Source organism: Dromiciops gliroides, chromosome 1 (genome assembly GCF_019393635.1).
Source record: "Dromiciops gliroides isolate mDroGli1 chromosome 1, mDroGli1.pri, whole genome shotgun sequence".
Lineage (NCBI taxonomy): Eukaryota > Metazoa > Chordata > Mammalia > Microbiotheria > Microbiotheriidae > Dromiciops > Dromiciops gliroides.
The window spans coordinates 136833783-136977961 of NC_057861.1; the positions used below are offsets into that span (position 1 = coordinate 136833783).

Here is a 144179-nt window from a genome sequence, read left to right on the forward strand (position 1 = left end):
ATAGAAGTAGCAGTTGACTAGAAATTTATGGATTTCTCTTTGCAGGTCCCCAAATAGTTTTTCCATTATTTTGGGGGGTTGTTTTTGTTTTCTTTTGAGATGTCCTATACCTTATTCTACCATAGCTCTTTGTATCTTATTTCAGGACAGTGCCACTTCTGTTCTTCCCCCAAAACCCCTAATCTCCCAGCTCTTCATTTATTCATTGACAACTTGGTCTTGTTTATTCACTTTGTTAGAAGCAGCTTAGATACCATGGGTTTTATATATTTGCATTGTGGTAAAAAGTTTTTTAACAGTTGGTTAGTGAATATGGAAAGACGCCAGTTTTTAAAGGATCACCCTTTCGGGGAGGAGACCGACGGCCATGCATGGGCTACGCATGTCAGCCTGGCTGTTAAGCACTCCACTTCCAGGGTGCGAGCTTAAAAGGCAAGGAGAGAACAAAAGTGGGATCTCTTGCCTGCTCTCCTGGTCTGATGACTGGCGCGACACACAGACAGACGCTGACTGGAGTTGGACGCGGCCCGGCTCGCGTTAGCAGCATGTGCTTGGCTCTCTCTCTCTCTCTCCCCAAAGGTGGCCTTGGGCTTTTGGTGAGTTTTATACGGAATATAGACTAAGCTTAGACTTAAGACTATTTGTTTTGTATTTCTACTTTCCTATCCCTCTAATCAACATCACCTGGTAACTACCACACAATAAAAGCTCTAACTATAGACCAGAGGTTTCTTCCATTTACTAGTCTGGGAGATAAATTAAGGAAAAGCTTAGGAAGGGTAGGTTAATGCTCAGTATCCAATTTTAAATCTCACAGCATACATATACAAATGTATATATCAATGTAAGGCTTTTCTGAAAAATTATGATTTGAGTTTTTTAGACATCTTTTGCTCAAGCAAACATCAAAGAACCTAATTCAAATCTTGGTCTGAACAGAGGTTCATATAACATGTGCTCCAGGAAACCATACTGCTCTCAAGTCAGGTCTGTTCATATAATCAATGTATCAACAAACATTTATATTAAATACCTATTATGTACCAGGCACTCTGCTAGACACTGGGGATATAAAAGAAAAAAAAAAAGGAAACAATCCCTATAACCACAGAATACTCTGGAAAAAACCAGCTTAAACAAACAATATTTTATTATGGAGATTATACAAATACTTGAAAAAGTATATAAACTTGTATATAGTTGAAAGTGTATATAAAGTTCACATTTATAAATGTAAAAACATTAATATTTACAACATTTTATGTAGTATATTAGATATTTTCTTTATACTTCAACTGGGTACTCAAAATAAAGAGGAAAAATAAAAAAAAATTAAGGAATCTTATTTAAGGCAATAAATTACTAAACATTTTATTTGGTGTGAAATAAAATTATATGAAGAAATATTTTTAAATTTCAAAGTATGCTGGAAAAAAATTTTGGTTTACCATAATTACATTTCTTATTCTAGTAACACTAATATTACTGATATATAATGCTAAATATTCAGCAAAATCCTAAGGCACCTGAGCAGATTCTATATTTGAAGAAGAATCATGTGGCACAGAGTATTTTGATTATTTTAAACAGACCATTTAAAATACACCTATTACTAATAAGAAGTATAATTTTAAAATTCTATGAAATTTTGAAACCTCTTTCTGTGTAGGCAGAAATTTTTGATTTGTATTACATGCTTTATTATCCATTTTTGGTAAAAATTATTAAACTTCCCCTTAGAGTGAAAAATAATATTTTCCTTTGGGGAGTTAAAATCAAGTTATCTGACAACTGTAAAAGAACTATTTATATTAGCTCAATTAAAGAGGGTAACATCATGAAATCCTTCAGAACATTATCTTAATGAGCTAAAAAATTAAAAGAATTGATCAGCAGAAATGTCATAAACAGCACAATACCGTATTAGTTATACTTGAAGAAAGCACCTTAAATTCAGCTGCATTAAAGATATCTTTAATTTCAAAAATCAGTAGAAAATATCAGTAATCAGTAGAAATTTCTAAAATTTTAGGCACACAAAATTATTTACAAGTTTTCAATTTTAAAGGCAGATGGCAAAAACACTTAAATTATCTTTTTAAGAACATTTAGATAGTGGATCACCATTTTGATAGGCTCATTGTTGTGGTTTGTCCTGTTCTCAAAGGTGATATCATGACTTGCAGTGAACTGGATTTAAGTGAGGGAGGGCTGTGCAAACTAACTCATCAGCCTCACTCTCTCTTCCAGAGCCATCTGGGTTCAGTGGCAAGATATACATCAGGATGACTGGAGATGGCTCCAAAGATTTTTGAGGCAATTGTGGTTAAGTGACTTGCCTAGGGTCACACAGTTAGTAAATGTCAAGTGTCTGAGGCCAGATTTGAATACAGGTCCTCCTGACTCCAGGACCAGTGCTCTTTTCACTGAACTACCTACCTGCCTCAACTCTGATAGCAGACTGTCACCGAAGACAGAAAGACAGATGTGGAGTTGGGAAGACCTGGATTCACATCTTGCTTTTGATAATAGTGGCAAAGGGGCAAGTCATTTAACTTCACAAGTGGCCCTGACAATTTTCTGAGACCAGAAGTTGAAGAGCAGGTACCCACATGAATTGGTAAAGGGGTTTCCTATACCTATGAAATCACAACTATGGTTTTAGTGGGTTGATTTTTTAATATTACCCTGATCAAATACATATTAATAATAATATTAATAGTAACTAACATTTATATAGTTCTATAAGGTTTGCAAAGTGCTTTACATGTATTACCTCATTTGACCCTCAAAACAATATTTTAAGATAGGTGCTATTATTATCTCCCTTCCACTCCCTATTTTCTCTTCAAAACCCAGTGTAAAAACTACCAATGATAATGAGATAATGGCACAACAATAAAGTACATAATTTAAATAGTTTTTGCAAATCTTTATATACTTACTTTTAAAATAAAGACAAGTAGAAAGAGTTAGATTAAAATTATTGAAGTAAAAGAAAATCTTGACAATCTCACAGAAATAAAATGGTCAGCCCACAATAAAATAAGTTTAGGAGACAATGTTCATCATCTTAAGAAAAGAATTCTTCTCTGCATCATCTCCATATTTGTCCTATTATTGTTAAGCCTGTGCAATTGAGTTCTGTGGGTCTCTTGCTATCATTATCCTCTTCATAAACTGACATAGTGTTCTTGAAATCCCTTTTCCCTCTGTTTTAACAGCAGGCAACGTAACTCTATGTGCAAAATGAGAGATGTATAAAAAAGTGTTTATAATGCTTAGTGCATTGTTTTTTCCAGTGTAAGATGAATCCCCTTTCTAGGTTAGCAGTTAAGTGAACTTGTATGGAGATTTCCCTTTTTCAAGTATCTGAATTATTTCCAGAACTCTGCTCTTTCCCAATGTCCAAAGCAGAATGGATGAGTAGTGATGTAGAGCCTTTAGGACTACCTGGTTGTGAAGTGCCAGGTATCTGTGAATTGCTACTTTGTAGTAGGTGAGTTTCAGTAAAATTGGTTTTTGGAGTTACCCTAAAAAAACAAACAAACCCATTAGCTTTCATTTAAAATTAAACACATTGAAAAATACATTTCCACAAAATTATCCCAGATTTGACCCTGTAGTAAGAATGGTAAACATTATCAATTAGTACAGTATAGACCTTCTCTATGACCTTTAGACTCTCCTGCTAGAAACACTTATTTCATTGCTGACTTGTAATAAATAAGTCTTTCCTCTCTACTAATGTGGTTTTTTGTTTTGTTTTGGTTTTTTTGCAGGGCAATGAGGGTTAAGTGATTTGCCCAGGGCCACACAGCTAGTGAGTGTTAAGTATCTGAGGCCGCATTTGAACTCAGATCCTCCTGAATCCAGGGCTGGTGCTCCTTCCACTGCACCACCTACCTGCCCCCTATTAATGTGTTTTTTAATGGAGAATAAAGGATGCCATCCTACCGAGCTGACTTAAAGAATAGGCAAAAGTCTGCCTTAATGTATCATCCAGACCTTACTAAAATATAAGTATAATGTTATAGAAAGTGAAAACTGTATTTAAAAAAGACAAAAGTTTTTTTGCATAAAAGAAATATTAGTTGTATACTGTATAAAAAACAACAAACGAGGTTGTTAGTGTGTACAAAAGGATGTGTTTTCCCAGTTCCTGGTGGGAACTGAGATAGTAAAATATTGCTGGACTTTCTACTGTAAATTTTCATTCAAAGCAAGATACTAATAAGAACTAACAGATTTTTCAAACAAATATGTTAGTGATGTTTTGGTTGTTCTGGTTGGTGGAGTTATGAGGTAAAAAAAAAGTCTACTAGAATTCTATTAGTGACTGAAGTGGATAGAAGGCTGGACTTTGAGTTGGGAAGATCAGAGTTCAAATCTATCCATATGCATTTATTTGCCTTGTGACCCTGGGCAAGTAAGTTATTCTGTCTGCTTCAGTTTCGTTATCTGAAAAATAGAGATAATAATAACATCTACTTCTCAGTGTTGTTGTGAGGATAAAATGAGAAAGTATTTGCAAAAAGCTTTGCAGACCTTAAAGTGCTATATAAATCCTCATTATTGGTGTGAGGATAGAAGCAAAATGTGAAATGAATGCAGTGTTTTGTAAATTATCACATCTAAACTTCAGGTGATGATTGCAAATTTCCACACAGAGCAAGCTACACACTTTACAATTTGTTTCCACCAAGAATTATATGGAATCCTATTGTTATTTCACTACAAACAGTTAAAAAATAAATCTCAAATTTTATGATTTGAAATTGTAAAATTATGGGCACCATGTACTCATGCTTTGCCAATAGAGTAGCATCTTTGTTAAAGATTGATTACTAAGTAGATAGGGATATAAATTCACATCATAAGCATTAGCATGAATCGTCAGTCTCTTTAGATAGATTTGAATGCCATTTTGAATGGCTAAATTGGCCAGGAAAAAGGTAATTTTAGCCACAGAAATTAGCCACTAGTCATAGGCATATGTAGCTAATTTTACTCAGATGTCAAAAAAGTTAATTCTAAAGAGAAACAGTATATTAGAATATTCTCCTGTTACTTGAAGGAATAGAGTGAAAGGAAAAATTATCATCCTATTTTGTTTCCTAAATTAGCACAAAACCCTACTGGATTTAGTGAGACATGTGAGACAAAAATGTGAGACAACATTTAGAATTATAAAAACTCTAAGTTACCTTATGTCATTATTTTTAGCATTTCATTGAACACCTACTGAGATAAACCCCATTCAAGTGATAAGTTATAGAAACTCCCTTCTCTAAAAAAAATGTCTACTCTAGCTCCACTAGCTTCTTCTTGCTCCACTACCTTCTGATTCTGTTGCAGTGTTTGCTGAGGCTCCACTTGCTTAAAAGCCCCTTCAAGGAAGATTTTGTAGAACAAGCTGTTTTCTGATAACATCGAGCCTACATTAACTCTCTTTAGGCCTGTCTGGCTGAAAAGAGTCTGGCTTTTCTTTCACATGGGGTAGGTCTCCTATCTGTCTTGAGTCAAAATCCTCAGTTTCCTTTGCTGCATCACTACCCACGTCCCCACTTTTATCTGTGGTTGTATCTTTAAGCTCCGTCCTTGGCCCCTTCCTTCTTTCTCCTACACTTTTCCTCACAGTGATTTCACCAGCTGTCAGGGTTTCAATGATCATTTCTATGCATATGACTCCCCCACCTACATACTCAGCCTTTGTCTTTCTCCTGCACTCTAGCCCCCTATATTGGACGTTTTTAACTAAACATTCTCAAGTCGTCTAAAATAAAGTCACTGGTTTTCCCCTCAGGTGTATTCCTCTGCCTAACTTTTCAAGGCACTTGTTTCTCTCAATGCATTACTATTCTTCTGGTCATCCAAGTCTCAAACTTAGAGGTCATCCATAACACCTCACTTTTCCTCAAACTCAATATCTCATCACCTGCCTAGTCTTAACAATTCTATTTCTCTAAAATCTCCCAAATATGGACCCTTCTTTAGACTCACACTGTCAGTACCCCACATCAGGCCTGTATCATCTCTCACCTTTACTATTGCAACAACCTTGTAATTGGTCTCCCTCTCTTCTCTAAACCATCACTCATAAAGCTGAAAAAGTGATATTCCTAAAGCACAAGCCTGACCATGTTATCTCCTCTCTCCCTGAAAAAGCTCCCTTAACTTCGTACTGACACGAGGGTAAAAATACAAAGTCCCATTGGCAATTAAAAATTGTCCCAATCTGGCTCAGGCCTACCTTTCTAGACTTATTACATATACATGAATTCTATGTTTTAGCCAAATTGTCCCACTTGCTTTTCCTCTCACATAACATTCCATCTTCTTTATAAGTCAATGAACAAATATTTATTAAGAATATAATTATTTTAGGGGCAGCTAGGTGGCGCAGTGGATAGAGCACTGGCTCTGGAGTCAGGAGTACCTGAGTTCAAATCCGGCCTCAGACACATAACACTTACTAGCTGTGTGACCCTGGGCAAGTCACTTGACCCCAATTGCCTCACTTAAAAAAATATATATAATTATTTTAAAAAGAATATAAATATATATGAAGTAGCACAGCCAGGTTGTCCCACTGCCCCCACACCTGGAATGCATTCATTCCCCAAATTTACCTCTTAAAATTCCTAGCTCCCTTCAAAGCCTGGTTCAAGTACCACCTCCAATATGTGGGTCTTTCTGATTTCCCCATCTGCTAGTATTCAACATTCATAATTACTTTATGTTTACTGAGGTGGCATGATAAATAGAAAGTTGGCCAAGAGCCAGAAAGATTAGAGATTGAGTTTTTCCCCTGACACACACTAGTTATAGGATTGGGCAAGTCACTGACCCTCTCAGGGCCCTAGACAGTCATCTAAAACTGTAATGTAACAGAGAGGGTGCCATCCTGTATTTGTAGGAATTTCACCTGGGAGTTTCCAATGCTAATAAAATAATATAGGCAATCCCTATCCCAACCCATTTAACCTGTATATTTTCTATATTTAATTATGTCTTTTCAATTATGTCTTGAGGACAGAATATTTCATTTTGTCTTTGCATTCCCACTGTGTATATTCCCATAGTGTCTGACACATAGTAGAAGTCTGAGGAATACTTTCTGTTTGATTGGTAATGTCCTTATTTTTTGCTCTGTGGAATTTAGAAGTGAAGTAGGATAATATAAACAACAAAACTAAAACCTGAAGCTCAATTGAACCTTCTGGTTCTAAGAAAAGTCTTTAATCTGGGCCAGGGCAAAAAGACTTATACATAGTCAGAGGACAATAGATTTAGAACTGGAAAAGACTTGGAGATCATTTAGTCCAATCCAGTGTAATTTAACCACAATTCTAGGCTTTAAAATGAGATTAATGTAACCATTATTCACTTCCCAATGTCCTGATGCTCCTCATTCTTTTTCCATTGTTATTTGTAGTACTTTTTAATCTTCTGTAATTTGTACCACACAGTCCCCAAATCCAGTATCCTTTTTATTAATAGTGGCACAATGTCTTATACTTTGGTAAGTGTCTTTTAGCTTTTGGTTAGAAGTGGTTTTTTAAAAGTTGATATCAATGGCCTAATTCTTTGTCATGAAATCCTCAGTTTATGCAAGTTACTTTATAAAATGTTCTGGAAACCAAGGATTTTATGGGAACCAACCTTTGCCACATCCTGGAAATGATAATTTTGGATCTTTTTTATAAAACATTATTTCATTTCTTGATCCAAAGAAACAGCAGAAATTTCTACTTTATAACATATCGAGATGGGGTTATATTCATTGTTGGCCTGTAGGATTAGACAGTCTTCATAGTTCAAATGTTATGTGACTAGCAAGAGTTCACAAAAGCACTAGAAGTATAAAGAAGCATTAATTTTAGGTTTTGAGGTAGAAGAGGCTTAAAGGATCATCAGGTCCACTCTCATTATTTTACAGATGAAGAAACTGCGGTCCAGAAGTTAAATGACTAGTACAAGATGTAAGTAGCAGAGCCAGGTTATGAACCTAGATTCACTGACTACTCTGACCATAGGGAACATTTATTGAAACTAAGTAACTAAGCCTCCCCTAATAGCTTCCCCCCACACACATGGGCCTGGCCAGATTATAATGGGGACAGTCCATGTGGGTGTGCTGAGCCAATTGGAGACTCAGCATGACTAAGAACCACCCCTTCCTGTGGGAGAGACAGTCAGAGGCAGTTAGAGGAAGAGGGAGAGGAGGAATTTTTCTGAGGAGAGTTTTCTGAGAGAAACGGGGAAGGAAGATAGACAGAGGAGCTGTCAGTGTTTGACCTTCGGACAAAAAACAGAAGAGACTGCAAGCTAATTTTCCTTAGAGCTAGAGATTTCGGGTGGTGGTGAGTTTATGTTTTTGAGGCAAAGCTAGCTCTTTGGAGCTGGCTGGGATGGAGGCAGGTTCGGGGTGCCTGGGGCCTTTTTACCCCAGAGATTTATACATTGTTCCTAGCTCTATTAACCTCACTTGTGTTTTAAATTTGTTCCCATTAATAAAACCTGTTTTGTGTTTTTGAAATAGGCTGTTAATTTCTTTTCTTTTTCTTTTTTTTTTTTAGTGAGGCAATTGGGGCTAAGTGACTTGCCCAAGGTCACACAGCTAGTAAATGTTAAGTCTGAGGCCAGATTTGAACTCAGGTACTCCTGACTCCAGGGCCAGTGCTCTATCCACTGCGCCACCTAGCTGGCCCGTTAATTTCTTTTCTTACCCCAATATTAAGGCAAGCCACTCAATTAACTCTTCCCATACTAAATTTGGCCCTTACAGTGGAGAGGCAGAAGTATGTATGTTTCATTATCTGTCCTCTGGGACCACCACTGGATTTTTCAAACACTCAGAGCATGACTTTTTAAAAAATGATTTTCTCATTTATGTTGTAGTCAATGTGCTTGGTTTTGGTTGTTTCACTCACATTTCATACATGTTTCCACACATTTCTCTAAATTCCTCATTTTCTTACTACACAGTATTCCAATAAACTTATATGCAATAGTTTTATCAGGCATATTTAAACTGATTTTTAAACATGCTGTTTCCAGTTACTTTGTGACATGCCACTATGAATATTTTGGTAACTCTTTCCCCATAGATCTATAACTTCCTTGGTTACTCAATCAAAGCAAATATACAAGTTTCTCTTTTTAAATTTTCTTTGCATAAGTCCAAACTGCTATCCCGAACAGCTGGATCATTTTACAGCTCCACCAATAGTGCACCTTCTTTCTCCAGCCCTTCCAACAAAGACCATTCCCATCTTCTACCACCTTTACCAATTTGCATGGTATTAAGTAAAGTCTCTGAGTTGTTTTAATTTGCATTTGTCTTACTACTTGATGTTTGGATCACACTTCAATGTGGTCATTTGTAGTTTGCATTTATATGAAAAGTTTGTTCACATTCGTTGATCTTTTGAAAAATGATTCTTGGTGTGGTATCAATTCTCTATTTTGGATGTCAGACTGATAAGTATTCGATGCAAATAATTTCCCTATATTTTCTGCATCTATTTACAAAATCACATTTTTTGCTCTTTGCTTATAAGCAATTATGCTAATTATTTTCCTAAAATTGAACCATTCTTACATACCTTGAAGGAATCTAACTGGGTCAAGTCAATAGACACTTATTAAGCAGTACTGCGTGTTAGTCACTGTGATAAGCACTGGGGAGACAAATAAAAAGAAAGATTCCCTGCCCTCAAGAAACTTATAGTCTAAATCTATCTACAAATACACAAAAGGTAGCTGAAAAGGGTGGTGGGGGGAAGAGTAGGAGGCACTTATCCATTTTTGTGGAATTGAAACCAAGAAAAGCAACTGATTTGAAGAGTTTACCTAGAAAGTTCTGAGCCCTCTAAAAGAAGGCTTTGGGAGGAAGGATTTTGATTGCCCTACCTTCCAGCCCTCCAATCAGAGGGTGCTAAGTTGTTGAGTATCCAAAGCTGAGTCAATCTGTATGATGATGACATTTCAGGTGATGAGTTCATCCTGGGGTAAGTATGTTTGTGGAGTTGAAATTAATCAGAACAGTTAATGGAAAATGAAGTTACTTGGAAAGGTTAATAGCTGGGTGATAACAAGTTATTTTCCACATGTATTGCTATAATCACCTTGCAGGGTTTTTTATTACAAGTTTTTGTATTGGGGGCAGCTCGGTGGTGCAGTGGATAGAGCACTGGCCCTGGATTCAGGAGGACCTGAGTTCAAATATGGCCTCAGACACTTGACACTTACTAGCTGTGTGACCCTGGACAAGTCACTTAACCCCTGTTGCTCCCCCCCCCAAGTTTTTGTATTAAAATTCACTAGTGAGATTAGTCTATAGTTCACTTTCTCTGCTTTCTTTCCCTAGTTTGGATATTAGGATCATGTTGTTGGTTGTCATTTCAATTGTGCCCAACTTTCTGCGACCTCATTTGGGATTCTCTTGGCAAAGATACTGGGATGGTTTGCCATTTCCTTCTCCAGCTCATTTTACCGATGAGAAAACTGAGGCAAACAAGGTTAAGTGATTTGCCCAGGGTCACACAGCTAGTAAGCATCTGATGTCAGATTTGAACTCAGGAAGAGGAGTCTTCCTGACTTCAGAGCAGGCACTCTATCCACTGTAGCCCCTAGCTGTCACATCTGTCAGGACCATATCTGTCTTAGAAGTTTTCTGCCTCTATTTTTTTTTTTTGTGGGGCAATGGGGGTTAAGTGACTTGTCCAGGGTCACACAGCTAGTAAGTGTCAAGTGTCTGAGGCTGGCTTTGAACTCAGGTCCTTCTGAATCCAGGACCAGTGCTTTATCCACTGCGCCACCTAGCTACCCCTAAACCACTTTTTTTTTTTTTTTTTTTTTTTTTTTTTTTTTTTTTTTTTTTGCGGGGCAATGGGGGTTAAGTAACTTGCCCAGGGTCACATAGCCAGTAAGTGTCAAGTGTCTGAGGCAGGATTTGAACTCAGGAACTCCTGAATCCAGGGCTGGCGCTTTATCCACTGCACCACCTAGCCGTCCTTCTGCCTCTATTTTTGATGATTTTTTGGTAGCATAGGTATTAATTGCTCTTTAAATATTTGATAGAAATAATTTTTTTTTAAGTGAGGCAATTGGGGTTAAGTGACTTGCCCAGGGTCACACAGCTAGTAAGTGTTACGTGTCTGAGGCTGGATTTGAACTCAGGTCCTCCTGAATCCAGGGCCGGTGCTCTATCCACTGCACCACCTAGCTGCCCTGATAGAAATAATTTTAAAATTTAGGTAGCCTGGGCTTTCATTTCTCCTTTAGCAGTTTATTCCCATAATTTATGATTTTGTTAAAATAGATTTATTTTTGTTAATGTAGCAATTTTATATTTTGAACTCATTAAATTCACTTGAATTCTCAGTTTTACTAGCATATATTTTTCTAATATTTTCTAATTATTTTTATTTCCTTACAGCAATAAAAAAGTGAATTTACCTTGTCTATTTAAAAAATGGTAACTTGATTTTTCTTTTTCTTGTTCAGGTGTCTTTGTTAGTCTTCAAAAAAAGACATCTTCATTTTGCTTAGCAATTCTATAGTCTTTTCTCTCAAAGCTTTTCTCTTTCTATTCTAATTTTCAATAACAATCTCTGTTTAAGTCTGTATCTTTTCCCTAAAATTTCCTTATTACCATTTTTATTGTATTATGGTCTATAAAGCATTCATTTATTACTTGCCTTTTTACATTTGTTTCAGTTTTTTAAGACATGGCATTCTTATAAAGCTACTATGAGTAATGTGTATTTTAATATAGTTTCATTCAGAAGTCTCCATATGTTGGTCAAGTCTATTGTTTCAACAATCTGTTCAGATCCATATTTTATAGCATATATTCTAAACCAGTAGTGTCTTTGGCAATACTCTGCTTGGAATGTAAGTCAAGAATTTACTCAGTTAGGCATTTTCTGGGCTCTTTCAGTTGTCTTGTTGTGACAATAGATTTATATCAGTTAAATATACTGTGTATAAAATCATCAAAATTTGTGCCATTATTTGTTTGCTTCTCCATTTGCATTGCTAATCACTTGTTTGTAGTTTAAATTTACTTCTTTCAATTGTATGCCATATGTTTTTCTCAATGTATTGTCTTGGAGGTTTTTTGTTGTTTTTGTTTTTACTAAAAATGATCTTTCACCTGAGGAGTGGGTGGTTTGACTCTACAGACAAGCTGATTCAAGAATAAATTCAGGGGGCAGCTAGATGGTGCAGTGGATAGAGCACCGGCCCTGGAGTCAGGAGTACCTGAGTTCAAATCTGGCCTCAGACACTTAACACTTAACTAGCTGTGTAACCCTGGGCAAGTCACTTAACCCCAATTGCCTCACTAAAAAAAAAAAAAAAAAAGAATAAACTCATACATGGATAAGCCCCTACATCAATATTGGGTCTTTTTCTTTATGTAAAAAATATATATATATATATATATATGCACAAATATTTTGTGTAATGAGTATTTTTATTTATAATTTTGGGTTCCAATTTTTATCCCCCTTTCCTTCCCTTCCCTCCCCCTCCCTGAGGGGCCAAACAATCAGATATGGGTTATATATATATGATTACATACATATTTTTTCATGACTTTTCTTTTTTTAAGGCAATGGGGGTTAAGTGACTTGCCCGCGGTCACACAGCTAGTAAGTGTCAAGTGTCTGAGGCCGGATTTGAACTCAGGTACTCCTGAATCCAGGGCCGGGTGCTTTAACCACTGTTTCATGACATTTTTTGATGCTATCATACCTACAAATTCTTATACCACTTATGCTGTAAAGGTGTTAGGCTTCTGTATATCTCTAAGTCTTTAACTTCTTTCATATTTTTTTCTGCAAACCATTCTTTTCCACATGTTAATCACAATCCTCATCTTTCCCCATTTTCACATTTAGTATCTGAGTATGCTGATTTAAATTTGAAATGTCTTATCAAGTTCCCTTATGGGAAGTCAATCTTTTAATCCTCAATAATGGATGGTGGTGTGGAAGCTACAATTGTTTCCACACTTTTGCAAATATCTTCTTTAGTAATGCAAATATGTTTGGGATTGTATTTTAACTTTATCAGATTCTGCTCCAAGTGTATTTAAAATGTGTTCATTATGTACAGCAAATTTGGAGGGTGGGGAGGTGAAATGTGGTTTTCTCCTCTATTCTGATACTTTTTCTTTTTATTGGGGATTTAAATCTATTCATAGTAAGTAAACTTAATGTGTTAAGTTCATGGGTTTTTTTCCCCCCCACCATTAATGTCATTTCATTTTCCCTTTGAACCTATTATGCCCTATTCAATTCCCTCTAAGTCATAACTTTCCAGTGGCACCAAATACATCCTTTGCCTAGTGGGAGTTAGTATCTAGTCACATAACCCCATCATGTAGAATCTGATCTTTAAGAGATCAACTCGCACAAAGAAAGTTCAATACAAGATCCTTATTTTCATTCCTTTCTGTCTCTGAGGGGTCATTTCATGAAATTCTCATATTATTTCATTTCTGCTGTCTGTACTCAACTCCCAAACTTCCCCCTCCGTGATCTGCCTCATAATTAATTAATTTCCTCTGCAGGAAATATATTAAGTGCTAACTGATCTCTTTTCAAAATATAATTTTTAAATTTTTCCTTTAATTTCTTATAACCACAGAATAATCCTGTGCTATTCTGACTCGTTCTTTTTGGACTTTAAAGGGTTGTTTTTTTTTCTTGCTGCCTGCAAAATTTGTTCTTTGAGAATACATTTCGAACTTTGATTATACTGTTTCATAATTAATTAAGCTTAATATTTCTTTCAGTTGTAGTTCTGTGGATTTCCTGAACCTGTAATTTGTTATTTGCCTTGGATATGTATGCTACTTAAATTTTCTTTTTAGAGTTGTGTTGACACATGTTGCTAAGTACTTTTCCTTTCATATTGTTCCTTTCTTTGAATATTTAATTTTTCATTCTTTTTTTGGACAGGGCAATGAGGGTTGAGGGACTTGCCCAGGGTCACACAGCTAATAAGTGTCAAGTGTCTGAGGCTGGATTTGAACTCAGGTCCTCCTGAATCCAGGGCCAGTGCTTTATCCACTGTGCCACCTAGCTGCCTCATTTTTCATTCTTAATTGGCTTTTTCCTGTACTAATCATTTTGATTTTCCTATATAACATCTTTGACATTAAAATTCTGTAGGCTGAACATTATTTCAGGGTTTAAGTAATAACTTAAGGGTTAGGACTGACAAAGCCTTTGCTGACTGTACTATCTTCTCTAGAGTTGCCAGGATTGGATGAAGTCTGTGTCCCTTAGAAAGTAAAGATGACCAGTTGAAATACTACTGCAGGGAGAATGCTGGTGGCCATTGTAGTTATGTTTGTTTTCCATCTTTAGCCATTCCATATTTGTGAGTTCAATCAACCCTTCTCTCTGCAAACTGACTTTCTTTAGTCTTCTGGCTAGCCCCTGGGTACTGGTTTAGGAGAGGTTTGCGGAGGGTCCCCCAGTATACAGCTAAAAGCCTTTGCTTTTCACTCTTTTATCTAACTCTTACTCCTTCTATGGACTACTTCTTCCGGTGTTATATTAAATCCCTGCAACCAACATCGTATTTATAGTTTCCTCTCTTTTTAAAAATCTTCTTTCTCAGGTTCTACACTTCTCCATAGTCTCATCCTTTTTAAAAATTTATTTTGTGAGTGTTGGGGCTGCTCTGATTCATGAATTTCAACCTTCCCTGGGAGCTGGGATTCAGGACCTAACACTGGAAGAGCTGTGAGGGACATCAGGCCAAGGTATAAATTATTATAAAGGGAGGAAAACTCAGGGGTGAGAGAAACTAGTGTGCCAGGACCTCCACCCACCTTGAGAATAGGGGCTTATCTCCCACTTTTCAGGAGTAACCTGAGGGATTAAGTTGATATCTAAAAATATGACAGCTATAAGGACAATAGGATCATCCAGGGTCTATGTGTAGGAGATGGAGGAATTCAGGAGACAGAAACACAATAAGAACACAAGGAATAACAGGCTGCTGAGGTGTTATTTAGTTATTTTTTAAATGAAAATTGTGAACACTTCTTTCACTTTTCCTCTTCCTGCTATTGCTAAGATGTCTTCATTTGGTGGGAGGGAGGTTCTTTATTTTTATTATTTGTTATCATGAAGGGAATGAAGTCCCTTGGATACCTCTTATCACTTCATCTTTCAAGGATTCCTGGAAATGGTTTTCCAATTACTCAGTTCAATCTCCTTTTGGTGATCCTATAATTTATACTATAGTTACAATAAATATACCACTTTTTTGGTTCTGTTTATTTCATTCCACATCAATTCATACCAATCTTCTCTTGTTTCTCTGAATTCCTAATTTCTTATACTGCATAACATTTTATTACATTCATATACCTAATTTTTCACCCATTTCCATTTCTTTGGGTGATCTCTCCTTTCTCTTTGTAAAGTATATGTTTATTAATGAAGCCTAAGATAATAACTTTTTTTGGTGACCACATCACACAATTCATGGCATAACAGCATTCTAGAGATAGATCATCTAATCTAATCTCATTTTTTAGATGAAGAAACTGAGGCCCAAATTCATACAGGTAATAAGGGATAGAGCCAGGATCTGAAACCACGTTTTTTGGCTTTGAATTCAGGGCTCAATTTACTGTTGGCATTTTTGAATCTGCAGTCCACTAAAACCTCTAGTTCTTTTTCATAAGAACTAGAGCCAAACTACACCCTTTGCAATCTGTATTTGTGTAGCTGAGCTGTTGTTGTTACTGTTGTCGTTGTTTCAAACCAAAATGAAGACCTAGACAATATCTCCAGCATATGTTAACTCTCTATGGTTAATCTATGGAAAAACAAGGATAAGAATGAAGTGCCTTAGAATAAGTGAAGAACTTTATTAACTTAAACCCTCATTAAATTTCTTTTTGTTATATTTGGCCGTTGTTCTAGCTTAGTTGGTTTTTTTCCTTGAAGCTTTACTCTGTCAACCAAAGTAGTAGCAATCTTTCCAAAAAAAAAAAAAAAGACAATCTTACCTTCCTTCACTACGCACACTTCCAGATATACTGTTCTTATCATTTGAATTTCCTGTCTTGCATCTTCTTTCTATCTGCTCCACAGATAGTTTAGAACAAGAATCTGCAGGTGATGCATGCTCTCCCACATTATTTTCTCTTGATTTCTGAATGGAGGATCCATCTGCTCCCATATCTCTTACAGATGTTTCTGGGGACGTTTTGATTTCTGTCAAAGTCTCTTGCCCTAAGTAATCATGGTTAGCAATTGCTACTGCAGATGTTCCATGATTTGCTGTAGCTCCTGTACTGGTTCCCATGGATTTGGAAATTACTTTCAGTTTGTGTGAACTTGGTTTGTAGTGTTTCTTTTTATGTTTAACTTTAGAATTGTGTTTTAAGAAAAATTCACAGGATTCTTGCAGCACTCTTCTACTCTCACTGATGGGACTGAAAGCAAACCCCAGTAAAAGTATTAATTTTGTTAATAAACATTAAATACTATTAAAAATGTCATAAAATACAACACTTTTAAAATTGGAAATGCTATGTGCTCAAGGTCAAAATACCTAAAATAGTCAGGCAATAGTACAGACAATCCATAAAATCCAAGATTACAAATATAGTTTGGTACCCTGTATTAGAAGTAATGCATTCTTGGGGCAGCTAGATGGCGCAGTGGATAAAGCACCGGCCCTGGAGTCAGGAGTACCTACCTGAGTTCAAATCCGACCTCAGACATTTGACACTTACTAGCTGTGTGACCCTGGGCAAGTCACTTAACCCCAACTGTCTCACCAAAAAAAAAAAAAAAAGTAATGTATTCTTAGTGAGTGCATTAAAGAAAATTAGCAAAGCAAAATCTTAATTGTGTATGAATTATTGCCTTTGTCTATATTTTGGAGGACTTAGGAAGTTAAGCTGGAGAAGGCAATAAGGAGATGAGATTGATAAATTGTAAATTTGTCGACCCCAATCCCCACCCCCCCATCTTTATTAAAAGCCAAATAAGTAAGCCAATAGCCATGAATCTTTATAATGGCATTTAGAAATGTCAAGAGGGGGCAGCTAGGTGGCGCAGTAGATAAGAGCACACTGGCCCTGGATTCAGGAGGACCTGAGTTCAAATCTGGCCTCAGACACTTAACACTACCTGTGTGACCCTAGGCAAGTCACTTAACCCCAATTGCCTCACAAAAAAAAAAAAAAAGATATTAGAAATGTCAAGAAAGATTATGGAGTGAAAGAACTATATTAGTGGTCTCTGTTTTCAAAGTTATGAAAAGAAATTAGAAAAAATATAAAAAATAAAAAACTCATTAATTTTGACTCCACTAAGTTGGAATTTCCCAGAATCACAGAATTGAAAAGGACAAAACTGAAAGGGGACCTCAGCATCATTTATCTAATACACCACTGAACAATATTCTCTTTTTTGGGGTTTGTTTTGTGTGTGTGTGGTTTTTTGTTTTTGTTTTTTTGTGGGGCAATGGGGGTTAACTGACTTGCCCAGGGTAACACAGCTAGTAAGTGTCAAGTGTCTTAGGCCGGATTTGAACTCAGGTCCTCCTGAATCCAGGGCCAGTGCTTTATGCACTGTGCCACCGAGCTGCCCCCTGAACAATATTCTCAACAAGAGGGCATCCAACCTTTGTTTAATACCTCTAGTTAGTTAAGGAGAACTCAGTTAACTCATTTTACTTTTAGACATTTAAAAATGTTGCAAAGTTTTCCCCTATGTTGAATTGAAACCTTTTACTCATTATACCTAATTTTACTCTTTGGAGCCAATAAGCATAAGTCTAATCTTTCTTTCACATGACAAACCCTCAAATACTTGAAATTAGCTATTATCTTTCCATCTCTTTGTCCCCAAGCTAAATTTTACTAGTTCCTTCAACTCATTTTCATATGGCATAGCTTCTGATATTCTCACAATCCTGGTAACCCTCCTTTGGGTACAATACTCCTTATTAATATACCTTTTAAAATATGACACCCAGAACTAAATAGCATAGTAAAGATTTATTCTAATCATATATACCAAAAGGTGACTGGCAAAATCCTCTTTTAGGAAAGTTTTAACAGTTTACTTACAATTCCAAGTAAGCTCCCTAGTTCAAGAAACTTCCCTATTTAGGATTCCTATAAATACTGGCCTATGTCTGATAAGACACAAAGGTAAAATTCCCATTTGAGAGCTATCCCCTTGCTTCTATGCTACAAAAGAAATAGTATCTGTAAAGCTCTTGCTTGCTTGACAATATTCATAACATTATCCTTGTGAGAAAATAATGGGTTTTGGGATGCCCAGAGGCCCCAACTCGAGAAGATAATATTAAGATTAACTGGATTGACTTTGCTGATTAACTCACTTAAAGTTAAAACCACACCTACCTGAAAGCCTGGCCCTCAGAGGGTGTGTTCTCTGAACTCTGACCTCAGCACATTATGCTCATGGACCACCCTCAAGTCCAGTTAACCAATAGTTTTGAATGATGCTAGCTTGAAGCAGTGTGAAGGGCCACCTCTCCTCTGGACCTGCAGGAGGCTTCCGCTCACACAGGCACAGAGACTTCCTCTTGACCTGAGACTCAGAGGAGATGGCCGGGCCTTGCTCTCTCTCACTCTTCTATCTTAGGTACGAAGGGTTTCTGAACTTTCTGAGCCACATGTTCCCTCTTTACTAATATTTGGTATGCTTTACTAAATGCTTAATGCCCAAAACTGGTGCTAAAGCTTCTAATTTATAAGTAACAAATATATTAGAAACCCAAGCTAATTTTCCCCAAACTTGGGACAGAAATAAGGTGACCACATATAATTTTAAATGCCACATCCTGAAATGCCTCATCCTATCTAAGATAAAAAGTTTTATCAAGGTCATACAGACTATTTGACAAGCAAGGCATTGACAAATCAAAGTCAAAATGCCCTCAAGAGAACATCCAGAAGTGGAAAATAAGCAATAGCATCCCATCTCTCCAATAATAAAAGCACTAGAAGGTCCAAAACAGAGACTGAGAAGTGAGGTCAAAGATAAGACAATATAAGTGAGTATAACATAACTAATGGACAATTGGAACTTGTCTTTGTTCGTGGATGAAGAGCCACGCACTATTGAGGAACCATACTGAGGGGCCAAAGGCAGCCGTGTATTACTCTGACTAGGACCAGACAGTCATGGTATCCTTGTGGTATGTGCATGGAGTTATCTCTGTGCTAAGGGGAATACAGTGTTTGTTACTGAGTAGATCTTGAAGATGCTTGAGATTAATAATCACATTTGCCTTGGAAAATCTTGATACTATAGCTGCTCATCATATAGGTGCTATGACCTAGCTCTTGCCACCTCCAAACCATGAGAGCAAAGTAAAGTGAAACAATCACTTGCCTCATTCTGAACACTTAACATTGCTTAAGAGCACATTTTCTTTTTTGACTACCCTATCACACCACTGACTTTTATTCAACTTGATGGTCACTAAAACCCTTAGTTCTTTTTTATGTGAACTGTTTTCTAGCCATAATTTCCCAGTGATTGTATAGTTGAATTTCTGCACCTAAGTCTGAAATGGAGATATATGTAAAGTCTAACACTTGGGTTCAGAGACCAACTTCATGTATGTATGACGGAGAGAAGGAATTGAGTAACAACAACAAAAAAACCTGGGGTTTTTATTGGATGGAATGTTTGATGTGCCAACAGTGTAATATAGCAGCTCCAAAAAATTAATATGATTCAGGGCTACATCAAGAAAACAGGAAATATAAACTTAATATAAGGTAAAATGCTTAGAATTAGAGTTAACAATTCTAAACAATTAGAAAATCTAAAAGAAGAAACATGCCACCCTTAGGTCAGTAGGACCTGGGTTCAAGTCCTGTTTCCAACAACTGTTGACTGTGTTCCCCTCATCAAATCAAAAATTTTCAGTATCCTATGTAACTTTCTAACATTATAATTTGCAGAACAGTTGCTGACCTATAGTGATAGAAAGGGTCTCATTGGGAGTTTCACAATGAAATCACAGATCAGAAATGTTCAATGATTGATTGGTTGATAGGATTAAAGATCTCAAGCTAGAAGGTTACCTATTCCAACCCCTTGACATTATACAGAGGAGGAAACTGAGGCTCAGAGAATTTAAGTGAATTGTCTATATTGAAACAAAATACAGCTCTCTAAAATTGGAATGGGCTGCTTTAGGAGGTAGTGGGGTTCCTCCCACTGGAAATCTATAAGCAAAGGATGGAAAGACCACAACTAGGAATACTGCAGTCAGTTTTAGGCATCACATTTTAGAAATGACACTGAATGATACTGACAAGCTAGACAGTATCCAAAGATGGGCAGCTGAGAAAGTACAGTTGGATATATGCACAGATAACATGGAAAAAAAGCTGGGCTAGAATTAAACAGGAAGAGCAGGATGGATGGCTTTTGGGATGATATGTAAGGCTTTTAATGTTCTCCATTCTCTGAAACAAAGATTCTCTTGGGAGTCAAACAGTATTTTTGTTTTCAGAGAATTAAATTTGTGCTTATAAAAAAGACAATGGAGACAAATATGGTGGGTGTGAATATGCTGTGATATATTATCAAAAATTAGCATAAAAGATATCAGAAAAATTTAGAAAAGGAGGCAGGGGTAGTAATATAATAAGAGAAAAGGACAACCAACTAATTGATGGCCCATGTTCTTCCCACTGATATACCCAAATATGATGAGTGGACCCTTCCCCCCCACAACTGATGGGAAAATATAAACAAGAGTAAGAGAACATGAGATGATGTGGAGAGTGTTGGACTTGCATATTTGAAAGGGGTAGCCACATTTATGAGATCATACTGCTATCAATGTATGACACTTAAGAAACTGTGGTGCCAAAGGAAATACAAAATAATAAGAATCTTTATCAACAGAGACCTTATTATGTAATAAAGGATAGGAAATATAAAAGTGGTACAAAGTTCTATGTAAGCAAAAAAAGGAGACATCACTTCAGGCTTAGAAGTTGGCTGCTGGACAAGGCTACATTAGAATAGATAGCATTTGGGCTAGGATCAAAGGATCTTGGTTAATTCTGGTCCTGATAATTATTATGTGTGTCCTTCAATAACCTCTGTGGGCCTTAGTTTCCTCATCTAAAAATTAGGTTTAGATTATATTTCCTTAACGTTGACCACAATGTCACTCCAGTACCTCAGCACCTGATTGAAAGGATGTGGAAATGTAACTCAAAAAGATTTAAATCTGGAAGAGTGGGTGGGCCTAACATGGAGAAGACATCTGTACTGGTGATGACAATTTAAAAGGTACTAAAGGACTGATTTTCAAGTTATCTCAAAGAGGGGAAGATTTCAAAAGAATGACAAAGAACACTGATAGAACTGACCCAAAAATGTGACAAGATCTCAACTACTGACCCATGAACTTAATAGTATAATATAGTATAACAGTATAGTATACATGTGTATGAAGGGTGTCTGATGAAAATGAGAAAGGAAAAGGCAGGCTTTCACAGACGTGTAACAATTGGAGTGACGCCTCCTGCTGGAGACTTACTGTAGGAAAGCTCCACCATGAGGAGAAGGCCTCTGAGAGCAAGGCCATGCGGCTTTTCCTTGGCGTCAGGAAGAGGGGGCGAGGCTGATGCTCTGTCTTTTTCGTGTGGACTCTGGCAGAGAGTGGAGCTAGAAATGTGCTCTCCCTTTGATAGATAGATGAATCTAGGCCTTTCTCTCTCTTTACCAAATTCTTATTCTCCTTAATAAATGCTTAAAAGTCTAACTCTTGCTAAAGCTTATAATTTACTGGCGACCACTCATTAGATATTTTAGACAGACTAGCTAGAATTTTAGCCCTTATAGATGGTTTTCTACAACAAACTACACCTTCACAGGCACACAAGGGAATGAGAAATATAGGCAACGCAGACTTCTGTGGTGTTTGTTAATTTAAAAAATAGGATTGGATTCAATGGAACAAAGTGTAGTCTTTAGTGCTATCTTCAAACAGGGTGTTTGCCATGAATACATTAAGATCATTCAAGATTTGATAATATAAACTATGGAGATAAATTCATAAAAATCCTGAATGTTAGTGAAGCATAGATTAGGGAGACATCTTACCAAAGGAATACACCAGTCTGATGAAGGATGTTCTTGGAAGAAGGATAGTGAGGTCCTCTAGCTGCTAATTCTATCAAGCCCCAGAATACTACAGGGCTTCCTCAATGAAAAGAGAGAGTCAAAATGTACATATTGGCCAGGTGATGACAGAGCCAAAGATTACAAATTTAAAATTGGTACTTAAAAAGACATAAGACCACAGATTTAGAATCGGAACTAATCCTATCTCCTATGAACCTACCCCTTTTTTATAGAGAGGTAACATGAGGTCCAAACCACTCTAGTATTTTTGCCAAGAAAACCCAAATGAAATCATGGAGACATGACTGAAATGACTGAACAACAAAAAAAGATTTGCCTTAAGTCACATGAGTAACCTAGGGGAAATCTAGATTTGAACCCAGGTTCTCTGACTCCTAATTTGGTACTTTTTCCATGTGCCATACTACAGATAGGGCCAGATCACATTTGGAATATCGTGTAGAGCTTTTTAAGAAGCCAAGTTATTCACTGTTGCACATACCCATCTTTTAAAAAGCAATATACAACTACTGGTGACACCATATGGCTGCAAAAAAATAAAAAGGAACACTACAGTCTTAGAAGAATCATAACTGTGGGTGATCCAAATGGCAATGGAAAGCACAATGTGTGTTGGCTTCAGCTATATTGCCAATAACCTTTATGGTAGAAGAGACTTAGAACTCATCATATAATACATGTATGACTAGAAAAGGAGAGGAAGTAGTCACGTAGAAGGATTAAGGGATGATAGTTGGGACAACCTGAATACTAGAATGGTACCCACAGTATGGTAAAAAAAATCAGAAGAACAATTCCAGTCAGCTGAGTAGCTTTTGTGGAGTATTTACAGGAAAAAAGCAGACAAGAATTGTGTGGGTGTGGAAAGGAGTATTCACAACAAAGAGATTGAAAAACAACTGAAGTAAAAGAAAGTTGTATTCTGAATTCAAACAATAAATATTTGAGAACTTATTATATAGAAGTTGTTGTGCTATTATAGTATTTTAGCTATATTAACATATTTTCATAACCTATTGACATACTCACAGTCTGACCATGAGAGTCACTTAATTGTGGTACCCTAGGCAACATCTCTTAAATTGCAGGTGAACTGTTGACCTGCATGGGTGGAAGGAATTTCCACACTGGGAGTCATACAGATAAAATCATAGGTCCAAATAATTTTTCCTAATCCAAAGTTTCATCGCAAAATCACCTACTCACCTTAATAGTGAATTGAACCATACAGGGATGGCAAACTGGTTATGTTTAACCCAGAAAACATGATTACCAAGCTCTAGTTTAGAATTTAGATATGTATGTTAGTCCCCAAACTACATTTTTCCTTTTAATGTCCCCCTCAGCAAAATGTTGATAGTATATGGTAACATTTCCACATTATAAATTATTCTGATAAAAGAAAACATGATTAACATATGTGAGACGGCTCACAAGAAATTCTACATGGCAAAAGTAAAAATTAAGAAATTATGGCTTATCCTATTATTATTTAGTACTTCCCCCTGAATATCAATGGCTTTCTGTACCTGTTTGATACTGTGAAAGATACTAAGTCCTGAAAACATAATTTTCATTAATTGGCCATTGTATAGATTAGAGGGGTCAAACTACTCTCTACTGCGGCAAGAAGGCAAAACTACTGAGTGCTTTTCTGAACCAGAATAAAATGTAATTTGGAAATTTTAAACAAAATAAAAATACAACACAGGTAATGTTAATTTGTTGTTATTTGAATCAATCAATATGCCATCTGCAATTCATTTCTATTTGAGTTTGACACCACTAACATAGATGGTTTCCTTTGCTTAAGTTTTTATCTACTCTTCAAATGGGCAAAAGAAATTTTAGATTCCTTACAATCTTTCAGCTTATTCATTCACCTGTAACAAAACCCCAGAGCATTCAATTAAGTCAAATTATTGCTTGAAAAAACAATAAATAAAATTTAATATACCAAACATGGTAGCTTTATGCTGAAACTAAATAAGTGTTCTTTTTAAGGGGTGGGAATGGGTATAGTCCTGTCATTTCATCAATGTGGACTACCAATGGCAACTCCTCTGTAACTTACTGTCTCAGCGGGCCACTGGGGGGGCAAAGGACTTGCCTAAGGTCACACATAAATCTGTCTTCCTGATTACAACACTGGTTCTTCTAGCCACTATGCTATTGTGGTAAAAATTATTGGAGTTTAGCTGAATTTGACCCTCACACTATGCTGTTACACTATTCTAAATTGTATAATTTGGAGATATTAAAAAGCACTGAACAAAAAAATGCACACATTTCTATTTTCTCCAAAATTTTTCTCTAAATTGGTAGAATTTTTTAAGCATGGCATTTTCTTTTTGAAAATTTTCTTCAGTGAAATTCTCTTTCGTCTCAAAAACCTAGGACTGGATTAATTTTTAAAAAGCATGTGGGGGGAAAAATCTAGTTCATATTTTCATATTACAGCAATAAGCAGGTTATTCCAATTAAACAATAAGTAGGTCGTATGAATGTGTTTTATAGAGAAACCATAAAAATAAGATAAACCAAAAGAAAAAGCGTGAAAATACACAAAGCAGTTATTTAAAAAGAGGGCTACATGATTTAGTGAGAAGCCTCAAAAAAGTATTAAGAAAGAACTTATTTAAGAGGAAATTTCATAGTTAATATGTTTTAAGGTTGGTTTTTTTTTTGGGGGGGGGGCAATGAGGGTTAAGTGACTTGCCCAGGGTCACACAGCTAGTGTCAAGTGTCTGAGGCTGGATTTGAACTCAGGTCCTCCAGAATCCAGGGCTGGTGCTTTATCCACTGCATTACCTACCTGCCCCAGTTAATATGTTTTGAAGGGCAGAGGGGCAAAAGACTCTGAGGGTGCCACTGATGCCCTAAGGAATATGGATACTTGGCAATACATATTTAACCAGAATTCTAATGGAAATAGTAAATCAGTAACATAAAGAAAATAAACACCTTATGAATCTTTTGAGGTATACATCTGTTACAAATGTTACAATAAACTCCAAATCAAAATTTCTCAGTGACATAGACTTCAAGTGCCCACTAATTTAAAACAATATTTGATATAGCATAACTTCAGAACAACAAAAACATCATTTTATGGTCCCTTAATGTTTGCTGTAATTCATTTCCCAGGCCTTCCTTGATACTCAGTTTAAATCCTAACTTCTTTTTTTTTTTTTTTTTTAGTGAGGCAATTGGGGTTAAGTGACTTGCCCAGGGTCACACAGCTAGTAAGTGTTAAGTGTCTGAGGCCAGATTTGAACTCAGGGACTTCTGACTCCAGGGCTGGTGATCTATCCACTGCGCCACCTAGCTGCCCCTAAATCCTAACTTCTGAAGGAGGTCTTTTTTGTTCTCACCAGCTGCCAGTGCCTTCTCCTCTTGAGATTAACTGCCATCTACGCTGTATATGTCCTTGTACTTATTTAGTTTGTTTTTTCATTTGTCTCCCCCATGAGAATGTGAGCTCCTTGAAGGCAGTGACTGCTTTTGCTTTTCTTGTATCCTTAATACTTTGCATAGTGTAGGGAACACAGTAAGTACTTAATAAATGCTTGTTGACGAGCTGCCAATCTGCACATTTCAAAATACACACATTTAACTATTTCACCAGCACATTACACAAACAAAAAGTAAGAATTACAGTTTTAAAATATCTCTTACTCTCTCTTGCGATTTCTGTTGAAGAAACTGGCCCATTCTGTGCAGGTCTTTTTGCTTCCCACCCAAAAGACTGCAGAGATTCCAACAATCAGTGTCATCAGATACTTTATCATAAACAGTGCCAATTCTGGACGTGCTAATGTTTTTGCCTAATGAAGAAAATAAATCAGAGCAATGGAATCAGTTTTACAGTACTAATTTTTAAAGAGTATAAAACCTTTCAATATAATCTAGCTATATAACTAAATCATCTATAACATGAGGATAATTATAGCACCTAGCTTCCAGGGTTGTTTTAAGGATAAAATAAGATAATATTTGTAAACAGTTTTGCAAATCTTAAAGGTCTAAGTGCTAGTTATTATTATATAAAATGAAATATTACATTAATTGTGAAAGAAAAACTATATAGGGGTAAACAGAATTTTAGGCATAATAAGATTCTTTACTGAATCTATAAACAGACTAACAGAAAATAGGTCTGTCAAATACGGTGCTTCAAGAAGAAAAGGTTGGAATCTATTTTTTAAAAAAGCTTTATAGTGTGGTCTGTTTTCCATTTCTACCCCCCCACCCCCCTAATTTCTGGAAGAGACATTTGAAGTAGCTAAAACATCTAACTCTTCAAATATTTGTTTAGTCAATTCCTATTTTTAGATTCACTTAATGCAAATGATAATCTAAATATTTAGAGGAGGAATGAGATTAAATAAGTGCCATTGTATTATGTGTGTAAAGGTTTCATTTTAAAACTGGAGACAAGAAATGGGCTAATCTTCTGTTATATTTTAATTCCAAGTTCACAGTTTTCATCATGACTTGTTTAAGTTTTAAGTCACTGAAAAACCAAGTAAGATCAGGAAGAAAACAGATTAAGTCATATTACAATATGCCTATTCTAGATTTTCTACCTCTAGTTTATTTCTATGCCTTAAGAGGTGTGATTGGCCAGATCAGTCTCTGTAGTATACCTTGTTTAACATCTATCATCTATCTAACACTGACACTCAGCAAGTGAGAATAAGTTGAAAAGAATCTAACAGAAACTGGAACCCTGAATCTTTGCTCCTAAGGTAGAGTTTAAGGTTTGTTTTTTAAGCAGAATGAGTATTTCCCTTCAGTTTAAATAAAAGACTGAAAAAATATATATAGCAAAACCCTACTTTAACATATCAGTTGGATTTGGTGGTACCAAGAGCTAAATCACAAACCCCAAAACACAGAGTAAAATAAAATCCAATCAGAATCTGGGTTGTCTATATGCAGGCGTCAATTATGTTTGCCAAAGCCAAATGGGTTCAAATGTGTTTATCCATTGACCAAATGATACACTGATTAGCAAATTATTTATTATACATTAATTCCTATTTAGGAAGGAAGAAACCAGAATATATTAAGCATCTACTTTGCATTAGGCACAGTTCTAAGTGCTTTACAAATACAATTTCATTGGATCTTCACAACAACCTGGGCAAGTAGGTGATATTATTATTCCAATTTTACATCTGAAGAAAGTGAGTCAGAGATCAAGTAACTTACCCAGGGTCATACAGATAATAAGTGTCTGAGGCTGAATTTGCACTTGGTTCTTCCTGATTTCAGGTCAAGTGCTTTATTTAATGTTGTCTCTGAGAAGTTATTTAGCATAGCTCACCTCACAAACTGATTTAAAAGACTATGTTTTTGCTTAATATTATTATTACTTTAATACTTCTAGAACCTAATTTTATTGGTAGGGGGATACCATTCACTGAGGCAGATTACAATCCCTCTTTACACCTAAGTAGGTGTACAGGTGCCAAGGCTAAAAGAGCTATCTTCTTATTGCTAACATACTGATAGGCCAACTCACAGAATGTTGCCAGGATAGTTCTCAGGTGACAAACATACAGTCTATCACAAAGCCCGTATACAATGCCACAACACCTAGCTTAGTAGGAACTGTTAAAACTTGTGTTCCGATAGTCTTCAAGAATTCAGGGCAACTTCTCATCACAATGAGGCATCAGAATAGGACTTTAATGGAAGACTAAGGTAGTAGAACACAATGTCTGGAAAGTCCTAACAAATTGGAAAGGCTTTGGCTACATGCTAAGTAAATGATGAATTTTGTGCCTATGATTTGGGGTCTAGCCAGCTGCATTGAGTGAGGTAGAAGCTTCACCAAATGGTAAAATATTTTTGTCCACAGAAACTTACATCTGGTGAGGTGGAGTGGGCTCATGGTCTACATCAATGGAAAGAGTACCTATGCCAGTGAAATCATGGATGTTTTGAAGTACTAGATATAATAATAAATAATTAATCCAGAAAGAGGATTATACATGGTGTCCCAAAAGTCTCATCCGTTTTAAACTTTAGGAGCACAAAGCTACACTGAGATTTTTGGAACGTTATATAAGAACTGCTGGTATATGAACTAAATTTCTATGAAAAAACATAATGAACAACTATGCTTATAGAACTGTATTATATTAAGAAGTTTAAAAAACCTTAAATCCTAAAAACATCAATATACAACTTTTATGAGCAAAGCTGACCAAAATCACAGTTTAAAAAAAAAAAAGATTGTAAGCTCTTTGAGGAAAGGAATTGTGTTTGGCTTAAGCTTTGTATTCTCCCAATCTCTAACACAGAACTTTACACAGTAAATGCTTAATCAATGTTTGTTGAATAAATGGAATTTTAAGAACACTAAAACCGTGTTTTATTTCAAACAGTATGTTTCCAGTTAGGAAAAAGTGGGCTGATTTAGTCATATTTCTGTTAAAATTATGGTGTCTGAAGAATATATTAAGAGAAACTACAAACTGATAAGTGAAATTCACTAAGACTACAACTTAAAGAGAAATATTTACTGAATAAAAATTAAAATTAACTCGGACCTCTCTGCAATTACTCTGTCTTCCCTTACCTATCACAGCCAACCACCAACTTTTCCCTGTTTTATAAGCAGGCATTCAGCTTGTGACTCTGTTCTTAATCAGAACAACTAGCTTAGCTTTGACACTCGACATAATTTTTTTAAGAAGAACTTCTCAGTGTGTCAATTTATATCTCCAATGGGTACAAAAAGAAGGGGAGATGAAAAATTATGTAACTGTGTCTTGAACTAATACAATTGAATTTCCTAATCTGAAATATAATGAAATATCCTCAACAAACAAAATTACTTTTCAGGGCACATAATCTTCTATGTTAGTACTGAATATTAAAATAATTCATATGGTTGTTTTTACCTGATGGGGGCATGGAATATGAAATCGATGACAATGGTCAGAGACCCAAGTTGTTTCCCAGGTAATTCTGTATATCTGCTCATAGACGTAACATCCAAGAAGTGTCACTAATGGAACAAGGTACAAACCGCTGAAGACTCCAATTCTAATCATAAATTTTTTGAGTTTTTCTTGATTTCTTCCATCATGCTGTATAACTTGCCGTACGTGATTTAAAGAAATAATCCCAGCTAAAAGAAGAGACAATCCAACAAACACACAAAGGCATAGAGGCAACAAAACAAAGTATCGAGAAGCATAAAGGTCATAAAGGCCAACAAAACAAACACCACTGATATTGTCCCCTTCAACTTTGTTCATAGCCAGAAGCATAACTGTCAAGAAACCAGGCATCCCCCAAGCAACTGCATGAAACCACACAGCCTTTTGTTCAATTGCCTCACAACTCCACTTTCTTCCTGCAGCCAAGAACCAAGTAATGGTAAGAATCACCCACCATACCGTGCCTGCCATTGTGAAAAAATACAAAAGCATAAAGAGAATAGTACAAGCCTTATTTTGGGAGCCCAAAACGACTGTTTCACCAAGCTCTAGTTTTTCATCTGCCTTATTACATGCTGTGCTATTACCTAGCAAAAACCCAATAAAGTACATTAATGATACAATGCTGTAACAGACAGAATAATATATGATTGGTCTTTCTGGGTACCTAAATCTTTTAACATCAATTAGAAAAGTCAGGAAGGTGAACAAAGTTGCACAAAGGCAAAATATTGAAACAATTCCAATGAAGCTTTTTGCAAATTCTAATTCATCATTTTTGAAATACATGTTGGGGCATGGAGGTGCACACTGATCAATTCCAAGAAATCTGTAGCCTTGTCCACCAGATGTCTTCAGATGCCTTGGACACCAAAATCCATAGTCTCTTTGAACCTGTTCTGGTGTTTTCGGTGGGTCGTGAAACTTGGTGGTAAGGTCAGAAACAACTGGAGCAGTCTCATCACAATATTGCAATCTGCACAGATTATATAACTTATTAAAATAAAGTTCCAACTATACTATAGACCATATCCTTCAATACAATACTTTTGAAACTTAAAACATAAGTTTGTCTGAATTATAATTTTGGGGAAGCATATGAGCTAAATAAAATCACAGGGAAAAAATTAGCATCAACTAAAAATTTTAACATAGCAAAGATGTTACTGCTAAAGAGCAAATATGTACTGGGAAAAATTGGTACATTTATGAATTATACTTTTTTTTTTAAAGCATTTAAAAATATGTCACCAGTCATCTTGACTTTAGTCTTGCCACTGGACTTCAATGACTCTGGAGGAGAAAGTGAGGTTGATGACTGCATAACTCTGCCTCACTTAAATTCAATTCACAAACAAGTCAAGACATCAATTACCCTTGTGTTATCATTGGTTCTCTTCACGACAAACCATGAACAACCACCATCACCACCACCACCTTTCTACTGACTTCCAGTCTCATATCTCCAAGTGCCTATCATATGTTCCATAGACACCTTAAACTCAGTATGCCCAAACTTAAACTTGTTACCATTTCTCTAAAAACTCTACCCTCTTACTAACATTCCTATTACCAGAAATGATACACACTACCATACTTCCAGTCACCCAAGTTTGCAACTTAGATGCTACCTGGACTTGCACATCTGACCATGTATTACACAGATGTATTACAGCCCCCTTTTACTTACCAGCTCCAGTTCTACCATCTAGCCCAAAACAAACCAAAAAAACCCAATCCCATATTCTGCCAACAAAACAACCAACCCCCACACCTGGAATTGAGATTGCATGAGAAAACATCTGACCTAAAACCTTGTTCAATATTATTTCTCTCAACATTTTAAATTTATAAGTCGCTATCACAGCTATCAAAAGAAAGTAAACTCTAGGGCTTATAAGGGCAAATATGCTCTTAAACTTATTACTACATTTTAGGAGAAGAATATTGCAGACATCAATTTACAGAATTTAATTACAATATATAATTTAATTATTTTTAGGCAAAACACCTATATATACCAAAATCAAACTATTCAGTATCAAAACTCCAAAAATGTATTAAGGTTATTACCTTTAAACTTATTATAAACTTAGTACCCACTGACCAAAAACGCAAACAAATGTAAAAATAAGGAGAATCCATAATGCTCTTTTACATATTGCATTGAACTATTGAACAAGGTAGAAAGAATCAAACGAATAATCAAAAAAATTGTATTTGCTCTTGTTCCCTTTTGAGTTTACTTTAGTTTTGACTATAATTGTTTCTGTTATCTTTTTTTCTATAACTTTATACATGTTCCACAACTTGCTATTTTACAATGGAGCAAGAAATTGCCTTAAGAATGAATATCCAATTAATTATCCAAATGGTCAAATGTAAACAAGGTGAAACAGTGGCCATCAGGTTTTGGACAAGAAAAAATAACAGATGCAATTTATCTTTCCTTCATTTATACAATAAACTAGTCATAAACCATCACTTCTATTAGGAATAAGGGAGTGGCATTAAAATACTTTACTTATCAGCTAAAAATAATACCATACCTGCTGCATTCAAGGTCCTCAGGCCATGTGATCCCAAAAGTGTCAATTAATTGTTTACAATCAGAGTATACTCTCTCGCAAAATTCTCGACAAGGAGGAACCACGTGAATTTGCTCGGTGCAGGCTGGCACAAAAGCATTGCAGAGGAAAGTGTCGACATCTAGTGAACAGTTCAGATTTGCTAGAGGGAGAAAAGGCTTTTAACAAAAATAAAAAGATCTGGTTAGAAATTCTTTTAAAGACACATAATACCAGTTTGAAGTAATCTTTAATCTTTCCTCTCTGTGTAACTATATTTTAAGGAGATGATACATTTATTTAACTCTGCTTTAATTCAATAATTATTTCTACAAATGGAACATTTTATTTTTGTTTTTCATTTGCTCTATCTTTGCTGAGAAAAAAAGAAAATAATTTCTTTTACTGAATTATTTATTTTGGAATGTATACAGAGGAGAATAATGGAGGACTGAAAATCATGTCATTGAACTAGCTGAAGAAACTAGGTGCATCCAGCCTGAAAATGACAAAATTTAGGGTGAATTAGATAGATATATTTCATTTACTCAAAGGGCTATCAAGCTGAAAGCAATGGGTCAAGTTACATTGGCCCCAGGTTTCAATTCAAAGAACATTCATTAAACAGGTATTGACAGACGATAGGTTTAAAAGACAAATAATGATAGCTCCCTTGGCCCTTAATAACCTGAAAGTTTACAATTTAGTTGGTTAAAAGCTTTCCCAATTAAGTTCAGTGAGGTAAAGCAAAGATTCTCTCATTCCCTGCTATAATTTATTCTAGAAATAGTAGGGTAGCAATAAAAACAAGAGAAAGAAATAAAAGGCATAAATATCAGTAAAGAGAGACAAACTTATGGCTATTTCTAGATGGCAGGATGGTTTACTCAAAAAAACTCCAGGAAATCAGAAAAGAAACAGATTAATAACATCAATAAATAGCTAGCTAGCATTTATACAGGACTTTTAAGTTGTACAAAGTGCTGTACATATCTCACTTGATCCTAACAACAATCCTAGAAAGGTGATGTTATTATCCCCATTTTTACCGATAAAGAAACTGAGAGCAACATTGATCAAATGACTGCCCAAGGATCACAAAACTAATAAGTGCCTCAGGAAGAATTTGCACTCGGGGCTTCCATTTTAAAGTCCAGTGCTAATGTAGTAACAAGAAACAAAATATACAGAATCATCATTTCTTTATAGCAAGAACAAAACTGAGGAGGGAATAACAATAATACTAATAATAGCTAGCATCTATCCAGTGCTTTGAGGTTTACAAAACATTTTACATAAAGGCAGGTGTCTCAGTGAATACATCACTGGCCCTACAGTCAGGAAGACCTGAGTTCAAATTTGGCCTCCAGACACTTATTAGCTGTGTATCCCTGGGCAAGTTGCTTAACATCTGTTTGCCTCTGTTTGCCTCCAACTGTAAAATGGGGGAAATAATTGCACCTACCTGCCAGGGCTATTATAAGGCTCAAATGAGATAATAATTGTAAAGTGTTTGGCACACAGTAAGCACCATCTAAACATTAGCTATTATTATTATCTTATCTAATTTGACCCTCATAACAACCATATGAGGTAGGAGCTATTACGATCTCATTTTTTACAGATAAGGAAACTGAGGCTGACATCACTTTGCCCAGGGTAATAGTGCTAGTAAGTATCTGAGGCAAAATTCAAACTCAGATGACTGCAGGAAAACAGAAATATAATACAGCAAAAAGAGAGACTTCTCTAAAAAATAGCCATGAAACATGATAGAGTAACGGGACAAGGATCAAAGGAAGGATAAACAAAATTATGGTGGGAACATACTGCAGATCACCTGGGCCAAAGGGATAAATTGATTAGTTCTGGAAGCATAGAGAACATCAAGCTAACACAGAAGTATAATCTAGTAGTAATAGAAGACTATAATTATTTTGGATAATCTGCTTGATATAGAGAAAAGCATAACATCTGATGAACTCGACTTGTCTTGAAAGAATTTCATTTCTTAAATCTAAATCAAGAGATATCAGGAATCAACTTATTCTGATCAATATTGAAGAATGGGTTGTTGAAGGAGGAATGATAGGAGGTATAGGGAGTAATCATTTCATCTTAGAGTTTTTGATAGATAAGGAGGAGGAAGCCAAGCACAGATTGATATATACCCTAGATTTTAGGAGAGTAGATTTCAAAAGAGTTCAGAGAAAGGACCAGTAGGATACATCTAATATGTTAAAAGGGGAAGTCAGATCAAGAGGGATGAGATGCTCTCAAGAGCTTTGTGACTGAACCAATCATCTCACCTATCTGTGAGATGGCAACTCTCCAAGTCAAGTCAGAGAACAAGCATTAGGGGTCTACTATGTGCCAGATACTGTGCAAAGCATTGGGCAAACAAAAACAAAAAACAACAGTCCCTGTTCTTAAGGAACTCAGTCTAATGAGGGAGACAATATGCAAACAACTATGTACAAATAATACATATTAGCTGGACCTGAAAGAAGCCAGGGAAACCAGGAGGTGGACATGAAGTAAGAGAAAACTGCAGGCTTGGGGAAACAGCCAGCGAAATTGCACAGGAGTCAGGATATGTGAGAAGAATAGCAAGGTCAATGTCACTGTGTAGAAGAGTATGTTGAGGATGTAAGAAGACTGGAAAGGTAGGACAGGATAAGGTTATTAAAAGCTTTAAAAACCAAACAGGATTTTATACCTGATCATGTTGGTAATAGGGAACCACTGGCATTTACTGAATAGATTAGTTTCAGTAAGATAAATTTGACAGCTGAGTAGAGGATGAACTAAGTGAGGAGAAATTTGAGACAGGGAGACTAATAGGAAAGTTACTGCAGCAATAGGGAGCGTGAGGAGATGACACCATCACCATGGTGGTGCTGGTATCAGGGTAGAGGAGGGAACATAATATAAGAGAGATGCTATGAAGGTAAATTTAGCAGGAATCGGCAACTGATCTAATACAGCAAGTATGACAGTGGGGAACTGAAGATGACACCAAGATTGCTAGCTTGGATGACTAAAAGGATAGTGGTATTATTGAGAGTAATAGAAAAAACTGTTACACTGTGGTCAAGACATATATATATATATATATATATATATATATATATATGCGCTTTTCAGAGGTGATTTTGTGTGTGTATATATATGCACACACACACACACACACACACAAAATCACCTCTGAAAAGCCTACATCCCATTACTGTGATATAGGAAAAGATTTAATATCTCCAAGTGCTGTTGTCACTTAAGTTCTTTTTTTATTCTATCCTACAATTCAACTGGATCTCCAGGGAGAGTTGACACATAGGTGAGTATCTTCAAAGAGACCTGCTAAATATGCTTTCACTATCTTCCTGGAAAGTTTCAATAGTAGCAATTGGGAAACTCAATATTGAACAACCTCTCACTAATCTCTGGAAAGGAAATTTCCTGATTAAAACTACTGATTTCTCATGGAAGGGGGAGAGGGACCCACATGTACAAAAATATTTATAGCTGCTCTTTACGTGGTAGCAAGGAATTGGAAGTTGAGGGGGTGCCCATCAATTGGGGAATGGCTGGACAAGTTGTGGTATATGAATACAATGGAATACTATTGTGCTGTAAGAAATGATGAGCAGGAGGAGTTCAGAGAAACCTGGAGGGTCTTACATGAGCTGATGATGAGTGAGATGAGCAGAACCAGAAGAACATTGTACACAGTATCATCAACATTGAGTGTTGACCTACTGTGATGGACTATATTCCTCTCACCAATGCAATGGTACAGAAGAGTTTCCAGGGAACTCATGATAGAAGAGGATCTCCAAATCCAAGGGAAAAAAAAAAAAAAGAACTGTGGAGTATAGATGCTGAATGAACCATACTATTTCTTTTGTTTTTGGTGCTGTTGGGTTTTTTTTTCTATTTTGAGGTTTTGCATCATTGCTCTGATTTTTTCTCTTATAACAGGACTAATGCAGAAATAGGATTAATGTTATTATGTGTATATATATATGTGTGTGTGTGTATATATATCTATATGTATATGTATAGAGATATATAGATATAACCTATATCAGATTACCTGCTGTCTAGGGGAGGGGGGAGGGAGGGAAGGGAGGGAGAAAAATCTGAAATTGTAAAGCTTGTATAAACAAAAGTTGAGAACTATCTTTACATGTAACGGAAATAATAAAATACCTTATATGTAAACAAACAAACAAACAAACAAAAACCTACTGATTTCTGGTAATGATGAATCTCACGAAGTGGCACAGTACCATGTTCTATCCCATAACTACAGATATACTTTAATGCTCTTGATAACCTCATCAGCTTAAATGTATGATCAATTATTATCTCTACACAAATAACATCTCCTTAGTATAGTATCTCTCAACTCCTGAATGGACTGCCAGCCTCGAACCTTCTCCTCAGTCTAAACCCATCCTCCACAAAACAATTAATATTCATATAGCAGAGGTCAAACAACTCCAATGGCTCCAGGTTACCTGTAGGGTCAAATATAAACTCCTCTCTTTGGCATTTAGAGTACCTCACAACCTGTTTTTTTTTTCATTCATTCATTCATTCATTCATTTTAGTTTTCAACATTTGTGTAGATAAGATTACCAATTTCAAATTTTTCTCCCTCCTTTCCCTCCCTGCCCCCTCCCCTAGACAGCAGGTAATCTGATATAGGTTATATATAGTAGTAGTAGTAGTAGTAAGCCTCCACCAGTTGCGGAGACCATGGATCAGCGCCTTGAAGAGCCACAGGCCACAGTGTGGCTGTGCAGTCCAATACAGGAGCCACAGCTCCTCAGTGACATAACTGGTAACTGCCGCATCCTGTGTTGTATCTACCCCATGAGGAGTAGCTGGGGTGTCCTCTCCAGGGCGCTGGCCTGGGCAGATCAATATAGAAAACAAGCTGTTGCCCATGCAGCAGATTTTCCCACTCTGCGACATTGGTGGATCCAAAGGAAAGGCAGAGCCAGTACAGTTTGGCACCAGTGCCGCTGCAGGAGTTGCCAGAGGGATGTGATGCCCAACATCCAACTGCCTAAGGGACTCTGACTCCTGATTTTTCCTCGGGGTTAACTCCCGAAGCCTTTCCCATATATGGGTATAGCCGCAAGGCAGCGGAGGTTTAAAATCAGGGTTTCCTTCCCCTAGGCAGGTTGCCTGCCAAGGCTAATGAGCCCCACCTGCCCAAAAGGGGTGTGTGTGTGTGTGTGTGTGTGTGTGTGTGTGTGTGTGTAAAATATATATAAATATAAATATATATAATAACATTAAACATATTTCAGTATTAGTCAGGTTATAAGAGAAGAATCAGAGCAAAAAGGAAAAACCTCAAAAAAGAAAAACAACAGCATCAAAAACAAAAGAAATAGTATGGTCCAATCAGCATCCATATTCCACAGTTCCTTATTTTTTTCCCCTGGATTTGGAGAGCCTTTTCCATCATGAGTCCTTTGGAACTTTCTTGTACCATTGGATTGGTGAGAAGAATCTTGTCTATCATACAACCTGGTTTTAATCTAATTTTCCAGGCCAGGAATTCCCCTTTACACTGTCCAAAGTCACACATGACATTCCATCTCCTTCCTTCTGTATGTCTACCTTGCCTGGAATGCATTCCTGTTCATCTACGCTTCTTTGATTCTCTTGTTTCCTTCAAAGGTCAACTCCAATATCAACTCCTACATGAGATAAGGTCTTTGTTGATTCCTTCAGCTACTAGTGTCCCTACCTCCATTACCTTGTATTTACTTTGTCTATACTTATATATGTACATATTGTTACCCTGGACAGACTGTAAGCTCCTTCAGGGCAGGGGCTTTCTCACTTTTGTATGCCTATCTCCAGTGCCCAGAAAATTGCCTGGAACATAGTAGGCACTTAATGAATGCTTTGTCCTAAAGTGTAAGAGTAACCATGTCACTTACCTACTCAATAAATTCCAGTGGCTCCCTATTCTATCTAGGGTTAAGCACAAAGAAGAGGCTTGATGCTTACTGACTGATTTAACTCTTATCTACTGGGAAATGGCATAAGTGTGGGTGTATATACATACATACATATATACATATATACATATACATATACATATATATACATATACATATATATATATATATATATATATATATACACACACACACACACAACATACATACATACATACACACACTGGCCCTGAAGTTGGGAGGATCTGAGTTCAAATTTCACCTCAGATACTCACTAGTGGTGTGATCCTGGGCAAGTCACTTAATCCCAATTGCCTTAAAAAACATCCAGGGCCAATTCCAGTCATCCTGATGTATATTTTGCCACTGGACCCAGATGGCTCTGGAGGAGAGAGTAAGATTGGTGACCTCCCTCACTTAAATCCAATTCACTGCAAGTTATGACATTTTCCTGATGTCATGGTCCTCTTCGAGAATGAAGGACAAACTACAACAAACACACATAAAACATCTACACGTATGTATATATTCCAATTCTCTATATGGTAAGTATTAGACTTACCAGCAATATTTGATTTTTAAAACTCCAGTTGGCAATTTCTCCTAGCTGCATTGATTTTGCTTCAAAATCTTTATATTTTATGTAACTAAAATTGTCCATTTTATCTTTTATGATCACTTCTATTCCTTGTTTCATTAAGAATACTCCCAACTAGCTACATGTAGTTATAAAAGGTACCTACTTCCATTCTCCTCAAATTTCTAAATGATAGGATCTTTCACATTTATTTTCCATCTTTAGAAACAATTATTTTTAACTTAAACCACCAAAAAAGAGCATCTCCACACACATCTGGACCTCAAAAGAGGATTCTTGGGGCAGCTAGGTGGCACAGTGGATAAAGCACTGGCCTTGGATTCAGGAGGACCTGAATTCAAATCCAGCCTCAGACACTTGACACTTACTAGCTGTGTGACCCTGGGCAAGTCACTTAACCCTCATTGCTCGGCAAAAGAAAAGAGAGAGAGAGAATTCTATATTAAACTATCACTGGTTTGGGGCTGCAAGGTGGCACAGTGGATAAAGCACCGGCCCTGGATTCAAGAGGAACTGAGTTCAAATCCAGCCTCAGACACTTGACAGTTACAAGCTGTGTGACCCTGGGCAAGTCACTTAACCCTCACTGCCCCCCACAAAAACCAAAAATTTAAAAATAAACTATCCCTGTTTTAAAACACTTGCTTTAAAAAAAAAAGTACACAGTAAATTTCTCATGCTTCTAATACTGTCCTGCTTGTCTGTGTTCCTTTTGAATTTTCTTTAATTTTCTTATGTGCATTTTTTTTTGATGAGGCAATTGGGGTTAAGTGACTTGCCCAGGGTCACACAGCTAGGAAGTATCAAGTGTCTGAGGCCAGATTTGAACTCAGGTCCTCCTGAATCCAGGGCCGGTGCTGTATCCATTGCGCCACCTAGATGCCTCCGCTTATGTGCATTTTTAAAAAAGTGTTATAATGGCCTTTTTTCTCCCTTCTTGGTCTCTAACTCTCCCTGGATCCTAAAACAAACTCCACACACCTCCCTCCATTAAAAGAGAAAGGAGAGCAGAGGGGATCTTGTAATAAATAAGCATAGTCAAGCAAAATTAATCCATAAAGTGGTCAGGTCCTAAAGTGTATGTGTCACTGTACTTTGTTTATATGAGAGAATAATATGATTCATCATAGGTCTCCTGGAGTCATGGTTGGCTACACTTTGAAAAGAATTCTTAATCTTTTCACAATTTTTTTATGCAAAATGTTGTTATCTGGTTCTGCTCACTTCAATACGCCTCAGTTCATGCTACCCAGGCTTTGAAATCACTCTTTTGTGTTTTCTTATGGCCCAATATTATTTCCTTACATTGATATATGAATTTGTCTAGCCATTCTACAACTAACGGGCAATCTAAAGTAATCCCTTAGATTCCAGTTATTTTATTTCTCCCCTTTTAATCATCTCTCTAGTATCAGAAGCTTGTTCCTCTTGTGAGTTTTCCCTCCCCAGTATTCTCTTCCCACAACCTCCCTACCACCACTATCTCATTTCCTTAAGTTCGATTTACTTCTACACAAAGCTCTGTGTTATGTTTTCAATCCTCCTTTGCCCATTTCACATAAGAATCAGGTTCATCCAATGCCCCTTCCCTTACCAATACCTCTTGCCAAATTTAAGAAATAGCAAGTTCTACTCCTTTCTTCTCTCTACACTGGAGTTTTACCTTGCCTTCTCTTTCTCATCTTCAAACCTTCAGAATAGTTTTACCTTGCCTTCTCTTTCTCATCTTCAAATTTTCAGAATAGAACCAATCCATTTCTAGAACCACTGATTTTCTTATTTAGCTCTCTCAATAATCTTTGAAGACATTAAGGTTTCTGAAGGGACACTTCCTTCTCCTCATATTAGAATGTTATCACTATATCATATAATTCCTTCTAAATGCTCAAATAAATATACCTTTCTAGGTTTCCTTGGACCCTTGTGTTTGTATTTCAAAGTTCCTACTCCTTCTTCTTCTTCTTCTTTTTTTTTTTTTTGGCAGAGCAATGAGGGTTAAGTGACTTGCCCAAGGTCACACAGCTAGTAAGTGTCAAGTGTCTGAGGCCAGATTTGAGCTCAGGTCCTCCTGAATCCAGGGCTGGTGCTTTATCTACTAAGTCACCTAGCTGCCCCCAAAGTTCCTACTCCTTTCATCAAAAATACTTGCAAGTTCTGAATAAGATTAATGATAATTTTTCCCCCTGTAGGATTATATTCAGCTCGCAGATCAAGTTATTCTGGATTATAAAATTACATCTTTGGTCTTTTTATATATTTTATTCTAAGCTCTCTTCTGTTTTGTTTTTTTGTAAATACTGATAGGTCTCATGTGATCCTGACTATAGTTCCTTGGTACTCAAATGTCTTCTTTCTCTATGTTTGTAGTATTTTTCTTTGCCATGGCAGCTCTAGAGATTGGCTGTGATATTTCTGGAACTTTTTGTTTTGGGGTTCCTTTCTGGGAGTGATCAGGGGATTTTTTCTGTCTTTATTTTGTCCTTTAGTTCTATAATAGATCTGGGTAGTTTTCATTGACAATTTCTTGAAACAGTACATTCAAGGTTTTTTTAAGTCATGATTTTCAGGAAGTCAAATTATTCTTAAATTATCTCTACTTCAGTTTTCTAGGTTATTTTTTGATATCAGATCTTGAAATTTCTTTTTTCTTCTTCTTTTTTGATTTTGTTCTAATATTTCTTGTTTTCTGGAGCCAATGATTTCTGACTGATAAGGTGGGAAGAGGAGCAAGACATTCTTCTGACCACAACTGTGACCTCAAGCCTTGCTTTCCATCTCCTGCTACTCATATTCTCCAAGGGAAAGTGAAGAACCAGGCAGACTTCTTTCTTCACTATCGCAAGGCAAATTCCATTCCCTGATGCACCCACCAGCCTGATCTCCTGGCTTCTGTGATATGGCGAGCTTCTGTTTGGGGAGTGACCTTCCTTCTGATCTCAAGCCTTTCATCTCCTGCTAAGCTTGTCCCCTTAAGGAAGAGGAAGAGGAAAAATGGTAGGTAGTGGGATGTAAAGGTTTCTAGCTGTAGAGGTTTGACTTCCATCTCCACCTTCACTGTATCCTGCTTAATCTACAGCCTTCAGAAGAGGGAAGATGAGAAATTAAACAGGATGACCACGTGCCTTCTGTCCCTCTCCTGCTGTGCTTGTCTCCTGCCTAATCTCCAGCCTCCTTTGGAAAGAAAAGTGGTGCCTTCCACTCAATGATGGATGTATACTCTACACATCCCAGTAATTCTGATCATCCAAACCCTCTTTCCCACTGTTCAATTCCTTATTCCCATCACCGTCAAACTTCCCACCCCAGATTCCCAATCAAATGCTATCTACCCCTTCCTGTGCCCTCTGGAATGTCTATTCCATAAGCAACTAACTTTTTTTCATCTGAGAACTTTTACTCTTTTGCTCCTTCTATCAAGGTCCATCAAGACATGGTTTCTCCTAATGAAATGGCCTCCCTGGTCACCTTTTCTAGTACTGGCTGAACTTTACTCATTCCTCTTGTCTCAGAGGTTGAGGTGGAAGTTTTGGAATGTTCCTTCCTCCCCAATACCATCTCCCTACCTCTACCACTCCTCCTTTAAAGTTCACACCATTCATAGCTGCCTTCCGATCAAAATTCTGGTAGTTGTCATCTACGAATCTCCAGGTCACTTCCCTTCTTTCCTCATAGAATTCAGTACCTGACTCACAATTTTTTTTTTCTCCTCCCCAACTCCTGCCTTTATAGTAGGGGACTTCAACACAATACATGACTCTCCTCCAAATGCCCTAAATCATTCAGTCACTCTACCTACTTACTTCCTATGGCCTACTGTTCAATCCCCACACAAAGATATTCATACCCATGATCTTGTAATCACCCTCACATGCATCCCCTCCTTGTTCAGGAATTCTGAAATCCCCTTATCTGACCAAAATGTATTGACTTTCTACTTTTCCCCTCTGTCTTCCCTTACTAAGCCCTATTCTTTGTTTACATCACCACCTTCAATCTCTTGACTCCTTAGTTCATTCCCATGCCATTACCACTGTACTAGCTACTCTCTCCTCTCCCCCATCTTGACCCCTTGGTGAACCAATTCAACCCTACAAACTCTCTTGAGTCCCTGGACCTTTATCATATCAACAATTGTGTTCTGCCAAGACTCAGGTTTGAATCACTTCCACCATCCATTACTTTCATTCCTACACATATGCCGCTAAACAAAAGTGGAGAGAATCATGTAACCATTCTGACTGGGTTCACTAGAAATTTATGCTACATAACCTCACTGCTTTTAGGCAACCCTTTTACACTTTTCTTATCAGTTCCTATTTATTTTCCAGAATGGCTTTTCCAATCTTTTCATTCCTCCTCAAACCCCCATGGTTTCCCCTCCTCTCAGCCGAGAACCTTCCCTCATATTTTATACAACAAATTGAGTACATTTGCCATGAGTACCTTCTTCCTTCTTCTTCATGTCATATCATTCAAGTAGCTTGCCTTCTATCACTCTTTCCCCTTTCAACTCTATTTCCCACAAAGATGTCACCCTACTCCTTACCAAGGCAAACCTCTCTACTTGCACAAGCAACTTCATTCCATCCTGTGTCCTCCAAAAGACTGCTTCCTCTATCATCCTGATTCTTTCACTTACCTTTAACCTTTCCCTGTCTACTATCTCCTTTCCCACTGTGTAAAAACATGCTCATGTCTTCCTATTTCAAAAAACTCTCACTGGATCCTTCAAATCCCATTAACTATAATTCTGTATCCTTTTTCAACCAGTCAAAAAACATTTATTAAACACCTACTGTGTGCCACTATGCTAAGCACAGAGAATACAAAAAGAAACAAAAGATAGTCCCTGCTTTCAAGAAGCTCACAATCTAATGAGGGAGAAAATATATACAAAAAAGCTATATATAGGATAAAAGGGAAATAATTAAGAGCAATGACACTATAATTAGTAAAGGTTGGGAAAGGCTTACTACTAGAAGGTAAGATTTTAGTTGGGATTTGGAGGAATCCAGGGAAGTCAGCAGGCAGAAATAAGATGGGAGGTGGCATGATCATTCTTTAGGTAAGTCACCACGGGGGCTGGAGGATGGAATGGAGTGGGGAGAGACTTGAAGCAGGCAGACCAATCAGCAGGCTATTACAATTATCCAGGTGATGAAGTAAAGAGGGCCTGTATCTGTGTTAGAGGAGTGAGTGCATTTGAGAGACACTGCAAAAGTGTATTAACAAAGCTTGGCAAAAGACTGGCTATAGGGAGCGAGACAGAGTGAGGAGTCAAGGATGATTTCTAGGGTGCAAGTCTGAGAGACAAAGATGCCAAAGATACTCTCTACAGTAATAAGGAAGGTAAGAGAGGGGGAGGGTTTGGAGTAAAGATAATGAATTCTCTTTCAGACATGTTAAGTTTAAGATATCTACAGGGCGTTCAGTTTGAGATTTGTGAAAGACAATTGGAGATACAAGATTGGAAGTCAGTAGAGGTGAAGTATTTGAATATAATTGCATTTGATTGTTGTTGTTCACATGTTTCAGTCACATCCAACTCTTTGTGACCCCATTTGGGGTTTTCTTAATAAAGGTAGCTGAGTAGTTTGCTATCCCCTTCTCCAACTCATTTTACAGATGAGGAAACTGATGCAAACAGGGTTAAGTGACTTGCCTAGGGTCACACAGCTAGTAAAGGTCTGAGGCCAGATTTCTACTCTGCAAGATGAGTCTTCCTGACTCTAGGCCAAGCACTCTATCCACTGTGCCACCTAGTTGCCCATAATAGCATTTTTCAGTCGTGCCTGACTCTTCATGACTCATAATAGCAAAGAGATGACAATTAAACAGATGAGAGCTGATAAGGTTAAGTGAAATTGTATAGAGGAAGAGGAGAAAAGCCCCAGGATAGAGCTCTGTGGGATACCTGCAATTAAAGGACATAATCTAGATGAGGATCCAGCAAAGAAGACTGAGAAGAAGTGTTCGAACAAGTAGGAAAACCAGGTGCCCTTTGTATCTAAACTCCTTGGGAGGTTATACACAAAAACTGTCTCTACTTTCTAATCTTTTCATTCTCTTCTTAACCCTTTACAATCTGGCTTCCAACCTCATCTTCCACCCAAACTGTTCTCTCCAAAGTTACCAATGAACTCCCAAATACCAAATGGCATTTTCTCTTTGTTCATTTTTCTTGACCTCTCTGCATTCTTTGACAATGTTAATTACCCTCTTCTCCTTGATGTTCTCTTCTAATTTTGGCGGGGAGAATAGCATTATCCTACTTATTTCTTGAACATGACTCCTCTCCTCTGATACTACCACTATCCTCTGATACTACCACCATCCCCATGTAGGCCCTCATCACCTCAAGCTTGGACTAAAGTAATAGCCTGTTTCTGGGTCAAGTCTTCTCTGCCTCAAGTCTCTCACCACTCCAAACCAACCTCCATATAGCTGTCAAAGAGATTTTCTTAAAGTGCTTCCCTCTCAGAAACTATTCTACTTAGTTACATGTCAAAAAACCCTCAGAAAATTAAATGAAATGAAAGAATATTTACAAAAATACTAAATATGTGTATATGCATAAAAAACTAGAGGATTTAAACAATTTAATCCCTTCACTGAACAAACTGTAAACGAATAGAAAATGGGGGGGATACCTAGTCCAAATGAATTTTCAGGTGAATTGTATCAAATTTTTAAAAAATAATAACTCACTTAAAAACTGTTTGCAAAAATAGAGAGCACCTTAATATTTTGTGAGACAAATACAATCCCTACACAGAAACTAGAGGCAAAAGAGGAAGAAGAGTATGCCCCAATATCACTAATGAATATGGATGCAAAAATATTTTTAAAGTTATTTAGGATACCATGACAATATGTTCAAAAAGAATTCACAATAATAAATATAAAAATGATATCAACAGGTACAGAAAAAGCCAGAGACGCGATCTTGTGCTAATTTACATTAAAAGCATTTAAAAAATAAAAGGATCTTCCTCGATTATGATTAAAATAATCTATTTAAAACCAAGTTATAATTCATTACAGAAAAACACAAGAAGCTTTCTCAATAAGATCCAAGTAAAGCAAGGGTGCCTGCTGTCTCTACTTTTGCTCGACAATGTAAAATAAATGCTAGCTATAGCAATCAGAGAAGTTAAAAAAAGAGAGACAATAAACATAAGCAAAAAGAATGATCTGAAAATGACCTCTGATTGAAAATAACCTAAGAACTAGAAACAAAGAATTATAGAATTTCAAAACTGGACCAAAGCGGTCATTTGGTCTAACATGTACAGGTTTTATTTGAAGACCTGAGTTCAAGTCCGACTTGACATTTACTAGCTGTGTGTGACCCTGGGCAAGTCACTTAATCCTAATTGGCCTGAAAAAAAAATCTCGTTCATTAAAATGTGGCACCAGACTTGAACACCAAACTGTAAATGTGGTTGAATCAGGTCAGAGGACAATTAAACTACTAGCTTTCTTGGCTGCCGTATATCACACTGTTGACTTCTGTTAGGTTTACAACCCACCAAAATACCCAATCTTTTTCACATAAACTGCTGAGTCTCTCCTAACATACTTGTAGATTTTCTGAATCCAAGAATATGACTACATTTTATCATATTAAATTTCATCTTAACTGATTTGGTCCAATGTCCCAGACTTAGTCAAGGACCTTTTGTAATTCTAACTCTATCTTTCAGTACCTTAGCAATCCCTCCCAGCTCTGTATTATCTGAAAATTTAAAATCATGCTGTCTATTCCTTTACCCAAGTCATTGATACAAAGGTTAAACAGCACAGGTCCATATCCAATTCTAGACACTCCACCAGAGAAATGATGAAAAAATAAAATTAATAACAAGAAAAGTGACAGGATACAAAAAAAATCTACAAACCCACCAACTTTTTTCCTATATATTGCAAAAAACCCCCCAAAAAACCCAAAAACCCTTTCAGAAAAAGATTAGAAAATAAGTTCACTTTAAGATAACAATAAGGGGGCAGCTAGGTGGCACAGTGGATAAAGCATGGACCTTGGATTCAAGGAGTACCTGAGTTCAAATCCGACCTCAGACACTTGACACTTACTAGCTGTGTGACTCCAGGCAAGTCACTTAACCCTCATTGCTCCGCAAAAAAAAAAAAAAAAAAAGATAACAATAAGATGTATAATACTAAGAGATGTGACCTACCAAGGTATACACAGGACTTACATAAATTCAACTACAAAGCAATTTATATAAATAAAGTTCTAAACAGAGAGATACTAGATGCTTATTGGTTGGGTCAGAATATTGCTATAACACCCAAACTGCTCTGTAGACTTAGTGATATCTCAATAAAATGATCAAAGAAATTTTTTTATAAAAAGAGATAAAATACTAACTAAATACATTTCAAGGAACAAAAACTCAAAAATTTCAAGGGACATTAATGAAAAATGTTAAGAAGGAAGAAAGCTTGGGGCTTGTAGAAAATCAATCAATGGAATAGAACAAACAATACCTAGAAATTAGTGCATAAGGTCTATTGTTCAACAAGTTCAAGACCACGAATTACCAAGGAGGGGAGGCCTTACTCAACAAACCTCTCGGGAATACTGAAAGACTATCTGGTTAAAAAAAGAAATTTGTTATTATAATAATGTATATACCACAATTCAAAATGGACAGAGTAGAATCAAAAGCTGTATCTTTCAAAATTATGAAGGTAGAAATGTGTAATAAAAGAACAGAAATAGTCAAAAAAGACAAAATAGACAAGTTTGATAATAAAAATTGTAAAGTTTTTGTGGAAACAAAACTAATGTATTTAGAATAAAAAATAAAGATACACATTAGGTAAAATGTTTTGACATTGTCTCTAATAAGAGTATGATGCCCAAATAGAGGATTGACACAGATTTATAAAATTAAAATCATTTCCCAAAAGACAAATAATCAAAAGGACATAACGACTTTTCAAAAAAATAATTACAAACTATCAATCATCTAAAAATTTTTTTCACAATTACTATTAAGGGAAATTCAAATTAAGAGGACCATGGGAAAACGATGGCATGTTAAGACTGAGAGAAGCCAAGATTCCTTCACAGACACACTATTAAAGGTCTAAAAACCAATCAAAAGGAAGAATTAATATTTTTTTCTTAGAGAATCATCTATAAATTACTCTTTCCTATCCAGGACTACACACAAAGACTACCAAAATCCTTTGGAGGCCCTCAGGAAAGACCCCCAGCTAGGATAGGTAGAAGGCACAGTTTTTATCCTTCACTATCTCTCAAAGCCTGTTCAAGTTCATGTTTGTTGATTCTTATGAAACTATTCATTTCATCCTCTCTTGCCCTCTTCTCCTTTTGCCTTCAATCTTTCCTAACATCAGGGTGTTTTCCAATGAGTCCTGTCTTTTCATTACATGGCCAAAGTATTTTGGCTTCCATATTTCACCTTTCAATGAACAGTCTCAAATAATTTCTTTAAATATTGACTGATCTTATCTCCTTGTTGTCCAAAGTATTCTAAAAAGTCTTCTCCAGTGCCACAATTGGAAAGTGTCAATCTGTGGTGCTCAGCTTCCTTATAGTACTAATTTCACAACCATACATTACTACTGGAAAAACCATAGCTTTGACTATAGGGACCCTTTGCCAGCTAGTTGTTGTTGTTTTTAATCATGCCTATTTTTGCATGAAACATTCCCATGATATCTCTAATTTTCTTAATGAGATCTCTCACCTTTCCCATTCTATTTTTTCCGTTACTTTTTCATATTGCTCATTTAAGAAAGCCTTCTGGGGGCAGCTAGGTGGCTCAGTGGATAAAGCACCAGACCTGGATTCAGAAGGACTTGAATTCAAATCTGGTCTCAGACATTTGACACTTACTAGCTGTGTGACCCTGGGCAAGTCACTTAACCCCCCATTGCCCCGAAAAGAAAAAATAAGCCTTCCTATCTCTCCTTGCTATTCTCTGGAATTCTACATTCAGTTGGGTATATCATCCCTTTCTCCTTTCCTTTTTTCCTCAGCAATTTGTAAAGTCTCATCAGACAGCCATTTTCCTTTCTTACTCTTCTTTTTGTTTGGAATGTTTTTTGTTACTGCTTCCTGCATGATATTAAGAAATTCTGTCCATAGTTCTTCAGGCACACTATCTAACATATTTAATCCCTTAAATGTATTTATCATTTCTACTTCATATTTATTAGGTGTGTTATTTTGGTCATACCTATATAGAGTGATGTTTTTCCCTACTTCAATTTAAACCTTAATCTTTCAGTAAGAAGCTCATGATCTGAGCCACAGTCAGCTCCAGGTCTTGTTTTAACTGACTACATAGAGCTTCTCCATCTTTGGCTGCAAAGTAACCATCTAATTTTGATATTGAACATCTGGTGATGTCCATGTGTACAGTTGCATTTTGGGTTGTTGAAAAAGAGTGTTTTCTATAACCAGCAAGTTATCTTGACAAAACTCTATTAGTGAGGGGAAGCTAGGTGGTACAGTGGATAAAACACTGGCCCTGGACTGAGAAGGACCTAAATTCAAATCTGGCCACAGACACTTGACACTAGCTGTATGACCCTGGACAAGTCACTTAAACCCTCATTGCCCTGCAAAAAACAAACAAACAAACAAACAAAAACAAAAACAACCCAACAAAAACAACAACAAAAAAACTCTAATAATGGTTTTTGCTTTGCTTCATCTTGTACTCCAGGGCCAAATGCCTATTATTCCTTTTTTAAAAATTTCCTATGTTAACATCGCAATCCCCTATAATTAACGTAACACATTTTCTTTGTGTCATTTCTATAAGGTGTTGTAAGCTGTCATAGAACTGATCAATTTTGGCCTCTTTGTCATCAGTGGTTGGAGGATATACTTGTATTACTGTGATGTTGAACAGTTTGTCTTGCATTTTTAAGAGCCATTCCCTATACTACCAACAAAACCTAGCAGGAGGAGATAGAAAGAGGCAAGGCAGGAAGGAGGGAGAGAATCTGAAATGCAATTTTTAAAAAAGGATTGTTGGTGGAGCCAAGATGGTGGAGAGAAGCTAGGAACTTTCCTGAGCTTTCCCATATTTCCCTCAAAAACAACATTAAATCAAGCCTCTAAACAGATTCTAGAACTACAGAACCTACAAAAAGAGAGATAAAATCCTGCTACGTGAGATAATTTAGAAGACTTCAGAAAAGGTCTGTATCACCTGGGTAAAAGGGGAGGGCGGCTCAGCACTACTCGTCCCAGCTGGTAGCTCACCTCAGCAAAACTCGGCTCAGTGGGCAGCTCAACACTGTTGCAACTCGACACAGCTGAGAGCAGTAAGAAGCTTGCAACCGTGAGCCCTATGTCCCAGGAGCAGACTTCAACTTGATAAGTTTAAAAATAGCCTACGACATAAGCAAGAAACAAAAAAGGACCCTTACCATTGACAACTTCTATGGTGGAAAGGAAGACCAAAACCCAAATACAGATGAGTTGGTCCAAACACCCACAAGTGAAGACTCAAGAGGGAAGATGATCTTGTCTCAAGACCAAAAAGCCTTCTTTGAAGAGCTCAAAAAGGCTTTTAAAAACCAAATAAGAGAGGTAGAAGAAAAAATGGAAAAAGAAATTAGAAACGAGTTAAACTGCAAAAAGAAGCACAAAAAATGACTGAGGAAAACAATTCCTTAAAAAAATGAGAGAAAAAATTAGCCAAACAGAAAAAGAAGTACAAAAGCTTACTGTGGAAAATAAGGCCTTAAAAATTAAAATGGAGCAGATGGAAGTGGATAACTCCATGAGACAACAAGAATCTGACGAGCTGAATCAAAAGACTGAAAAAAATAGAAGAAAATGTGAAATACCTCATTGGAAAAACAAATGACCTGGAAAATAGGTCCAGGAGAGATAATCTGAGAATTATTGGACTACCTGAAAGCCATGATCAAGAAAAGAGTCTAGACATCATCCATCTTCCAGGAAATTATTAAGAACTGCCCTGAAATTGTAGAATCAGAGGATAAAATCATCATTGAAAGAACCCACCAAACACCTCCTGAAAGAGACCCCAAAAGGAACACTTCAAGGAATCTTGTAGCCAAACTCCAGAATTATCAGGTGAAGGAGAAAATACTCCAAGCAGCCAGAAAGAAACCATTTAAATACCATGGAGCCACAGTCAGGATTGTACAGGACCTGACAGCTTCAACATTAAAGGATCACAGGGCTTAGAATATGATATACAGGAAGGCAAAGGAGCTTGGATTACAACCCAGGATCAACTACCCAGCAAAACTTTTCATTCTCTTTCAGAGGAAAAGATGGACATTCAACGAACTAGGAGATTTCCAAGGCTTCCTGAGAAAAAGACCAGAAATGAACATAAAATTTGATCTCCAAATACAAGACTCTAGAGAAATATAAAGAGGTAAACAAGGGGGAGAAAAGGATTGTTCAATGATGTTAAACTGCTTGAGTCCATATGAGGGAGGATAATACTTTTAATTCTTGAGATCTATAGGTCTGTAAAGGTATTGTTATTAAATCAACTTTGACGTGATAATATAAAGAAACTTAAGGGGCAGAATAAAAGAAGACTAGGGGGAAGAGAGGAAGGGAAAGGTGGAATGGGGTTAATTATATCATAGGAAGAGGCACAAAAATAACCCATTACATCAGAGGGAAAGAAGGGAGGGGTGGGCATTGTTGCAACCTTATTCTCATCAGACTTGGTTCAGGGAAGGAATAAAATACACTCCCATTTGTATAAAGAAACTTAGCTTACTCTGTAAGGAAACAAAAGGGGAAGGGGGAAAAGGGTGGTATTGACAGAAGGGAGGGCACAAGTGGGGGCGGAAAGGGGCAAGAAAAAGAAGGGCAGCTGATAAAAAGAAGGGCAGCTGATAAAAGGGAGGGCAGATTGAGGGAGGCAGTGGTCAGAAGCAAAACACTGGTCAAGTGGAATAGGGGGAAAGAAGAGGAAAAAAGAGTACAAAGGGGAAAAGAAGACAGAGGAAAATAAACAGTTAATAAACTGTGAGTGTGAATGGGATGAACTCTGCTATAAAACAGAAGCGAATTGCAGAGTGGATTAAAAACCAGAATCCTACAATATGCTGTTTACAAGAAACACATTTGAAGCAGAGAGATACACATAGAGTAAAAGTCAAAGGCTGGAGCAGAATATATTATGCTTCAGCTAAAGTAAAAAAAGCAGGGGTAGCAATCCTTATCTCAGACAAAGCAAATGCAAAAATAGATCTAATTAAAAGAGATAAGGAAGGAAACTACATCTTGCTAAAAGGTACTATATATAATGAAGTAATATCAATATTAAACATGTATGCACCAAGTGGTATAGCATCCAAATTCTTAGAGGAGAAGTTAAATGAGTTACAAGAGGAAATAGACAGTAATACTATACTAGTGAGGGATCTGAATCTTCCCCTCTGAGAATTAGATAAATCTAGCCACAAAATAAATAAAGAAGTGAAAGAGGTGAATAGAATACTAGAAAAGTTAGACATGATAGATGTCTGGGGATAGAAAGGAATATACCTTTTTCTCAGCAAGACATGGCACATTTTCAAAAACTGATCATGTATTAGGGCACAAAAACATCAGTCAAATGTAGAAAGGCAGAAATAGTAAATGCATCCTTTTCAGATCATGATGCAATAAAAATTACATGTAATAAAGAGCCATGGAAAGGTAGACTGAAAATCAATTGGAAACTAAATAATTTCATTCTAAAAAATGAGTGGGTCAGACAACAAATCATGGAAACAATCAATAATTTTATCCAAGAGAATGACAATAATGAGACAACATACCAAAACCTATGGGATACAGCCAAAGCAGTGCTTAGGGGAAAAGTTATAGCTCTAACTGCTTACGTGAATAAAAAAGAGAAGGAGGCGATCAATGAATTGGGCATGCAACTTAAAAAGCTAGAAAAAGAACAAGTTAGAAATCCCCAATTAAATATTAAATTAGAAATCCTGAAAATTAAAGGAGAAATTAATAAAACTGAAAGCAAGAAAACTATAGAATTAATCAATAAAACTAAGAGCTGGTTTTATGAAAAAACTAATAAAATAGATAAACCACTGGTTAATTTAATTTTATTTAAAAAAAAGAAAGAAGAAAACCAAATTACCAGTATCAAAAATGAAAAGGGTGATCTTACCACCAATGAAGTAGAAATTAAAGCAATAATTAGGGATTATTTTGCCCAACTATATGCCAATAAATTAAACAATCTAAATGAAATGGATAAATATTTACAAAAATACAAACTGCCCAAGTTAACTGAAGAGGAAACAAGATCCTTAAAGAAGCCCATATTAGAAAAAGAAATTAAATAAGCCATTAATGAACTCCCTAAGAAAAAATCCCCAGGGCCAGATGGGTTTACAGGTGGATTCTACCAAACATTTAAAGAACAATTAATTCCAATATTATACAAATTATTTGGAAAAATAGGTAAAGGAGTTCTACCAAATTCGTTTCATGACACAAATATGGTGGTGATACCAAAACCAGGCAGAGCAAAAACAGAAAAAGAAAATTATAGACCAATCTCTCTAATGAATATTGATGCTAAAATCTTAAATAAGATATTAGCAAGGAGATCACAGTAAGTGATCACCAGGATAATACACTATGACCAGGTGGGATTTATACCAGGAATGCAGGGCTGGTTCAACATTAGAAAAACTATTAACATAATCAACCACATCAATAAGAAATTTAACCAAAATCACATGATTATCTCAATAGATGCAGAGAAAGCTTTTGACAAAATATAGCACCCATTCCTAATAAAAACACTAGAGAGCTTAGGAATAGGTGGAGCTTTCCTCAAAATAATAAGCAGTATCTACCTTAAACCATCCGCAAGCATTATATGTAAGGGAGATAAGTTAGAGGCCTTCCCAATAAGAGCAGGGGCAAAACAAGGATGTCCATTATCACCTCTATTATTTAATATTGTACTAGAAATGTTAGCTTTAGCAATCAGAGAAGAAAAAGGAATTAAAGGAATTAGAATAGGCAAGAAAGAAACAAAACTATCACTCTTTGCAGATGATATGATGGTATACTTAGAAAATCCTAGAGAATTAACTCAAAAATTACTCAAAACAATTAACAACTTTAGCAAAGTAGCAGGATATAAAATAAATCTACACAAATCATCAGCATTTCTATACATGACCAACAAAGTCCAGCAGCAAGAGATAGAAAGAGAAATTCCATTTAAAGTAACAGTAGATAATATAAAATACTTGGGAGTCTACTTGCCAAGACAAGCCCAGGAACTCTATGAACACAATTACCAAACACTTTTCACACAAATCAAATCAGATCTAAAAAACTGGAAAGATATCAATTGCTCATGGATAGGCCGAGCTAATATAATAAAAATGACAATTCTACCTAAATTAATGTACTTATTCAGTGCCATACCAATCAGACTACCTAAAAATTATTTTATAGAGCTAGAAAAATAATAACAAAATTCATCTGGGAAAACAAAAAGTTAAGAATATCAAGGGAAATAATGAAAAAAAATGCACAGGAAGGTGGGTTAGCTGTACCAAATCTGAAGCTCTACTATAAAGCAGCAGTCATCAAAACTATCTGGTACTAGCTAAGAAATAGAGTGGAGAACCAATGGAACAGGCTAGGCACAGGAGACACAGTAGTAAATGACATTAGTAATGTACTGTTTGACAAACCCAAAGACCCCAGCTTCTGGGATAGGAATTCAGTATTTGACAAAAAGTGCTGGGAAAACTGGAAGATAATATGGCAGAAATTAGGCATAGACCAACATGTGATACCTTATACTAAAATAAGGTCAAAATGGGTACATTATTTAAACATAAGAGGTGATACCATAGGTTAAATCAGGAGAAAAAGGAATAGTCTACCTTTCAGATCTTTGGAAAGGAGAGCAGTTTATGACCAAACAAGAGATAGAAAATATTATGAAAAGCAAAATGGATGATTTTGATTACATTAAATTAAAAAGGTTTTGTACAAACAGAAGCAATGTATCCAAAATTAGAAGGGAGGCAGAAATCTGGAAAACAATTTTTATGGCCAGTACTTCTAATAAAGGCCTCATTTCTAAAATATATAGGGAACTAAATCAAATTTATATGAATCCAAGTCATTCCCCAATTGAGAAATGGTCAAAGGATACGAACTGGCAGTTTTCTGATGAAGAAATCAAAGCTATCTATCTATTGCCATATGAAAAAATGCTCTAAATCACTATTGATTAGAGAGATGCAAATTAAAACAACTCTGAGGTGCCACCTGACACCTATCAGATTGGCTAATATGACAAAAAAGGAAAATAATAAATGTTGGAGAAGCTGTGGAAAAATCAGAACACTAATGCATTGTTGGTGGAGCTGTGAACTGATCCAACCATTCCGGAGAGCAATTTGGAATTATGCCCAAAGGGCGATAAAGCTGTGCATACCCTTTGACCCAGCAATACCACTTTTGGGTCTTTTCCCCAAAGAGATCATAAAAAAGGGAAAATGACCCACATGTACAAAAGTATTTATAGCTGCTCTTTTTGTGGTGGCAAGGAATTGGAAATTGAGGGGATGTCCATCAATTGGGGAATGGCTGAACAAGTTGTGGTAAATGAATGTAATGGAATTCTATTGTGCTGTAAGAAACAATGAACAGGTGGAGTTCAGAGAAACCTGGAAGGACCTGCATGAACTGATGATGAGTGAGATGAGCAGAACCAGAAGAACATTATACATAGTATTGTGAGATTTAAAATTGGATATTAGATCATAAATCTCCCCTACTTAACTTTTCCCTAATTTATCTCCCAGACTAGTAAATGGAAGAAGCTTCTGGTTTTCTAGATAAAGCCTTTATTGTATGGTAGTCACAAGGTGATGTTGATTAGAAGGATAGGAAAATAGAAATACAATACAAATCGTCTTAAGTCTAGGCTTAGTCTATATTCCTTATAAAAACTCACCAAACCGAAAAGGCCACCTTTGGAGAGAGGGAGACCGTCTGTGCCGCGCCGTCAGGAGTCCCGCCAAGCAGGCAAAAAAGGCCTACTCCCGTTCTCTCCACCCCGGAAGTCAAAAACCCGGCAGGCAGTCTGACATGCGCAGCAGGCGGACTGTTCATCTCCTCCCCAAAAGGGTGGTCCTTGAAAAACTGGCGTCTTTCAGTTACCCTAACCGACTGTTAAAAACTTTCATATTTTACCACAGTATCATCAACATTACGTGTTGATCAACTATGATAAACTAGATTCTTCTCACCAATCCAATGGAACGAGAAAGTTCCAAAGGAGTCATGATGGAAAAGGCTCTCCAACCCCCCCCCAAAATAAAACAAAACCAAAAAAACCAAAAAACTGTGGAATATGTATGCTGATTGAACCATACTATTTCTTTTGTTTTTGGTGCCGTTGGTTTTCTGATTTGAGGTTTTTCCTTTGTCTCTGATTCTTCTCGTATAACATGACTAATGCAGAAATATGTTTAATGTTATTATGTATATATAACCTATATCAGATTGCTTGCTGTCTATGGGAGGTGGGAAGGGAGGGAGAAAAATTTGAAACTGGAAATCTTATATAAACAAATGATGAAAACTATTTCTACATGTAACTGGAAAATAATAAAATACTTTTATTTAAAAAAATAAAAATTATTGTTAAACACTTTTTTACATATTACTGAGAAATATTTAGCAAAGTAGATAATTTTGTTTGTTTGTTTGTTTTGAAGGGCAATTCGGGTTAAGTGACTTGCCCAGGGTCACACAGCTAGTGTCAAGTGTCTGAGGCCAGATTTGAACTCCAGTCCTCCTGAATCCAGGGTCGGTGCTCTATCCACTGTGCCACATAGCTGCCCCGATAATTTTTTTTTAATTAGAGTCATTCCCCAACTGATAAAAGGCCAAAGGATATACACAGGCAATTTTCAAAGGAACATGTGTAAGCCAACAACAATATAAAAAAAAATGTTTCATATCACTAAAAATTCAAGGAATACAAACTAAAGCTACTCTGGGGTTTCAACTCACATCCATCTGATTGTTGAAGATCTTAAAAAGAAAAATTACAATTGTTGGAGGAACTGCAGGAAAACAAGCACAATGATATAGTACTAGAGGAGCTATGATTTTGGAGTACCGAGTCTTGAAAGTAATTTTGAAATACATCTATATTGTCATATTCTTTGGCACAGCAATATCACTACTAGTCATATATCCCAAAGAGTCAAAGAAAGAGCAAAAGGGTGCATATGTAATACAAAAATATTTCTAGGAGACTTTTGTACTAGCAAAGAATTGGAAACTGAGTGTCATCAGTTGGAAAAAAGATAAACAAATTATGTTCTATGAATGCAGTGGACTATTATTGCACTATGAAAAATTACCAAAAGAACAATTTCAGAGAAACGTAGGAAAACTTGTATGAACTAAAGCAAAGAAAAGTGAGCAGAACCAGGAAAACATTGTAAAGAAAAGCAAGTTTCAAAGACTTGAGAACTCTGATCATCTATAATCCAGGCAAGTTATGAAATATGCTTCCCACTTTTTGACAGGGGTGACAGAACTCAAGAAATAGAATAGGACATCTATTTTTCAGATACAGTAAATGTGGAAATCTTTGCTTGACTATGCATATTTGTTACTTGAGCTTTGGGATTTGTTTTCTTCTTTTCTTTTAAATGGTAGGACCAGTAGGAGGGTAAGGGTCAACAGAGATAAAGTAGCTAACAAGAAAAGTAAAAGGTTCATTTGGAAACCTTTTTTTAAAAATCTAAAGATAAGAACAGAAGGAAGCCCAGAAAGATACATAGACAATGTCACAACCAGAGTGGCAAAGATAACAGAAAAAGGGAAAGGAATTTTAGAAAGATGTCAACAAAAGTGCCATGGAATGGCTGGATTACAATCCATATCATTATAAGAAGTACCTACATTGAGATGCCTTACATTGGAGTATTTATTTATTTATAATGTTGCTTTTATTTACATTGTTCATATATAGTATATGAGTGAAATTACATTACTGCACCACAAGGAATGTGAAATAGGAAGAATTCAAAGAAATACTGGGAGACATATGTGAAATTATACACAGCAAGGAATGCAGAGCCAAAAGAACATACAAATGGCTGAAACAATCAGTCTATATTCTTTTTCAACACTAAGTCACTCAATACTAATAGGCAACAAAATTGTATTAAAATACAAAGACAATGTTAGTACTATACTCCAAATTAAAGGACACACCCCTTTTATTAATAATAAATACTTGGAGACAGCTAGGTGGCGCGGTGGGAAAAGCACTGGCCCTGGATTCAAGAGGACCTGAGTTCAAATCCAGCCTCAGACACTTACACTTACTAGCTGTGTGACCCTGAGCAAGTCACTTAACCCTCACTGCTCTGAAATCCCCCCCCAAAATAATAAATATTTAAAATTTTTTTCTCTGGGTATTTAATTTATAAAAATTATTTGTTCTTATGTATGATGGGAAATCTGTTGTATCAAAATGTGTTAATATATTTTTTTAATTGTAAAGAATCTGGAAATATATGCTTATATATGTATCTATTGACAAGAAGATGTAATATTGAGCAACAATGCTTCATAAAAGAGAAAAAAAAAAAGAAAAAGCACATAAAAACGAGTCTTCTAAAAACTCAGTGAGACCTAAGCCAAAACATCCTAAAAGCTTTTACAAATTAAAGTAGGAAGACAACAAAAAGATGTCAAAAAACCCTGCCACAGGGCAGCTAGATGGCGCAGTGGTAAAGCACCGGCCCTGGATTCAGGAGTACCTGAGTTCAAATCTGGCCTCAGACACTTGACACTTACTAGCTGTGTGACCCTGGGCAAGTCACTTAACCCTCACTGCCCTGCAAAAAAACCCAAACAAACAAACAAACTCTGCCAGTGTGTCAAAACAAGTTAATCTCATGTTCATGGTATGTGGAATCACATCTGCCCTCTAACACATCTCAGTCCCTGATAAGTATGTAATAAGGAAATGGCACTCAAGAAAGTGAAGCTGGAAAGAATAGCTGAACCCAACCAAATAAACATAGAGAAATCTACACAAGGCACAACAGAGGTCTTCAAATGAAAGCTAGATGGCTATGTGTTGAAGATGTGTTGAAGCATATTCTTGGTCAGATAAGAGTTGAACTAGATACTCCTAACTGAGATTTTGTGCCAATTTTAAAGATACTTAAGAACCCATTTTTGAGATTTCTCAAAGAGAAGGGATATTAAAGAATATAAAAGATCAAGGATAGTATTGCCAAAAACAGGCAACAAAGAAGTTAACATAATTGACCTTTATGCCAATAGTTTTATCTTCATAAAATCCTTGAGAATAACCTGTACTGATAAAATTTTTGAGAAGGGAATGGACAAGCTTTCAGATTATTCTCTATAGCAAATTATATGTTCAGTCATATAATTAACAAATTTATGAAATCCATATCAAGTTCTGTCTCAACAAATTTGATGCAACATTTATTAAACACTATATGCTAGGCATTATGGGAGGCACTGGGGACACAAGAGCAAAAAAACCACTAAATAACCCCAAATAGTTTTGGCCCTCAAGGAACTTACATTCTACTAGAATAAAATATGTACACAAGTAAGAGTAGCACAAGGAAAATTGAGGAAGGAGAGTGCATTAACAATTGGAGAAATGAGGGAAGACTTTACAAAGAAGTAACATCTAAACTAAACTTAGAAGAGTTCTCAAAACAGATAAGGAGTACATTTCAGGAAGAGGGATGGCTTATGAAGATGCACAAAGGTAGGAGACAGTATCAAGTTTAGTAATAGATAATTCTTTTAGTACTCCAGTATTTAGTTCATCTAGGCCTAGTGACTTCAAATGGTCTCTTACCAATTCTCTACTTACCTTGAGAATCAATTTCTTATTAATCATTTTTGTTCTTTTTTTGGTATTGTTCAGATCTTTCCTCTTTGACAGAAAAAATGAGTAAATTAAGAAATGAGTAGCTTCACCTTCTCTGTCAATTATTATTCACCTATTTATCTCCAGCTTTGGTTTTATCAAGATTTAGGAATACTCATGTAATAAGTGGAATGTTTTCATGAAAAACTGGCACATGGAATTATAAGTAATGACAAAGATCATTCCAAAGCCTAGTTCAGGTGTTTTCTCCTCCATGGAGCCTGATTCAACACAGTTGAAAGTATCTTGGGAACAGCTGGGTGGCGCAGTGGATAAAGCACCAGCCCTGGATTCAGGAAGACCTGAGTTCAAATCCATCCTCGAGACACTTGACACTTACTAGTTGTGTGACCCTGGGCAAGTCACTTAACCCTCATTGCCCCGCCAAAAAATAAAACAAAACAAAAAACCCAACAACAACAGAAAGGATCTTTCTGTCCTATTTTTCCTACGGCACTTGTCTTCTCACCGTCTGTCCTTCATATAGTCACCTAGTAGTATCCCATTTGTTTGTGTGCATATTAGATTACAAATTCCTTAATATTAGGGAATGTGCTATTTTCATCTCTGTATGCCCAGCAGCCAGAATAGTACCTTGCATACAGAAGAGGGAGAGATTCCACATTTTGTTCCTAGGTATGAAAGCTTTGGGGGAAGATTAGGAGAGATGGCAGCAGGAGTAAAATCCGTTAGATTTCATAATAAAATAACTTACAAATATTTAAGAACATTTGGCCAATAGAAACAGAACTTTTTTGTCTGATTATCCCTTCTTCCTCTACCCCTTAATAAAAATGGAATTGGATATGGAAACAAGACATTGTTTCTGTATTACATATTAACAGGTGGAAAGGAAAAGGAAGGTTTTTTTCCTCATTTCCCCCTAGAATTCAACAAAAGTAGAGTCACCACATGCTGTTCCAAACACAATACATAGCTCTGCTTTTACCCAGGTTCATATGAAAGCAATTCAGCAAGAAAAAAAAAATGTTCCTGTTTCCATTTTTCCTATGCCAGTTTCAGCCTTCTCCGGAAGAGATCATAATTTCCCTTGGGAGGCTAGCCTCAGAATTTGAGAAACAATGCTCTAGAGACAAGCAAAAATGGACACAATGGAAAACCGACAGCCATTTGTTTTTCACTGAGGTAATTAGTCTGTACAAAACAGCCTTTAAAAGCCAAACTGTACATCAGAAACAAGCATTAGTTCTTTGCAATACAAAGTTGGAAGACTTCTAATATCAAGATGGAAGATGGAATACTTGTTTCCCACTGAATTCTTAGAAGGAATGGACCTAAGTGATACTCTACCTTTTTGACCTAATGTTTTAATGAACTTTAGTGGCTACAGTGATGACTTGGAGTCAGGAAGACCTGTCAAATCCTGCCCTAGGCAAATCTTCTCACATCTGTTTCCTCATCTGTAGAACTGAAAGTCTATGATCCTATGATCCTCATTTATCTGTCAGAAATTCAGCAGTGACTAGGTATCAAAATTGTCTGTTTAAAAAATATATATATATATATATAAACTACATTTTCATTGAAATAACACTTCTAGGGGCATCTAGGTGGCTTAGTGGATAAAGCACCACCCTGGAATCAGGAGGACCTGAGTTCTAAACCAGCCTCAGACACTTGACAATTGCTAGCTGTGTGACCTTGGGCAAGTCATTAATCCCCATTGCCCCCCCCCCCAAACCAACCACAAATAACACTTCTAAAGAGGATATGGCAATAAAGGTTAGTAACTCAACATTACTGAGCCATACATCCTGTTTGAGCTGAAAGAGAAGTGCTAGTCTTTGAACAAAGAAGTATTTGATGAGCCTAAACCAGCCAAATCCCACAAGACCAAGTCAAAGGACAAATGTCCTCTCATCATCCCAAATAATTAAAAGCCAGTCTAGAAGGTCTCTGAATATAGTCTGGCAACCATGTTTGAGGTTGGAATGGGAGTGAAGAGGAAGAACATAACACTCCATTGCACAGTTCATTAGAACTAAGGCTGGGAGATGTCTACAATATCCTAGATATCAATCATTGATTTGGAGAATAAGGGTATGTATGGGCAAGAATGATTAGGAAGAATTTCTCAATTGAAATGTTGAAATAGTAGTACCTTTTTCTTGATAATACTGAAATTCTATTTAGATATGGACTCTAGAAAAAAAGAGAAAATTAAGAAAAGGGAACAGACAAGAATCATACAAATAAACTGACTTTCTGATCCAAGGTTATATCTAGAAGATTTTACAGTTGGCAAAGACTTGAATCAACACATCTCAATTTGAATCTGTAATAATACTCCCTGCTCATCTGATATGGTCAGGAAAGATAAAATGAAACAGGCACCATATAATAAGGTCTGGGAATGCTGGGTGATGGAAAGTTTTCCCATAAAAGATTTTTAATGCTTAGACAATGTTGAAGGGCTCTTCCTACTCTAAAGGTCAGTTCATTCTAAATAGCCTTCTAACACTTCAAAAAGCTATGATTTCACACCAATGAGTAGCCCTTCCACCAGTGCAGGTTGAAATCCCCATTGTAGTCAAATTCTATCCCCTTGAAGCTGACCTGGTGACAGTCTCACCACACCCAAGGCTCGTTTCGTCCTTCAAACAACACATACTCTGTCACTCACATATTTGAAATTTTTCTAGTATAGGTGGAACCTAATAAAGTTTGGATTCTGCTGGAAAAAAAACTTAAAAAAAAAAAAACAACCAAACCCAGGGTGGTCACCTCCATACCACATTGCAGCATGAAAGTCTGAGTTAGTGGATGAGGGCTAAACATTCATTTAAAAAAATTAAAAGGACTAAGGCAGAACAGGAAGGAACAAGAAGTTACAAAGTGCAATGGGAAAAAATGTAAACATCATTGTATTGTATTAATATTTATAACTTACTTGAAAAAAGAATGTCTGCATTTCAAATTAGGAGATGAAACAAAGTTTGGATATATAGCTAATACAGTAAATGACAGAATCAATATTTTAAAAAATCAATAGGTGAGAATACACTAAATCTAAAAGATAAAATGCAATATGGAGATATGCAATGACCTACACTTAAGTATTTAAAAATTAACTATGTAAATACAGAATGGGGTAGACATGGCTAGACAACATGTGTTAAAAAAAAAAAGCTAAATGTTTTAGTAAAAACTAAATCTATCCCCCAAAAATGCAATAGATTGCATCATGAGGTAATAAGTTCCCCATCACTTAACTGTGTTTAAACAGTGGTTTGAGGATGGTTTGTTGGAAATTTTGTATACAAGTACAGGATTAGACAAGATAACCTCTAATAGGCCTTTCACCTTTAAAAGTCTATTATTCTAAATATTTCCTGCTTTGGCTCTAGGTAGTCATGCCCAAACTTGCCTCATGCAGTTCCATATAAAACTTTTCTGGGAACAAAATATCTAATGGAAATTGGTTTAAAAAAAAAACAAAAGTTCTTTTCACCTTCTCCCCCCTCCCCCACCTCTATATGGCTAGGAAAGGAGTAGGTAGCCCATTTGCTTTTTCCTTTTGTCCCTTTAAACACAGAAAAGTATAAACTGAAGCAATAAAACTTAAATAGTAAGGGCAGTCAATATGTTTAACATACAAGGTAAGTGACACTACTGGACAGGAAAGGAAAAAAGTGCCCGTTCTACAGCCCCCCCCCAATTTGATAAGAACAAAATGACTGGTGCTATTTTTTTAAGGAGCAAATGATTCAATAGCATTTTACAAAGAAACTATATATATATGTATGTATGTGTATATGTATATGTGTCTGTATATAGATAGATATAGATATATAGATGTAGATATAGTAAATGGTAAAAGGGTATGAAAAAAAGACTAGTTCCTATTATCCTTCTATTTATTGAAGTTATTTAGTAGCAAGGATATATCTCTTACATATCTTTTAAATTATCTTTGAGGGGAGGGAAGAGAAGTGTGTAAATAGCTGAATGTGACATAGTCAACGTGAGTATTCAAATTTACTTTAAGAAAGGATGAATTATTTGCATAGTGCCAACAGATCAAACAGGTTAGGTTAATATACAAGAGATTCTTAAGAATTGTGATGGCAAAAATGCCTAAAGATATTCTGAAAGTTTGGTTTTCAAACAAAGTCATTATACATGATGCAATATAAAGATCACAGATCTAAGAATGTAATGAATATTATTAAAGGCACCCTATTACTTTTTTAAAGAAATTGAAATCTTCCAAGTTGTAATGCATTAGTTAAAAACACACACTAAGGAGTTACAGGTATGTAATCTGCAGTACACTTCTAAAAATACTTTTAACAGCTCTTCTACACAATGAAGTAGCCTGAGAACTATTCTTCACACAAATGAAGTTCAATATGGTATTTCAACTCTTGGTCATTTTCCCTTTCTTAGATTATATTGCTTTCTTGATAAAAGTGACAAAAAATAGTGCTGTTTTCCAACATAGATCAACTTTCTAGATCTGTATAGTAGGGCAAGAACCTGAAGCTACAGGTATCTCTTTATTCCTTCAACCTACCTATATTTGCATATCTCTAAATAAGAGGTAAGTAATGAGTGGCACCTGAGGCAATAGTTGTTAGTGCAAATCCCATAAATAAGGTGTCTTCCCCTACTTCCCCCAACTTAGAGGTAGACTTGTTTTCTCTTTCTCTCTACATGAAGCTCCTTCTTTCCTTCTTCTTCCTCTTGGTCCATGGTAACTATATTAGCAACATTTATGCACAATGTTTAACCTAGAGTAAAAGCAGAATTCCTAGATAATCCAACACCATGAACTATTTTTCTCTTTTCTTTCAGTTCTACCAGTCATTCATTCCCATTTTTCCAACATTACATAAAGAATAGGGAATAGCTGGCTAGGGATAGATTACATATATATTATAAAAATATGTATTATATATTTATATCTATTTTCTCAATCAGGAAAGGTTTCATGTAGAAGACTGTACTTGAATCAAGTCTTGGAGGAAATATATATTTGAGTTATAGACTCACCTAAACTCATTATCTCGTAACTTAATATTAAATTTAGATTGAACTATTCTTTATATTGTTCAGATCACCATTCAAATAAACGGAGAACAGACATCTGAGTCAGGATTAGGTTCAAGTTCCACCTTTGACTGCATATTTGCTGCGTGACATATTTGTGCTGTCCAAGTCACTTAAGCTCTTGTGCTGGAGGCAGATCTTTTAGACTAAAAATTGCAAAGAAGGGGTTGACTAGCACTGGTAGAAAAAATCTTTACGAGGACTGTCCTACACTAAAGAAATCAAAGGTCCAGTTAAAAAATAAGAAAAATGTATATACATACGTATATATTAATAAGCATTTATTAAATGCCTGCTTTGTGTTAGGGACTAAACTAAGTCTGGGGATACAAAGACAAAAGTGAATCTGTCCCTCCCCTCAAGGAGCTTACATTCTATTGGAAAAGACAACATGGAGAAATATAAGTATATGATATAAACAAAAGGAGTTAGGTGGCACAATGGATGGAGAATGCTCGGTCAGAAGCACGAGTTCAAATTCAACTTCAGACAATGACTATTTGTATGACTCCAGGTAAGCTACCTGTTCACCTCAGTCTCTCAAATTTAAAGTGGGGATAATAGTAGCACCTACTTTGCACGATAAAATGAGAGACAATTTTGTAAAAAAAAGTGTGCCTAGCACATAAAAAGGCACTATTTAAATTCGTATTTCATTTTCCATCCCTCCCCCTTCCCTATAAGGTAGTTTGTGAAGGGAGTGGACAAGCAGGTAGGGAGATCAGGAGAGGCTTCATGTAGAAGATGGTAATTGAGCCAAGTCTTGAAAAAGACACACATTTGTCTAGAGACAGAATTAAATGCTGTATCTCAAGATTTACCATGAGAACTTAGGTTGAACTACTTGTTTATATTGTTTAAATTATTATTCAAACAAGTATGGAATCTTGTTTGACAGGTATATAGTACTGAGTTTTCATAGTGGTTAAATATGAAATGACTTTTTATTGAGGTTAAGAAAAAATCTGGTTTAAAATTTAAGGACAATTATATTCCATTCAGAGTCAGATACTAATTGCTAAGTACATGACATTTCAAAATTGTTCATTGAAATAATTCTGTACAAGTACGCTCCCATTTTAAGCAAATCCTGTATTTGATGATTAAAAGTTTTTTTTAAAGATAAATTAGGAAAGAATTCCTAATTTCATAAAAGACTTCCCCATAGGATTCATTTAAATGTGAACTTCCCATGTGTAAGTTAGATCATTTGACGTATACAACTTGAGAAGTACATCTATCTACTGAGTAAAGAAAGTTATACCTGTAGTTTTACTGTTAGAATGCTCTACAAAACTTCAAAGTTAAAGGAAGAGCAACTCACCTTCATTTCCACAGAAGCCACATTCTGATCATAATGTCCCATTAAATTAGGGAAAAATGTCATATTGTAGGTCATTTTCACACATCTGGGAACAATAACTGGTTCACAGGTAAAGAAACTGTGCCCTCTTATGAGGGGCAACATTATACACATCATAAAAAATTGGAATGCTTCCATTTTCTTCAAATTCCTGATTTCACCACATGGTCTGGAATGCAGTTATTTCGACCCTCTTAGGCAACATCACCAAAAGGTTGCTCAAATTGTTCTTTTCATTATTTTACCATCCTCTAGGAGGTTGTTTTTACTGAAATTTACTTCTTTATTGTTAACTGTAAAACCAAACAAGGACACATCATCAACTTTAGTCTCAATTTAAAATTCTGACACAAATGTCAATATGAACCAAGTTTAAAATGTCTAAGTAATAACTTTCATTTACATTTCCATGCCTTTTAAGAATAAAGGCACATTTCTATTATTTTTAAGGGACAGTCATAAAATCCTTGTATTATGTTGCACATTATATACACAGAAACATTAAGCATGCAAGTACAGAGTATTAAGGCAGATAAGTAGAGAAGGGGAAAAGAATACTGGTAAAAATGAATTACAAAGGAATTAGAGAATCATAGTAACTTATAGACCACAGAGGTTATGTAGTGCAAAGCTTCTTAAACTGTGGGATCGAGTAACCAAATGTGGGGGGTTGTGAAAAATTTGGCCATAGCAAAAGATTATATATGTGTGTGTATATATATTTTATATACCTATATACCCGGGGTCGTGTAAAAGTTTCTCTGGCGAAAAGGGGTCTCGAGTGGAAAAAGTGTAACTGTAGCCCAGGAAATAAAGTTACTAAATTAAGTTGCTAAGTAAGGGGGCCTGGAATAAAATCCTGTAAACTGCCTCTCCAGCCTCTATTTCAACATTCTGGAGGTAGAGTTTTTCTCTTGTTGAACAACTAACTAGATATGAACTTTCTCAGGTTCCTTTATAGAAGGCACTGTTGCACGCATGGTACAGGAAATACACTGCATGTGGCGTCCGGGGATGTAGGTTAAAATCCCAGCTCTGCCACCTATCTGTGTAGACCCCCGGGCAAGGAACGTCTCACAGTTTTAGTTTCATTTGTAAAACGAAAGAATTAGACTAGATAACCTTTAGGATCCTTTCCAGGTCTGAAAAGATGACCCTACGAAGCTACATCTAGTTGTTAAGGAGTATAATCATCACTCCCGGCGCACCGCCGCTCCCCTCCTCTCCAAATAGGCAGGAATGAGGGATTACCCATTTGATCGAGGGTGGGGTGCGCAAAAAGCAAAGTAAGCCCTTCCCACCTCACCCACCCCAAACCACCTTCAAATAAAGCCCCTTCACGAGTTTACGAGCCAACCTGAGCCCAGGGCGAGTTGCCCTCCTGGACGAAGCAGGAGTCGTCTGCCCCTGCTCCCGAGCTGGGCATCTGTCCCTGCCCTGGCCGGCAGTCTACTCCCACGCTCCGGTGGGGGATTTCCGCGAGTTAACTCGGAAAATGGTTATGAGGATTCGGCTCCCGACGTAGGGAGAAACTTTCAGCGGGTGCGCGCAAGGGACCACGGGCGCCTCCTGCGAGCACCTGTAGCCGCGGTTTGTGCAGGGGGCCCTCCTTGGCATCAGACCAGGACGAGGCTACTCCTGGAGCGAAGGAGCACCACCCCCGCCCCCTTCCAGCTCGCGCAGCCCCTCTGCAGCCGCTCCCCGTTACCTGGACAACCGCCCCTCCCCCACCCCTCCATTCAGCCCACACCCCGTAGGGACTTGCTCTGCCAAGGAACCCCAGGTTCGTGGCCTATGGGATGGCCCGGGCCGCGACATCCGCCTCTTTACCTGTGAGGAACTTCTCAGCGGCCCTAGCGCCAGCGCCAGCGCCGCTATCGCCGCCTCCGTCGTCGCCAATGCCGCCTCCCTCCCCTCGGGTCCCCGCGGCGGGCGCAAATGGCCCTGGCTAGGTGCCGGGATCCGGGAGCCGCACGGGGCGCGAGAGCTAGGGAATCCCGCGAGACTGAGCTGGGGCAGGTCGAGCCGGGACAGGTCCAGGCTCGCGACTCCGCGGCTCCGAGGCTGAAGGGGAAGCGCTCCCCCGCCCCCGCACTAGTCCTGGGGCCCGGCCCTTGCAAGATTCCAGGGGAATGCTCGGGGCTGGGGCGCGCGGCAGAGGCCACCTCTGCCAGAGCCTTCCAAGCGCCTGTGCCCCAGGTGAAGTGTACGGGGCGGCTGAGGGGTGGTAGCAGCACTGCAGAGTGGGTATCCTGATTGCATCTGGCTGTGAGGTTTGGGCACCTGCTTTTGTAGAGTCCTAGAAAGAGTGAAACGGCTCCAAGTCGTGGTTTATCCACTGGGAAATGTCAGAGGACTGGACTGTGCTGTGTCTTGTTCCCCAGGGTCTGCTGAGGCTCAATGTAATTAGTATCTGTGAAGCACTCTGAACCTCAAAATGAAGCGTCCTTTGAAGAAGAAACAGCACAGCTTTTCATCTCTTGTTTTCAGTAGCTGAGTGCTCAGTGAGGAGTGTTTTCCCAGGGTAGGTTTGCTCTGCAAAACCTGTGGTTCCAAAGAAATTTGAGCAAGTGATTAGGTGGAACAACTCCTCATTTGGATATAGCTACTCCCTGTTCATGAATGTCCAGAAAATGAACAGGGTCACAGAATCTGGAGGTCGGAAAGGAACTCCAAATATGACTTCCTTTGCACAAGGAATGCACTTTGTCAAGTTCTAGCAGTCAAAAATCTAAAATAGGAGAGCAACCTTGTTTTAAATCCAGAATTCCATATGAATACTTTTATGAAATGTAGAATCATACCCCAACTTTAATCTTCCTATACAGGATTTGCTTAAAATGAGGGTTCACCTGTACAGAAGTATACCAGTAATTAAAGAACTTGGTTTCTCTCAATTGCTTCCCAAGTCTATCTGGAAATATATACAAGGATTTCCCACACACACACACTTATCATTAATCTCACTCATCATCTGGTATAAGATATATGGATATAGATACAGATAGGTGTGTAATACACATTAATCTATACACACATTTATTTATACATAAACATGTATATTGTATGTGCACCCACATATACATATATGTATATGTGTGTATATATACACGTTTAAGATTTTACACCACTGGAAGCTTTTAGGACAATAGTTGGAATCTGACAAAAGAAGTGATTTCATGTCTAACCCCGGCACTGTGAGAATTTATTACAATATCCATGTCAAACAAGTTTCAAACTTATTTGAATAATGATTTAGACAATATAAAGAAATAGTTCAACCTTAGTTTAATATTAAATTATAATGCAGTGGATAGAACACTGGTCCTGGAGTCAAGAGGATCTAAGTTCAAATCTCACCTCAGATACTCACTAGCTGTGTGATCCTGGGCAACTTACTTAACCCCAATTGCCTTAAAAAACATCAGGGGCCAGCTCCAGTCATCCTGATACATATCTTGCCACAGGAGCCAGCTGGCTCTGGAGGAGAGAGTGAAGGTGGTGACTTTACACAGCCCTCCCTCACTTAAATCCAGTTCACTGCAAGTCATGACATCACCCCAATGTCATGGTCCTCTTTGAGAACTAAGAACAAACAACAACATTAAATTACAAGATACTGAGTTTAGGTATTTTTCTGTTCCAGAATAGGGTATTATTTATATTCTTATTCTGCTTCATCCTACTTCTGTGAACTGAGACAACTTCTCTGGATACTATTTACCTCATGCTAAAGGAGGAGATTGAACTAAGTCATCTCTAATGTTGCTTCCAGCTCTAAATCTTTTTAAACTTTCTGATGTCTTAAATGTTTTCTAGTCCAACCCATACCTGAAAAAGAATTCTCTTTAAAACATCCAACACAGGGGCAGCTTGGTGGCGCAGTGGATAGAGCACCAGCCCTGGAGTCAGGAGTACCTGAGTTCAAATCCAGCCTCAGACACTTAACACTAGCTGTGTGACCCTGGGCAAGTCACTTAACCCCAACTGCCTCACTAAAAAAAAAAAAACAAAAACCATCCAACACAAGTAGTCATAAGTCTTTCCCAGGAAGACCTATAATGAGGGGAGAATCCTCTGTATCTCAAGGAAGCCACTTTCACATGCCTGTAATTATGAGAATGTTTATTTTTATATCAAGCCAAAATTTGACTCATTGCAACTTTACACTTGGTCTAGGATATCTGAATACCTCTCTATGTTTGTGGTGAGGAATATCAATGAAGAGGCATCACTATTTCACTTAAACACTGCTGAAAAGTCCCAGGCTGACCCGGCAAAAAAGCACTAGCCTTCAGAAGGGCAGCTACAGTAAATTTCAAAAGATCTTAAAATTTGGAAACCATGAGATGGGTGCAAAATATTAGAAAATCATAAAACTGAGTTGTATGGGCCACTTAAGCTATCTAGCTTTAAGCTATCCAACTACAGAAATCCAGAATTTTTTAGTGTCCAGATTACTTTATGGAACAAAAGTAGTTTAGCAAATTAATAATAATAAGTATAATTTATATGGTACTTTGGGGTTTGTAAGCACTTTACAAATATTATCTCATTTTAACTTCATAATTCAAGACTTCCAACCTCATCATTCAACTGAAATTGCTCTCTCCAAAGTTACCAATGATCTTTTAACTGCTAAATTCAATGAACTTTTCTTAGTACTCAGTTTCCTTTGCTGGCTCTCACTGCAAGACCTCCAGTCTCGCTTCTCCATCTACCTATTAGACACTCAAACTGGATGTCTTATAGACATCTTAAACTCAACATGTCCAAAACAGAACTCATCTTTATTTCTTAAATCCTCTGCAATTCAAGTGGCATTTTTGACGACTCACTCTCTCTTGCCCTCTTTCCCCATATCCAATCTGTTCCCAAGGCCTGTTGTTTTTACCTTTTTAACATCTCTCTGCTATGCCCCCTTTTCTCTTCTGATAATACCACCATTCTAGTGCAGGTCCTCATCACCTCATGCCTAGATTCTTGCAATAGCCTGCTGGTTGGTCTGCCTGCCAGCAGTCTCTCCCCACTCCAGTCCATCCTTCACTCAGCTGCTAAAATGATTTTCCTAATGCACAGATCTGACCATGTCACTCCCCTACTTAACAAACTCCAGTGGCTCCCTGTCACCTCCACAATCAAATATAGAATCCTGTTTGGCATTCAAAACCCTTCATAATCTGCCCCTTCCCCACCTTTCCAGTCTTCTTACACCTTATATCCCCTTCACACTTCCACCCCGTGACTCTGGTCTCCTAGCTCTTCTTTGAATAAGACGCTCCATCTCCCGACTCCTAGCATTTTCATTTGGCTGTCCCTCATGAATGGAATGCTTTTCCTCATCTTAGTGTCCTGGCTTTCTTCAAATTCCAGCCCCAAACCCAACTCCTACAGGAAGCCTTTTCCATTCTCTCTTGGTTCTGGTACCTCCCCTTGATTGATTATTCCCTATTCTGTATTTTGTGTCTTTGTCCATAGTAGTTTGCATGTTGTCTCCCCATTACACTGTGAGCTGCTCAAGGACAGGGACTGCCTTTTGCTTTTCCTTGTATCCCTAGAGCTTATTACAGGGTCTTGCACATAGTAGGCACTTAATAAATATTTGTTGACTGACAGCAATCCTAGGAGGTAGGTGCTATCATTATCCACATTTTATGGATGAAGAAACTGAGGCAGACAGAGGTTTGTAACTTGCTCAGAGTCATACATATATTAAGTGTCTAAGGCAGGATTTGAATTCAGGTTTTTCTGACTCCAAGTCCAGCATTGTATCCACTGTACCAACTAGTTGCCTACAATAATTGGGGGGGGCGGGGCAATAGGGATTAAGTGACTTGCCCAGGGTCACACAGCTAGTAAGTGTCAAGTGTCTGAGGCTGGATTTGAACTCAGGTACTCCTGAATCCAGGGCCAGTGCTTTGTCCACTGTGGCACCTAGCCGCCCCCAATAAATATTTTTTAAAGAAAGTGTTAAACTCTTTTTGTACAACGTTTTTGGCATGTTGTCTTCTCCCTTAGAATGTGAGCTCCTTGAGCTGAGGGACTATGTTTGCCTTCGTTTGTATCCCCAGTCCTTAGCACAGTGCCTGGAACATAATGAGTATGTAATAAATGCTTATCAATTGATTGATTGACTGAACTGTCACAGGGAAATAGGTGGTGGGGGTCTTTAGGTATTCCTATTTAAAGATTTACACCCTCTCTCACACAATCCAATTAGAATATCTTAGCCTTTTATTTGGGTGCTTAGAGAAAGTGATCAAGAAGGAAGTCAAAGACTTCCCTGGAAGGGAGGAAATATCTTAAAGACATCTTGTTCCTCCAAAAGAAGAATGACCAAAGCCTTCATAAAGAATGTATGGTGGAGGGGGATAAATGGGGTGACCACCTGACTGTGGTTTTTTGTTTGTTTGTTTTGTCTTTTTTTGTTTGTTTTGTTCAGGGCAATGAGGGTTAAGTGACTTGCCCAGGGTCACACAGCTGGTTAAGTGACTTGCCCAGGGTCACACAGCTAGTTAAGTGTCAAGTGTCTGAGGCTGGATTTTTTTTTCTTTTCTTTTCTTTTCTTTTTTTTTTTTTTTAGTGAGGCAATTGGGGTTAAGTGACTTGCCCAAGGTCACACAGCTAGTAAGTGTTAAGTGTCTGAGGCTGGATTTGAACTCAGGTCCTCCTGAATCCAGGGCCGGTGCTCTATCCACTGAGCCACCTAGCTGCCCCCTGAGGCTGGATTTTAACTCAGGTCCTCCTGAATCCAAGGCCAGTGCTTTATCCACTGTGACACCTGCCAGTCCCGAAATCACCTGACTATGGAAAGTTACCTTTGGAGGTGGGGAAAACTTGAATAAGAGGTGGTGGTCCTGACTTCTGGAGTTATCTCTGTCCCTTGGTGCTGACCAGGCAGCAGCCAAGCCTAATAGGTTTATCTCCCTTTCTTCTTAGAGGTGTCCATCCTGATAATAGTCCCAACCCCCTTGTCAAAACTTTCAAGGAAATATTGAAACTCACTGTTTTTCCACAGTGACACTTTGTTAGATCAATAAGCATTCCTTCAGTGTACATACTGGAGCCCATCCACATCTTAGCGAGCTTAATTCTTTCCCATGTCTATCCATATTTTCTGTATATTTGGGAGCCTTTCCACTAGTTACTTTTAATATTTTATAGGTACTATTGCAGCACGTGAGCTATCCATCTGTTGTCCTTTTTTCTTGATACATAATCAGCCTACATCCTTTTCTATTCAAACGTGGCCGTGATGATGCCTTGTATGCCACTTCTCACAAGTCATCATTAGTAATAGGCTGCAGCCTACTCACATCCCCTCTGCAGCTTTCAATTGTTCTTTGAAGGTCAACTACAATTTTGATTCTTCCATGATTCACAGCCATGTAGTTTTATCAGGAGAGTATTGGTGTTTTAAAAAAATATGCTTTTACAATAGCAAGCCATCTGAAATCATTAAAAGGTCTGTGTAATTTCCCATATGTGATCCAGGCAGATTTCTTCATTCTATTCAATTCTGAACCCAGCTCCTTATCATTTTAGAGGGCCTATCTTAGATACTGGAACCAATAGACTTAATCACTGGACTGCCCATCCTTTCTTGCTGAAACTGAGGTCCTGAATACTTTCTGTGAAATTTCAGAAATCATGTTATTAAATTTTAAATGTACAGATATTTTAAAATATTGGAAGAAAGTTGATTTATATTTAAATCTATATATTTTATACTTGAATATTCCAAGTTAATTTATACTTAAATATATAAATTCATGTATACTTAAATGTTTTAAATGAGTAGATGTCATAAATGAATGGATAAATGCCAAAATTAGCCAAATTAGCCTGATTGCTAGCTCTTCCCCATAAGCTTTATATCTCTTGTCATCTGCCTTTATATAAGTAATTCGCCAAGTCCAGAACATACTTCCTCCTCATTTTTAATGCATAGATTCACTAGCTAACTTCAAAGAATAGCCCAAGTGTCATGTGCTTTTCCTAATCCTCCTGTTTGTTAGGGCTTTATTCTCCTTGAAATCACATTATATTTCTTTTTATCTTTGTTCATTTATGTTATCATCATGGTACAGTACGTGGATTACAGGTTGGCATTCAAATCCCAACTCTGACACTGTCTTGGTGACATTGGGCAAATTACTTAATCTCCTTGGCTTCAATTTCCTCATCCTTAAAATAAGGGTGTTGGACTAAATGTCATCTCAGGTGCCTCCCAGGTCTAGAGCTATTATTCCCTGATCTATGCATAGCTTGTTTCTCCCAAGTCAAATGCAAATTCCTTGAGTTTTAGAACTCTTTTCTTGAATCCACAGGGCTTGGCATATAGTAGTAGTAGTAGTCCTCCACCAGTTGAGGACGACCATGGATCAGCGCCTTGAAGAGCCACAGGCCACAGTGTGGCTGTGCAGTCCGATACGGGAGCCGCAGCTCCTGAGTAACTTATAACCGGTAACTGCCGAATTCCGTGTTCTATCTACCCCATGAGGAGTAGCTGGAGTGTCCTCTCCAGGGCGCTGGCCTGGGCGGACCAATATGGAAAACAAGCTGTTGCCCATGCAGCAGGTTTTCCCTCTCCGCGACATTGGTGGATCCAAAGGAGAGGCAGAGCCAATACAGTTTGGCACCAGTGCCACCTCAGGAGTTGCCAGAGGGATGTGATGTCCAACATCCAACTGCCTAAGGGACTCCGATTCCTGATTTTTCCTAGGGGTTAACTCTGAAAGCCTTTCCCATATATGGGTATAGCCACAAGGCCTCGGAGGTGTAAAATCAGGGTTCCTTTCCCCTATGCGGGTTGCCTGCCAAGGCTAAGAGCCCCACCTGCCCAGGAGTTAATAAATGTTTGTGGAATTGAATTGAATTGAATTGAATGCTAATGAATTTAGCACCTTGAGGGCAAAGTCTTTTTTCCTGAATTCAGCAGAGCCAATAGAGGAATCATTATAGCTCCCATTATTCTGCCTTAGATCTATGCTGCATCCAACAGGTTGCTAAAGACTTCAGTCCTCACCATCCTGCCTGGCTGCAGAAACTGGCATGGATCATATCTCCCTCCCCTAGACTCTGGTGGCTCATTTTTCTCACTCCTCCCCCATCCCCACCACCACATTAGAAGTGGAAAAGTTCTCACTTTTGGAGCTTACAAGGTTGTAGGCATTTCTAATACTCCATGTATAGGTAAGAAAGAGAAACAGAAACAACAGTAGGGCCATCATTCATGAGCTACATGGTGATGGCCTTAGTGAGGAAATAAAAGACCTAAGGCTTCCTCCTACCAAAGGTTTATATCAGTTTTTAAAAATTATTTATTCATTTTAATTTTTCTCAGTTACACGTAAAGATATTTTTAGTTCCAAATTTTTCTCCCACTCTCCCTTCCCTCTCCACTCCTGAAGCCAGTAAGCAATTTGATATAGGTTATATATTACAATCATGTTAAACATATTTCCACATTAATCAGAACAAAAGGGAAAAGTGCAAGAAAAAACAAGAACAATAACAAAAAAAGCAACAACAAAAGTGAAAATAGTATGTTTTGGTCTGCATTCAGATTCCATAGTTCTTTTTCTGAATGTGGAAATCATTTTTCACCATAAGTCTTTTGGCATTGTCTTGGATCATAGCATTGCTGAGAAGAGCCAAGTCCATCACAATTGATCATCACAAAATGTTAATACTATGTACAATGTTCTCTCAGCATCAATTCATAAGTCTTTCCAGGTTCTTCTGAAATCCATCTTGTGAGAATATGCTCTGGACTCCTCTCAAAAAAGTAAGAGGTTTAAGTTTAGAGATTCAAGCTTGGGTAAAGTATAATTTCCCTAAGATAATGTCAGGGCATGGTGACATGAGACAATCTGAGTGGAGGACTTGGATGGAAGGAGGATATGCAAAACCAATGGGTTGAGAAATACTCTAAATTGATTGGATATTAAGACATTGAATAATTATACAAACAGGTTTTCTAAATGCCCTCTTTGATTAGCTAGATTTCAGGATCGGATTGTAATTCTGTAGTAACTGGCCAATGGTGAACAAGGGAGGGACTTAACATGCTTCAGGGGAATAGGATAAAAGTAACCTGAGTGCTCCTACTCTGCACTTGTTACAACAATGAATCACTGCTGGCAGTGCCCTTTCTTGTGAGAAATAAAAGAGCCTTTGACACTTCAGTGCTGAGTTCTGGAAAATTATTAAGTAGGGGTCGTTTTCCTCTCACATCGGCTTATCACTTCTTACATTGCAATAGTGTTTCATTACATTCATATATTACAACTTGTTCAGCCATTCCCTAATTGACGGGCATCCTCTCCATCTCCAATTCTTTGCTACCACAAAAAGAATGCATCCTCTTCTTCACCATGTAACAGGCTACATGATCAGAACTAGTTACAGGATATCTATGTATACTCCAAACTGGGGAGTGGGGCCCTTCCAATACATGTCACTTTGCCTTTCCAGAAACAAGCTTCTTTATTCTCTCCTATATGGATTGCCAGCAAATGAAACACACTGCAACACTCTACGAATGGAGCTCCTGTTGGTCAAGTCTCCTTTACATAAGTTTTCTTTTGACTTGCATTTTATGATGTAATGGGCTGGGTATTCCTGGTTAGTATGCACTGGGGAACTGTAGAGATGCCATGAAAGCTACAATATTTAACCTATCTATGCTCTTGTGGGTTCCCTCTTCAATAGTAAAGATCAAAACCCTTGTGTTCTTATTGTGTGTGATTCTTTCCATGTCCTGACTTAGATCCTACACAGAAGGTCTATGTAATACCCTCTAGGGTGAGCTTTTCAGGTAATAGCGTTAACACTTGGGCCATCCATTTCTTGTCTCTTACCCTCATGAATGATTGGGATGTGTCCTTTTCCAATCATTTTCTGGGTTATAGTTTTTATCCTACTTTTTGTATGTCTTTATTCACTATGTACTTACAATCAACTTCCACCACCACCCCATATAATTCTCCATTAGCCCTTGGGTCCCTCACAATTTTGAGTCTTCACTGCTTATGACTTTTTTGAATCACAGCAATATAGCAGCACTAGAAAAATACTGATGCTAAAAGGTGAATTTTTGTTTCAGGAAAAAGTTGGTCAGTATAGAATGCATGATTTCCCAAATGGAAGCCATTTCAACATGAGAAGCATTTATTATATTCCTTCTGTGTATAAGGCACTGAAGATATATAGAAAAAGAAAAGAAGTGCTGTTCTAGTTTTCTTCTTTAATTTTGGGCCCAACTTATTGTGCATCTTTAGCACCTACCCCAAATACATGTACTCATAGACTAACTCAATGGGCTGCCCATCCAACCATGGTATTATACACACACCATATATAATATATTGTATTAATTAATATATTAATATAGAATGTATTGACACAATATATTGATAAATATATTTAACATGATTACATTATATTGATTAATGTACAATATATTAATAAATATTTTATGTAGAGAGAACAGCACCTTTTCCTCTTTTTTTAAAATTTCAAGTTAATAAGCATTTATTGAGCACTTACAATATGTCAGGTACTGTGATGAACTCTGGGGAAAGGCAAAAGCCAGTCTCTGCTCTCAAGGAACTCAGTCTAATGAGGAGGGGGCGGGGGGCAGGGGGTAGATGTGTGTACGGGGACATAACTATGTAAAAGCTTATTATTTTAAAAATAATTTTCAAAAAACAAACAAGCCCAGATCATTTGGAAATGGACGTAAGATACAATGGTTTGGATGCAAACTATCTTATAAGCTGACATTTAGTCTTTTGGATATTGAGTCACAGAGATTTGCTATAGGAACAAAGGTGGTATTTCCATTTTGAAAAGATTGAAAATAATGCTTTCAATACCAGTGCATTTGTCAGCTCTTGGCACATTTCCAAGCACACAGTAGGCAATTCATGAATGCTCCTTGACTTAACTTCACTAAATGCTTAAATTTCCCAAGGACTCCTTTCTTCCTTTCTCCTTCCTGTCATTTGGATAAATTAGTTGGGTAGAACCCTTGTCTCAGTATTCCAGGGGTAGCAATAGATCACAGAATGTTTTATTGAGGGGTATTTAAACTGGCTATGTGATGCTGCGGAAGTCACTTAACTTCTTTAGTGCCTTAGAAAACACTTAAGAGTTTAAGTTTAATCTTCTGGGAGTTCAATATATCAATGAAATGACAAGTTCAGTCTTTTGAGGTGCTACCCTCCTGGGACAAAAGACCATTGGTTCTTTCCTCAGTTTAACCAAGTAAAGTATTCTTTTTTGAGGGGTAAAGGGAAGGAGAGGGGAAGCTGGAGAAGGAGAGAGATTTAGTCTCCTTAATAGTTGTACCACCAGGTGAACTTCCCATCTCTCCCTACCTCCATCTTTTCCTTTACCTGTAACAATTGCTAATTATGGTTCTGATTACTCACAGTAAGGGCAAAATAAATGTTATTGAAGTAAATCAGCAAGTCCTTTCTTTCAAGCCTTCTGTATCTGTACCACATAGGATGTCTATAAATGTACAGTGAAGATGTTGCATGTGATGGTCATTAATGTCCCTTCTAGTTCTAATATTCGCTTTCCATCTATATCTGTTAGGGATAACAGGATGAATATAGTAAAATGAGCATTGTTTTTTGTTGCTTCTTGTATTGAAATGGCTTGCATTGGGAAATCATGCAACACTTTCAATATTGACCAATTTCTTCCTGAAACAAAAATTCACCTTTTTAGCATCAGTATTTTTCTAGTGCTTCTGTCTATTTATACACACACATATATACATATGTATGTATGTATATGCATAAAATAAGCATTCTTTATTCATTTGGGAGGTACAGATTGTTAAGCTACTTTTTTTTTCCTTTTTACTGGATCCTCACTGCAATAAGATAATTCTTTTCATTTTTCTTAATTGATTCTCTATCTCATTCTCTCAATGGCTGTTCTAAACCTTTTCTTCTCTCCTTAAGCTTTCTACATCAATCCCTTCTCTGACAGAAAAAGACATTGCCTCATACTTACTACTACTATTGCCACTACCATTACCACTACCACTACCACCACCACCATTCCTACTACTACTTACTACTACTAGTAGTAAAATTATTATAATCATAGCATTTATATAATGCCTACTGTGTGCCAGGCACCATGCTAAATGCTTTACAACATTTTGTTATTTGATGATATAATAAATTATATGTATATATATATATAATCAACAAGTCTATGTGTATGCAGCATATACATAATATATCATATATTATGTATATAAAATCTATATTATATCATATATTATATTAAATATAGGACATTTACCATGAATGAGCTCTCTCTTCTCTCTTTAGCTTTATCTCACAACTCCTTTATTGACATCATCTCCCTTCTTTTCTTTACCTAGTTTTCTGATGAAAAGCTGAGGCTTCTCATCAAAGCCAATCCCCTTACAAGTACCCTTGATTCCATTTCCTCCTGTCTTCTCAGTCAGATTGCCCTCTCCATCATTTCCTCTTCCTTTCTAATAGTCAGTCTCTTCCTTTTTACTGGCTACATCTCTGATGCTTACAAATATACCCATTCCTCTCATCTTAAAACAAACAAGCAAACAAACAAACAAATGCCTCACTAGAACCTACCACCTTTACAAGTAAATGTCCTATAATTTTCCATTTCTCAACCAAACTCCTAGGAAAAAGCTTTCTACATTCCTTCCTTCCATTTCTTTTCCTCTTGCTGTCTTCTAAAGCCCCTTCATTTTGTCCCAGACTTCATCTTTTAATTGAAACTGCTCTCTCCAAAGTTACTAATGATCTCTTAATTGCCAAGTCTTATGATCTTTTTCTCAATCTTCCTCCTTCTTGGCCTCTTTGCAGCATCTGGCAGCACTGACTAGCTATTTTCTTTATGGGTTTTCATGGCAATATTCTCTCCTGTTTTAACTTTCACCTGTCTGACAATTTCCTCATAGTTTTCCTTTGCTAGATCCTCATCCAAATCATGACCATTAACTATGGGTTTCCCTCAAGTTTCTGTGCTAGACTTTCCATCTCTCTTCTGAGCTAGAGTCTGGTATTATCAAATACCAACTGGACATTTTGAACTATATGTCCCATAGAAACCTCAAATTGAACTCATTTTCTAAACCCACCTCATTTCTGTCCAAGACACAACCATTCTTCCAGGTTTCCAATCTTAGTGTTATTCTAGAATCCTCACTCTCACTCACCTGACAAATCTAATCCTTTGTCAAATCTTGTCATTTTTACCTTCATGACATCTGTCATATCTGTCTACTTCTCTCCATTCACATGCCATGATTCAGGCCCTCATTCTCTCCTTCCTAAACTAGAGGCCCCAGTCGATATTCCCACATCAAATATTGCCCCACTTCAATCCATGCTCCACACAGATGTTGAAGTGATTTTCCTTAAGCATCCCTGACCATGTCATTCTCTTAGTCAATAAACTTTAGTGACTCCCTGTTACATATAAAATTAAATATAAATTCCCCTGTTTAGCATTTAAAGCCCTTCATGAATGGACCCAAACCTATCTTTGCAGCCTTATTAAATATTACTCCCATTCATGATCATTAAACTGGTCTTCTAAACAATGAATTGTTCTTATTCATGATATTCAGACTCCTGCCTCGGGGACTTTGCATTGACTCTCCCTATACTTGGGATGCTTTTCCTCCTCACTTCCATTTCTTAGAATCCTAATTTCCTTCAAAGTTCAGTCACTATCTTCTAAATAGTGTAAGGTCTTTCCTGATTCCCCCTCCCCAGCTGCTAGTTCCTTCCCTTCCAAATCATCTTGTACCTGTTTTTTGTGTCTCTCTCTCTCTCTCTCTCTCACACACACACACACACACACACACACACACACACGTATATGCAGAAAGGCAATGTTGCATAGTAGATGGAGATCTGACATTGAAGTCAGAACCTGGGCAGAAGTCCCATCACCGACCCTTCCTGGCTCTTTATCACTGGGCAAATCATTGAACTTCTCAGTGCCTTGGGCAACTCTCTAAGACTTTTAAGTTGCATAGAAGGTAACAACCTACATAGGTAAGGGTGCTTCATCATCCAGGAGTTTCCTATATTAATGAAATCATGGGTCCAGTCCCTATCCTTTTCCCACTTATATACTTTTCCCACTTATATACTATATCCCCAGTTGAATGTTGGCTCCTTAAAAGGCTGGAATTATTTTACTTTTATCTTTTTATCTCCAGTGGCTTGTACAGGCTAGTAGAAGTTCCACATAATAGGCACTCAATAAATGCTTATTGATTGATAGATGTATTAATTCATCTCTGGTATTCTGGGGTTGAATGAAATTAGTACAATGTCATTTGCAAACAGGAATATCTGGAAGACATATCCCTCTGTATGGAATCCCTCTTTCATTTAGACAACTACCATGATCACAGAGGACATCTGGTGAACATACGTATTCCTGTTTTAGATTTATTTGATATTTAAAGACAGAGACAGGTTGAGACAAATTCTTTATGTGGTTATAATTATTAATAATGTAATTAAATCAGCATTTGTATGGAAGCTACCTTGTTAGAAAAGAATCCTTTATTCTCCAATACCTTTTTTTTTTTTTTTTGGTGAGGCAATTGGGGTTAAGTGACTTGCCCAGGGTCACACAGCTAGTAAGCATCAAGTATCTGAGGTCGGATTTGAACTCAGGTCCTCCTGAATCCAGGGCCAGTGCTTTATCCACTGCACCACCTAACTGCCCCTAAGACTTTTTATTTTATTTTAAAATAGTATTTTATTTTATTTTTTTCCAATTACATATAAAGATAGTTTTCAACATTCATTTTTGTAAGATTTTGAGTTCCAAACTTTACTTCCTCTCTCCCTTCCCTCCCCCTCCTGAAGCCAGTAAGCAATCTGCTATAGGTCATACATTACAATCATGTTAAATATATCTCTAATACTTTAAAAATAATCAACAAACAATAAGTATGGAAGAATTACATATTCTCTTGACCTTTCGTGGATTATTATGAGTGGGGGAAATGATCTCTTGTGGAAAATGAATTGCAGAAGTCTGCTTGTTCCTGTTTTGTGTTTTCATCAAGTGTGCCCTTATTTGTAGATTATTATTGCACTGACTTTATACAAGTGAATAATAGGCATATACATTGGTAGTTATTGATATCTTAATTATGACTTTTGGTTTTGGTTTTTTCTTAATCATTCAACAATTTCTTCTCTTTTAAGTGTCTTGAAAATTAATCCCTCAATGTTTTCAAAATTGTGTTAATCCTAGCAAAGATTTCTTTTCTGTGACCTTGATCTGGTTCAGTTGCTCTTCCTGTCTTTGTCTTTTTTAGTGACATTTCCACTTCCTCATATAACATGTTGGAGACTGAGGTGTTAAGAATCCAAATATGGTAGTTTCCACTAGACTGAATAATGAAAATATTTTGTTGTAGAAATGCAGTCAGAGATGTTCTGTTTTTCTTTTTGTTCTTGTCCTTCTAGTTTCATATACTCTTAGGATGACCTGATACACTTTGGTCTCATGCCAAATTCTCTTTAGATTCATTATACTTTTCACTACACTTTGTTACTTTGTTAGGTTGCTTTTAGTGTACATCATTATCTTATGTAACACTTTAGAAACAAGTTTATACTATATATAATTCATATTATATGGGGATTATCCCAATTCCTAATCATATTGATGAGTCAGATTCTCAGGTCATGACTACTATAGTACTATTTAGCACTCCAGGGATAAATCTAAGAGGTTTGGAGGAAGGGTATCCTTTCTTTTTCTTTCTTGGTGGGACAATGAGGGCTAAATGTCTTGCCCAGGGTCACACAGCTAAGGGGGTATCCTTTCAATGCTATGGCTCATGAGCCCCCACTAGAGTTTTTCTCCCTATGATTGTTGTTAGTTGGTTATTATTACTATTATTATTATTATTTTTTTTTTTTTTTAGTGAGGCAATTGGGGTTAAGTGACTTGCCCAGGGTCACACAGCTAGTAAGTGTTAAGTGTCTGAGGCCGGATTTGAACTCAGGTACTCCTGAATCCAGGGCCAGTGCTTTATCCACTGCGCCACCTAGCTGCCCCAAGTTGATTATTAATTAGTCAGATAGACTCAATTAGCTCTTTTAGAAAGAGATATTTAATAAGGTGGTACCTTAAGAACAGTTGGTATAAAAATCTCCCTAAAAGTCTGTGTCACATTATCCCACAAGTACATTTAGAGTACAGGGTGAAGTGGACTCAAGTTTAAAGTGAATGTTTTGTCAGTGTAGTAACTCAATGATCATGAAAGTCCCTTTCTTTCCTTCATAGGGCTCTTATAAAGTTTCCCCTGGGTGTGGGTGGTATAATTTCTGCTAAGCTATTTCCCTCATCATGTCCAGTCTGTTTTCTGCTCTAGGACACTGCCACCAACTGCTGTTGTCCTGGAGAACAATGCTACAATGCAAATGAGAATGTGAGAAATCAAAAATAATCCAGGACCTTCTAAGCTTGCAAGGTCCTACTCCATTTAAGGGGAAGGGAAGGGTGGGGAAAAGACCAAAACAGAATGAAGTCCAAGGCTCTGCTTCTCCCCACCTTTCTGATTAATTACTTCTCAGAGGTTTAGCAGAAATGTTCTGACCTCTCCACTTGCAGGAATCTTTCCAGATTCTGAACTAGCTCCCTGTCTTTATATAGGTTCCACATGACACTGCCAAGCTTCTTCAGACAATCTAAACATACTTTCTATGCAACTTCATTCTAGTTGATCATGGATTTTTTCAGCACTAACTCTAAAACCTATGACTAACTGATTGATTGTGGTATGTTATCATCAAGTGAAAGTATCAGTATATAGTATTTTATCACTTACTTTAAATGGGGTAGGATAACTTGATTAATTTGTTCAATCACTCCCCACCCTTATATATAAATCAGTGTTGCTCTTGGTTGCCAGGACACTCTGCTTGGCAAGGTTATTTTGGTGCTATTTTGATTTCTTTGTAGTGATCATCTTACATTGATTAAACTTCTATAGAAAATGTTGATTATCAGAATCTATGTCTTCTCCTTCATCCATTTTCCATTGTCAGATCTTGTTTGAATAGATTGGATTTGTCTTAACTATGCACTGTGTGTTCTTTTTATCTTTATTCTTCCTTATAATTTGGTGTTGCTTTTGGTCTTTTACTCTAATGGGTTGATGGTGGAAGTTAGTAGAACCTGAAAAATCATATCTCATAGACTAACAATTTTAAAGGAGCAGATAGATGTAAGTCTAGCCCAGTTCACCCCTCTCTCTGAGGAAAGCAGAGTATCCTCTGGCCACAACCTTCAGCTTCCCCTACTGGCAGACACTGAAGTCTCCCTCAGAGAAGGGTGGAAGGAAAAGAAGCAGAATAGCGAAGTCTGTTCTGTCTCCCTTTGAGCCACACAATGACATCCCCATGCTGTATGTGGGGGACAGCCATTGCTACGTCTACTTTCTGAAAACTCCTCAGAAATACTCCACATTTCCCTCTTTGAGAAACACTCATTTTCTCCCTTGCTTAGACAAGAAAAAGACAATGATTTTAGGAGGAAATTGTTCACAGCCTACATTCCCCAGATTCTAGCAAATGCAACTTTTGTCTCTTTTGTTCTCCTATCTTTTTAGGATATGAGTTTTCCCTATGAGGAAAAAAAATCAATTATCTTCAATTCACATTGCAAACCACCCCCTCCCCCAACAAAGATGTGCCTGTTTAGGTCAATCACAATAATTGATGCAGGATTTAAGGACTGAACACCTGTAGAATAAACATCAAGTACTAACAATAAAGCCAGTATCCATGGGGCGAGGGTTTACCTCCAAATATTCACATATCTTTAGGACCAAATTCAGTCTTGGAAAGGTTTTTATATTTTTCCAGGAATAAAAATTAATATTTCAATGCAGCATAGGGTGTGACTTTTTTTAAACTTATAAATGTAATGATGTAATTTGAGGAGAGTGATATAAAAACATAAGCAGTAGGATAGCATCTGTTTTTAAAATAACTTTCACTTAACATTACCTGTCCATTACCTGTCACTCCTGCATGGAAAGTTAATTACTGCAGTGTGTTTGTAATATAGCAATTAACCTTTTAATATGCTCTAGTTAGGGCCATTATAGTTGGCTAGAAATGAGACACTTTCTAATTGCTACCTCCAGAATTCTTGGAAAAATATATTTTCATCTCTGTGTCAATAAAACATGTGCAGAAAACATCTACACTTTTTAAAAGAGAAAACCATTGACCATGTGTCAGGTTACTTTTTGGATGCTCTGATATTTGCCATTTACAAATAAAGAGTTTCATACTTTTACATTTAAAAAGTTTCAGCTTTGAACTGCATTTTATATCCCTGGCTTTGCCCTATTGTTTGTTTGTTTTTTCTTTTAATGACATCAATATAGAACATCTGATCATCTTTAATATCCTGTGAACATTTCTATCAATAATTATATCAACCCAAATATTAAGGGTGATGTTGATACTTTTCTCCTCCCCTCTCTCTTCTAGCTCCTGCCCTGACCAAGAGTTTTTTGGATATATGTGTGTGTGTTTTTGTTTTTGTTTTTTATTTTCCCAGAACTGATTTAATTGGCAGAGGGAGCTTCTAAGGCCTGTTGAGAAAGCTCCCTCTGCTAATGCAGATCAGCAGCTCTTCTGAACTTTTTTATAGTCTTAGATAATTGTCTTGGGCACTGAGAGATTGTGACTTACCCGGGGTCATATAGCCAGTATATGTCAGAAGAGGGATTTGAATCCAGGTCATCCTAATTCTGAGGCCAGTATTCTATTTACTAAGTCTATGCTGCCTCTCTGTCCCAACAATTCAATGCCTAGAAAATCCTTTTTGCCTCAAATTCAGTCACTTGACTAGCAAAAATGGTTAGGCTTCCTCGATGAGCAAAAGTGGTTTCATGTCCACTAGAAGGCTACCATACTAAGAATGCTAAAAGGCAAAATTCCTTTGTAAACTTATAGGAATAAATGTGAATTATAACTAAAGAGAAAAATCATAAAACTGAATTGCTAGGGAGAACAGCGTTAGAACTGGAATCACTACCTCTTTTTCTATTAGACATGAAAGGCTTTTAGAGGATATCTGCTTTCAGGAGCTACTTGGATAAAAAACAAAGGAGTGAGGTGAGAGTTCTAGGGATCAGACTTCTAAGTGGTGGAGTAAGTAGATAGAATGCTGGACCTGCCATTAAGGAGACAGGAGATCAAACCCTATGTCAAATATTTACTAGCTCTATGGGCCTTAGCTTACTCATCTATAAAACTGGGATAACCACAGTACCTACTTCCCAGGGTTGTTGTGAGGAGCAAATGAGATAATAATTAAAAAGTGTGGGGCAGCTAGGTGGCGCAGTGGATAGAGCACCGGCCCTGGAATCAGGAGTACCTGAGTTCAAATCCGGCCTCAGACACTTAACACTTACTAGCTGTGTGACCTTGGGCAAGTCACTTAACCCCAATTGCCTCACTAAAAAAAAAATTATATTAAAGAAAAAAGTGCTTTGCAAACCCTACAATGCTATATAAATATTAGCTTTATATTGTGTGTGGTTTGGGAAAAGGCTTAATGTAAGTGGAAGGAAAATGATTAAGGAAAAGAGACATCTTAAACCAAATGGACTTCTTTAATTATTGTAAAAGTATCTGTTCACTTGCACTTCTTTCTCACCCTTGAATAGGGGATTTTTTTTTGTCATATCCATTACAAACCCCGACAGTTACATGGTCGATATTCCCCTCTGAACTCCCTCTCCCTCTCTCTCCCTCTCCCCCAGCCTTTTCCTTTGAATGATTCCCTCTTTCTCTATCCCTCCCTCTCCTGTGAAACATTTTACTTATCTATCCTCTGTTGCTTCTGAAAACTGCTGATTGGCTGGGTATTCTAAGTGGGCCGGAAAGGTTGTAAAAAAACCAGATCTGTGTTATAAGAAACAGAAGCTGTTACCAGCAAGCAGCCTTCCTTAGAATGCTAATATATCTTTTTATTTTCAGTTTGGCTATTCAAGTTATTTGACCTCCAGTCAGTGGTTCCAACTGGAGGATGAAATTCTCTCTAGGAACCCAGACTGAGAAATTCCCCTACAATTCATTAGTACAGAAAACTCCCAAGGAGGAAACACTCTCTACCAATATAGGTCTTCAACTGTTCTGCAACTTGGGATCATAGATCTAAAGTTAGAAGGGACATCAGAAGCCACCTAGTACAGCCCACTTATCTTAAAAAAATGTTTTGTTGATGCCATTTGTCTTTGTATCACAATGGGGTTGGAGGAGGAGAACTGTTCCTTCTCCCTCTCCCTTGAGCCCTTCCTGAAAACAAAGAAAACCAAGTAAGAACATCTGTTTAGGTAACCATATCTGATAATGTACACAACTTTCTGACCTGGTAGTTCCCCAGTTAACTGCTGTGAGGAGGTAGTGCAAGACAATTTCCTCACAACAACCTTAGCATTTATATACTGCATGTATTAATCAATGCTTCATTGAGCCATGCTTTTTTTCTGGATGGTGTGCTAGACTTAACAGTGAGAGGAACTTCATTCAGATTCTGTCTTAGATAGAACCTATTTGTCTTTGGACAAATTATTTCACCTCTCAAAATATCAGCTTCTTCATTTATAAAATGGGAATGATGATACTTATATGAAATAATGTATATAAAGGCCTTTGCAAGCTTTAAATATAAATTATTATTACTAATACTTGCATTACCTTCCTCATAGGGTTGTTGTAAAAAAAAGCAATTTTTGAACCTTAAAATACAGTATGGGTGTTTTTCTTGTTCTTCTTGTTCTTTTTTCTTTCCTCTTCTTCCTTCAGACTAACAAGTTGGGGAATCGGGAAAGGCTTTTTAATAGGAGGTAGCACTGGAGTTGAGCTTGGAAGGGACTTAGGAATTCTAAGAGGCAGAGGTGAAGTGGGGGATGTACTGGATGTACAAGAGGGAATGATTGTGAGCATTCCAAGGTAAATTGCTATTCTAATATTACCCAATTTAGTGGGAGAAATTTGGTGAGAGAGTGGTGATAGTGGGAATAATAATTTAATAATTTTTTAAAAATCCATTTTTTCCTTGCCATATTTGATGAGTTGGTATATGACTATTATTTGAGATGCTTCATAAATAAATACTACACAGAATTGGGTTGACAAGGAAATGTCAAGGACATGCAGGTGGATTTCTTTGCCTTTCCTTCTCCCAGCCAAATTGCCGTTATAATTTTGGCAGTTCCCTGTATTCAACAAAAACTATTATATGAGAAATTTTAGTAAATCTTTTGAGCCAGTGTGGAAACAGTAATAACAGAACACATCTTTCTGTATATTTGGCAATAGCTCTTTCTCATGGAAAATGTTTGGATTAATCCACTAAGGCCATTATTTATGGGAACCATTTGACTCCCTGTTTAGGCCCCTTAAAGCTCATGTCATGTTTTTCCAATCCCAATTTATGCTTATTTGCCATGTCTGGAAAAATCTGTTGAGTTGAGAGGAAAATCCTCTGAAAATGATATTTTCTTCCATATGTTATCTGACTTTTGCTAAATGTCTTTTAAAAGTAGGATCCGTTTTGGAATGTTCATGAGACCAAACGTTATGCCAAGACTGAACTCATTATGGAATCATAGATTTAATAATAATAGCTAATATTTACATAGCACTGACTGTGTGCCAAGTGCTGTGTTAAGTGCTTTGCAACTATTAGCCATTTTGATCCCACAATAACCCTGGGAGGTAGGTGCTATCATTATTTTCATTTTATAGATGAGGAAACAGAGATGAACGGGAGTTAAGTGATTTGCCCTGGATCACAAAGCTAGTAAGTGTCTCAGGCCGGATTTGAATTCTGGTCTTCCTGACTACAGGCTCAGTGCTCTAACCACTGTGTCATTTAGAGTAAGGGAGATGTGGAGAAGATAAGTGATTTATTCAAGTGCACACAGGTAATAGTGGCAGGATTGAGACCAGAATCCAGGTATTCTGACTCCAAATCCAGTCCACTTTTCAGCTACACATTATTATCCATTTCCCAATTTGCCCCTCCCCCTAACTTCCCTATTTCTGTTCAAAGTACCACCAATCTCTCAGTTACACAGGTAAGTAACCTTTAAATAATCTTTGGTTTATTCCTGTCCCTTAAGCCTACACATTCAATCATTTGCCAAAATTTTCTACCTCCTCATTTTGCCCAGATTTAAAACTCATAGGTTTAATATCTGGTCCCACCTCCTCCCTCCTGGAAACCTAAATTACTACAACAGCCTCCCAATGGGTCTTTCTCCTTTTAGTCTATACTGTACCTTCTTCAATCCATTATCCATACCAATGCCCAAGTAATCTTCCCACATAACTTCCAATCACTTCAGTTTTCTACTCAAAAGCCTCAGAAGTTTTACATTTCCTACTGAAGTCACAATCTATCTACAAAGTACTTGTCCAGTTAACTTACATTTCTTCCCTCCACATATTCTCATAAGAGAATATATTACTTTGCCTTTCTTTCTCCTGTCCTTTCCATTCTCCACATGATTATGTAGAAGGTTCCCCATGCTTGGAATAGACTCTCTGTTTACTGAAGTCCTTCTATTCCTTCAGGGCTCTTCACCTTCATGAAACCTTCTGCCTTTACTATAATTAAGTTGTGAGGTCACAAGTATTGCTACTCAGTGAGTTAAATTGGTCTCAGGGAGGGTCTAAATAATTGAATTCCTATCACTATATAATAATAACTAACATTTATATTGCACTTTAAGGTTTTCAAAGTATTTTACAAATATTTTCTCATTATACCTCATGACAACCTTGGGAGGCAGGTGCAATTATTACTCTCCCTCCCCATCTCATTTCACAGGGGAGGAAACTAAGGCAGACAGAGGTTAGTGACTTACCCAGGGTCACACAGCTAATAAATGTCTATAGCTATGTTTGAACTCAGGTACTCCTGACTTCAGGCTCAACACTCTATCCACTGTGCCCCTGAGTTACCTCTATGCTTCAAATAGTCACTGACATACAATGATCCAAAACAACCCCAAAGGACTAATGATAAAGCATACAATCCCTTACCAAAGAAAGAACTGATATTGATAGAACATAGATTGAAGAATGCAATTTTTCACTTTCTTTCATTTTTTTCCTTTTTTTCAAGTCTTCTTAGACAAAATGATTAATTTGGTAATGTTTTACATGATTGCACATGTATAACCTATATCTGATTGCTTACCACCTCAGGGAGTGGGGAGAGAAGGGAGGAAAGCAATGATAGAATTTGGAACTCAAAACTTTAAAAAAATGTTTATTAAAAAATAGGGGGCTGCTAGGTGGTGCAGTGGATAGAGCACCGGCCCTGGAGTCAGGAGTACCTGAGTTCAAATCTGGCCTCAGACACTTAACACTTACTAGCTGTGTGACCCTGGGCAAGTCACTTAACCCCAATTGCCTCACTAAAAAAAAAAAAAGTCACTGACATGTAGGTTTTGTGGAGGGTGAAAGATGAAATGACTGAGGAAACAAAGGTTCAAGCCTCCAAGCATGTCAATTTATTAAGCAATGCATTCCTATTGCCAGCAAATTGGGAGCAGGTCCCTTCATCAGCTTTGGCACTGGACCTCAAATACAGGGGGAGATAACTTTTATACATTAAAAAACAACCAAATAAGACCAATTAATTAAAAGAAAACAATGGGGGGGGCAGCTAGGTGGCACAGTAGATAAAGCACCGGCCGTGGATTCAGGAGGACCTGAGTTCAAATCCAGCCTCAGACACTTGGCACTTACTAGCTGTGTGACCCTGGGCAAGTCACTTAACCCTCATTGCCCCGCAGAAAAAAAAAGAAAAGAAAACAATTAACCAGGATATAAAATTAGGTAATCTGATTTCTAATTTGGGAGGGGGAGAGTGAACAGCTTCATTTCCCTGAAATCAGAAAAAGAGGTATCCCATTCCCTGAAAGTGTATGTAAACAATCAAAGGAACATGGAAACGATAACTGATTGATCAGTATGGGGCTAGTTTTCAGATAAGACATATGGGTTACTTGAAATATACAATTGTGAGAAAACTCCTTGCATCAGTTTTTGAATCTAATTGGGTTTCTGGTAAGTAGGTCCTTAGTTAAGGGTCTCTAAGCAATAGGTAAAGGTAATCCAGTTTCCCAGTCATGGAGGACCAAACAAGTAGGTTTTCTCCCAGTTCCCACAACTGAATAAAGTTTTCTCACAAGATAGAAATTGGACTAAACCCATAATGGAATAGAAAGCTAAGCTATTTCCAGAATTGAGTCACAAGATGGAGTCAATATGGTTCATTTAATTCCCACTTAGTGTTCTAATTCCCTAAGTTAACCTCAGTTTTATCAACAGCATTCATATAAAACAGATGAGTAGGAAAAAGCAGTGTAGTACAATGGAAACCGGTATTAAAATACCACAAGCACATCATGCTTAGTTCTGCCATTTTGTGACTTTCAAAAAGTCACTTGACTCATTTTCCTCATTTGAAAAACAAAGACTTTGGAATGGTTCATGGAAACACAGAATCACAGAAATTTGAGATTTGGAAATGACTTTAGCAGCTATCTTAGGAAAGAAAGCCATACTATAAAATATCCAACAAGGGGCCTTCCATCTTCTACTTCAAGGAAGGGAACCCACCACCAACTGAGGCATCCCATTCCACTTTTGGCCAACCCTCATTTAGGAAGTTTTTCTCAAATATTATCAAATTAGATGAAAATGATTAAAGGTTAGTCATCACATGGAATGTAATGACTCAGTTGTACAGTGTATATATAATCCTGTAGAAAAACTGGCATCCTGATCCCTAGGTTCACATAGACCTTTTTCTTTTCTTTTTTTGTTTTTTGCAGGGCAATGAGGGTTAAGTGACTTTCCCAGGGTCTCACAGCTAGTAAGTATCAAGTGTATGAGGCCGCATTTGAACTCAGGTCCTTCTGAATCTAGGGCCGGTGCTCTATCCACTGTACCACCTAGCTGGCCCCAACATAGCCCTCTTTTGAGTGGGCGTGGATATAAGTTGTTCCAATTTTTCTTTGCTACCATAATACCTTAAGAAAGATATTGCTGGCAAATAATATTGGAAGGTAAAATACAACAGAATGCTATGGCTCCTGGCACAAAAACTCAAATGAACAATTCTGGCACTATGTGGCAATATGCTTGCCACAACCTTCATAGTAAAATTTGTATATGGCTGTAAGAGTTAAAAGGGAATGGAGCAGGGCAGCTAGGTGGCACAGTGGATAAAGCACTGGCCTTGGATTCAGAAGGACCTGAGTTCACATCTGACCTCAGACACTTACTAGCTGTGTGGCCCTGGGCAAGTCACTTAACCCCAATTGCCTCACCAAAAAACAAAAAACAAAAACAACAAAACAAAACCAAAAAAAAGGGAATGGAGGTCAAAACCCCAAATATCATGACTTTAATTACTAATTCTAAAGAAGGCCTAATTTCACCTAATGCAGAATCCCCACCTGCGGACAAGAACAATTTATAGCACATAGGAAGCTAAGAAGATATTTAACATCTGTGTGATGTGCAAAGAAAAAACCGAGTAGGGCAAACGATTCAGAGATGTCCCAGATGAAAAAAATGAGATATAATTGAGCACATAGACAAAAGCAAACACTAAGACAGGAATGCATCTGTTGCTTTTTATATCTTACTTCACAATGTCCTAAAAAAAACCCAAACCTAGAGAAGTGGGGACAGCTAGGTGGAGCAGTGGATAAAGCACCGGCCCTGAATTCAGTAGGACCTGGGTTCAAAACCAGCCTTAGACACTTGACACTTACTAGCTGTGTGACCCTGGGCAAGTCACTTAACCCTCACTGCCCCACAAAAACAAAACAAAACAATGGAAGCAATGGTCTAAATGAGCCTTTTTGCTTCTTCTACCTATTACTCCAAATAAAAAAAATAGCCAAATAAAACAAGTCTCATTGCTCCTACGTTTAACAGCTCTTCAAATACCTGAATGCAGCTATTGTAGGATTGTAGATTTAGAGCTCAAAAGAACCTTAAAGACCACTGAGCCCAAGACCTTCCTTATTATTTGACAGATGAGGAAACTAAGAGAGGTTAAGCGACTTGTGCCTAATGAGTACAGCTAATGAGTATCAGGAGTGAGATTTGAACCAAGGTCTTCTTGAGTCTAAGTTTAGTATTCTATTCACCACTCCAGAGGTTATTAAACTTTAGGGTCTCAGGACCCTTTTATAGTCATAGAAATTATTGAGGACCTCAAGTAAATTGTGTTTATGTGGGTTATATCTATTTATATTCACTACACTAGAAATCAACATTTTAAAAAATAACATTTAAAAATAATAATATTAAACACATGTTAGCATAATATATTTTCATGAAAAATAATTAAGTGAAAAAAGTCATTGTTTTACATTTCTTTAATGTGTGGCTTAATAAAAGATAGCTAATTTCTCATATCTGTTTCTGCTTTCAGTCTGTTTTAGTTGAAGTATACTAAAAAAATATGGCCTCAAACAGGTCTCTATGTATAAAAGGAGGAATATCTTAATGGACACATAATGTCTTAGCATTATTATGAAAATAATTTTGAACTTGAGGGTCACCTGAAAGGTTATTGGGGATGCACAGGGGTCCATGGGCCACACTGGAGAACCACTGCCCTCGATCAGGCTACTTCTCTTTATCATGTCCCCTCTGAGGCCTCTCTTCTACAAGTGAAACATTCCTAGTTTTTTCAACCAGTGTGCAAATGGCATGGACTCAGTCACCATTTTGGTTTACCTCCCCTGTCAACTCTTCAACTTATCAATGTCCTTCTGAAACTGTGGTGCCTAAAACTAAATGCAGTCTTCCTGGTGTAGTCTGACAAAGGCACAGTGTGGTGGAACCATTGCCTCCTTATTCCTGAAAGCTATGCCATTGTCAGGATGGGGGTCAATTCCGTGACAGGATGCTAAACCCAGATAGCTGAACCAGGGAAGAACTATCTTGATTGTTTGCTAGATGAGAACAAGCCCTTGATAATTCTGTTGAATCAGCTAATCGATCAATCATAGGCTTTAGACCATTAGATTGTAAGCTCCTTGAGGTGAGAAATGGTATTTTGCTTCTTTTTCTATCCCTGGTACTTAGCACAGTGCCTAGTACATAGGAGGCACTTAATAAATATTAATTGATTAATTGATTGTCCAAGTTCAAAAAGTCCTTGATCAATTTAGATATCTTTGAAAACCATTGGATGAACTGGAGTGGTATTGCATAGGAAAACTATTTGGATTAGTTATAGGAATTAGTTACATCATGTGGGACTTGCATAAAACCAGGGGGAGCTCTTTGGAAATGGGGATTAGAAAATCTAGCGGCTTTCAGCAATCTAGTCTCTTTAAGCTCTGATGCTGTTATAAAAGTGATATTACAGCTGAATATGCAAAATAAAAAAACTCAAGCACATTGATATATATTTTGCATGCACCTGTATTTATATTAAGAAACAGGACTATACAAGTGCAAGATATTAGCACATTGAAGTGGTGCCAAAAGTTACCAATGAGATCAAAAGAGTGAGTTAAAAGCACCATCTGTATCTTTGTTAGATTTGACATGCATTATTTTGATATGGTAACAGTTCCTAATGAATTTTACATTCCAAGTTAAACACAAAAGCCTTAAGAAGCCCTAAGAGATCAGAAGTATCAGGATAGATACAATCTATCTACTATCAATTTTATATATGACACATACATATCCTGAATGTGTTGGACGTGTGTGGAAATGGCATAAATGACTGGATCTCTTTTAGCCATAGAAAAAGAAAAGTAAAGTATGGCATGATACTAGTCAAGAGGATGAAAGGACCAAAGAAAGACTGAGATTGATATATGAAGATATAAAAAAATAGAATGGAAGATAGGAAAAAAGGAAAAAACAAATGCAATATGTAGAATCATAAAATCATAGAACAAGAAAGGACTTCCAGAGATCACCTGGCCTGGTTTCTTTCCAAAACTAATGAAAATATTAATTTCATGCAATTCCTGAACTGGAAAGTCAAATTGGGAAAAATGTAATGATTTATTGAAAATTGAAAATCAGATAAATTAACCAGTTGATATCAGCATGAAGCAAAATGAGTATCTAAGGAGCAAAATCCTTTGGGGAAAAGTATCTGTTCTTAAGTTTAGCCATAGCTTTACTCTAACCTTATAAAATACAAATTTTTACATGTAATAAGTTGGCTAATCTCAACATTAGCTATAACCTGTACTTTCGTTATAACATGTATATACATCTGGACTCAGAATCATAGAAAATTAGAACCCAAAAGGCACATTGCAAATGATCTAGTCAAGTTGTTTCCTAATCCAAATTATATGGCAGACTTTTAAAATATCTGTATTTTTTACCCTAGATTGGTCTGCCCTCTAAAGATTCAACACAAGAGCTCTCAGAGGCAGCTAGGTGGCACAGTGCATAAAGTGTTAGGCTTGGAGTCAGGAAGACCTGAGTTCAAGTTCAGCCTCAGACACATATTAGCCATGTCACTTTGGGCAAGTCAGTTAATCTGTGCCCTCAACTGTAAAATGGCGGAAATAACAGCATCTACCTCCCAGAGTTGTTGGGAGGATTAAAAGAAATATTTGTAAATTGCTTAGGACATTATTTGAGACATAGTGAGTGCTTCATAAATCCTTGTTTCTTTCCTTCTGATAGCTCAGAGAACAGAATATAAGAACAGACAACAGTTTAGGAATTGCTGGAGCAGGGTACAGGGGATTTAAAATCTAGATTAATAGGGGTTTTTTTTTGTTTGTTTTTTGGTGAGGCAATTGGGGTTAAGTGACTTGCCCAAGGTCACACAGCTAGTGTCAAGTGTCTGAGGCTGGATTTGAACTCGGGTCCTCCTGACTCCAGGGCCAGTGCTCTATCTACTGCCACCTAGCTGCCCCAGGTTAATAGGTTTTAATAAATGAGAACTTGTGGTTAAAGTTTTGCAGTGTAACGATTGGAATGACGCCACCTGCTGGATACTTACTGTAGAAGAGTTCTGCCCATGAAGTGAAGGTCTTTGAGGGCAAGACCAGGAGTCTCTTCTTTGGCGGGAGGAAGTGACGCGGACTAGTGGGAGGAGGAAGGAAGAGACTGGCGCTGACTCTGGGGCTTTTTCCTCTGGACTCTGGTGGAGAAGGGAGCTAGAAATGTGCTCTCCCTTTAATAGATAGAAATCTAGGCCTTTCTCTCTCTCTTTATCAAATTCTTATTCTCCTTAATAAATGCTTAAAAGTCTAACTCTTGCTAAAGCTTATAATTTATTGGCGACCACTCATTAGATATTTTAGACAGTTTAGCTAGAATTTTAGCCCTTAACAGATGGCTGACCACAAAGAGGAAAGCTAAACCTCAGTCTTCTTCTGATCTTCTGGTTGGGTAAGAAATTTCCCCTACCCTTTAAATTGCTAAGTACGGGTGTACTGGCTGTGTTTTCCTTTAAATTTTTTCGAATGGACCTTTTAAACTCCCTAATTATCCTATTTTTGATTTTAGTCTGTTTAACCAGACAAATGGGAGATAAGATCATGTTAATGCTTTGTTTTTGTGGATTTTCTATTTTTCTTTTTATTTTTGTTAAAAGAGCCAGCAACTTATAGACTAGACCTGGTCTCATGACTAGCAGTTGGGAAATACCTAATTCATTTTGCAAATGAGAAAACTGAGGCATGAAAGATGTTAAGTTACTTTTTCAAGGTCATATAGTTGACCTTAGTGAGAAAACCAGAACCAGAATGCAGGGTTTCTGACCTTTAGTCTTGCTGTCTTTCTACTATATCACACTGTTTCTAGTAATAGGAGGGCCTTCAAGGGTGTGCTGGAGCCACCTCAAACCCAGGTCACAAGAGTTGATTGTTAAATTTTAATAGTGATCGTCTCAAAACCCAGCAGATGTTACAATCGGGGCTTGTTGATTGTCTAGACTTAAGAAACTGATGTAGAAAATGTTAATAGCACAGATTAAACTTAAAAGCATGTTGTACTTTTTTTTTTTTTTCAGGGAACCAGTTGTTGAACTTTGCCAGTATATTCCTGGATGTCTGGAGGCTTGTGTTATCTGTTCATGGCAAGAAGAAGAGGCTTGACCTTGAGTTTCACTTTGGGTGGCTCTGCTACTCCTTTGATAAAGCCTCTTCCCCTTCCCCACCCTCCACCCTAGCATTGTGCTGTGGCACTGTGAAATTTAGCTTTGGTGGTTATAAAGTAGAGGGAGAGACATTTGGCTTATGACAAAGAAATCCTTAGTTACTCTATTTACAAAAGTCATGTTCCCAATTAGCTCTGGAGTCCAATACGGCTTGTTTCCATTAGCAAATAATCACGATGGGTTGGGGAGAGGGAAAAATAAGCACAAGCACTTTTTGATGGTATAAGTCTGAATATAGAACTTTGGGGGCATGGAACTAATGTAGATGGTCCTAAGTGATGATTTTAGTTCTCTGGGAATCATAATTCACTTCTCCTGTTCCATGACATCTGGCTCATAAATTACTACTGGCTTCTCAATAGCAACCTGCTAATAACAATGATGTTGGGACGAGCTGAGGATCACAGACACCCAGAAACATAAATAGAGAGTTGGAGGGCTCTTAAAGGCCATCTGGTTGTTAAGGGCTAAAATTCTAGCTAGTCTGTCTAAAATATTTAATGAGTGGTCGCCAATAAATTATAAGCTTTAGCAAGAGTTAGACTTTTAAGCGTTTATTAAGGAGAATAAGAATTTGGTAAAGAGAGAGAGAAAGGCCTAGATTTCTATCTATTAAAGGGAGAGCACATTTTTAGCTCCCTTCTCCACCAGAGTCCCCAGGAAAAGAGCGCGAGCCTGAGCGCCAGTCTCTTCCTTCCTCCTCCCACTAGCCCGCGTCACTTCCTGACTCCTGGTCTTGCCCTCAAAGACCTTCCCTTCATGGGCAGAACTCTTCTACAGTAAGTATCCAGCAGGTGGCGTTATTCCAATCGTTACATGGTTCAATCCTGTCATTTTACAGATGAAGGAGAAAAGGTCCAAAGGCATTAAATAAACTGCCTGAGATTTCACAGGTAGTTGAAAGAAGCAGAGTTGACATTTGACTTCTTTAACTCCATATCTATCCTGGTTCCCACTACACCATGAGTAAATAATTCTTATCCCACGGATGCATTTCCAAGTGGTTTCTTTGAAGGTTTAGGTGTCCTGAAGGCAGAGGGAGGGAGGAAGCAAAAAATAGCTTCAGGCATCATGTTGGAAAAGAACAAGAGGAGGAATCTTTCCCATCCTCCTTTTTGGAAAATCACAGCATTAGGTGGAGCCTAGAAATGTTTCTACAAAGGACACTGAAGCTGGAGCAGAAGGGACAGTTGTACCCTTTTCATCTTTTTTCTCTATATAGTACTTGTCATGTCATGTTCATTTGTTTCCAGAATTCTTCTCTGCTGGAAAGTAAGGTCTGGCAGGGGCCTCACTTGAAATCACCTCTGTGTCAGCTGAATGGAGACAGAAACCAGAGAAGGAGTTTTGAAAGATTTAAAGTTAAATGGAGGTGAGTGTGAATAAGAGAGCATTGAAATGGGAGGTTGTTAAAAGTGTTATGGAGTACAGTAACAAAACGATCAGAGCAACTTGCTCTTTATAGTAAATGTGAATCAAAGGACAGGCGACATGCTTTCTTCCCACCCCCCAAGATTAGCTACAGCCTCCATGAATTATCTGTACTTGTTAGTCAATATGCTGTGGTCATTCAGCCTGAGATGAATATCACTCAGTACACAAAAATCCAAAACACTGTTTGTGGTAATGCTGACCTTAATAATGGTTCTTTTCTCATCCATGTTTTTATTTTAATGCCTTTTCTTTATACCGATTCCTTAGCTATAGGTAGGAAGAGACAGAGATGGTCAGAGACACACAAAGAGAAAACTCTTTCTCTATGTCTTTTTTTTCTGTGTGTGTGGGGAGGCAATGGGCTAAGTGACTTGCCCAGGGTCACACAGCTAGCAAGTGTCTAGTATCTGAGGCCAGATTTGAACTCAGGTCCTCCTGAATCCAGGGATGGTGCTTTATCCACTGTGCCACCTAGCTGCCCCTCTCTATGTCTTTGTGCCTTTTTGTCTATGTCTGTGTCTCTGTATCTTTTATATCTCTGCTTGTGTCTTACTCTATCTCTGTACTTCTATGGAGACAGAGACAGAGAGAGACACACAGACACAGAGACACAGAGATAGAGAGAGACACAAACAGAGAGAGACGCAGAGAGAGATAGAGACAGAGAGAGAGCACACACTTTTCTCTTTTCTTTTCTTCCCTTTTCTCCTCACTCAGGTGGACATGAAGCCATGAGCATATCACCATCTGCTTCTTCTCTCCGTGTTGCATTTATTCTTTCCTGATTTAGGTATGGGAGACAAAATGAATGGACTAGTCTGCAACTTTGTCAACTTTGAAAGTTTTTGGAGAGTGCCACAGGTACAGAAACTGGACAGAGTTCACTAGCAGTTAAAACCTGGTGAAGACAGAAGCTTTAAGCAACCTTCCTGACTTAGCCCAATGGTCGGTGGAAGGTAGCTAAGAAAGAATGCTGCATTTGGAAGTGCATTTGGTGGGGTAAATGTTTTACAAAACATTTAAACATTTAAAGCAATGGCTTTAAGTTTGAGCCCACTCTCCCCAATAACTAAAGTGGTTATATAGAAATGTTTCCTTGCTTTGGGGGCATGTGAAAAGCAAAACATGGAGGAAGTGAACAATGTAAACACTTTAGGCAAAAAGGTGTAACTGAGTAGATAAACTATGGCATGATACTAGTAAGGGGCCACTCAGGGTTGGTGATGTTATTACTCTTCCCCATTATGGTACAGTTTTCAAAGAATCATAGTATTTAGAGCTGAAAAGAAAATTAGAGGTAATCTAGTATAAATTGTTGATTTTATAGATGAAGAAACTGATACTCAGAGTGACTTGCATGATGTCATATAGGTAGTAAGTACTAGAAGTGGGATTTGAATACAGGCCATTTAATTTCAAATCTGATGTTCTTTCTGATACATCATATAGCCTTTTGATTGAATCCAAGAAATATTTATGACCTCTCACTATGTTTTTAGAATTATTATTATTTTTTTCCTTCCTTCTTCCTTTTCATAATTTTCTTAAAATAATTGCAGAGTTTCAGAGCTGGAAAAGGTCTCAGTGGCTATGTAGTTCAACATGAAAAAGCATTACCAACAAGTCAGATCCAGTAAAGAGTTATATAGTCTTTGTATGAAGATTATCAAAGAAAAGGAACCTGCTAACTCTTCTGCCAAGAAAGCCCATTTTGTTTTTGGATCACTCTAAATGGAATTTTTCTCCTTATATTAAGTCGAAATTTGTCTTTTCTACTCATTACTCTTACTTCTGCCCCCTGTCTTCAATAGAAATGCTTAAAGACACCTACCATCTATCATCCTCTCCCTTTTCCTCCCCCAGGCTTTTCTTCACTAGGCTGAACATCCTCAATTCTTTCAAGTCATCTTCATATGTAATGGACTAAAGACTGTTCTTTCCTTGATCTTTTCTTCCCTTTTCCCATTTTCTCTTCATCCTTTTTAAAAAACCTGCTTATGCCTTAGACATTATTAATCACCATGTATCTCCAACACTAGTGACACTGTGGATTAGAGGTTGATGACCCCTACCCTAACTCAAACTAAGTTTATCCAGAGGAATGGTCACAACTCCTTTGTGACTTCAAGAACTGTCATAGATATAATACTGACTTCTTGAGGAGTTTTACCAGCATTATCTAAAAGTCCTATCAAACATTACAAAGCAGGGTTGGGTCCTAGAAAAGTCCTGAAATAGATGGTTTGTCTTCAGGGCTGATTGTTCCTCTTTGACACCTGCCCATTATGTGCCCAGGGCTCTCTCAGTCTGATCTCTTTTTGTCCAATGACACCTCATCATACCTGCCTTCCCTAAGCAGCAAACACCAAAAGCATAAGATTTTTCTCATTCTATCTGCCCTAAAACCACCATAATTCTACCATTTATCTTGCATTTTGTTGCTTTGGGGCTCTGCTTTCAACTTTTAATAATGAAATAATCAGATAAAAGAATCAGCCCTAATGTTTTGGTGGAAGAACTAATGTCTTGAATAGATTTTCCCTCCCAAAATGTAAATACAGTCAAGTCTCAATATTCCCTCACTTAACTTTGCCAACTTCAAGTATTCTGTGATTTTATTCATAACCTCATTTTCACTTTTATGTTGTTAATGCACGCATTCCTGGTTACATACGGTAAAAAAAAAAATAAGAGACTTAATGTGCAGCTGATGAATGATGTATTAGATACAATGGCTCAGGAAGGTCTTCAGGATAGTGAAGATGATGAAGATGAATGAGATCCCAAGATCATACCACTCACAGTTTCAAAACTTGAAGGGTAGTTTGGCATAATCAACTAGCTGGCTAGAGGCATCAAGGCTGGTGATCCCATCATGTACTACAGCCTCAAGGTTAAATGTCAACTTGCCTCTGCCAGGCACCCATGCCCCAAGACCCTTAAAGATCTCAAAGGGTGTATGAAGCATATGCCACTGACAGATTACTTCAGGCTGCTGGTTGTTTATAATCTCCAATGCCATCCATCAGCCATGAAGGACAGAGTGTCAGAGGTGATGTGGAGACCATGCCATTCTCCGTGTCTTAAGAGAGTAGAGACTACAATCCCAGCAACAGAGCTCTCTCTTGATTTTCCAAGGGCAGCCAAAGTAGAGAGGTTTATAGCAGTATAGTATACAGTACAATGCCCCCATACCACCATCTGACACACCATCTGGAAAGTAGGATCCAGGTTAAAAATGTTTTTCTTTTAAGAATTTTATTTGTTGTACAATATATGGTACTGTAGATTTCATGTGTTATGAAAAGTGAATATTGTTTGAAATCAGTTTTTTAACTTGAGATGTTACACAAAAGAGTCAGAATTTTATGGAATTACTAATGAGAAAAATGTTTTCATGTTACCAATTTTATTTTGTAAGCTGCATTTTATGGGTTATCTCATGGTTACTGTGTTAGGAAAAGTGTATATTATCAAAATTAATGTTTTATTGTAAAGAATTGTATTCAGAAGAATGTGTTTTCAGAAATCTTTAGTGAAAGATTATAGTTTTTGGTGGTTGTGGGATCCTAACCCCCTATTTCCTATAGGTTCGATGTAACAACATTTGAGTTTTTTACTCTTGTTGAAAATTACCCACCCTTTCACCCTGTCTCTTCCCCCCACCCCCGAGTTGAGGATTTATTGTATTTATAATTTAACAAGAACCTTCTGGAAATATAATGCCTTAATCAAAAAATAGCTCTAACAATAAGACTTTCATATAGAACTTTATATCTGATAGCTTATTTGAGCCTTACCATGCCCCTATGTGTTAAATGATAATACTATCCCCATTTTACATATAATGAAACTGAGGCTTAGAGGGGTTAAGTAACCCTAATAGAGTCATACAGCTAGGTAGTATCTGAGTAAATATTTCATTCATCCTGACTCATGATCAATGCCAGGATGCCTCTCTGGAAATATTAAACATCATAGTTAACTGTGCAGGCAGGATTTTCAGCATCCTTTAAATCATACCAAATAGGTCATCAGATAGGTTCCTTCATTTTTTTAGGGGGGGGGATGAGGCAATTGGGGTTAAGTGACTTGCCCAGGGTCACACAGCTAGTAAGTATTATGTGTCTGAGGCTGGATTTGAACTCAGGTCTTCTTGAATCCAGGGCCAGTGCTCTATCCGCTGCACCACCTAACTGCCCCTACATTCCTTCTTTTGTAAGCCCTGCAAATAACTTGGTCACATGGAAGTGATACTTGCTATTATAGATTTCAAGTAGCTGGAAAGTTATAGACAATCTGATATAGGAGGGCCATAGGATTAGGGATGGCTAACAAATGTAGGTATACCAGAAAACTACATCTCATTGTAATTTTGTTTGTTTGTTTGTTTGTTTGTTTGTTTGTTTTTTGCAGGGCTATGGGGGTTAAGTGACTTGCCCAGGGTCACACAGCTAGTAAGTGTCAAGTATCTGAGGTCATATTTGAACTCAGGTCCTGAATTCAGAGCCGGTGCTTTAGCCACTGCGCCACCTAGCTGCCTCTCATTATAGTTTAATAGTAGAATGTTGACAAATAATAGTGGCAGGCAACATAGAAAAACATTCATCAACAATTGTCTGGTTCATTCAGAAAGAAAGTGCAAAGGAGCATGTTCACACGCAAAGCATCCAAGATAATTGATGGTCAATCAGAGTTGCCACTTAATAGAAATTGCTGCTGGCAGTTTCCTTAATCATTGTACACAGAACAAAATACCCAATATTTGGGGCAATACAAGAAGTTTTCCATTAATTCTAGCAGCTTCTTGATTTGTCATTCATAATCTATTTTGATAAAAGTCACATCCATGTGTAAATTTGGGGATGATTCTTTTCCAAAAGATTTCTGGCTTTTTCTTTGCAAACTGTAGGGTTGAAAAAGACAGTTACTGGTGTCATTTATATCATCCATTTGCTATTTTTGGATTTTCAATAATTTGTTTAAATAGTTCAGAGCTAAGGTACACCATATCTTTTTTTCTTATTATTTTCTTAAAAAAAAGAACAAAACCAAAAACGAACAGCAACTATTTCTGATCTTACCTCTGATAGTTTTATACACAGCTGGCTCAGGTATAACTCTCACAACAATAACAAGTATATCAGTATACAAAATCATATCTGAAGGTTTTGACAGTAGAATGGAAGCTAATACAGGTCCTAGAAATCTGGAAATCTTCAGTTTTGGGCCTGGTAACCCATTGTGTGTCTGCTAGATTGGCTGAGCTCCATGCTCCTTGTTTCTCAAGAAGTTTTAATAAAGTCTGTTCATTTATTTTTTATTCATCACAACTCATGAAGGCTTCTTTCCTACTCAGGCATACCTGTGTTTCCACTTGTATTACTGGAGGAAATATACACAATGACAAAATCATGTATCCTTGAACTACTGATATAATTTCTTCCCATCCAGTGAAGTCTGTCTGGTGCTTTTCTGTTGTAAGATAATGTCTAAAATGAAGGCTGCAGCAATAGCAACATAAAAGAAAGAATTCTGGAATATAAGTCAGAGGATCAAGATTTAAATACTGGCTCCATCACATACAAGCCATATGACCTTGAGTCAGTCGTTTAATTTCAAAGTTCTCTTATTTGTGTAGAGAAGGACATTTTGGTAATACACTGGCACTTCAACACTTTGGTTTAATTCAATTTACCCTTCCTGGCATGCTTTGGGTCTGCAGGACATGGACATGCAATGATGGGAGTTTTGTAAAGAACACTGGAAGGAAGATTGCTGTTCAGTTTTTCAGTCATGTCTGACTCTTCCTGACCCCATGGACCATAGCACTCCAGGCCCTTCTATTCTCCATTATCTCCCAAAGTCTGTCCAAGTTTATGTTCATTGTTTCCATGAGACTATCTACCTATCTCATCCTCTACCATCCCCCTTCTCCTTTTGTCTTCAACCTTTTCCTGCATCAGAATCTTTTCCAATCAGTCCTATCTCCTCATTAAGTGGCCAAAGTCTTTTAGCTTCATCTTTAATATTTGAGCTTACAGTGAACAGCCTGAGTTAATTTAAGTACTGAATGATTTGATATCCTTGCTGTCCAAGAGACTCTCAAAAGTCTTCTCTAGCACAATTCAGGTGTTGATTCTGCAGCACTCAGATTTCCTTATACCCCAACTGTCACATTCATACATGGGAAGAAGAAACACAAAGAGAAAAAGAGGTGACTGCCGTGACTGGGGTACTGTGCTAGCAACAGTCAGTCCTGAAGGAATACGCAGCCATCTCTTTCTTGAAAGTTCAAGGCATGGGAGTAGCCATCAGGGAACTTTCTCTTGCCAAGTCAGAGTCAGGAACTAGTACATGCTCCTGCACGTGCGTTTGCTCCTGCACGTGTGCGTGCGCAGAGGGCCGGTTCGTGCAGGGATCTGCTACTGTGTAAGGCATGTAGTGCAATGGGTGCCTCCCAACCTCCTGACAACTTTTCAAGCCACTCTGATGATGGAGTACCTGTGTTACAGAAGTAGCACAGGGAGGGGGAAATGATTGGACTCCAGGCTAGGAGTAGAGGAAGACATTGACCCTAGGAGGGAATTGTGTCTACTTCAGTTTATACTACCTGAGCACATCCCCATATTTTATTTTCTTATTTATAAATTAGTGAAAAACATGTATGATTATATTAACAATTATGATAAAATATACAAACCTGTAAAAGGATGGGATCAAGATGAAATAATATTTGATCACAGTCAATAGGGAGCCAGTAGAGTTTACTGAACAGGGCTGAGGCATGGTCAGACATGTGCTTTAGCAAAATTACTTTGGCATCTGTGTAGGGGGTGGATTGGAAAAGAGAGACTTGGCAAGGAGAGCAAAAATAGGAGGCTTTTGAAACAGTGCTGTCAAGAGGCATGGAGGGCGTAAACTAAGATGGTACCTATGTGAGTAGAAATGTGTGGGCAAAGATGGAAGAGGTTTTATGGAGGGAGAAATAACAGTATTTGGTAACTAATTGGATAAATGGGGGGAGGAAGTCGAATGAAACTGAGGTGGTGAACTTGGGTGATTGAAAGGATGGTGGTACCTTGACAATAATAAGGAAGTTTGGAAGGGGGGAGTGTAAGTTTAGGAATAGAGATAAGGTAATGAGATATATAATGCAGTCATCATCCATCTATTCTGGCTCATCCTGTATGACCCACTCTATAATTGAATGCTCTTCCAGGTGATTGCCCCTGACAAAAGAAATCACTTTCTCAGGGCCTCCAGTTACAAAAAGAGGAGAGAGATGGTGGAGTGGTAGAATGTTGGGAGATAAGGGAGGGATATGTAGTTGGGTTGGAAACAAGCCCCACGACTGGCCATTGTAGGGAGGGTTGGATGTGACCCATTTTTGTACCCTCTGATTGGTTGATCAAAAACCTTTTATGATTAGGCCTCCGAGTACTCTCTCTTCTCCAGGGCACAATGGCTCCCAATTTGGATACCTCTACCCTCTACCAATAAAACAACAGGTCAGGTCCAATATATACAAATTAATTTGGCTTTATAAAAATATGCATACATTAAAAAACCTTTACTTTTAACAGATGGGATCATTTAATTTCATACTGATTATTAGTGAAACCATGCATATGATTTCTGAGCTGATCAACATATTTGGAGATGCTCACAAATCCCAAAAGACTGAGCTTAATGAGGCAGTGAGTTATCCTGTGTCACTGATATTTCCCCAACGGTACCTTGCCATTCTGAGTCTGGGACAGCCCATGCCAACATCTATAGATCTCAACCTGCCCTAGATTTCAGATTTGAATCTCTCATGTCATGAAGCAATCAAAGCTTGGAAACTCATTGCAGGGAATTCCTTCCATGTTATAACATCTTAGGCTGGTTTCTCCAAACTATTGTTAAGGAGGACAGGGGCATAGGGTTAGTGGTTTGAGGAAGAAAACCTGAAGAGCAATGAAAAAGAGGCGTTATTAGGAATCAACACAGTGACTTCTTTCTTTCTTCTGGGCTAATCTCTCCTTACATTCGTCTTTCTTTTCTCCCTTTTCCTTGCCTGACTCAACACACCTTTGAATTAAAAAAAAAAAATAATTAAGTCTGCCAAAAAACACATGTTGAATGCATCCCAGGTGTCAAGAATGTTGCTCTGCACCGAAAGAAATTTGGTAGAAAGAACATTATCATATATATATTCTACTGCACAGCTGCCTTTTTTACTGAAGATATTACTATGTTCCCCCCTCACACCCTAACCATACTCCCCAGTGAATTGCCTCAGTCATCTCTGTTTATTCTTGTTCCAAAGTTCTCACTACCCCACGCCTACCTACCAGACTTCACTTCTCCCATATATTCTGATTCTTCTCAGGAGCACCTGAACTAAGAAAAAAAGGGAACACAGGCTGGATTTTATAGCTGTAAGGGACTTTGTAGATCTAGATCTAGACTTACACTGTCATTTTAGAGAAGAAATCAAGACCAAAAATGTACAATAGTTTGTGGGGACAAATAGTCAGGCCGGGTATTCCTAGTATTAATATTTTAAAATCAGGCTCGTGGATGCTGGATTAATGAATTAATTGTAAAAACAAGTATACAATTTTGCATATTTTCAAAATATACTGTATTTACTACTTTGTTATTTTTTAACTTCAATAGATTTTTAAAAAGAATAGCAAGTACATGGCAACAGTAAATATTGTCATGGAAAAGCTTATGTTTTCCCCTTCAATGTGAATGAAAAACAACAACAACAATAAATTTTATGTAGTATTATGAAGTTTGCAAGGTACTTTACATATATTATCTTATTTTAGCCTCATCTCAGGTTAGTAGGTAATACAGGTATTATTTTTTTCCATTTTACAGATGAAGAAAGTGAATCTCAGAGGGGTTAACAGATCCCAACAATGAGATAATTTTTCTTTTCTTTTCCTTTCTTTTCTCCTCTCCTCCCTTCCCTTCCCTTCCCTTCCCTTCCCTTCCCTTCCCTTCCCTTCCCTTCCCTTCCCTTCCCTTCCCTTCCCTTCCCTTCCCTTCCCTTCCCTTCCCTTCCCTTCCCTTCCCTTCCCTTCCCTTCCCTTCCCTTTCTTCTCCCCTTCTTTTTTGCTTCTCTGGCCCTCCCTTTTTTCTCTTTTCACTTTTCCTCCTTTGCTCCTGTTTTTCCCCTGGCCCCCTTCTCTCCTCTCCTTTCCTCTCTTCTTCTCTCCTCTCCTCCCCTCACCTATTCTTTTCCTCTTCCACACCTCCCTTTCTTTACTCCCTCCCTTCTCCTGTTCTCTTCCCACTTCTTTGGATCTAGTCCAATACCTTATAAATTTCAACAGCAATCTTATGAGGCATGTATGGGCAATTACTATTAACTCCATTCCATAGATAATAGAAAATAGGAAAACACACTCAGAAAGGGCCCCCCAAATAGAGCATACCCAGAAATAGTGTTTCATCCATGGTTGATCCTAGACAAAATTGTATAGTGGACAGTTTGTCTTCCACAAAGCTCTCTTCCCTTCCTGTGCTCTTCCCCCATTTTCTTTTTCTTTTTTTTTGCAGGGCAATGAGGGTTAAGTGACTTGCCCAAGGTCACACAGCTAGTAAGTATCAAGTGTCTATGGCTGGATTTGAACTCAGGTCCTCCTGAATCCAGGGCCCGTGCTTTATCCACTCCGCCACCTAGCTGTCCCGCCTTTCCAGATTTTCAACCCCTTCCCGTCCCTCTCCAGTGCTTTTGACTTCCCCAGACCCTCTCTTCAATTAGGAAATGTTTGATAAATTAATTTATGTGAAAAGTTAGACATCAAAAATGTTATTCTTCCCAGTGCTATTTTTGTTTTTAAAAGAATATAGAGGAGTCCACCTCAGGTGTGCGTTTGCTCCTGCACGTGCGCGTGCGCAGAGGGCCGGTTTAGGTGCAGTGGAATCTCGCTAGCGGCTCCCCCTCATCTCTGGAAGTCCACTCTAGTTGCTCTCCTGTGTCCTAGCTCGCCTCCTGGTCCTTCCCCTTCCCCTTCCCCGCCCCCCACCCCCCAATCTGCACCTCGCCACTTGCTCTCCAGAGATGCTCTGCGGTGGCATAGCACACTTCCTAGTCCTGGATTTCACTTTTGTGTGCCTGCTGCAGGGAGGAGCTGGAAAGAGTTTGGAAGATGGGCTGGGTGAATCTAAAAGACCAGAGCTTGCCAAAGATTTAAGATTTGACCGAACTGGCTCCTCGTACGAGAGAATCCAACTATTTAAACGCGGTAGTGGCAAGTCCAATCAAAATCCAGGCCGAGATTTTGATTTGAGCTCCTCCTTGGGTGATAAAAATGATGGCTTCAGTGGTGGTGGAGGCAGGCCCGATAAAAAACCTTTTGAAAATTTTGACTTGAGTGCTGCCTTGGATCTTCAGATAACCACTAAACCCCCTCTAAAGAAAAAAGTTTCTGAAGATCTTGGTTTTGGCTTGAGCTCTGCCTTGGATGATAAAAATGATGGATTGGGGGCAGCTACGTGGTGCAGTGGATAAAACACCAGCCCTAGATTCAGGAGGACCTGAGTTCAAATTTGGCCTCAGACACTTGACACTTACTAGCTGTGTGACCCTGGGCAAATCACTTAATCCTCATTGCCCTGCCCCCCCCCCCAAATGATGGATTCAATGGTGGTAGAGGCAGGCCCAATATAAAACCTGGTGAAAGACTAATGGATAAAGATCTAGAAGATATTCTAGACAGCAGCTATAAATTGGATAAGGGAAAAGGTGATGGCAGGTATGATAGCTGTGATGACTTGGGAACCGAGGGTGCCAATACAGACTATGTCAAAGGACAAAGCCTAGAACGTGTGAGCACTGACAAAAGAACATCAAGATTGCCAACCCAATCTGCAGAGAAACCTTCCCAAGAGACTCAAAAGATCTAAATCCAAAAAAATGTGCACATACAGATTTCAATGGTTTGTAATTTTGCTTATTTAATTGAACACTGTTTTCCAATTCCATAGAATAAGTGGCTTCTTATTGACATAGGCTTTTTTTGGGGGGTGGGGAAGATTTGAATATTTATGTTGGGCTGACAAAACTTAGTGGAACTCCATTTAAAAGTGATGTGTGCAGTACCTATTAGAGAAATGCAAACTCAAACAGAATACTGTGGTGCCACCTCCCTCCTATCCAATTGGCTATTATGATGAAATAGGAAAATGATAAATGTTGGAGAAAGTGGGGGAAAATTGGGATAGTAATGTCCTGTTGGTGGAGCTGTGAAGTGATACAACTGTTCTGGAGAGTAATCTGTAACCATGCCCAAAAGATTGTAAAACCTTAGACCCAACAATGCCACACTAGGTATATATCTCATAGAGGTTATAAAAAGGGAAAAGGACCCATATGTAGAAAACTGTTCATAGCAGCTCTTTTGGTGGTGGCAAAAATTTGGAAATTGAGAAGATGCCCATCAATTGGGGAATGGCTGAATAAGTTGTAGTATATAAATGGAATACTATTATGCTGTAAGAAAGGATGAGCAGGTAGATTTCAGAAAAACCTGGAAAGACTTACCTGAACTGATGCTAAGTGAAGTGGGTAGATCCATTGTACACAGCAACACTGAGTGATAATCAACTATGATAGACTTAGCTCTTCTCAGCAATACGATGACCCAAGATCCAAAAGATTAATTATAGAAAATGCTCTCCACAACCACAAAAAGAACTATGGAGTGTGTATGCAGATTGAAGCATAGTATTTTCAATTTTGTTATTCTTTCTGCTTTCCTGTGTTCTGATCCTTCTCTCACAACATGACTAATGTGGAAATATGTATGTGATTATAATATGATTGTAATATATAACTGATATCAGATTGCTTGCTAGTTTGGGGAGGGTAGAGAGAGGGAGAGAAAAAATTGGAACTCAGCATCTTGGAAAAATGGATGTTGAAAACTATCCTTACATGTAATTCAGAAAAAATAAAAGAAACATGATTGGGGTTGTAAAGTGCAATTGACTTTGTGTGATAACTGGCCCAGCCCCTGATGGAATAGAGAAGTATCTAAGATGAAGGTGATGAAAACCCAGGAGAAGATTTATTCTGGCTTCTTTGGACTTATAGACAGCAATTCTCCAAAGGAAGCCAGGCCTATGCTTCTGTAGTGCAGTTGGGAGATTGAAATAAAGTAAGGTTAGGAACTTGGAGATGATGCAGAACTAGAACAAAGGAAAAAACCAAATTAAGCATGAGAAATGGATACAAATGAGGACGAGGTCACTGAGTAGAGTTAGAACAATCCACGTTGTAGTACTACCTATCTTATCCATTCCAGGATACTCACCTGGCTTTTTTTCCCCCTGAAACTTGGAGGCTGTGATCTTCAGTATATGAAACCTGACCCCTCCTCAGCTTTCTCAAAGTGGGAAATGCAGGTGTTTTTTACTTTCCCACCGTAGCAAAATCAGTTATAGACAATAATATCTGTGGTGTTGTCATTTATTTCCTTGTATTATCTTGTGGCAAGCACTTGTGATGGAGATAACCCTACCTGTCAGTATATGGGAATATGTTTATATCTGTAAAAGAGCATGACTAAAAATGCCTGTGGCTACTTTACACACTCATCTTTCTGAATATTGTGGCCTAGAGGGTAGAGAAAGCAACATGATTTGATTCCCTCCTGGTTCTCCTCTTTTTTTTTGGGGGGGGGCAAATTTTTTTTGCTAGCAAGAGGGGATTGTTGAAAATGGAAAACTGAATGCATTAGAGTTTTTAAGAAGTCAATCCTAGGCCCTGAGTACATGTCCAAGGAGCAGGATGCAAAAATATTTTTATGCGTTTGTCAAGTTGAAAGAAATTTGGTGCTATCACTGGGCCTCTGAGATTTGGGGCAAGGGTCCTTGTTGAGAGATTTGAACCAATCAGTAAGGGTTCTTTGCCACTCAAAATCTGAGACCTATTCAGCTTAAAATTGAACCATCAGGAGCAATTTTAGAAGATAAACATTTCATAGGACAAATAGATTTCTATTTGCATAGAACCTCTTAACTACATTCTAGCTATGCTTTACCTGGATTGGCGGATTCACACAAGTCTTAACCATTCTGCTTTCCTATAAATATTTTTAAATTAGTGTATCCACAATACTCTCATATAAGAAATGTCTTGTGAAACTTTTTGGAAGTAATTTCTTAGATTTAAAGCTGTGATAACACTATTAATAAACACATTATAAAGAAATTTTTAAAAAAGAATATAGATAGAATAGGCAAGGAGGAAACAAAACTATCACTCTTTGCAGATGATATGATGGTATACTTAAGGAATCCTCGAGAATCAAGTCAAAAATTACTTGAAACAATTAACAACTTTAGCAAAGTAGCAGGATATAAAATAAATCCACATAAATCATCAGCATTTCTATACATGACCAACAAAGTCCAGCAGCAAGAGATAGAAAGAGAAATTCCATTTAAAGTAACGGTAGGTAATATAAAATACTTGGGAGTCTACTTGCCAAGACAAACCCAGGAACTCTATGAACACAACTACCAAACACTCTTCACACAAATCAAATCAGATCTAAATAATTGGAAAGATATCAATTGCTCATGGATAGGCAGAGCTAATATAGTAAAAATGACAATACTGCCTAAATTAATTTACTTATTCAGTGCCATACCAATCAGGCTACCTAAAAATTATTTTATACAGCTAGAAAAAATAATAACAAAATTCATCTGGAAAAACAAAAAATCAAGAATATCCAGGGAAATAATGAAAAAAAATTCACAGGAAGGTGGGTTAGCGGTACCAAACCTGGAGCTTTACTATAAAGCGGCAGTCATCAAAACTATCTGGTACTGGCTAAAAAATAGAGTGGTAGATCAATGGAATAGGCTAGGCTCAGGAAATGCAGTAGTAAATGACACTAGTAATGTAGTGTTTGATAAACCCAAAGACTCCAGCTTCTGGGATAGGAACTCAGTATTTGACAAAAACTGCTGGGAAAACTGGAAGATAGTATGGCAGAAATTAGGCTTAGACCAACATCTTACACCTTATACTAAAATAAGGTCAAAATGGATACATGATTTAGACATAAGAGGTGATACCATAGGTAAATTAGGAGAGAAAGGAATAGTGTACCTATCAGATCTTTGGAAAGGAGAACAGTTTTTGACCAAACATGAGATAGAGTATATTATAAAATGCAAAGTGGATGATTTTGATTATATTAAATTAAAAAATTTTTGTACAAACAGAAGCAATGCATCCAAAATTAGAAGGGAGGCAGAAAGCTGGGAAACAATTTTTGAGGCCAGTGCTTCTGATAAAGGCCTCATCTCTAAAATATATAGGGAATTAAATCAAATTTATAAGAATCCAAGTCATTCCCCAATTGAGAAATGGTCAAAGGATATGAACAGGCAGTTTTCTGATGAAGAAACCAAAGCTATCTATTCCCATATGAAAAAATGCTCTAAATCTCTAATGATTAGAGAGATGCAAATTAAAACAACTCTGAGGTACCACCTGACACCTATCAGATTGGCTAAAATGACAAAAAAGGAAGATAATAAATGTTGGAGAGGCTGTGGGAAAATTGGAACACTAATGCATTGTTGGTGGAGCTGTGAGCTGATCCAACCATTCTGGAGAGCAATTTGGAATTATGCCCAAAGGGCCATAAAGCTGTGCATACCCTTTGACCCAGCAATCCCACTTTTAGGTCTTTTGCCCAAAGAAATCATGGAAGGGGGAAAGGGACCCACATGTACAAAAATATTTATAGCTGCTCTTTACGTGGTAGCAAGGAATTGGAAGTTGAGGGGGTGCCCATCAATTGGGGAATGGCTGGACAAGTTGTGGTATATGAATACAATGGAATACTATTGTGCTGTAAGAAATGATGAGCAGGAAGAGTTCAGAGAAACCTGGAGGGTCTTACGTGAGCTGATGATGAGTGAGATGAGCAGAACCAGAAGAACATTGTACACAGTATCATCAACATTGAGTGTTGACCTACTGTGATGGACTATATTCTTCTCACCAATGCAATGGTACAGAAGAGTTCCAGGGAACTCATGATAGAAGAGGATCTCCAAATCCAAGAAAAAAAAAGAAAGAAAGAACTGTGGAGTATAGATGCTGATTGAACCATATTATTTCTTTTGTTTTGGGTGCTGTTGTTTTTTTTTTCTATTTTGAGGTTTTGCATCACTGCTCTGATTCTTTCTCTTGTAACAGGATTAATGCAGAAATAGGATTAATGTTATTATGTGTATATATATGTGTGTGTATATATATATCTATATGTATATGTATAGATATATATAGATATAACCTATATCAGATTACCTGCTGTCTAGGGGAGGGGGGAGGGAGGGGAGGGAGGGAGGGAGAAAAATCTGAAAGTGTAAAGCATGTATAAACAAAAGTTGAGAACTATCTTTACATGTAACGGAAAAAATAAAATATCTCAAAACAAACAAACAAACAAAAAAAAAACAAAAACAAAAACAAAAGAATATAGAGAGGGTGTCTCTCATTTAAAACAAAGGATTGTATTGTTAATGATGATAGAATTTCAGGCCTCACAGGGTAGGAAGTTTGTGGAAGCTCTTCCAGGCACTCCTAATGTAGGATTTCCTAGTTCAAGGGTTGTCTTTGTCCCTGGCTGCTAACATGCTTCTACTGTTTTGACTAGGCCACAATGCCTTGAACTTTGGGTAAGCAGCATGAACTATTGAAATATAATTAAAATTAAACAAGTAAAAATGTAATCTGGAAGTTTTCCCCTTTTTCCTACTCTTTTCCACCTCTTTTAATGTTCAAAAATCGTTATTCAAGTATACATGTAAGAGAGGACGCATGGTATAATGAATGAATTCAGAGCCAGGAAGACCTGGTTTCAACTTTTAGGTCTGACTCATACTGGTTGTGTGACCCTGGTCAAGTCATTTCACTTCACTCTAGACCCTAGGAAACTGCATAAGACTAAATGTTTCAGGTCACTTGGAGATCTATATCAGTAAAAGGAATTTCCTCATTGGGGGCTCCCTATAATAATTAAATTACAAGTCCTATATGTATATTTTTAATTAATAAAGTATTTTATTTTTTTCCTGTTACATGTAAAGATAGTTCTCAACTTTTGTTTATACAAGCAATCTGATATAGGTTATATATATATAAAGTCCTATATATTTTTAAAAGGTACATACTTTATGGTATCCCTTTTGACTTTGAACTTGGTCTGTGTTAGACCAGAGCTTAAGCTATGGGGCCATGAATTATATTATGAGATTTTGGGGCCAAGGACTGTTTAGAACAACAGATAATTTAGAACAACAACCTTTTACCTTGGTTTGTTAATTTATTTGATGACTTCTAGTGGCCTGCTTGGAAGCAACAGATTTTTCCTAGGGTCTACCTACTGCTTCTGGTGGTTTGTTGTTATCCTACCAATTAACTGACTTAAGGACCCTGTGCATAACTCAGCAGTAATTTTACCCTTTGTTCTAGAAATGTACAACTGACCCATTCATGTTCAATTAAGAACGCCATGCTTGAGTACATCCTGGATTTGTGCTTTTTATGTTTTGCTGGCCTGTCAGCATTCTGGAACCAGAATAATTCATATTCATTCTCTGTCTACCACCTACCAGCATCTCAGTGCTGCTGAGAAAGATGGGATATACATCAAGGAAACTTAACTTGACTTATTAGTGATAATAATATAGTAGCTACTCTGGGATTTCTCAAATTCCAGAAGACTAAACAAACAATTCAATCAAAGAAACATTATATGTAACAAAAAAGGCAGAACTATCTGTGTTTGTTGTGTTGCATGATTTCACACACCTCCACCCTCTCTTCTCTGGCATAATAGCAAGTTCAGTCACCATGAAGCACGTGGGAAGGGCAAGAGGAGGCCAAGGTGCATCACAGCCTTATTTTCTCTGTTTTTATAGCCATATATAGTAAAGGGTGTAGTTTCTAATGGGCTAAGGATCCAAAATTTTATAGAATATGCATTATGATGGTGCTACTACATTCATCCTAGCAAGCCTGGGGAAGCTTGCAGTAGGAAGGTCATAAATAATTATTTTGCAGCTCAGAAATATATAAAATATAGTGAGTCAGAGATAGCCTACGGTCTCTGCAATGATATCAGACATGTGGTCTAATGAAATTTGCTACACTACCCAAAATGGTAACAACATTATTACTTTGGGTTGAGATTGTTAAATGTGCTTATTGACCAATTACCCTGAGTCTGGGAAGAAGATGTGGCCTCACTTGGGGGGAAGTATTATATTTATTAGTTTTTACCTGATTTCTTACACATCCATAATCTGATTTTAGGAACTGAATGTACATGTTAGGATTTATAACTAATCTCCAAATTTGATATAATATTATGAAAAGCCAGATTTCATTGGACACATTTTCCTTTCATTGTTAATTTAGCAAATTAGGTAGCATGTGACAGGTTCTATTTATATCCTCTTTTCTTCTGTAAATTATACTGTTTATCTTTTGTCTTAAATAAAAATTCTAAAATTCTTATTTTTAAAGAACTTGCTAAGCGAATTAATGAAAAGGTACTTACTTATTAAGCACCTAATATGCAGCAAACTGAGAAAAGTGTTTGGTATATATTAGGTGTTTAGTAGGTACACAGCAGGAGCATTAAACACTGGCGATACAATTGTAATGGGGATCTGGTACATGTATAGTTTATCTCAGCTTGTTTGGCTTCCCAGCTGAGGAGAATCTGAGAAGCCTGTTTCCAACAGAGTCATCATGATGTGTAAGGGAAGTACCCTAGAAAGACCATTAATACACATTCTGTAATTGATTCTGATTGTCTAACCATGTGGTAAATGGAGGGCTCTTTAATTGACTCTAGAGGCATTCTAAGGGCCTTAGAAGGACTCCACTATCTCTTTTGCTTTAGTCCTTTTGACCACTCTGTTCATAGTTGGATTCTGGTCCAGGTGTCCAGTGAGAGACACTGTTTTAAGGGGAGAGACTATGGGGCTTTCTCTCAATGGAGGCCATGTGACCTGAGAAATGAGCCTCTGAATTTATTCTTTCTTATTCTAGTTTAAGGGCATTGAGTTTCTTGCCTTTTGAGTTTTGAAAGATCAGGAGAGCAAACCCCAGGAATCTGGGGGTTGGGCTTGTTTATTGCAACCATGGATGCTCTAAGAAACAAAGATTGACCTTTGAGAATGACCTTCTGGACCCAGGCCAGTAGAAACTGAGATGAGGACTCATCAATCATTCATGCTGCATTTAGAGATGAACTTGGTGGGACTATGTTGTAATAGTGCTGAGATTTGAGTCTTCACTTCCCAGAGACTGAAGCGGCATAGGGAAGAAAATGTCCCTAAATGAGTTGGAAGGAAATGTTTTTTATGCTTGTTCTTGCTATATCTTCAAATTAAATACCCTCTTTTAAAAGGTAGTTGATAGTAAGTGTTTAAATGGAACAGGAGCTTTAGTTAGGGCTCCTAATAATTGAGAGAAACAGCCAGCAGGGCTTTGAGCCAATGGCACTGTAGGAGAGACACACCCAAGCCTCTCAGATTGTGAAAGAGAGCCAGAGCATACTCACTATACAAATACAAAATTAAGTCACTTCACTCAAGGAGAATACATTCTAATGGAGGAAGATATCATATAGCCAGGGAGGGTTATTTGGATTTGAAAATCCACAGGAATGGTAAGTGTAGTCATTGAGGAATGTATTGACACACTTTTTTTTTTAAGTAGTCATGGCAGTATTGATTTTATTATGGTTCCAGAGCTGGAAAGCTAGCAGTAAAGGGGGTGGGGCTGGGGCAGCATGTGGTGGGTGGGAGGGAACCATCAGATAAAAAGATGGCTGGGAGGTGAAGTGAGCTAGACAGAGTAGGACATGTGGGGCACTCATCACTTAGGTTGACAGGAGCCCCAGGACCAGAGTTCCAGAGCTGAAACAGTGTCCTAAGGGAATAATCTGTGGGCCCCAGTGGTTGAGTGGCAGAAAAAGATGGCCAATGTGTTTCAAATAATATGCCAGAGGAATATCTGGGTCTTTTTCCCCCCTTCTATAAATTTGGTCCACCTTGAGCCATTTTCTATTGAAAATCTTAAATTCTATTTCTTTGTGGAAGTATGAGAAAGATTCTGCTTGGTTTTAACTACTCAATCCCATGTACTCTTACAGAATCAGTTTTCTGGAGAGAAAGAACATTAGGAGTCATCAAATCACAGAATTTCCTCAGAAGGAGGAATAGGGGAATAAACATTTATATAGCACCTGTTATATGCCAGGCACTGTGCTAAGTGATTTACAAATCTGATCTCATTTGATCACAAGTCATCTAGTCAATAATACTTGAACAAGAATCCTTGCTACAATCTTCCTGCAAACCTTCAAGGACAAAAATCTCACTGATTCTTCAGACAGTTAGATCATTCTACTTTGGGGGCATCTTTGATGATTAAGAAGTTTTTTATATATCTAGCCTAAATTGGCTTCTCTGTATCTTCTACCCATTAATAGTTTTATTCTTTAGAGGGGGGAATGGGAAGAAGGCAGGATGAAGATTAATCTCTCTTCCATAAGAGAGTTGCTCAAATACTTGAAGATAATATACCCCACACACACACCTCAAATTCCCTCTTCATTTCCACCTCCTGGATTTCCTGGTTTCTTTAAAATCCCAGCTAAAATCCTATCTTCTACAAGAAGGCTTTTCTGATTCCTCTTAATGCAAGTATCCTCCCTCTATTGAGTTTCTCCAACTTATCATACATGCACATGCATATTATATTAGTATGTGTATGTGTATATGTATATATATGTATAATGTTCATACATAGTTTTTTGCATCTTGTCTCCCCCATTAGACTGTGAGCTCCTTGAGGGCAGGGACTGCATTTTACCTTTCTTTGTATCTCCAGTGCTTAGCATAATGCCCAGCACATAGTAGGTTCTTGATAAATGCTTATTTACTGACATCATCTGATTGAAGATAGCCCTTTCTCTTCATCACATTTGCTTTTTTCTTCTATTTTGTGCTTCATTTCTTTCTAAATGTATCAGTCTATGCTATTACCTTTCTCAAAAGGTAACTCTTCCCTCTGTTCAGTGAGTCTTCTATGTCTGTTAGAGATTTTCTAGGAGCTATCAAATGTCAACTGAGTGCCACCTAGTTTGTGCCTCATTACAGAAAGACTGTCAACCTCAAAAGTGTTGCTTCGTCCACTTGAGAAAGCCTTTTGGGGGGGGGTGAGTTGGTCACAGTTAAAGCTGGTTTTGTTGTTCTCTTCAGGAGAAAGGATGATGTAATTTATATGCTGCCTCTAGTAATTGTTTAGGAATGTATTGATCTGGTTTTCTACTGCTGGGGTGTGTAAATATGTTCCTTGTAGCTGGTAGAGTAATAGAGTAGTAATTTTGCCAAGACAAGTCCTCTTTTATACACTGTTCCCATAGTGTTCATTCCCAATATTTTCCTCCTGCTTTGTTACTGAAACCCCCCACACACACACACACTTTTCTTTTCTCTCTTACTCTCCCTTTTTTTCAATTCCCATCAAGATGATTATTGTACACATTTAGCCAAAATTCTACATTACTCTGTACCCCTTGCTATGCAAAATGAGGTATTTTGATTATTCAAGTTATTCAAGTTTGGCTTGAGCCCCTACCTACTTCATTCTCTACCTACAGACCAGAAACCATGAATTAAATAGTTGTGTTTTTTTAAAAACTTGGATACTTTGGTAAATAATAAGGAAAAATCCCCTATTCCTTCCATATTCAGTGGGATTCCCACAGATTCCTATGTCATAGTTTGAAGAGGGAACATTCCAGGGACAAGTGTCACTCCTGACACAAGGTTTACTCCTATTATTTCATTCTGGCCGGAACATCTCTTATGTTTCCATTTACCAGCAACTCCTGCAACCAGCTGTATCTCATTTATCTCTACAGCTGCTCTTCTTTTCTGCTCCTCTGCCCAGTTGCTGCTACCATGTGTTGGGACAGATTCTTCCTCAAAGAGAAAGCTGGACTCTTCTGTGGGACTGCCCAGTCAATATGCCTGGGACTAATCTACACAATTTCACTAATTTTGTTATTGAGACCTACTACAACACCCTGCTGGCTCACAAAAGGTCTATCAAGTGGCTGTCAAAACCTTTCCTTTTTTTCCCCCAATCATACTTACACACCCTCAACATAATGGGAAGCCCCTCCAGATTCCCCTGGTATTTCAGTTGGGATAAGTAACTTCCTTTCAACTCCTGCCACATCTATGTTGGCAGGAGCCAGAACCACATAAATTGCCTTGACAGTTCCATAAACCTCAAAAAGGTATGTTGTAATGCTGGAGGAAGTGGGACAGAGCTGGTGACTTTTCTTTTGAATTCCTGCCACTGTGCCCATGTCCCTCTCCCCCTTACATAAAATTAACTCATATTTATACAGCCTATAAAGCACTTTCTCTAGAATAGCTCTGTGAGGTAGTTAACAATAATGGCTAATATTTACATAGTGTGTTAAGGTTTGCAAAGTGCTTTTCATGTATTATCTGATTTAATTCTCAAAACAACCTTGTGAGGTCAGTGCCATTATCCTCATTTTACTTACAAGGAAACAGACTGGGAGAACTTAAATGACTTACCCAGAGTTACACAAATAGTAAGTATCTGAGGCAAGATTCATATAAAAATCTTCCTGACTTCAGACCCAGGTCCTTATCTCATATACTATTTAAGTCTATCATGCAGATAAGAGGCAAAGAGGGGGTGAAATTTTTTTTAGTGTATTGTATTTTAATTTTATTTAAGATTTTTTTCCAATTAAATGTAAAGGTATTTTTTTAAGTTCCAAATTTTTTCCCACCTTTTCTCCCCCCGCAAAACCCAGCAAGCAATCTGATACAAGTTATATATTACAATCATGTTAAACATATTTCACATTAGTCATGTTGTAAGAGAAGAATCAAAACAAAGGAAAAAATGCAAGAAAGAATAAACAACGACTACCAAAAAAAAGCAACAACAAAAGTGAAAATAGTATTCTGGTGAAATCATTTATTCAGGATTTCACAGCTAGTAATCCGGATTCCTAGGACTAAAACCCAGGTATCCTAATTCCAAGATCAGTGCTGTTTCTGTTATATAAACTACCTCTCTGTTCTTTTTCCTAAATTCCATACTTTCTATGCCAAATTCACAACACATGTAATTTAAGGGGAAATAAATTGGAGAGGAATATCAAACAGGAATTGCCAATCAGTCACACAGTGAAGATGACAGGGAAATTTGCTCTAGCTTAACAACAAAAAAAGTTCCTAATGTGGAAATCATAGAATGAGCTTTCTCTGTGCTGTCAGATCATTAACTAGAGTAAAGGTCAAAATAAATGATGAGGATACTATGTTGAATTATAATTCAAATTTGGCCCATTCAAATATAACACCAACTTTCAGAGCCCCTCCAACTAAAACTAGGGATATTCTTATTGAGTCTTTAAGAGAGACTCTTGAGAGATGAAATTTATCCATCATCCTTCTGGATATTTAATTGTGATGGTTGGAGAGAAAGAGAAAACCCAAAGAAAAGACTAAAATAGTTTTTCTCTTCCTTAACTTGTGAAGATACATTATGAAGAAAATTCTTGAGAGACTTTAATTGGCATCCTGAGAGAGCCAAATGCTAAGACTATGTTCCCAGAATTGAAATATCAGCCATTACAATGATACTTAGAAATGACTCTGGCTATTATCTTTCTCACAGCTGATACACTGTAATTATTTATGACTGTGTTTTATTTTTTGTTGTACTGTTAATAAATCACATAGCCAGTAACTCTGATGTTTATTTAAACCTAGGATATTAGAGCTTGATCAATAGAGAGATGAGTGAAAGCTCATGAGATGTTTCTCCAGCTTTTAAAATAAATGATATTTATTCATCTAGAGGCAGCTAGATGATGCAATGGATAGAGCAGAAGACCTGGAATCGGGAACATCCAAGTTCAACTCTAGCCTCATGTACTTAATAGCTCTGTGAACCTGGAAAAGTTACTAAACCGCTATCTACCTCAGTTTTCTCATCTCTAAAATGGGTTCTAATAAAAGCACCTATACTCCAGAGTTGTTGTGAGGACAAAATGAGATAATGTTTATAAAGTGCTTTGCAAACCTCAAAGCGCTATATAAATACTGTTATTAATAATAATAATAAATTATTGTAAAACTAGGATGGGGACCCAGAGTTTATCAGTTAATTCGTGAGGTATATGTTGAAATTTTTAGTAATTTGTGGTAAAATGTCAAAACATATCCAAGATTACCTTACAATATGGGATGAGAACAAATGAGAGAATGAGCCAATAGTAGTGAGAAATGGATGACTGCTCCATGTAGATTACATGAGCATGTGTCAAACCCCAAACTATATTTCATAAGCAAATTGTTGACCCTGAAAAATGGAAATAAATAAAAATAGGAAATGGATAAAACTTAAAACAACTTATAATAATTCCTTAGAGATGTTTAATTGATTTAAAATAATCATAAAATGAGTAGAGCAAAACAGCTTGGAATTCACCTCATTGAATAAATACTTAATCTCCATGACAGTCAGAAAGATGTAGTGGCCAAGGGCAACATTGACAGAGTAAAAACTCATTTGCAAAATATTATGGATGAGGGACAGCTAGGTGGCACAGTGGATAGAGTACTGGCCCTGGATTCAGGAGAACCTGAGTTCAAATCCGGCCTCAGACACTTGACACTTACTAGCTGTGTGACCCTGGGCAAGTCACTTAACCCCAATTGCCTCACCAATATATATATAGGATGAAGGCAGAGCCAAGATGGCGGAGGAAAGGCTGTGATTCCCACAAACTCCAGATAAACCCGTTCACTCATGCTCAAAAAATGTAGTAAAAAAACCCCAAACCCAGAGCAGCCTAATGCACATAAGAACAGAGTGAGACTATTTCTCAGCAAAAGAGGGCAATTGCAATTACCTACTGATCAGGCAGAACAGCTCAGCACTCAGTCTGGACCCAGCCAGGGACAGTGCTTCCAGCACCCATCAGAGACTTCAGCACCAGCAGCTTCTGAGGCTCTGACCACGGACTGGTGAGAGGGTTCAGAGGTAGGCCGGGGTGAAGTGGAGGCAGTATCTGCTGGAGTTGGGGCAAAATGCCCTGGGTATGAGCCAGTGGGCTGAATCTAGTGGTGGTGGCCCAGTGGGGGAGGGGCACAGGCACACCAAGCTTCCAACCATAGAGAATCAGAGTTCAATCAGACTTCTGTTTCTGGGTCAAAGAGAAAGCAGCCATGGTCACTCACAGGCCAGGCAGGCTGAGAAGAAACCCAATCACCCCCCGGGCCATGCTGTAGCTTGAACAGTGTGTCCTGGAAGCAGTGCTACACTTTAAGAAGGAGTTAAAAGCCAAGAAACAGTCAGCCAGGATGAGTAGGCAGAGAAAGCAGCAGACCATCAAAAACTTCTCTGGGGGAAAGGTAGACCACAATACACCTTCAGAAGAAGAAGATAATAACAGGGTCAAAGCTCCAACATTCAAAGCTTCCAAGAAAAGTATGAATTGGTCTCAGGCCATGGAAGCACTCAAAAGGGACTTTGAAGAGAAAGTAGGAGAGATAGAAGGAAGATTTAGAAAGATGGAGGAAAGAATGGAAAGAGAAATGAGAGCAATGAAGGAAATTCCTGAGAAAAAAGTCAACAGTTTGAAAAGCCATATGGAAAAAGAAATAGAAAAGCTCTGTCAAGAAAATAATTGCCTAAGAATTAGGATTGAACAAATGGAAGCTAGTGACCTTATGAGAAATCAAGACACAGAAAAAGCAAATCCAACTGAATAAAAAATAGAGGGAGATATGAAATATCTCCTTGGAAAAATAGCTGACCTTGAAAACAGATCCAGGAGAGGTAATTTGAAAATCATTGGACTACCTGAAAACCATGACCAAAATAAGAACTTAGAAACCATTCTCCAAGAGATTGTCAGGGAAAATTGCCCTGATATTCTGGAAGCAGAAGGCAAAATAGAAATTGAAAAAATCTACCAATCACTTCCTGAAAGAGATCCCAAAAGGAAAACCTCCAGGAATATTATAGCCAAATTCCAGAGCTCCCAGGTCAAGGAGAAAATATTGTAAGCAGCTAGAAAAAGGAATTAAAATACTGTGGAGCTCCAATAAGGCTAAAACAAGATCTAGCAGCATCTACATTTAAAGGACCGGAGGGCATGGAATATGATATTCCAGGGGGCAAAGGAACTGGGACTATAGCCAAGAATCATGTACCCAGCAAAACTGATTATACTCTTTCAGAGGAAAAAGTGGGACTTCAATGAAAAAGAGGACTTTCAGGCACTTGTGATAAAAAGACCTGAACTGAATAGAAAATTTGACTTTCAAATACAAGACCCTGGAGAAGCATAAAAAGGTAAAAAGGAAAAAGATTTCATGAGGGATATTAAAAGATCAAACTCTTTACATTCCTACATGGGAAGATAATACTTTTTTTTTTCCTTTTAGTGAGGCAATTGGGGTTAAGGTGACTTGCCCAGGGTCACACAGCTAGTAAGTGTTAAGTGTCTGAGGTCAGATTTGAACTCAGGTACTCCTGAATCCAGGGCCAGTGCTCTATCCACTGCGCCATCTAGCTGCCCCGGGAAGATAATACTTTGAACTCATAAAAACTATCTCAGTAAGGAATTCAGAGAGGACACAGGTCTGAACTGAATATGAAGGGATGATATCTGTAAAGCTTTTATGTTTTGTTTTTTGTGGGGCAGACAGGGTGGGGTGTCTTATGTCTGGGGCCAGATTTGGGCTTGGGGCCTCCTGGGTCCAGGGCTGGTGCTTTGTCCACTGTGCCACCTAACCAACCCATGATGACATCTTTAAAATAGGGTTGAGGTATAGGAGGAATAGATTGGGGGAAGGGGAAGGAGAGAGATGGTCTGGGGAGAGGTCGTTCACATGAAGGAAACAATAAAAAAGCTTATGGAGGGGAGGGGAAGAGGGGGAAGGAATTGGGGAGTGAGTGAACCTTAATATCATCAGAATTGGCTCAAAGAAGGACTAACATACATACTTAAGTAGGTATAGTAATATATTTTTGCCTTGAGGGAGGGGAAGGAGATAAAGGGGGGGAGAGGGGGAGAGGGGAAGGAGGGAAGGGCAGATTGGGGGAGAGAGAAGTAAAAAGCAAAACACTTTCGAGGAAGGTGAAGATGTTCTGCATTACTGCACAAGTATGACATATTGAATTGCTTGATTTTCATAGGGAGAGTTGAGGAGGAAGGGAGGGAGGGAGGAAGACAATTTAGAACACAGAATTAGCTCAAAGACCTTAATCTCATCAGAGTGGGCTCATGGAGGGAATAACATTCACACCCAATTGGGAATCTATTTAACCCTACAGGAAAGTAGGAGGGGAAGAGGATAAGGAAGGAAGGGTGAAAAAAGGGAGTGCAGAGTGGGGCAGGGGTCAGTCAGAAGTAAAACACTTTTGAGGAGGACTAGGTTACAAGAAGATAGAAAATAGAGTAAATATAATGGGAAGGGAATAGGATGGAGGGAAATAGTTATGATGATTGATTATAATGGCAAAACGTATGGTACCTACTTTGCTAGGCTATTATGAAGAAAATTCTCTCTCAAGTTTAAGGTACTATATACAGGTTATGATGAACAGGATAGTATCAGAAAAACCTGGAAAGACCTACATGAACTGAAGCAGAGTGAAATGTACTGTATACAAAATAACAGCAATAGTGTGAGATGATCTGCTGGGAAGCATGTGGTTATTTTCAGCAAGGCAATGATCCAATATAACCCTGAAGGACTTATGAAAATTGCAACCCATATACAGAGAAAGAACTGATAGTATCTGAAAACAGATGGATACACATTTTTTCCTCTTTGACAATTCCTTAATCTGAAGTTTTGTTTTTTCCTTTTACTGTTTTCTCTCATAACCTAAATAATGTGGGAATGTTTTCCATGACCACTCATGTATAAGTTATTTTGAATTGCTTGAGTTCTTGTAGGTGGGGGGTGGGAAGGGATGGAGGAAGAGAAGTTGGAACACAAAGTTTTTAAAAATTGATGCCAAATTTTGTTTTTACATATATTTTGGAAAATAAAATTCTATTCAAGAACAAAAAATACATTATAGACAAGATAGATGAAATGTTATGAGTGGTATTGCCTCAAGGAATAGTGAAAAGGAAAATAAAGTTGCAAAAATATTATCTATACCAGGTATGAGAGCATTTTAAAATTGGAAGACAGCAAAAAGATGTAAAAGATTTACTAAGATTTTCATGATGTAACACTGATTACTCTATTCCCCACTACCTGAAGGCCAGTTTTGTTAACTCAACCATTCCCCAGGGTTCCTAAGGGAGTTGGAGTGTCTAATCTGTCTACTGATAGTTCCAACCCCCAACAATGATGTTCTTCCCAAGTAGTGGGGGTGATTCTCTGCATTTTAGTTCCATTTAATCACTAAAAGTTGGATTAGCTTTTAAAAAGAAATATTTACTTTAAGATCATTTTAATAAATACATAAACTTGCTCCCTAACATGTGAGATTTAATCCATTCCTTCCCCCATTCCCTAACACATACACACACACACACACACACACACACACACACACACACACACACACACACCACTTTCTACCAAGTCATACTTTGGGGAGGGGAAGGAGATAAGTTCACAGCTTAGATAAATTTTTATAGACCAGGGTTCCAAGTTCCAAATCCAAAGATTCTGTTGGGCTTGATGAACAGGCACTCTGGCTTCACAAGGATTCCCTGATGTCCTGAGTGGCTGAAAGGAGCTAGAATTAAGAGAGATTGGGAAAGGCCCAGTAAAGAAGGTGGGGTTTTAGTTGGGAAATGAAGGAAACCAAGGAAGCCAGGAAATCCAAGTGATGGAGATGAAGAGGGTGAGCTTTCCAGGTATGGGGAACAGCCAGTGAAAATGCACAGTCAAGAGATGGAATATTTTGTGTGAGGAATAGCAAAGAAGCTAGAGTCATTGAATTACAGAGTCCAAAGTAACAACTACCTCAAGTTCAAAGCACTCTGTGTTTTGCACTCCTAATATGCTATCTAAATGCTTTCTCCCTTCCCCCCTTTCCCTAAATCCATAGCTCAAGGGCCTCTACCAGTGTGTATCATCCTTAACTCCTCACTTCCACTCACCTCAAACATCCAGTCCATTACTGAATCTTATAATTTTTCTACTTTCACAATCTCTCTGTCTCTCCACTCCCACAGCCATCATTCTGGAACAGGCTCTCATCATTTCTCGTCTAGACTATTGTAATACTTTCTAGTTGGTCTCTCTTCGCAATATCTCTCCCCAATCCCAACCATCCTCTACTCAGATACCAAAGTAATTTTCCTAAACTGTAGTTTCTGAAAGGATTATGGGAAATGGCAGAATAAAGCAGGAAATTACCTGGCTCTCCCAATTTAAAATAATGCCTCAAAGTGAACTTTGAGTAGCAGAAATAATTAAAAGTCAAGATAAAGCAGTTGCCTACCCTAAGATAACTTGGGAGGATGTTAGAAAAAACCTGACCTCCTAGGGTAGCAGTCTGGTCTGATTGAAGTGCAGATATCCCTACCCCCCAATCAATAAACAATAAGCCCAGGGGGCAGTTGTGTCAAGTGAAAGCCTCAAATTCAGGAACTTTTGCTCCATCAATGATGTGGGCTATAGACAGATGGTTAGGGGAAGATTAAAGGGCCCTCTGCTGGTGCTTGACCTGGACAGGGCCCAGGTGTGCTGACCAGACACAATTCTGGGTGAGTAGCAGCAAGGACATGCTATAAATACAGTTGCAGAGGGTGGGGTCCAGCTAGCTTTGGTCACTCTCAGGAGAGGAAGTCCCTGGTTTTCATTTTGGATGAATGAACTGAAGCTTATAGCCATGGGAGGGACCACAGGGAATAAGGGTTTGTGGTGACAGCTTTGATCAGGGCCCTGGTCATGGCTCAGGAACAGAGAGAAGTACCTGAGGTCAGGGCCCCAGATAGAGCTAAAAAAATAGCAGCATGAAAAACCTGAAACCTGAGACATCATCCTTCATACCTCAAGAATAGAGTGCAACTCTAATGCAAAGTTAACAGCCAAGAAATAAGCCACTAAAATAAGTAAACAAAAGAGAAAGAACCTGATCATAGATATTTACTGTAGTGATAGAGATCTGGGTTCAAACTCAGAAGAATATAGTGAAGTTAAAATAGCTACTTCTACTTTCAAAGAAAAATGCAAAATGGTCACAAGCTCAAAAAGAATTCTTTAAAGAGCTTAAAAAGGACTTAAAAATAAAATAAGAGAGGTTGAGGAAAAAATAGGGAGGAAAATGAGTAATGCAAGAAAATCAAGAAAATTATGAAAAAAAATCAAACAATTGAAAAAACTTAAAATTACAGAAGAAAATAATGCCTTAAAATTAGAATTGGGCAAGGGGAAGCTAACAAACTTTATAAGATAGTAAAAAATAATAAAACAAAATCAAAAGAATGAAAAATAGAAGAGAATGTGAAACATCTCATTAGAAAAACAACTGACTGGAGGCAGCTAGGTAGTGCAGTGGATAAAGCACCAGCCCTGGATCCAGGAGGACCTGAGTTCAAATTCAAACTCTGATACTTAACACTTACTAGCTGTGTGACCCTGGGCAAGTCACTTAATCCCCATCACCCTGCAAAACAAAACAAAACAAAAACAAAACCAAAAATGAACAAAAAAAGAGAAAGAAAAACAACTGACCTAGGGAACAGATTGAGGAGAGACAATGTAGGAATCTTTGGACTACCTGAAAGTTATGATAAAAAAGATTCTAGACACTATAATTCAAGAAATTATTAAGGAAAATTGCCCTGAAGCTTTAGAACTAGAGGGTAAAATATAAATTGAGAAAATCCACAGGTTGCTACCTGAAAGAGATCTCAAGATGAAAACTCGCAAGAACATCATAGTCAAGTTTCAAAGCTTCCAGGTCAAGGAGAAAAAAGTATAAGCAATTAAGGAAAAAAACTGAATATTGTGAGGCCACTGTCAGGATAACACAAGATTTAACAGCTTCTACGTTAAAAGACCGAAGGGCATGGAACATTACATTCCAAAGAGCAAAAGAGTCAGGTCTGTAACCAAGAATAACTTACCCAGCAAAGCTGAGTGCAATCCTTCAAGGGAAAAATGGATATTTAATGAAATAAAGGACTTTCAGGTATAGGTCAGGAAAAGACCAGAACTGAACAGAAAATTTGACCTATATGAATCAGGAGAAACATAATAAGGCAAACATGAAAGACCAAATATGAGGGATTTAATTAGGTCAAACTGTTTACTTCTTATATGGGAAAATATTATCTATAATTCTTAAATTTTTCCAATTTTAAAATTTTGTTATTTTTGCAGGACAATGAGGGTTAAGTGGCTTGCCCAGGGTCACATAGCTAGTAAGTGTCAAGTGTCTAAGGCCGGATTTGAACTCAGGTCCTTCTGAATGCAGGGCTGGTGCTTTATCCACTGTACCACCTAGCTGCCCCAATGTTATCTATAATTCTGAACAATGTTATCATTACTTGGTTAGTTTGAAAGATCATAGATAGACAGAAGACTTGGGGTTGACTTGAGTATGATGAGATGACCTTAAAAAATAAAATTGTTTAGGTAGAAGTAGAATGGAATAATTATCTCATACAAATGTGAAAGGAAGAACAGTTATAATGGAGGAAGGAGTGGGTGGAGGGTTAGTACTGCTACAGTATTATTCTCATCAGAACTGAGTTAAAGAGAGAAAAACATACATCTAAAGGATTCTAAAAATCTTCTTAACTTACAAAGAAATAGGAGGGTGAGGGGATAGCATAAGAGAGGGTCTCTTAAAAGGGTATTCAGATGAAGAAATAGGAGGGTAAGGGGAGAGAGTAAACGGAGGAATTCTTAGAAGGGGTACATATTAGGAAGGCAGTGGTTAGAAGTAAATTTGATGTCTAAGGAGGGATAGGGTAAAAAGAGGAGAGAAGGACAAACGTGAGGGAAAATAGCATAGTGGAAAATGCATAACTAGTAATTAAAACTTTGAATGTGAATGGAATGAACTCACACATAAAATGGAAATGAATAGCTAAATTCTAGTTTCTGATCATGTCACTCCCTTATTCAGTAAGCTGCAGGGATTTTTAATTACCTCTGATATTAAAATACTTTGCTTGGCACTTAAAGATCTTCTCAAACTGGCTCTTCCTACTATTTGAGTCGTCTTTTACTTTACTCTCCTCCACAAACTTTATGATAGAACTATGCTGGCTAACTTGCTGTTCCTTACATACACTACTCAATTTTCCAACTCTGTACCTATGAATTGGCTGTCTCCTATCCTTGAATTGTTCTCCCTCCTCATCTCCACTTCTTCGTTCCCCTGGCAAGTTTCTTCACTAACCCATTCAAAGCTCACTTTCTACAGGAGGGTTTTGCAAGTCCCCTAAGATGTTATTGTCTTCCACTCTGACATTATATTCCACTCTATAAATCTTGTATGTACCTAGTTATGTCCATCTTTCCCTTTCTTATTAGAATCTGAACTCCTTCAAGGAGTTTAGAAACTGTTTTGCCTTTTTTAAAAATCCCCAGCATTTAGCATACTACCTGGTCCATAGAAAGTACTTAGTAAATGCTTATTGGCTAACTCAGTTGCTCAAGTAAGGGCATTTACAGAAATGGAATAACATAAATAGCAGTAATAAAACACCCTCCCCATAAACCTGTTGCATATTCTCCCACCAATATATGCACCATTAGTGAGAAAAGTGTGAACATACATAAAATATACTAGAAGAGTAGAACATAGACAGGAAGAGAATAAACAAGCACTTACTATGTGCCTAGCACTGTGCTAAGCCCTAACAAATATTTTCTCATTTGATTCTCACAATAGCCCTGGATGGTATGTGGGTTTTTTTAGGGTTTTTTAAAATTGTTTTTTGGTTGGGCAATGAGGGTTAAGTGACTTGCCCAATGTCACACAGCTAGTAAGTGTCAAGTGTCTGAGGCCGGATTTGAACTCAGGCTCTCCTGACTTCAGGGTGGGTGCTTTATCTACTGTACCACCTAGCTGCCCCCATGTGTTATTATTATCACCATTTTACAGATGAGGAAACTGAGGCAGACACAAGTTAAATGACTTTCCAGGATGGCACAGAAAATAAGCAGCCCTAAAATTTCCTAATGACACTCCTCATGAATCTGGTTAAGGCAGGGGATAGACTAAGAATTCTCCCTTCAGTGAGCATGATCACACATAGAGATATACATGACAATGTTGGGGGAGAACGTGAAGACCCAAATGGGAGGTAAATAATTAACACTGGTCACTTTTGACCAGCAATTGGGAAGATTATACATCTGTCTTTCCTTTTGTCTCTTACTCCCCTAACTAGGAAGGAAACAGAGTAGGACCAACAGTAAGTGTCCCATTATTTCTGCATAGCATTATTCTTCAACAGAAGCCCACCAAGGTCCTGCAGAAAGGGGTCATGGAATCAAGAAGATAGAATTCTGACACATTGCCCAGCCCTGCCATGGGACATGCCTACCCAGATGTGAGAGACACTAGAACAAGACATCCCACATCAAAGAAGGCATCATGCTCTATGAGCAAAGCAGAACTGTAATATCTCAAAAGAAATGTGAGATGTTCAAATTTAGAGATTTTTCCACTGCAAATATTCACATGGGCTATTTGTGCCTGACCTGTGTTGGAACTTCTGAGCTCATATTGGTTTGATTGGCCTTGGATGGACACACTGTACCTTGATCCTGACGTGGAGATGTCATTTTGGTCCTTTTTGAGTACAAAGAACAATAGCCAACCATGTTCCTGGGCAAGCTTCTTAAACCTCAAATGCTCTGAAAACTGTCTAAGACTAAAAGTTGCAGAAAAGGTGTTAACCTGCATTGGTAGAGGGAATATCTTTTACCTAGGAGGTCTCTCTAACAGTAAAACTACAGGTCCAACCTCTACCCCTATTTCTATCCCTGTATCATGCCATAAGGTGTCTTTCCATTGCCTTTTTGGGTCATAGCAATGACTGTGAAATCCTTTAAAAAATGGTCATGCTACTGCAACATGTCATAGGGACTTAGCTTTAGAATTGAAAGGGAACTTTTGAACTAGTCCAAACCTGTAATCTCCACATTTTACAGAACAGAGAGATAAAGAGATTTGCCCAAGGCAAGTCCAAAACAGAGATATATATAAAAGGGGTAGTACCTCAGTGGCAGACTATTTAATATCCCTTTGAGTTATTTTGGAAAATACAAGGACAGATTTCCCTCTATTCAGGAGGAATTCATATGGGAGGAAGTGGTATTTGAGGTAATATACTTAAAGATTAAACAATTAGGATCCATCATTGGGAGACTGTTTAAACACAAGGACTTCAGTAAAAGACCTTAGACTCATAGTGACCCATAACTTAATTATATTAAAATGTCAAGTCAATTCAGTACTAAATTTAGTTCATTTGTTTAACCTTGTGTTGACTAAATAGCTGTACTATTGAAGGCATTTTTGACTGCATGGTCAAAGAAATGGCAATGTCTGTTAGCAAAATACAATAATAAGAATTCCTTATAAAAATATATGGAAATTAATCATTGTCATGCCTAGCATTGATTAACCATGTATTTGAATGTTATACTGATTTTTGTTCTCTACTTTTTCTTTTTTTGGTGGGGCAATGGGGGTTAAGTAACTTGCCTAGGGTCACACAGCTAGTAAGTGTCAAGTGTCTGAGGCTGGATTTGAATTCAGGTCCTCCTGAATGCAGGGCCAGTGCTTTAGCCACTGCACCACCTAGCTGACCCTGTTCTCTACTTGTAAAAAAATGAACAGTGAAAAATAGGAAAGAGTCAAGAAAAGAACAATGAAAATCACAAAAAGATTAGAAAATTGTATTTGAAAGAAAAGTTTAAAAACACTTGAGCAGTTTAAGCTGGAGAAAGAAAGAGCAAGAAGTGAATTAAAGAAAATGAGAGATTACTTGAATATAAGAGGAGGATGCTAACAAGTGCATTTCCACTATAGTAAAGAAACACAGAGAGGGAAGCATGTTTGAATTGAATCAAGAGAGGGTTTGATGTAATGAAAGGAACTTCTATAGTGTAACAGATAGCAAACATCAAGGCAGGCTACCAACTTACTTTGTAGGAACTCCACTGCAGAATACTTGTGGAGCTCTGTAATATGCTATATGTATCAAGTTTAAATTTGTTCCATATGAGTTATATTTTGAAGAACTCTCACTTTTTATTTGATCATTGACAATGCCATATTAAAGATTAGTGGAAATCCAGCAGTTAAACAGCTAAAGAAGTAAAAGTATCCAGAGACAACCAGAATCCAGAATCCAGAACAGAATCCAGTCTTCCTGATGACATCTGTGGAAATTTATTTTGATTTGGGGACCCTACCTTTAGGCTGAGATTAGAAAACCTTAGGCCCTCAGGGTCTCTTCTGTGTGGGAGGGGCTGGTGCCCCTCCCCCTCTGCTTTAGCTGAGCCAAAAAGCCCCATGGGCTGTACAAGACGCCAGGTCAGACAGTTGGGGGGAAAAAGCCCCCAGCTCCCTCTGACTGGAGCGGAGGTATCTGAGAGATGCTGGACTCTGGGGTAGCCTGTGCTAAGGCATGTGATGCTGGAGCATCCCCCCAGCCCCAGCCACAGCCCTGACTGGTGGATTAGCTTGGTGTGTGGGTTCAAAAAGCCCCGAGATTTGAGTGGAGAGAAGAAAAGGTGTATATATAGACCTGGGAGTTAGATGAGAAGGGAGGCAGATGGAAGAAGAGGTCAAGGGGGATGAGATGAACAGTAACGCAAGACTAGGAGCAAGGAAGAATGGCTGGCGGACAAGATTAGAGGGGCGGCAAAAGCGGCAGAGGGCAGACTGACAGAGCAGACAGACAGAAGGTCAGTGAGAGAGAAACACAGGGGTTCAGCGGTGGCAGTAAGGAGAGGAAAAGTTAGAAGCAAGGGGATTTATACAGTGAAAGGGTACAGGTGGAGTTAGTGAAAGTAGCTGAGCAAGTGAAAATACCCTGAGGTGAGAGGTGGCTAAGGCCCTTATTGTATTAAAGAAGTTCCAAGCACAGCAGGTGGAAAGAGATACAGTATCTAGAGACGCACAGCAATGCAGTCAGGTTGTACATTTTATTTCCCTGTATTCTTAATTTTAAATAGTATCTCATAAATAAACTCTGCTTTGATTGTTTAGTTAAGAGGCTTCTTAATATTTTGCTTATCAATTTGGGAGTGGAGCTGTGTGGTGGAACTTTATAAATGGCCCATGCTAAGTTAATAGCAGTCAGATAGCCAAACAGTCAAAAGTCCCCAGATTAGTCCTCCACTCAGAAAGATTAGTCTTCCAGTCAGCTTTAGCCCCCCAAATTAGGCCTAGTTAATAAAATATTTTCACATTTTAATGGCTACCCAGATGGGACTTATGGCCCAATTATAATTTTCCTAAACCTATCATTTTTCATATAATCATAATTTTTCATAAATCCAATTATATAATTTTTCAGATTATATATACTTATTAATAATTATTTTTTGTACACATCACAACACTCAAAGAAGACAAGATTTCAAAGACTTTAAATAAACATTTTTGTTTTTTTCCTTCTATTATTATATACATGATCTGTAATATGTATTTTCTGCAGAGGCCCTTTCTCCCTTTCCTATATTGTTATAAACATATTGTTTGTTAGCATAGGGTATGATATTCTGTTATTTTTTACTGTTTCATCAAGGAAACACTTCATGTTTCTCGACGAAAGAAAGAGGGGAATGTGATAAAATAATGGAATTTTGCAAACCCCCAGGGGTCCCACCTGATTGATTTAGTATTGTTTGAGAAACTATGTACCTACTTGGGAATGATTAGATATAGGCCACACCTGGCCTGCCCTGAGTAACATATACTGCGGATGTCAGCTGGGGGACCACTCTCAGCCATGCAACTTGAAGGACCTCCCTTTTGGGGTAGGGAGAGAAAAAGTAGAAAAGGGAATGTTTGCTCAGAGGATCTCTCTTTCCTGTTGGTGAGCTTCTGAGAGTGGACTGGAGAGGGGCTGCACAGCTGACTCCCATGGAAACTATGGACCCCAGGTGGTGAGTTAATAGAAATGAGGCCAGCTCTTCAAATTAGCTGAGCTGGAAGCAAGTTTGGGGATTGAGTCAGTCTTTACTAGAGCCAGGGAGCTTATCCATTTTTCTCTTCCCCTATTCCCTTGTCACTGGCTTTATTAACTTTACCTTTGTTGTATATTTTATTCCCATTAATAAAACCTGATTTGTTTGTGGAAAAGAGGCTGTTAATCTCCTTTCTTATTAGGTTGGAAGAAATAACTAAAAAAGGCAGTTTGGAAGGGAGAAAATTTTGTAGGAAACCATCAGTGCACAAAGGAAAAGCTTGAGAAGCCCTTGTTAAAAGGGTCCTGACTCAAAAATTAGGGCCTGTCCAGCACCCAATAGCTTATTATTCTACTCAACTTGACTCTGTAGCTGCTGGAGCACCATCCTGCCTTTGGGCTTTGGCTGCTACTGCTCTTTTGGCAGAAAAGCCTCTTATCTGGTCTTAGGCAACCTACTAATTGTACAGTACCCCCCTCATGAAGTTGAGGATTTCTTACTGCTTCATAGGACACAGGCTTTTTCAGATCAAAGGCTCACTAGGTATGAAGTAACCCTGCTAGGAAATGAATCATTTTAAAGCATTGTATGGTCCTTAACCCAGCAACACTGCTTCCTGACCTGCCATTCTCAGGAAAGCCTTTGCATGATTGCACCTCCCTAGTTGACAAAGCTGAGAAACCTGAGTTATCAGATCAGAGCAGCCAAGATGCTAGCCATCCATGAGAGTAATACATACAAGAGCAGGCATTGAACTGTCACAGAAGAGAAGACACGCACCAAGTTCAGGTACTGCACTATCTTGGGAAAGGCTGAGAGAATGGCTATTGGCAAGAGTTGAGGTTGGATTCTCTTGGTTTACTTTCCCCCCACATAGCACCAGATGGCTGGACTATGCTATCTCATTCTACACATGACTTTGATTCCCCCTCCTATATGCCTGCTGCCATAGACATCTCAATCCTATGCATCCAATTAAGCCTGACTCAGTTTCACCTTTTAGTGTTTCTAAAGGATATTTACTATGAAACATCATCTGAGAAACATTTGGAAATGGGTCTTTATTTCTTGTATAAGAGTAGCTGAAGCACGTCTTTAATTAAAAGAATGCCCTCCCTCCCCTCCAGGTCAATAGCGATGGAAGCTAAACTCAAAGTGTGGCGGCAAGAACATGTTCTTCCCTAGGTAACCCTGAGATTGGACCTTACATCTCTCATTGCATCTTCTGTTTTGTGTTTTTCTCCTGGAGTCAGTGTCACAGAACAACATTTTGAGAAATAGACATTTCTGGTTGTGCCATTTACAACATAAATTTGAGAGTACCTTGGTTCCTGAGTTGGTGCCATCTGCCCAAGGATCAACTACACCACTTCTCCAAAGAGAAAATGAGTACCACATATCATTTTGAAATAAAAAACTGAAAAGCTATGTGTTATTGGTCAGAGGACCTGGATTTTGGAAAATGCCTGAACAGTACAAAGCACTGTGTGATATGTGAAATATCTGTTTATCAATGTTGGTTTTGCTGCCTAGAAGACTATGACAGGTGTGATGATTTGTTATATGTCTTAAGTACTTGTTAATGTGAACTTTTGTTAATGTGCAATCTTGTTAAAATATGTTAATGAATTGTTTTCATTTTGAGTGTACTGGGACATTAGTATATGCTCAGATCATCCAAGATGGAGGTACCCATGCCAGAGAAATACAGTTCCTGTTTCTTAGAGGAGGCATTCTGTATTCACCTATTATGGTTGGAATGGCTATATAGCCAGAGATGTCTGTGTCTTTAAAACTACCAGAATGGAACAGTCACCCTCTTTTTGGTAATATCCAGTGGTAAGGTCTCATTCACCCACACCATGGGCACCACATAATAAACTGTGTAGGGAAGGGTACTTTCCCTTCCTTTTAGGCCCTATGACCCTGAGAAATGGGCATTGGGTTTTTTCTATTTCATTTCTCATTTTCAGTTGGGCACCTAGGTGTTGCAGTGGATAGAGCACTGGACCTGGAGTCAAGAGGATCTGAGTTCAAATCTCACCTCAGACACTTACTGTGACCTTGGTCAAGTCACTTAACCCCAATTGCCTTAAACACCCAGGGCCATCTCCAGTCATCTTGATATATATCTTGCCACTGGACCCAGATGGCTCTGGAGGAGTGAGTGAGGTTGGTGATTTTGCACAGTCTTCCCTCACTTCAATTCAATTCACTGTAAGTCATAACATCATCCCAATGTCACAGTCCTCTTTGAGAATGAAGGACAAACAATAACATTTTCCTTTTCAGTGTAGGGAGTGGAGTCCCAGACCTAGGATCTCAAGCCATGGGGATCTAGGAGCCAGAATTCTAGGCTGGATGTTGCTGTCAGCCTGACAGAGAAACCCTGAGAAGCCAGGGTCTCAGGACACAAACCCAGGGGGGCTTTGAACTTGGAACTTGGAACTTGGAGGGACTAATGTTATATAGCAACTGGGTTAAGCTATGAATCTAATTCCCTCCCCTTCCCAAAGATTTAAGCAGTGAATATGTTGGGGGTGTTGGGGGAGGGTAGGGAAGAGGGGGGAAGGGGAGAGTGGTATGGGCCTGAGATATTAGACAGAAATCTTTGTAGTTTTGTTTTGTTATAGCATTGAAGTCACTATTCCTTTGTAAAAGTTTCTCTGACTTTACATGGTTAAATGGAATTGGGGTGTTTAGACCCCTTAAAATTGGAGAACACAATTAGTGGGGGCATGAATCAATGTCAGAGTGAGAAATCCCCTAACTCTTCTGTTGGTACTAGAGAATGCTGAGGGAGGGGTGAAATCAAGTGGGTGCTGGTAGATGTATAACAACTACGACTCCAGGAGAAAAAAATGTAAGTTTTGAAGTTTAATCTCCATTATTAACACTTCAAGTCTTGACAGTCTACAAAACAATAAGTCAAGCCCTGATTTTTAGCATTTGTGGATTACTGAGGAGTGAATGTTCACACTTAAAATTTATCAGCTCTCTCAGCCTCTTCTAGCTGGCTGCAGTGCATTTGGATGAAATGTAATAGATCTGGCTTTCAGGAAGTCTGGGCCAGAGTAATCCCTATTATATAAGCATTTCTTATGTGGTAAGGGAAATAAATAACTGTCTTATGCCCAATGTCTACTTTGTATATTAAATACCATGATGTTCTGGGAGTGGGGGTGGGAACAATAATAGTAACTGACATAAAGTCTGAAGAGGCTGCAAAAGTTGAATGCTAGTTCTCAGTAAGTAGGGCACTTGCACAATATGCAATTACTTCTCTATTTTGGCTTTGATATGAATCCAATTCTGATTCCCTTTGCCAAAGTCTTTGCTGCTGTGGTTCAAACTTTCAGGATCTAGTTCTCTAGTTCTCAAGACAGAGTCAAGAGCTAGGGCAAGAACCTCTTTCTTTTAGTCTCCTGGGCCTGGACCTTCCACAGGAAAGTTCTTCTAGCCATCCTTTGAGTCATAGCAAGAAAAGGCTTTAAAAAAAGAAAAAAAAAACCTTTAAAACTCTCAAAATATTCCTCACCCTTAGATTTATCCCTGATGTCACCTCTTCTTTCCCAGGGTGATCTCTGTGCTCCTGATTTTTCTCTGTCCTTAAACTCTCCTTTCATTCCAGCTCCTTTGCTTTGTGGAAATTTATTTTGATTTGGGGACCCTACCTTTAGGCTGAGATCAGAAAGCCTTAGGCCCGCAGGGTCTCTTCTGTGTGGGAGGTGCTGGTGCCCCTCCCCCTCTGCTTCAGCTGAGCCAAAAAGCCCCGTGGGCTGTACAAGACGCCAGGTCAGACAGCTGGGGGGATAAAGCCCCCAGCTCCCTCCGACCTGAGTGGAGCTATCCGAAAGATCCTGGATATCCTGTGCTGAGGCACAGGATGCTCGAGCATCCCCCCAGCCCCAGCTGCAGCTCTGGCTAGCAGATTAGTTTGGTGTGTGGGTGCAGGAAGCCCCAAGATATGAGTGGAGAGAAGAAAAGGTATATATAGACCTGGGAGTTAGATTAGGTGGAGGATGGCCAAGAAGACAAGAAGGGGCGGCTGACGAGATGGCAAAGGTTGGAAGAAGACAGACAGGGGGCTACAAGGACACAGGAGAAGACGAGAAGACGAGAAGGACTAGGAGCAGAGAAAAGAGAGGCCGAAGGGCAGACTGACAGAATAGACAGACAGAAGGTTGGTGAGAGAGAAACACAGGGGTTCAGCGGTGGCAGTAAGGAGAGGAAAGTTAGAAGCAGGGGGATTTACAAAGTGAAAGGGGCTCGGAGTTAGAATAAAGGACCTGAGTGCCCTGAGGCAAGAGGCAGTCAGGTTGTACATTTTATTTCCCTGTATTCTTAATTTTAAATAGTATCTTGTAGATAAACTCTGCTTTGATTATTTAGTTAAGAGGCTTCTTAATATTTAGCTTATCAATTTGGGAGCAGTGTGGTGGAACTTTATAAATGGCCCACATTAAATTAATAGCAGTCAGATAGCCAAAGAGTCAACAGTCCCCAGATTAGTCCCCCCAAATTAGACCTAGTTATCAAAAATATTTCTTCAGCTTAAAGCAGTCACTTCTTTTTGAATGTCTTATGAATAGGTGTCATAAGCAAAAGAGATAGTTTATTCTTCTTGAACTCAGAAGACAGAACTAGGAGCAATGGGTGGAAGTTGAAGAGAGGCAGACTTTTAGCTCAATCTAAGGTATAATTTCCTAAAACTTAAACCTGTCCAAAAGTATATTGGGAAGCTCCAGAGGTAGTATTAGTCCGTCAGTCAGAAACTTTTTATTAGGTATCTGCTATATGCTAAGCATAGTGGGAAAAAAAAGAGGTGAAAGACAGTCCCTGCCCTCAAGGAGTTCATAATCCAATAGTGTTCTCCATATTGATGGTTTTCAATTGGAGGCTAAATAACCACTAGTAAAAAAAGGTTGTAAAGGACATTCCTGCTTGGGTATAAATTGGAGTAGAAGACCTCAGAAGTACCATCCAATGCTAAGGTGTTATAATACATTGACCTTGGATCTTTGATTCATACTAACAGAATTCTATGAGTCTGGGATCACTTGTTCCTCAAAAATACTCTGAGATAGCAGAAATACTGAAGTATGAGTATTGAAATACCGAGTATTTAAAATAGAAAAAACTGGCTAGAAATATGATCTACACTATGGAAAATAAGAAGAAATGGGATAAGAGCTGACAGGTATATAGAGCATTAAGGTCTGAGAAATGTTGATCTTCATTTGACCTTCATAGGTTGAGGTAGGTACTATTATTTTTGTTTGTTTGTTTGGTTTGCAGGGCAATGGGGGTTAAGTGACTTGCCCAGGGTCACACAGCTAGTAAATGTCAAGTGTCTGAGGCCAGATTTGAACTCAGGTCCTCCTGAATCCAGGACTGGTGCTTTATCCATTGCGCCATCTAGCTGCCCCGGTAGGTACTATTATTAACTCTATTTAATAGTTGAATAGGATCTGGAACATGTGCAGGTCCCATCAGCTTGCTCAACTGATGTCACCTTAACTTGGAGGATGCCAGGGCTTGTGGGAGAATTCTGATGGCACAGATGGGAAGTGCCTTGTAGAAAGTATGGAGCCAGAAATACGCATTAGCTAGATGAATAAACTAAAGCTCTGAGAAGGTCAATGATTTGTCCTGTCTCATTTAGCCAGAAAGTATCTGAGACAAGATTCAAATCTAGGTATTGCTAACTCAAAATGCAATATTACATCTATCATCCAATAATGCCACATGCCAAGAATAAGGAAAAGAATGAAAATCTGAGGTTATTTGTCTATAAGTAAATAGGTATATTATAAATTATTGAGATTTTATTTATTTGGTGTTGGAAAAGAAATCAAAATTGTTTATACCTTGGAGATTCCTTGAAAAGAAACATTCTGTGTTTATCTGCCTTAAACTTTAAATCTTAGATAAAAATGGTCTTAGTTTAATAGGTGAGGAATTGCCATATCTACAGTCAGATGACCTCTTAAGGGTCTTTCTCATTCTGTGATTCTTTTGTTACAGTTGGCATTGTACTTTATTTCTATTTCCTAAAATCAATTATAACATAAGAATGAGTCATTCTCCAGGCAAGGCCAGCTAACTATTCTTCAGGCTTGTTTCATGAAGATTTGGCCCATGAGCAACAAAGCTGTTTTCTACTTGGCTCCATTTATTTCCAACAAAGTTTCTAAAAGGTCACCAATGTAGTCTATAGTCTCGTTCCACACTTTTATCCTGTGCATATGCTTTTTCTCTCCTTCTAGTCATGGTTCTCTCCACTCTCCACTTCTCTTTACTCGCCAATATGCTCAGCTTGACTAGTTATTTATCATTGTCTTAAGTTGATTATCAGAGAATGCCACATTGTCCCATCACGGAAGTGACATGGAGCCCAAGTGCAATGTTTATATTCAGAGTTTTTGTTGCTGGCTAAGAGTTTGTACGCTGTGCTATTCACAGTCTTTTACAGTTTCTATTTCAAAACTATTGTTGCGATCTAAATGATTGTAAGGGGAATGCCAGATTTGGTGTTCAAAATTAGACTCTGTGGGGAAAAGGTAAAGTGTCTTAGATAAAGCAACTCCTGGCAAAGGAGAATACTGAAAAGCAATGTTTTGTTTTGCAGGAAAAGTTAGGGACACTCATATAACTTTTATTCTTTTAAATTGTGTCATGGAAAATCACCGAGGAAACGCATTAATGAGCACAAAGCCTAAGTAATACATAATGCAAGAAAATATTCCTTAGAAAAGTTTCTTGAGATATTTTAATGAAAATTTGCATTTCATGGCATGATTCCATACAACTGAAATCACAAATACTATACAAGACTTTTATGGTCATTGAGACTATGCAGCTAGAATTAGGTATTATTTATGAAATTAGTATAAATTGTTCTCTACTCCATAGAACTCTCACAAAAACTTTGAGTTGGAAGAGACCTCTGAGGTCATCTGATTCAACATCAATAGGAATCACCAGAAGAAGAGACCTACCACGGTGCACTGGCCACTGAGGTCTTCTTCTCACCATGTTGAAGAGAGAGAAGTTTCCATTGGGAGGTGATGAAATTGCCTGTATCTCTAAAGCAGGAGCTTCCTCCAGCCGCCACTTGAATACCTCCAATTGCAGGGAGCTCATTACATCTGGAAGCAGCCTATCCTTTCCAATGTGGAAAAGGGATTAGATTCATTATTCTTAGTCCAGAGAGAACAAGGAACAATGTATGAAAGTCATAAAGGCTTGATGTAAGCCTAGGATTAATAGTGGTAGTTTGCCTCTAGCAGTGTGTGGGATATAGTAGGAGAGCTAGTTTCTTCTTCTTGGCAGGCTCCTACTCTCATGTGAGCAGTGCCCTTTTTTCCCCACTTCATCCATTAAGGCCTTGACTTTTTCTTTAGTAGGTGCTCCTGGCCTTTGTCCTATGGAAGATGGGATTTTTTTTGCATTTATTCTGAACTTAACAAATAAAACCCCCCCAAAAAGATAGTCACAATCCAAAACATAAAACTATGAGCATTTTCATTTACACAGAACAACACAAAATAATATTGTATATGAAACTGTGAATCTTGATTTCATACCATGTGATTTTCTAAAAGTATATAATAAATTCAACATATTGCTGTTAAGACTATCCTGCTTGTCTAGATGCTTCCTTCTGTCCTATGTACACTTACAAAAATATTTCAGTGAACCACTTTTTTCTTGTCTTTTTTTTTTCTTTTTGACATCACCATCATCTCAATCTCCTCCATCCCATTAAAATAAATAAACAAACAAACAAAAACCAGCAGGAGTAACAAATCAGGAGAGTTCTGCATCCTGAGTCATCACCTCTCTGACAGGAAGTGGATAATATGCTTCATCATTGGTCCTCTGGTCCAATGTTTTGGTCATTGTGTTGATCAGGGCTCTTAAATCTCTCAAATTTGTTCTTTCTTTACAGTGTTGTCCTTGTAAAAAAAATTGCTTCTGGTTTTGCTTATTTCATTCTGAATCAGTTTATACTTCCAAGGATTTTTTAAATTACCTCTTTCATCATTTCTTACAAAGTAATAATAGAACATTACATTCATATAGCAGCTTGTTTGGCCATCCCACAAATAATGGGATTGATTCCACTCTCTTAATTCCTAGTTTTTTTCTTTCCTTTTAATCCCACCCTTCAGGATCAGGAAGTTTATTTTGTATTAAGAGAGTATAACACTCTACCCATCTTTCTTATCTCTGTCTGTTTCCCTATTAAGTCATCTATTTCTATGCCATCTATATGAGTATGTGTGTGTGTACTCAATACTCTTTCATTGGATCAGATAAGCACATTTTCATTTAATGACCCTCTTCCCTTTTCTTCCTCCATGTTTGTATTGTTTTTTCTTATTAAGAAAAACAAATTCCATCACCTTCTTCTACCTTTCTACACTAGTTTGTCCCTTTTCTTCCTCCTCCTAAAACCTCCAAAACAGAACCAATTCAACTCTAGGATTTATTTAACTTCCTCAATAAATTTAACATACTAAAGCAAGAGTTCTTAATTTTTTCAAGTCCTGACTCCCTTCGCAGTCTGTCAAAGTCTATGGATCCCTGCTTAGAATGTTTATAAATAAATAAAATAAAATGCCTAAGAGTGAGGATTGGTTTATTTCCTAGGCCCTAACTGACAGAAGTGACTCCATGTTTGACCACTGATCAATCCACCTATATACCAATAAGTATTCAACAACTGGCATGGGCAAGTACATTTAGGTCTAGGAATTCAAGGTAAGAAAACTTTCTTAATCTGCTGGTCTCCTGACTGCGCTGCACAGGCTGATGCTGACGAGAGTTTGACTGGGCCCAGCTTGCGGTTAGCAGCAGCATGCGCTTGACACGGCCTCTCTCTCTCCCCAAAGGTGGCCTTGGGCTTTTGGTGAGTTTTATACGGAATATAGACTAAGCTTAGACTTAAGACGATTTGTATTGTATTTCTACTTTCCTATCCTTCTAATCAACATCACCTTGTGACTACCATACAATAAAAGCTCTAACTAGAAAACCAGAAGCTTCTTCCATTTACTAGTCTGGGAGATAAATTAAGGGAAAGGTTAAAGAGGGGAGAGTTATGATCTAATATCCAATTTTAAATCTCACACATATATAGATATATAATGTATGTATATCTCTCTGGCCCTCTTCCCTGAGCCTATGTCCTTCATCCCCACTTTCCTATGGGACACTTCAAATAGAATATCCTGGAGACATCTTAAATTCAACCTATCCAAAACTGAAGTCATTATCTTTCCTCCTAAAGACACCTCTCTTCTTAACTTCCTTATTTCTGTCAAAGGCACCACCGTCCTTCTAGTATTCCAGGTTCATAACCTTAGTATCATTCCAGACTCTTTCTCATTTCCTATATATAATCAGTTGCCAAATTTCTTTTCTACTTCCAA

At 37.8% G+C, this 144179-nt stretch overlaps 1 protein-coding gene across 1 annotated transcript; it reads right to left on the minus strand.

The window, feature by feature from the left end:
* Positions 1 to 2310: 2310 nt before the first annotated feature.
* On the minus strand, positions 2311 to 67721 carry FZD6 (frizzled class receptor 6). The gene is made up of 7 exons (XM_043963213.1): positions 67594 to 67721; positions 65725 to 66056; positions 31717 to 31913; positions 29126 to 30143; positions 25887 to 26035; positions 16052 to 16480; positions 2311 to 3533 (listed from the first exon to the last, which is right to left on the minus strand). The coding sequence occupies exons 2-7, from the start codon at positions 65899 to 65901 to the stop codon at positions 3365 to 3367; spliced, it is 2139 nt and encodes a 712-aa protein (XP_043819148.1). The 5' UTR covers positions 65902 to 66056; positions 67594 to 67721; the 3' UTR covers positions 2311 to 3364.
* Between the last annotated feature and the right edge of the window lie 76458 nt (positions 67722 to 144179).

What these genes read in the sequence shown, in the direction of transcription:
- FZD6 (XM_043963213.1), bottom strand. Translation starts at nt 65,901, where the DNA reads ATGGAAGCATTCCAATTTTTTATGATGTGTATAATGTTGCCCCTCATA. An exon ending in ATATTCCATGCCCCCATCAG is followed by an intron (nt 26,036 to 29,125) that starts GTAAAAACAACC and finishes TTTCTTCATTAG; the next exon opens with GCAAAAACATTAGCACGTCC. An exon ending in AACAGAAATCGCAAGAGAGA is followed by an intron (nt 16,481 to 25,886) that starts GTAAGAGATATT and finishes GTTTGCTTTCAG; the next exon opens with TCCCATCAGTGAGAGTAGAA.